General features: G+C 39.2%; 1 protein-coding gene across 1 annotated transcript; it reads right to left on the bottom strand.

Annotated features, from left to right (window-relative positions):
• Positions 1 to 8544: 8544 nt before the first annotated feature.
• Positions 8545 to 62126, bottom strand: LOC137502361 (gastrula zinc finger protein XlCGF57.1-like). Its single transcript, XM_068229372.1, has 4 exons — positions 62033 to 62126; positions 53492 to 53587; positions 24737 to 24819; positions 8545 to 10474 (listed from the first exon to the last, which is right to left on the bottom strand). Exons 1-4 carry the CDS (start codon positions 62096 to 62098, stop codon positions 9529 to 9531), a joined length of 1191 nt encoding a protein of 396 aa, XP_068085473.1. The 5' UTR covers positions 62099 to 62126; the 3' UTR covers positions 8545 to 9528.
• Positions 62127 to 144179: the final 82053 nt, after the last annotated feature.

Consider the following 144179-nt stretch of genomic DNA (forward strand, 5'->3'; position numbering starts at 1 on the left):
CTTCGCCACAGGCGCTGCACCGTGGACACATCCCTATGGGTATCGGCTGCGATTTGACGAAGCGACCAACCTGCCCTTCTCAGCCCGATCACCATACCCCTCGTAAAGTCGTCTGTCTGCTGGAAATGCCTCCGTTGACGGCGGCCTGGCATTCTTAGCTATACACGTGTCCTGTGGCACACGACAACACGTTCTACAATGACTGCCGGCTGAGAAATCACGGTACGAAGTGGGCCATTCGCCAACGCCGTGTCCCATTTATCGTTCGCTACGTGCGCAGCACAGCGGCGCATTTCACATCATGAGCATACCTCAGTGACGTCAGTCTACCCTGCAATTAGCATAAAGTTCTGACCACTCCTTCTTGGTGTTGCATTTTCTCTGTCAGTCAGTGTATATGTAATATTTCCACTCTCCTGTTGGTGGGGAAGTGGTCCTGTTTGCTCATGGGCAGCAGTGTGTATCTACGGATATAACCTATTTTTAAATAACCGCGTAGTGGCGAGGTTCTTTGGGCTATCAGTTATGTGCGATGTTGGGTTATTGCCCATCACGTCCCCAGTAGTCATCTAATTGAGGTATCTCATTACCTTTTCTGTTTTAATTGGGTGTACTATTGTGGAAGGTGTTCCAGTACTTCCTCTTCCAATGTGGGTTGGTTATGTGACTCCGTGTTATGTCCTCCTGAAGCCTTATCCATCAATTCTTGAATGGTAATTACCTCTGTGCTAGTTTGTTCCTTGCTTAGTGTACCCCCGCGGAATGATTGTCGATGACAAACTGTTGCGCTCCCTACACCTGATAGTACTAGAGGTCTCCAACTCATTCTACCTAGGGTTTCCTTTGCTTGGAAAGGCAGTTATGGCTTCACAATGTTTGTGCCCTGGTCGGTAGTTGCTCTGCTTGATGTGTCCTTTTGAAAAATCTCTTCTTCTGGGTTATGCGAGGTCAATTACTTATGATTTAAAATCTGCCATTCTTTATGGTCTAATTAGTTATTTGGGTTGAATTATGGTGGGTTCTTAAAAATTAATGAACCAGAGGCTCACTGTTCTGTAGATCTCAGTCTGTTTTTTTTTTTTTAAAGGGGGTTCTTACTCATCTTATCCGTCTGTGGGTGTTTAAGTAAAGCTGTGTTTTGGGGATTGTATCTTGGTATATTGCTGGTTTTGGGGATTTTTCTTATAGTGGTAAGGGTTCTCCGGTGGAGCACGTGAATTGATTATTCTCGCTGTGGCTCCCTGTATAGGTAGGGAACCTTAGTGGACGTTACGTCCATTATTCTCATTCACCTCCAACGTTTAAGTTTAGTGTATTGAACCATTTGGTACATTGAGGTAAGTACTGTAAGCTTGACATTTATGTTCCACCTTTGGAGTAGGGTGGGTTAAAATTACCTTTGCCTGTGTCTATCTATTATGTGTAGTAATCTTGTGATTTTTGGGTGCTGGTAGATTATTTGGTTCGTACCTACTTTAGTTAAACCTAATTTGTTTTCTTGTGTAATTTAGTTTGGTGGGTCAATTGGTACGATTTAGTCTTGAGTCCGCCTTCTACTAAGTTAAGCTATGTGATTTATTATTGATTTTATAAATTTTCTTTACTGTATGTATCACCGGACTTGTTTCTCTCCTTGTGATTTTTCCTTTTCTTTTGCTTACATATTTGACTATTATGTCAAAAGGAAATGGGCGAGATAGTGCATTTCTTGGTAACCTAGAGAAAATTTATTCTCTAACCTGTAATTATGAACTTAATTTTCTTTAAACGGGTGAATAGTAATATGTAACTGGCTTAACTAGAGGCGCACCGCCTAGAGTGCGAAAATTCAATTGAATCTAATGGGTATGAACGTTAGGTAAATGGAACCCTGTTTGAGGGAAGCGTGATTTGTTTACTAAACTCTTGCCACCACAAACTTGAACTGAAGTGAGGATTGTGACATTAAAATGACTCAAGGTCGGCGTGTTATTGTTATGCATACATGAAGTCGTCATTTGTGGTCTCTATCTAATGTGGACATGATTTGAAATTTAGCTTACTTCTTGAACACTAAACTGAAGTGGAAGCTATATCAGTGAATACACTAGGCTTCGGGGGGGGGGGGGAGGGCTGTTACGGTGTAACGCAATTTACCCTACCCTGAGAACCTATTTTGAACTGGCAACATCGCCGTAAAAAAACTTAATTATTCTATACGACTAAGCGTATGGTTTTCCTCCTACACTAAGTGTTTTAGTGATACTTATTGAACATTACTTATATGCCTTATTGTGGACTAATGACGTCAATACATTCTCGCATTTCTGTATGGTGTGGACTGTTTCATTCCTCGTCTAATATGTGCTGCTATCTTCCGTCAATCACCCACAATAGAGTTCCCCTCCCCGCGCGCTCTTCTACCTATCGGAGCGCGGCTACTGCCCGAGGGAGCAAACCTCGCCATTTTGTACTATAAACAATTCGTTGCTGCGAGTCATGGCGTGCAGTTGCGTTAATGGGATTCTCAAGATGTTGGCGTCATGTTGGAGAATAGACCCCGGCTGAGGAACTTGAGATATGGGTTTGAAACCCGTTTTACTTCATATTCTGCATCGTCCTATTAGTAAATGGTTTTAACTAATTCTGACCTGGGAAACCAAACTCTTCAGTAAGCGTCTGTAAGTATGTGAGGATATAACTCATCTTCGCTGAGCGTCTGCTTCACCCAAGTAAGTGGTTCATCATTTGGCAAGTTATATCCTGTGATTATGAAACTGCGAGGAAATTCATGTGATCCGTGTTTTGAAATTAACTATTTCATGGTGGAAGTTTGTGAAATTAATTTTTTTTGGAAACTACAAACCGGACGGTCGTGTGGTTATTTCTACTAAAATATCAAGCTTATAAGCATGTAAAGACTATGAAAATAAGGAGATTTTACTTATTAACCATCATTTTCACCCGTTAATTAATCATGTAAATTCAAATTGTGTCGCGGCACTCTGTTGCCTTTATTCTGTGCGAGGTTTTGCAGTAGCATATAATTCTAGTTTCCTTGTTCTTTTTAAGGAAATCTTGCTTCTTCTATTTTTCCGGTATTTTATGTTTGGTGAATTTCTAGTTTTTTTGGATTTCTCGCCTTCGTTGTGTCTTGTACCTTATTGTGGGACGCGGCGTGTTTTTTGGGTTGCCATGGCAACGCTTTTCTTTTTGGGGCGTGATTGTTGAGTGTTGCCGGTGGGTTTTGCGTGTTGGTTGTGTGACCTAAGATTACTGATGTATTTTCGACTGAAGTGAAAGATTTCCCTATCCTCGCTTGGTCTCTTCTTGTTTTCCTCCTGTTTTCCTGTGTGATTATCGCTCGTGGATTGGATTTTTGTCCTCGCAGTTTATTAATTGGGCTAGAGTTTTATGTTTCTGCGAAGCCTCATATTTCAATTAAACTGATCAAATGAGTGGGTTTTCCCAAGGTTTAAGCTTTAGTTTTAATTTCATTTTAGTTACGTTAACAAACGGGCTCGTGTACACTTCCTGTAGTCAATTTAAGTTTTTATTCGTATAATTGTCTGTAATAGTAAGGTTATCAATCCGAACCTTTTCTTGTAATGAATTTGGTGTTATAAATTAGAGCCATTTCTTTTTAGTTAATGATTTCCATCAGTGTTATTACCTGATAGGCCTGCGTTTTCAGTCTGTGTTATTCTCTATTTTTCACTGTTTATTTTCAAACGAAACAATTTTTATTCTCTCAGATGGGACGATGTTAGTTTTGGTTAAATGATAAGTTTTCATTCCTTGATTAAAGTTTTTGAAAAGTTAATCAAGAGTTTTCTTTCATTATCTAAGTGGTTCAACGCCAAAACAAGGGATCTAGCCTTTTTTTTCCTCTGGGTGATTTTATGGGCCGCATGGTAAGTACTTGATTGGTGTAATTTTCCTATCTTGTTTCTGACTTTCATTTTGCTTTTGGTAACTGTCTATTTCACACCGATTCATAGGCTGTACCGACCGGTGTTTGTTTGCTAACCGCTAGTGTGGTGACTTAACTGCGCTGGTGGCTTGCATTATTCATTTTATATTATTTTCATCCCTGCGTTATAAAAGGCATCGGAGGAGGGAAGGCACCTAGGGAGAGACGATAGGGAGAAGGAGGGAGTGGGTCAGACGATGAGGAGGCCGTCTATGTGTCGGATGGAGACGTAAAGCCTCAATCAGACCTTACGATAACGCAGGTGTGCAACTAAGTAGAGATGCGTTTTAGGTAAAGGAAGAGGAGGTGTGATCATAGTTATTTGTCCATCGGATGGAGACGTAAATCTACCAAGATAGTGTCGGAATGGGGAACTGGCGGGATGATGTCGGGAAGGGCATATTGCCGTAAAACTAGGGCCTTGTAAGAATAGAAGCCTCCAAGATGACATAAGGGAGGTGGCGTCTATTATTTAAAATTTCGCACCTCACCCTTGTCAAAAGCACGTGGTGTGTCCGCGCCCAACACCTTCCAAAAGCACGTGGTGTGAGGCTAAGTCCCATCAAGATGACAGTTGTGAGGTTAGGGTCCTTCACTTATTCAAAATTCTGCGCCTCATACTTGCCAAAAGCAAGTGGTGTGTGGCTAAGTCCTAGCAGGATGGCGAAGGGAAGGGCATCTAGCCTTAAAACTAAGGCACTGTAATGTTAGACCCCTCCAAGATGTTGTCGGGAAGGGGAATCTGGCAAGATGGCGTCTGAAGTGCATCTGGCCTTAAAAATTGGGCCCTGTAAGTTTAGGCCCCTCGAAGATGGTGTCGGGGAAGGTAGATCTAGCAAGAGGACCTGTGTAGCGTCTGTGTGGTTAGCCTTGCACTCATGCCACAGCACGCGGTCGTGTTAACAGCTGTCAATCAAAAAAGCACGTGGTGTGTGGCTATGTCCCGTCAAGGTGACAGCTGTGAGGTTAGAGTCCTTCTCTTTTTCAAAATTCCGCGCCACATACCTGCTAAAAGCAGGTGGTGTGTGGCTAAGTCCCGTCAGGATAACAGCTGTGAGGTTAGGATCGTTCTACTTTTCAAAATTTCCCACATCTCCCTTGCCAAAAGCACGTGGTGTTTGGCTAAGTCCCGTCTAGATGAGAGCTGTGAGGTGGGAGTGCTTCTCTTTTTTTAATTCCGCACCTCACCCTTGTCGATAGCACGTGGTGTGCTTCTAAGTCCCGTCAAGACGACAGCAGTGAGGTTAGGGTCACACACTTATTCAAATTCCGCTCCTCACACCTGTCAAAAGAACATGGGGTGAGGTTAGAAGCTCTCAAGATGACGTTTGTAAGGTTAGGGTCGCTAACTTAATCAAATCCCGCGCCAAAACACAAGCACGTGTTCAAAAGTGATTTTAGGACCCGTCAAGATGACAGCTGTCGAAACACGAGCACGTGGCCTTGTTTGTAAACAATAATTCGTGGCCGTGTCGTCATGGGGGTCAATGACCTTGGGAGGGGACAATGACCTCGTGAGAAAATGCTGACGTAGCTCCCATTGTTTTAGACCCGTGTTGTTCTACTACTGTCAAGCGCATTCATATGGAAAACTTCGAACCAAATGATAGGCCTAATAGCGTTGTGTGCATCAATAATTAGATACCAAATTTATGTTAGGAAGATTTTATAACCATGGAAGGTGGTGATCAAATTCGAGTGCCACACAACTTCCGAAGTTAAACTATTGATGCATATTCTGCCTTTATCCCTTTCAGCCAACGTAGCTTACTAGAACGATAAGTAACTCAGTCCCTAAGAGATCGAGGAAATCGTGACCAAGAGTTATGATTGAGAGACGAAAATGATTTTAAGTGATGGTGCAAGAATGATGTAAGATTTAAGTAATAGTTCTCAGTGTTTTAGAGCGGAGGTGCGTAAACCAAACATAACCCCATTTCTCGTGAGTGAGAATGTGGACTACGTTTTTTATAAATTACAAGATGATGTGCAATCAATTCCGTTAAGTTTTCGGTGACTAGTGTGCTTGCGTTCGGGGGATAGTGGGTTTGAGCCCCATTGTCGGCAGCTCTGAAGTCGGATTTCCGTGGTTTAACATTTGAAATTAGGCAAATGCTGTTGCTATACCCCAACAGGAGCCACGTTCTTTTCCTTTCCTTTATCGCCATAAAAAGTATCCGCCCATAATTAATATATTTTTCTCAGTTACCTGCCTGCAGAAGTTTATTTCTTTTTCAGTAGCGTATCCTGGATGAGTCTGCCCTCTGATGTGATTTTTTAAAACTATATTCCCCCAATTCCAATGTATCATCCAAGAGTTGGATCATACAGAACGCAACTTACGTCTGGGCAAGAACGGCCTGAAGTCCAATACCCTCGCGCCGAAGCCTAATCGTCTCTTGGATGAAATTATATTGCCTTAGAAGGTATTTCTGGAGATCGTGATAATCAAGAGACTTCTCTGGTGATACTTTAGAACTGTGACTTTGAGTTCTTGGGTTGGGTTCATTCTTCACGATTGGAGTGTGCGTTTACTGCGAGTTGCACAACATTTATTATCGTACGCATGTGTTCTGTAATACAATTCATTAATTTCCTCCCAACTGCTGAGACAAGGGTTCTATTCATTTCCTTTTCTTACATTTCTTCCGCTAAAATGTCTGAAAGAAATCATCAGTCCCCACCGTTAGAGGAAGATGATTTATGGATCATCATAAACGAAATGTTGATATTTAGTGTGGGCGATAGTGATCTTAGTGAAGGCAATTCTGCCGCAGGGGAATTCGTGACAGGAATGTACATGGAATAAGTACTGCAGCCTGAAATGTACAGAGTTCGGGCCCAGCTAATGCGAAAATTTTGCAGTCAAGAGATAACACGTGATCGATTCTTGTTCAAGTAGTGATCATGACAGTGACGGTGGTGACGATAATACTGATAACAGTCCAATCAGTGTAACTTCTTCGTCAACCTGGACCTAAAGTGGACAAGGAAGGCCCCACTTTGACCCAAAATTCCATCATGATACAAAAAGGTCGAGAGTTTAGGGAAAACAAAACCGAGCGAAATATTTGATTTTTTCATCACGAATTATGCCAGAACATACAAAAAGTACCCAGAAGAAAATCGCATATAAAACTCAGTTTAGTAGGAAAAAACGAAGAGGTAGAAGTCAAGACCGTGTCCGTACAAATAGGGACGAAATAAAGATTCTTATGAGCATATTGTTGCCACGAGGGATTGTACAGAAAACTAAATAAGGTCATTACATTTCTTGCAATTGCTGGTTGACTACCAACTCCTATTTCCTATGAGCGGGTGAAACGGAGGTCATTTTATCTTGCCAGGCTGAGTGGCTCAGACGGTTGAGGCGCTGGCCGGCCTCAGACCCCAACTTGGCATGTTCGAACCTGGCTCAGTCCGGTGGTATTTCAAGGTGCTCGAATACATCAGCCCCGTATCAGTAGATTTACTGGCACGGAATATAAGTTCTTGACTAAATTCCAGCACCTCAGCGTCTACGAAAAGCACAAAATTAGTTAGTGAAACGTAAAGCCATTATTAATATTATTAGATATTCCTCCACATCTTTTCACATTTATCTGACAATGAGGCGTATAATGAACAAATTCCTCCCAAAGTATAAAAGATAGAGCCAGTACATGGCCACGTGGTATCAAAATTTTTGGAAGCTTTTACCACTGATGGCATCGTCTCAGTTGATGAGAACTCCTTGTTACGGAAAGGGTGCCTAGGGTGGAAAGTTTACATACCAAGAAAACGATCGCGTTCCAGAATCGAATCACACGAATTATGTGAAACCGAGGAGGGTATGTAACACGATCTGCTTCCATGTGTATCATAATGAACAGCTGTAAAGGAAAAAAACACAGTGAAGACTACAAATACTGTACATATTACCTATATTTTAGTGTAATGTAATCAGTTGGTGACAATTAAAAATTGTAGGTATATAAAACGGGTACCTCGGAAGCTCTAACCAACATAACAGTTCGTTTCGTATCATTTATTCCACTTAAATGTTTAAGTACATGGAAACCTCGTAAATCTAAAATTCACATGCAGAGAAATTTTTTCAGGAGATTTTCAGTAAACAGCATAAAATATGTATGTACACGTTACTGTATAAACGAAAACAAGAGCTCTGTCATTGGGAAGAAACGAACTCCGTATCACAGTATGAAAGCACTTAGTACGTTTGTCCACAAATAATTCAAAAATTAAAATAGTACAGTTTCTCACCAATTACATTCAATATAATGAAGTAAACATTTCCTAGTGGTCCTTCTATTGTTCATTTTAGTCTAAGATTGCTTTTATACTGTACGTACCAGTTCACTTCCAGGTGGGGAGAGCTTTCCCTGATTGAAGAAAATGTTTAACTACTAGCTCAAAGAAATGATTTTAGGACCCGTCAAGATGACAGCTGTCAAAACACGAGCACGTGGCCTTGTTTGTAAACAATAATTCGTGGCCGTGACGACGTGAGCACGTGACCGTGACGTCATGGGGGTCAATGACCTTGCAAGGGGACAATGACCTCGTGAGACAATTCCGACGTAGCTCCCATTTTAAAACCCGTGTTGCTCTATTACTGTCAAGTGCATTCATATGGAAAACTTCGAACCAAATGGTAGGCCTAATAGCGTCGTGGCTGCAGGATTTGCCACCGACACTGCAGCAGGCCACAGAGTCGGTCTAACAGATCTCATGTGGACTCATACCGTTGTGTGCATTAATAATTTGACACCAAATTTATGTTGGGAAGATTTTATACCCATGGAAGGTGGTGATCCAATTCGAGTGCCACACAACTTCCGAAGTTAAAACTATTGATGCCTATTCTAGCTTTATCCCTTTCAGCCAACGTAGTTTTCTAGAACGATAAGTAACTCAGACCCTAAGAGATCCAGGAAATCGTGACCAACGTTGTGACTTCTCGCCCGTGTGAGTCCACATGTGAAATCTTAAATGGACTTCCTAGCTGCACGACTTCCCAAGGACATTAGAGCGATGTGACTTCTCTCCTGTGTGAGTCCGCATGTGACGTGTCAGATGGACTTTGAAGCTGAAGGATTTACCATAGATATTGCAGCAATATGGCTTCTCGCCTGTGTGAGTGCGCATGTGATCTCTTAAATGGATTTTCTGGCTGAAGGATTTGCGACAGACATGGTAGCATTATGGCTTATCGCCCGTTTGAGTCTGCATTTGACAATTCAGATCGACTTTGAGGCTGAAGGATTTACCTCACATATTGCAACAATATGGCTTCCCGCCTATGTGAGTCCGCATGTGATCTCTGATATAGATTTTCTGGCTGAAGGATTTGCCACAGACATTGCAGGATTGTGGCTTATCGCCCGTGGGATTCCGCATGTGACGATTCAGATTAACTTTGGGGCTGAACGATTTACTACAGACATTCCACCAGTGTGGCTTCTCGCCTGTGTGAGTCCGCATGTGGAGTCTTAAATGGACTTTTTAGATGAAGGATTTGACACGGAAATTACAGCAATGCGGCTTCTCGTCCGTGTGAGTCCGCATGTGAATTATTAAACGGACTTTCGGGCTGGAGGATTCGCCATAGGCACAGCATCATTGAGGCTAACACCCGTGTGATAGCGCATGTGGCGATTCACATTGATTTTGAGGCTGAAGGATTTTCCACAGATATTGCACGAAAATGGCTTCTCGCCTGTGTGAGTCCGCATGTGATCGCTTAAATTGTTTTTCATGCTGAAAGATTTACCACAGAGATTGCAGGAAAATGACTTCTCGCCTGTGTGAGTCCGCATGTGATAACTTAAATATTTTTTCTGGCTGAAGACTTTGCCACAGACATTGCAACAATGCGGCTTCTCACCTGTGTGAGTGCGCATATGATTTCTCAAACAGCTTTTCAGGTTGAAGGACTTTCCACAGACATCGCAATGATGCGGCTTTTGGCCCGTGTGAGTCCGCATATGTTGTGTCAGGGTACCTTTGAGGCTGAACGATTTACTACAGACATTGCAGAAGTGTGGCTTCTCGCCTGTGTGAGTCCGCATGTGATCTCCTAAATGGATTTTCTGGATGAAGGATTTGCCACAGACATTGCACCAGTATGGCCTCTCGCCTGTGTGAGTACGCATGTGATCTCCTAAATGGTTTTTCTGGCTGAAGGATTTACCACAGACATCGCAGCAATGCGGCTTTTGGCCCGTGTGATTCCGCATATGACGCGTCAGAGTACCTTTGAGGCTGTACGATTTACTACAGACATTGCAAAAGTGTGGCTTCTCGCCTGTGTGAGTCCGCATGTGGAGTATTAAATGGACTTTCTCTCTGAAGGATTGGTCACAGACATTGCACCAATGTTCATTATCGCGCGTGTGAGTCCGCATGTGACGATTCAGATTGACTTTGTGGCTGAAGAATTCTCCACAGATATTGCACCTGAAATAAGTTCCTCCGTTATCCGGAGGTTGATGATCTGCGCAGCTCACCTCTTGTTTCGACCTACAGTGAAAAGATTAAAACGATGTTAAGAATTATATAACAGTCAACTCCGCTACAACTCTCACACTAAGGAAAAGCTACTGAACATTCCACTCACAGACATCACATGTTACTCATGAACATCACATTCCTGAGAGTAAACATCATGTGAGGTCAAATTCAGGGTGTAATAAATTTGAAAATCTGTCACTTGTTACGAGGACATATTGCGACCTATCTCTCGAATGACATTATTACGCGCAAGAAACTCCTGACGATATAGGAATGCACGAGCTCGTAGCCCTCATGAGAAATGGTCCATTAAAAAAAGTACAAGGTCTTTAATCCGGTAAATATGTATGTATTTAAATCCGTATACGTCTGTCCTCCTAGATAAAGGACGGCATATGATTTGATCTTGTTCAACCACTCTGCAGTTTGTGGCAGGCGAGTAATAATTTTGTAAAAGCCCTTTTTGCGATTGTTTCAAAGAATCTCAGTCTTGTAGATATTAATAAAGTCGAGAACATTGTTTGCCGACAGTCTGCAAGATCTGCTGAACCATGGCAAATCATTTATAAATATTATTTACTCTCCCGAAAATATACTTATTGTATTTGTACATTGTATTCATACCAGTGCAGCATTATAAAATATCAGTGTGGCAATTTCTAATTATATAGCTTTGATGTGCAATCAGATCCGACATACTGTAAATAAAGGACAGTAGGTTCATACAAGGAAGTTCGTACTACTACCATGTATTACATCAGTCTACGTTTTAAGTGGAGACTAAAAGCCCTATGCTTATAATGTTACTAGCTGATATACCCGTGCTTCGCTACGGGATTCTCAGAAATACTGACTTGGTGATTTTCTTAACTGAATTAAACATAGGTCATTACAAAAACGTAAGTAGGAATGTAGCGATTGAAAGCAATGTTATCATATAAAATACTCGATCAAATGAAAAACCGTACATTTTCTCACTTTCAACGAACAGTATTACGGTGCCGATCTAACAGTCAAAAGTTTCAGAGCTGGAATAACCAGGTCGCAGACTGCCGTGAACACTCCCCTCTCATTATTCCGTTAAATATGCACACTACTCATTCCAATCAGTGCCTCAGGAGAGATTGAATAGCTCGATTGCTATGATGAACCAGTGTGTTACGTACCAGTAATATCAGAAAATGTATGAACCAGAGGAATAGCATGCTAAAGAAGAAAGTTATTTAACTCCCCAGGTTCTTCCCGCCAATATACAGGCAGGCTGTTACACTCGGTACGACGAAGCGAGTTGGCCGTGCGGTAAGAGGCGCGCAAATGTGAGCCTGCATCCGGGAGATAGTGGATTCGAACCCCACTGCCAGCATCCCTGAATATGGTTTTCCGTGGTTTTCCATTTTCGCACCAGTCACACCAGACTGTACCTTAATTAAAGCCTAGGCCGCTTCCTTCACACCCTTATTCCTTTCCTATCCCATCATCGCTACAAGACCTACCTGTGTCGGTGCAACGTAAAGCAAATTAAAAAAACTTCGGTACGCTGCAGTAATCATATCTATCGGGGATGAGTGGAAACAGAAGACAAAAAGCACATCACAACAAACAATGGTCAATGTAATGTTATTGTTGATAAAGTTTATGAGCTTTCTATATTGCAGGCCTTCACGTTAGTTATCTTTCGACTCTATGATATTAGGGCGTCTTAAAAATTATTTATATCGTAGACTGTAGTTCCTTATTCTCAGATCGTACATACCTATATTCACTAAATTCTGTTTACCCATTTTCTCGTGACTCGGCGCTGATATGGGCTTAGTAACAAAAAATCCAAATTCATGAATATCTCCGTGATTATATGCGGTACGGTAACAATGTGAGGCATAAGTGATCGGAAATTTAATAACTTCTTACATAACTACTACTAACTTACGACATAACTAAAGTTATGTTAGTTATGTAGTATTCATCGATACGACCACTAATAACATAAATAACTTATTTTAGAATTACCTTTCATGCCTTCCCCTAAACTACCATTTCACTCTGTATGAATACAATTATTGATGGCATAGATTATAGCGACTTATTCCCCGACTTTGTATACCAATTTTCGTTAAGATACGACCACAAATATAATAAATATTTCAGAATTAAATTTTAGGCCTTCCCCTAAACTACCATTTTCTCAGTGTGAATACAATTATGTATAACCTATATTGTAGCGACTTATTTCCCATCTCTGTCTACCGATTTCCATTAAGATACGACCACTAACAATATAAATATTTGAAAATTAAATTTTAGGCATTCCCCTAAACTGCCATCACTCAGCGTGAATACAATTATTTATGGCCTAGATTATATCAACTTATTACCCCGACTTTGCATACCGATTTTCATTAAGATAGGACCACAAATACATAAATCTTTGAGAATTAAATTTCAGGCCTTCCCCTAAACTACCATTTCACTCAGCGTGAATAAAATAAATTATAGCCTAGATTAAAGCGGTTCATCACCCGATTTTACATTCCGATTTTCATTAAATTATCTTCAGCCGTTTTCTCGTGATGCGTGTACACACATACATACAGACAGACAGACAGACAGACAGACAGACAGACAGACAGACAGACAGACAGACAGACAGACAGACAGACAGACAGACAGACAGACAGACAGACAGACAGACAGACAGACAGACAGACAGACAGACAGACAGACAGACAGACAGACAGACATTACGGAAAAGTAAAAAATGCATTTCCTTGTTACTGTAGACATGACCGATACAAAAATACCATTCTTTTCAAATTCTGAGCAATGTACAGACAAAACTCTTATTTTATATATATATATATACCATACTGATGACCCATTTTCTCATAAATTATTTCAAGTAGAGACTTGAAATTTTTACTGAAGGTTATTGAGTACCCATAATGTACACTGATCGACACTCAATACGACAGCTTAGTTCATCAGTTGTAATCGAGCTAGCGAAGCGAGAGGTTGTATTGTGCAGTGAGTGCTGAGTGAGAAGTATGAATATTGCTTTAGAGCAATATCGCGCGGCCATAGGTCGATGGCACGGGCGAGTGAAGTGTGTGTGTACGCCAAGTGATAAGGTGCATTTACGAAAATCTGGGCTTGAGGGAACTATGATGGTAGCAGCAGTGGTGGCAATTCTTCTGATAATAGGAGGCATAGAAATGAACCCTGGACCAATGGGTTCATTGAGCTGGGAGGACATAGATAAGATTAGGGAAATAGTCAGAGATGCTTGCCAGTGTGAGCAAACGAGGGAGTTAATTCGCGAGCTGAGAAATGACATGACAGAAATGAAAGACTCTATAAAAGAAGAGAGAAGAATTGTGACAGAAAAGGTGGTGGAAAACTCTAGGGAAATAGAATTATTGAAGTCGAATATGAAGGAGATTGAAGGAGAAACTGATAAATTAAAGTGGCAACTGAAAATGACTATCCAGGACGCAAAGAGGAAAAATATTTTCATATACGGCATTCCAGAGAAGGAAAAGGAGGATTCGAATGATCTAACGAATAAAGTGTTGGATATTATAAATAACCATATCAAGATAAATTGTAAAGAAGAAGATATTGATGAAATATATAGGCTGGGGAGAGTCAAAGGGAAAAGACCTATTAAGGTTAAGTTGATTTCTGCTTTGAAGGCGAACAAAATTATCCTCAATGGGAAGAACTTGAAAGGAGAAAGGATTTGGGTAAGAAGAGATATGGATAAAGAGACAATCATGGAACAGAGAGTCTTGCGATTTCACCTAGTAAAAGCTAGGAACTATGGACTAAAAGCATACATAAGAGGCAAACGTCTTATAGTAGGTGACAGTAACTGGTCGCGTATCTGGTCAATTGCACAGCTACGAGAAATGGATAGACAGTTGAGTTCATCACACCAGGAAGTGCAACGGCCTGTAGAGGAAGGAATGTGTCAGTCAGCTGCCTGCATAGTGGCTGATAACGTACAATCTGATGACAACAGCGATCTGCATACTCTACAGAGGAACAGAAGACGGCAAAGGGACGAACACCTAGTGGAGGAGGATGGACAAACAGCTGACAGTTGAGTCGACACGAATCCAGGAAGTAGCGGCACACCTGATGACAGAACCAAGACTCTGGCTGGGAAAGATCTTCCAGCGGACTTAAATAACAGTGGGAGGAACGACGAGGCGAGCCGGATGTCAACAGCGGCGCCGCGTGGAGGAGCTGAGGATACATTCAGGTGTAGGTCAGTGAGTCTAAAAGACTTTTTCAGAAGAAGGGGATGGGTTCAGGTAGTAGATTAAAACTCACAGAAGAACTATCTGAGAAGGACGTTATTTGCTCTCCGGAGGAAAGTATAATGGAAGTGGAAAGATCTAGAATAACTAGAAGTAAGTCAGGGAGTTTAGACCATAGAAGTAAAAAATAACTAGAGTTAAAGGTATCATGTGTTAACATTGAAGGAGTATGGAGCAAAATAGGTAACGAAGACTTTAAAGAGCTACTGGAAGAAATGAACATCCTTGGGCTTGTAGAAACTTGGGCTGATTACAAGAAAGACTTAAAGATAGAAGGGTGTATCGTATGGAGTCAATATGGATCAAGGAGATTCAATAGAGGAAGGATATCGGGCGGAATTTCAGTGGTTATCAAAAACAACTTAAAAGATAGAATACAGCGGTTAGAATCTGAGTTTAAGGAATTAATCTGGATAAGAATATTAGATAGGGTTAATTGGAGGAATGAAATATGTATAGCTTTTATATATAATCCATCTTTGAGCTCTCCATTTGCGCAGAATGATTTTTTGAGAATTTAGCGACAGAAATCAGACGAATGAGAAGTACGTATGATCAGGCAAGCATTATTATTATTATTATTATGGGCGATCTTAACGCGAGGATAGGGGACAAGAAAGCAGTTTATAGTCAACTTGTGGACGGGGTATTACTAGTTAATAGAAATAGCCAGGATAAAGAATGTAACAGAAATGGAGAAAAACTACTAGAGTTATGCGCGGTAGAGGAGCTTGGAGATGAGAGTGGAAAACTAACCTATATAGTAGAAAATGGGGGTAGTACTATTGACCTAGTTGTATGCTGTAGGGATAGTTTGCAAATTATCAAAGAGATAAGCATTAAGGATTGGGCAGAGGCAAATCATATGCCAGTATCTATAAAATTAATTATTCAAGAGATAGGAGCGCAAGAGATCGTTTACGATAGCGTACAGGAGAGGGAAATAGCTAGGTATCGTTGGAGAGAAGAATTAGGAAATGAATTCAGAGAGTACTTCAATGGAGAAAATTTTGAGATTTGGAAAATAGGTATTGTAAAATTGATAGAAGAGAATAGAGTGGAGGAAGCCCTAACCAGGGTAGAAAATTTAATAGGAATGGCAGGAAAAGGTATGAGGCAAAATCTAAGTAAAACGCAAATAAGAGGTGGATGGTATAATACAGAATGTGTAAAGAAAAAGTCACAAGTTATGAAGGCACTTAGGATATACAGGGTGGATGGTGGTCAAGTAGCTAGAAACGAATTTTGTAAAAAAAGGAAAGAATACAGAGAATTGTTAAGAAAGATGAAGTTGGAATGGCAACAAAAGTTGGCTGCAGATATAAATAAAAAGTGCAAGGACAATGACAGTAGGAAAGTATGGGATAAAATAAATCAAATAACCAAGAAGAAGTCGGGCTCTGGGGGGACCAATATAAGTTATAGTACATGGGTCCAGTATTTCGAGAAATTATTGAATAAAAAAAAAAAGACAGCTTAGTTGGGAAATGTGTTTCAATTTTTTTACAAATGACCTTTTTTTCAAAATTTTGGAACGTTTATTAACAAAACTCTCAAGATATAAATGCAATTGTACTAACAAATGTTACTTACCTATATCTGAAGATTCCAAGTGTCTATCTGTTATCGTTTCTGAGATAATAGGTTATTTGTACAAGAAAAACATATGATTATTATAATAAATGTTTATGCAATTACTAGAAGCACCCTGGTCTACAGTCTGGATCCTGTTCCTTATCTTCCACACCAAGTTTCTTCTTTCTCTCCAATCTTTCTTGATCATGTTTTGAGCTGCAGTTCCTGCCTTTTTTATCCGTGATCGAAACATCTGAGAGTATCCTGACACCAAGTTCCTGTAGGACCCTCAGCCTTCCAACATTGCCACCATTAAATTTTACTACTGCATCCCATACACCCAACTGTAATGTTTTCTTCCCAACAAAAACATTTTTAGGAAAACGAAACCACACAAAATTGTTAAATGACATGTAGGGATTCTGAGTCTTCCCATGTAAGCACTTCCTTAACAGTTCCGTTGCTGCCAAATCACGGTATATTGGCTTTATTGCTTCCATAACAGCTTCTGGCAATGCATTCTGGTCGTGGTAAGTGTCAGCAGTTCCAGCTGCCACAGCTCTCCTATATTTGCACCAGGTTTCTGGAGGAGAAGGGCACAGATGGTGAACTGATTTCTCATTAGAAGAACCCTTATGAAAATACGTGGCCCAAACTGCTCTTCTCATAGCCTGTAAAAACATTGCTATTCTCTCTGACTACTTTGCCGTAGTAGTTTTGTAGTTCATCTTCTCAGTGAGCCTTCCAGAATGTTTTTTGGTTGTACCATCTGATACCTTTTTGTCCACATATTGTGCTTTCAGTTTGCGAAGATGTGTCCCCATTCTCTTTTGGAAGTAGCCTACACATTCCAACATAGTAATAACAGTATCACCACAGCACTTTGTCTTAGAGTCTCCATGTCCCAGGTATTGGACACAGCGAGCCCCTCGAGCTTGTTCAGAGCAATTAAAAGTAGCTTTTACTGCAGCTGTCAACAGGCCCCTGCTTGTACCTTCATAGTTTTGTTTACTAGCTGATTGAGGGACAGCTTTTTTGTCACCACTGCAATAGAATATACGAATCTAAGTAACTTATGAATATTTCACACCACAACTAAGTAATACTGAAAGTAAAAATACTGGGATAATGCACACTCTTTACGATAAATATAAACAAATGTCCTCCATTATTATTTTGGCAATCCTGCCAACCTAAAATAAATGAATATACCATGTCATCTGTTTTGGCAATCGTGCCAAACTAAAACAAATGAATATGCCATGTCCTTACACATAAAATAATTTCTGAGACAAGCTTTAGAAGAAAGTGTTGCGGTATGTAAGCCATATTTCTTATATTACTTTAAACATATTTAGGACCATCATAATTTAACAAATGATGCACCAAAATGAGCAGAAAAGACCCCGCTACAACTTGAGGCAAATAAAAGTCATATTTTCACCAAAAGGGATTTCAATTTCCCCTTAATTGCTGTCTTTAACAGAGGCCATTGGCAATCTAGAAACAACTATTCCTGATGAATTCCTGATGAAATGCTCGAAAAGCTGAAAGATAACGTGCAGATGATGGCTCTTTCCCCAACCCCGGTGCTTTCATTTCACCTACAGATACTGCTGTCATAGATATTATGATGGCGACAAAGAATATGGCTCAGGTTGTAGCGTTTTATTACAATGTTCTGATATCCTGGAATATTTGAACGCAAATGCAAGCAATCATGTCCTTAAATATTCTTACGAGTGTTCCTTTAACACTACACCTAAAAGGAGCATGAAAATCAAAACTTGAGCCAGAATTCGAGATGACACGACATTGAATTGCACGTAGGGGATACTGCTGCTATATATCAGACGTAAGGCTCTTCAGGTGTTTGCTCTGACGAGTCTAGTGTCAGACCTAAGACGAAACGCTGGTTAATAGAGCAAACGCCAGAAAAGCCTTACATCTGATATGTTTTTGACAAGCTCTATTGGTGAAAAATATCTAATTCCCTCCATGGGAATTTAGAATGTTCCATACTGCTGTTATGTAACGGAAAGAATGAATTTCATTTTATTTCAATAACTTCATGGACCAAGTGTTATTTTTAGTAGAATGATAACATCGCTGAATAGCATCCAAATCTATACCTGTGTCCCCCCCCGCAGGGTGGTTCTATATATCCTAGGAAAGAAGAGCGAGAAATACAAATATCTTGGCTAAATGTGATATCCGCCTGCAACAGGCACATGGGAAAAGTCGATCACACAGGACAAAATGCATCGTAACGTGAAGTGGGACTTCCCAATTCATGCTGTATGCACTGAATTCACATCTACCAGAGGAATGCATGACTTCCTCACAAGCAAAGTACTGGGAGGCTCGACTATTTGTTGTTATTGCACTCTTAGAAGAAAATAAGTGGACAAACAAAAAAGAGGGCAATGATTCCAGACGAGACAGGCTAGACCACTTGACCATCACACAATATATTGATATGGCCACCACAAGACAACACGTGGCAGAAAATACGACACTGGTTTGTATGTCACACGTTTTGTGTCATATCACAGCAAGGAAAAGGTGCATTACTGTGCGGCAATTCTTCTTTACGTGATTACGTTACAAGTGTTTTATCAGGTTCTCAATTAGTTTTTTTCAGTAAAATGGTATTTCATTTTGTATTGATGAATATCTTCCACGAACCTTGTGCATTAATAATAATAATCGTATGGCCTCAGCTACCGTTTGCAGACATTTCGATTTGACGCCATCTGGCTGTCTGCTCGTCAATTTCGACGTTCCGGTTTACTCTGTCTGCCATTTAGCGGACCTAGAGTAAACCGGATCTCTCTTGGACGTCTATGGCTCAGATTTAATTAATTTTGTCGGGTAAATACCAAATGTATCACCAGAGATCGTTTACATGCCGACATCGTACGACATGGAGTGTCGAATGGACTTTTTTCCGCCCTTCAAAAATCCGACTACCTCTGCCGGGTTTGAACCCGCTATCTTGGGATCCGGAGGCCGACACTCTACCACGGACCCACAGAGGCAACTACCTTGTGCATTGCAATAACACATGGCTAGTCGCAGGTAACGGATACGGGTTCCCAATCGGCCTGTCGGCAGTCTTGAGCGAAATAAACTGTATTTGCTCTCGTAGACCGAACACACACAAAGTACTTAATGACAACTTTGGCGGAGATGGAGACGTTCAGTACGGAGCGGTTCGCAGACGAGGTACTCTTCCTTCTTCGAAGTTAATACAGAAACGAGCGTAGCGTTCCTTCTCTAGAGGAGGGCTGCAAAAGGCGTCTGTTCATGTCCGGAGAGGCGTAACTACCTGCTGTCTTGAGCTCTAAAACTCTTCATAATAAGCCGGCCGTTATATAAAGGAATAATGGAAATACGTCTCATGGAATCGGAACCAAGCCTAGGGCGTCCCCTGGAAGGGCTAAACAAGCGAGAACCCCCATTTGTATCGCATCACTGAACTACGTCTGGACGAAGTAGCGAATTAGCTACAGCACTTGACAGAATGCATATAGGCATCTGCAGGTGCAGGAAAAAAGATGGAGTGGAGAAAAGTCATGCGAAATGGGGTGCAGATACTATATGATGTACAACGGAAACTGAAGAACAACTAATTTTGTTGGCATTGTTTTATCAGCCAAATTTTGACTGTTTAGTCTCTGAGGTGCAAATGTATGACAATCGCTTTATGTAACATGTCTACGTTCGGGATAGAAGTGCAACGCTCCACAAACTGGCCTGGGCACGGAAAGCAAAGGTGCCTTCTGGGCAGTGCTTGACAAGAATACCGTTGTTGCCTGCGATCTGAACGGACGTCAGACGGAGGAAACAAGAGCACACAGCTCACTGCGGTCAGAAGAGCGATGACCACGACCAACGAATTCCCGATAATGCACAAACTAATCACCGCGAACTCATCTAGGCAATTGCTGCAGTGGCTAACATCCGACTCACAATGTATAATCTCAGAGATGTCGCAGACAAATTCACAGGAAATGGACCAAAATGGATCGAATTGTGGCACCTAAAGGAGGCTGACGTTGCAAAAATTACACTGCCACCAATCACCACAGTTGAAGTAGGCCGGGATAAACTGTAAGACGCTGCACGCCCTTTTCTTGGAACAACTAACTGAGGGCGACGACGACGGATTGGCAATGACACGTGGCTTCGGAATGACAATGTTCAGGATGCATTAACGTGTTCGACAAGTTTCTAGTTCATTGGAATGCCTAAGAAAACTAAACAGCTATGCAGGTCTACGTGTGAAACTAGACATGCGCGAATACGAGCGGGATATTTAACAGCTAGTCAAATCGAGGCATCATGAAACGGAACAAATCAAACATTTTTACACCATCAATAAGGGAACAGACGATTTGCTACTCGACTGGCGGGAAGCGCGAGAACGCTGGCGGAACTACTTCGACAAAGTTTCAATCTTGGGATTTCCGTATCTACCAGTACCAATCACATCCGCTCAAAAATAAGGGAAACCCTGTCGATTTCTATAATTACCGCCATATCACACTTCTGAGCTACGCAATGACAGTTTTCGAACAAATCCTCAATAATAGGATTAGCGATTTAGCCAAAATTACAAAGAGCCAATCGGAGCAAATCACACCGCACGGCTGTTAGCTGAGAGACACTGTGAAAAGAATAAGAGGCTTCATCTCGACATTCTGGACCTTAACGGGTACCTCGTGACCTTATCTGGTCAGCGCTACAAGAACGTGGCATTCCAGAGCACCTTGCAGAGAGGGTGCAATTGCTCTACGTAGAATGAAGCAGTTATGTCCAAGCTGCCGCAGGGGCATCTGATGACTTTCGCATAACTGTAGGAGTCCACCAAGGCCGTGTTGCATTACCACTGCTGTACATTCTTGTGATGGAAAACATTATATCAGACCTGCACAAGCAAATACCACGGACACTTCTCTATGCTTATGTCATTTTGGCTGCAGAGAATAAGCTTGATCTGCAGCGCCAAACAGAAGGTTGGAACAATCGACTAGCGCAATATGTCCCGCGCCTCAACAAAAAGAAGGCAGAATGCATGACAATACATCGTCGAGAAGTTGGAACCATGCATGTTCACGGTGAAGATATAGCACGAGTGGTGAAATTTAAGTATCTTCGCTCCACAATCTCTGATGAATTCAACTTAAGATATACAAAGCCTGGCTGATGTGGAGAATGACAAAGGGCACCCTTGCGACAGTCGGATGAAGAACAATCTTAAATCGACTATCTACCGAAGTGTTATCTGTCCTCTCGTGTTCCACAGCAACAAAAGCTGGCCAGCTACCAAGGAGGTAGAACGACAATTAAGCGTCATGGATACGAAGATGTTTAAGTGGAAGGCTAGAATAACTAGAGTGGATCGCATTTCAAATAATGTCATTAGCAAATGTCTTGGCATTGCACAGATCCAGAAGAAAATTGAGGAAAGGCGTGTGCGCTGATTTGGGCAATTGTTGCGTGCATAGGGTAATATATTGTGAGAGTCAGTATATACACAGGAAGTAAGCGGAAAGAGGCGCAAGGGACGAACTAGACAGCAAAGGAGAGATACAGTGCACAGCGACCCGAAATCTGCGAAAGTACATACAGACATGGTCCGAGACCGATCTAACTGGAAAAAACGTATCACAACACGACGCAGGACTAACACTAAAGAAGTAGAATAACAAGAAGCAGATTGATGGATATTCTATTGTGAAAAATCGGATACAATATATATGTTACACATTGTAGCATTCCACTTAATAAGTTCCAATTCTCACCCCTAAAGCCTTATGTCCAATCTCTATAAATGACTTAATTTCACAAAATACTGTTTGAATGATAGAACGCTTTTGGATTTCATGTTTAAGTGACTGCATTAAATGTATTTTATACAAAAATATATAACTCAACCAAATAAAAAATTCAGTATTATCTGTATTAATCGGGAGTGACAGTTTGTATATCCAGTGAAATGGTATGGGTACCAACAAGAGTGTCTGAATGGAATTTCACAATTCATATTTCTGCTTACATCCGTTAAAGATAGCAGATGATCAGATCAGTCAATTTATTTTCACCCTGATCAAGTCTATAAATATGAAAACGATGGAGGAGTGGCACAAAGTGTTCAGCTCAAGGCCATTTGCTCCTACACAAACGGAAGTTAACCTCTTCACTAATTATTTATCTCATGGCGATGTGTCTCTTCACAAATGGAAGTTAACCTCATCACTAACTGGTAAGCTCAGGAATATGTGTCCTTCCACAAGTCAGCAATTAGGAAATTTCATGAATCTTAAAACCTGTTCTTATGTAATTCAGTACCAAACTGACATGGAAAACCTCTTAGACATTTTGAAAGAAATCATTGCTGCATGATTTTTGTAAACTGCTGAAATGACAGTCCGGATAACACAGCACCAGAGGTGAGATATAAAATAATACACAAAAGGCGTGTCACTTTGCTGGTTCGAGAGTGCCCCTGCACAAGATACGTTTAAGAATAAAGCTAAATTAAACTCCATTCAAAAATAGTAATATTCATTTTGTGTGTGAAAAGTATTCATAAGCAATATTACAAAATTGTTCTCTAACGCGACCCATTGTGTCCTGTAACACAAGAATTACAAAGAAACAGCAGAATTTCAACCTAGAAGAGATGACGTATTTTGCGTTCTTCAGTTGTATGCATGGTTCTACTCTGACTAATGAGAGAGTGTAAGCTGATAGAGGGCATTTCTGAGGACTGAAATGAATATTTCTTGCCACTAGTTGTGAATGTACAGAAGGAACAATTCAAAGCATCACATAACACATGAGAGGACTCTAATCACTAACAAAATCAAATAAACCGTTCGTAGTTTCCATCAATCAGGTTTGAAGTCAAATATTAGGCTATGATTAGGCATTCCAGAACGTGCTCATACAAGAGTGAAGCTAAGAGCACAAACTCGACCTTATACAATGGTTCCCCAGGGATTATCAAAGATCATTCTACACAGTAACCAAGAAAGGTGTGACAGCAAAAAATGAATTAGCAAGTAGTCCAATGGCACAACTACAGTTCAAAAACACTACTGCATTAAAAATTTTAAAACAGGATACACACTAGCAATACTCTGTTATGTCACTGATAAAAATAACAATTCTGAAATAATATTCTATGATTACATCATTATTTAACTACTCCTGCCAGATAATAAATTCACCTACTTGAAGAATTCTGGAATGTTCTTTAGGCAACCTGCACAAATTTTAAACTTCTCTTGTAGTTATTAGTTTATAATAACTGTGTAAATACGTTTGCAAACAACAAAGTACAAGCACATGACTGACAATGAGTACTGAAGTGAAAAGTGGGAAATGGCGGCAATCAGCAAGAGTGACCACAACACTGGAACAAGTGGTGAAATTACTTAACACAAAATAGAACCGGAAAGATCATAAAAGAGGAATCTAACCAAATAAATAATTCGAAAACTGACAATATTTGAGTTATAACACTATTGAACTGATTAATGAAACTAAATTACATTAGTCCGAAATTATTACATTGTTTAAAATGTACATAAAAACATTTCAATTTGTGGATTTAGTTTATAATCTACAAACATGCATTTTTCTGTGTGTCACTGTTGATACATACGTAAAAAATTACTGAGAATATCTGGAGGCAATAGTGGCAGATGGCATTTCAGATGATAAGCATGTGATGAACAAATGAAGCAGTGACAGTGAAAGAAAGAATACATTTTTCACAGTTGCTTAGAGGTATTGTTTTTCTGCTAGTTGCTTTACGTCATGCTGACACAAAAATATCTAGTTCTAGAGATTTTTTGTACATATATATTCAACAAAACTACATGAAGGAACAAAAATTTTGATCTCAAAATTTCTTAATATTTCAGATAATTTTTTTTTTTTTGCTAGTTGCTTTACGTCGCACCAACACAGATAGGTCTTATGGCGACGACGGGACAGGAAAGGGCTAGGAGTGGGAAGGAAGCGGCCGTGGCCTTAATTAAGGTACAGCCCCAGCATTTGCCTGGTGTGAAAATGGGAAACCACGGAAAACCATTTTCAGAGCTGCCGACAGTGGGGTTCGAACCTACTATCTCCCGAATACTGGATACTGGCCGCACTTAAGCGACTGCAGCTATCGAGCTCGGTGTCATTTAATTTTAACAAATAGAATTTTAAGATATAAGTATTTTAAATGTAACTTTGTAAAGACAAGATTAAACTGATAAAAATGGTAAGTTTCAAAGATAAAACAACCACTGCTCAACACAACTGGGAATAGGTACAACATATTCCATATTGTATAGGGTTTGTGTGTACGTACCTTGTTTCTTCTTTGATGTATGCCAGCAGCTGATCATCAGTATATTGTTCTATGAATATTTCCTTCTTAATATCTTCGGACTGCTATAAATAAGAGGAGTAGAATAAAGAAGTAAAGGAATAAAAAAAGAGTATATAGTCCTAAACAAGAATCGGGTGAGAATATAAATTTCATATTGGCAAAATAAGAGTATAATTAATTTATCTCCCAATTTAAAATATAAACATTTAAGAATGGAAAGTAACAATCAAATTAAAATCACATTATTTGGAAAAGAGGTGTCTACCTCGGTGGCAAATGGCACACTAAACTGCATTATTATCAAGCACTAAATTTTAAATTGACAAGAAAATAAGATATTTTCCTAAAATACAGTGTTATACAATTTACACTAACAATTTTTTTATTAATTACAAAGCTCATATTTCATAAATTTATATCATTTAAAAAATTCTACTCATAACATCTTCTGCACACACAAATATAATCAACTCATATACAGTACGTGGAATGACTTAAAATAATACTATACAACTGCTACAAGATTAAAATTTACAATGGATTTATTTATTTATTTATTTATTTATTTATTTATTTATTTATTACCCTTTTTGGAACCTAACTAACATAACGACCTGCTACGTCATAACCAGAGCCACTGCTTTTCAGATAAGTGATAAGAGAGATAAGAACATGAAAAGTACGTAGAATAGTATAGCAGTAGACAAGGTAGCGATAGAAGGGAGGAACATGAAAGGATAAATATAATCTCCAAATCCTTACCCAACACCATGCTCTTTCTCTTTCTGCTGATCCCTATTTCCAAACTGACTACCTATTATCCTTATCCTCTTATATTCACGTTCCCCTGTTCCCATCATTCTATACATGAATTAACTTGTCATCTCTTTGTTACTTTCCATGCTCCTACATCTATATAATTAAAGTTCGTTTGTTTTGCCGATTTTTCAGATAATTATCCGTTCGTCTGTTCCACTATAACGGTGAGACGGCTTTATAGAATTTGACTAAACGTCATTTTTAGTGTATACTCATCCCGGGGTAGCTTTTTATATGCATATCATTTTAAAATCTTTGAATAGATGGAGGATTTATAGGAAAACCAAAACGGTTTTCCTCCATTTTCTCTTACATTATTGATTTCCTGTAAACTCCGTGGACTGTATGTGTAACGTCTCTTCATTATAAACAACTTTTGTTATGTTCATAATTTATCTTACTCTTCAAATGACGGGAAGATTTACTATTTTCTGCGGGTATCATGCTCTGTAATGAGTGACCGACAGACCGACAACGATTCTACAGGTTACCATGGCAACGTCTCTGACTGCTTGCCAGCAGGGAAATAACGTATTGCCATTTTCGTCATCATTCCTGTTGTTCCTTTGGTAGAAAACAAGAGAGACGTCAATCGGCAATTCTGCGGGATATTGGCGGAATATCGTTTGAGTTTATAACCGTCCTCGAATAGCTTAAGTAATGACAGAAATATCGATCATCCTTCTCTGTACATCACATTAAGACAATCAATCAATCAATCAATCAATCAATCAATCAATCAATCAATCAATCAATCAATCAACCATAAAATCGATCAATCACCATTGATCAGCATTTAGGGCTGTCAACCAGGTGGAAGATTGATTCTCAGTTGTTTATGTAGAAGAAGGTTGTTGAAATTCATGAAACAACTCCTTTAGTAAATTATTTCTATCATTAAATCATCTTTGTATAAGCAAACATTTGCCAATGTATGTCCTTTTGAATTCCAAGCCATCTCTCCAATGACATCTCAGAATATACTGCTTAGTCGAACAGCTTGTCTCCTTTCCCCAAGTCTTCCCAGCCCAAACTTTGCAACATCTGTGTAACACAAATATTTTGTGTGAAATCACCCACAAGAAATTGAGTTGTTTCTGTAGATTATTTCCTGTTCTCTAATGAAGTAATTCTGGTGACGGTCTCATACTCTAATTGTGGCATTGCTGGAGATTTATATGTCCTATCCTTTAAAACCCCTAAATGAACTCATAATCATATTAAGAGATCCGAAAATTTTATTTTGAATTCTGTTTATGCGATTATCACAATGGAGTTCTATCTTTATTATGAATACCTAGGGACTTACAGAGATCCCCATGAGGAACATTCACCCCTTCAACAAAATATTATAATTAAAATAATTAAAACAGAGAGGACTCTTTTCATTTGTGAAACACACAACCTGACCTTTCGCCCTGTTTACCATCATACCATTGCCCGATATCCATCTCACAATATTGTCAAGGTCTTTTGCAGTCACTCACAATGAAGCGCCTTGAAGAATGCCATCTTCAATATAGTGATTGCAACAACTAGAGATGTCTCTACCAAGAAAAACTTGCATTATGCCCTCTAGTGTGAAGACATTCTTTATTTTGAGTTTACTACACTGAGTTGATTGTTTCTTGTGTGTCAAGATTGTCAAAACTTAAAATACGCCCCACCAACCTCAAAACTGAGCAATAGGAAATTTTGAATATGTATTGTTTCACCAGTAACAATCATCTTCTACCTATTTAATTAGCCAACAGGAACCGTCTTGTATACATTTGATTATCAAATAAAATTTGCAGGTGTGACGGGCGTTAGCCCAGAGTTCACCAGAACCATCCCCTTGGGTATAAAAGCTGGCACTTTTTCAAGCTCTCTTGTCCTACTGATCGTCAAGTTTACTGAGTGTGTGCTAATTGAGGAGGCGGGGGCGTCTCGCCCTTCATCGAACTTTACAGCAGATTAAGATAATGGCAGCTATTTAATATCTATGTGATAGCCTCTGAAAGCTAGCTCAAGGGGAAGGTTTCCCATCTCTAATAATGTAACCATACATTTCCAATAATCAAAAATGTAGATTTCCACTATGAATTTCAAACCATCCGAAAATCACTTAGCTTAAATTCGGGAAGAGAGAGTGTGAAACCCTCCCGAGTTCTCTATCAACTTGACTTCGAGGAGACTATGATTTTGTAACCGTTTTCTATCTGGAACTTAAAATTTCTCCCTCTAGTCACCTCAGTAGTATAGGATTAATGAGCCCTACTAGGGTTTTAAGCTTCTAAATGTAAGTTCCAAGGAGTGCAAGTGTCCGCCTGGGCATCATTTTCATTTTTGGGCCAGTAACTTTAACCTGTGGTTTTTCCCACACAAAGGCCCGGTAGAATGAGTTTTCGATACTCCTGTAAAATTCAACCATTTATGTTAAGTGGATGGAGCCACAGTGCTCCAAAACATTTGTAAAATTGGGAGCTTAAAGCTCAGATGATTGACACATTTTGTTGATTTTCTAACTTCCCCTCCTTGTATCTAAGCTAACGTGCTAGTTATGTACCTGAAATCTTGTTCTGTCGCTGATTCACGTTTTTGTTAAAATTGGACATTTGAAAAAATAAGAAAACAGCCAAAAGGAAATATAACCTTGATTTTAAAGCTTTTAATTAATCTTATGATTGACGGAGATAGACCCATTCATGCCTGCACCTTTTTCACCCCTCCGTTCCACGCAAACAAATGCTAGCAGAGCGTGGTTGAATGGCTCTAGATAAAGCCAATTTTGACGGCTACTAATAGAAATGTACATAGAACTCTAAAAATGTTCTTGGTTACTGGAAATTTTCAAAATTCCTATCATTTTCTATCAACATGTCTGGTCCTCGAGAAGTCCTTGCAAGCGGGTATTTGCGCAAGGAGGTATTGATGTATGAACTTCTAATTGGGAAGGTCCAGTCTGGAGGCACGGTTGAGGTAGATATTGCCAAACTTAAGGAATCCTTAGAACTTTCTATTTGTTTCCCGGTATTTGGGGGAAAAAAAGAGATTGATGAGGCTCTATCCACTATCACGGATAATACCACCGAGCTAGTTTCTGTATTTAGTGTTTTTGAAGTAAGCGGTCGTTCTGGTAATCAACTTAAAGGAGTTCAGGCTAGACTGTTTCACTTCTATAATAGGGTTAGAGATCTATTTTCTCTGAAATTGAAGGATGATCATGCTAAGGAGGCGAGTAATCTAGTGGAACACTTGTTTGAAATGTCGAATAGAGTTAGTCAATTGTTGTCCGGGGAACCTACTCCTAAAAGCGACAAGGTTCCTATGGTAAATTTGTCGACGGAGGAAGAATCTAGTAGAGCGACTGAGAGTAGGAAATCTGTTGATGCTCAACAACCATCTACCCCATCGGAACAAGTGTCGGACCATCTAAGACAACTTCCACCCTTCTTTCTGAGAAACGCAGTGTTTGAACCTACCAACCTCCAATGCCGTCACCTGTTATGTCGCACGGCTTCAGCAGCTTGCCCCACCACTTAGCCATGTTGCTTAAAGGAATATCCAAGTTATCCATTAACTCGACTATTGAAGTCTTTAAGATTTTTAGTCGAATTTCAAGACCATGCTTTATTGTTTGCCATCTCTCATTCCCAAATACTTCAAATAATTTACCCCTCTTCTGCAGGTGTCTTCTCGGACAAAACTGTAAGAGCAATAGCTGATAGATCTTCAGTAGAAGATTCCCATGTCCATCTTTTGGCTAACTTCATTCATGCTAGAGCTATGTCATCTTTAATCTAGAAGTACTATTTCAGAGTAGAGAGGTTGGACGAGAACCTTGTTGACTTTATTTAAGATATAAAGTTTCATACGAGGGTATTCGCTCTTCATTTCCCAGAAGATCAAATTGTCCAAACTACAGTAGAAGGAAACTCTCCGCCCTATAACACGTACATATGTTTCGCATTTCGGCCCCAAACCTTCTCGGAATTAGAAGCAATGGCAGTGTCAGCCGAAGGAGTAAGGTACGCTGACACCTTACGAGTCGCCAAGGAGCCCCATTCGCCATCTAACTCTTCTCGGCCACCACCTCACCGAACATTTCCTACACGCAAGTGTTTCGCATGTGTATCAAGGGAACATCTTAGAAACAAATGTCCCTTGATAAAATCTAGTTGAACCAGGAACGGAGCTGGTCCGTCTCAAGGTTGCTTCAAGTGCGGGTCATTTTCTCATCTTGCTAAGAATTGCACCTTAAGTAACAGCACACCATCTTTTCAAATTCTAGTGCTGCCTCTACGACTCTATGTGATAGGAAGTGACTAGTGTCACGGGCTGAGTCACAAAATTCTCCTTCCAGAAGCTCAGCCCCTATTAGATTAGGGAATGCCTTAAAATTACTTCCGAGAGCCCAGGATTTGTACTATATCTCAGGTGGCAGAATCCCTATCAGTTGTTTTCCTAGCCTTTCCCTAAATGATTTCAAAGAAATTTGAAATTTATTGAACATCTCCCTTGGTAAGTTATTCCAATCCGTAACTCCCCTTCCTATAAATGAATATTTGCCCCAGTTTGTCCTCTTGAATTCCAACTTTATCTTCATATTTTGATCTTTCCTACTTTTATAAACGCCACTCGAACTTATTCATCTACTAATATCATTCCACGCCATCTCTCCGCTGACAGCTCGGAACATACCACTTAGTCGAGCAGCTCTTCTTATTTCTCTCAATTCTCCCCAGCCCAAACTTTGCAACATTTTTGTAACGCTACTCTTTTGTCGGATATCACGCAGAACATATCGGGCTGCTTTTCTTTGGATTCTTTCCAATTCTTGAATGAGGTAATCCTGGTGAGGGTCCCATACAGTGGAACCATACTGTAGTTGGGGTCTTACCAGAGACTTATATTGCCCTCTTCTTTACATCCTTACTACAACCACTAAAAACCCTCATAACCATGTGCAGAGATCTGTACCCTTTATTTACAATCCCATTTATGTGATTACCCCAATGAATATCTATCCTTATATTAACACCAATGAACCCCAAATGGAACTTTCACCCCATCAACGCAGTAATTAAAACTGAGAGGACTTTTCCTATTTGTGAAACTCACAACCTAACTTTTAACCCCGTTTATCATCATACCATTGCCTGCTGTCCATCTCACAACATTATCGAGGTCACGTTGCAGTTGCTCACAATCTTGTAACTTATTTATTACTCTATACAGAATAACATCATCCGCAAAAAACTTACCTCTAATTCCACTCCTTTAATCATATCATTTATATATATAAGAAAACGTAAAGGTCCAACAGTACTGTATAGTTGTGTATAAATGTGCTTTTTATTCAACGAAAAACTGCATTGAATGGTCTACCAGACTTACAGTTTTGTTATAGCCCTTCTACTATGAACAGTTACAACCTAAGCTGCTTAACATTTGTATAATTCCTACTACAAGTGCACGGGAAACTGTTTTGTCCTAAAAACGAAAAGTTCACCGTGCTAATGGTCATGAGTTAAAACTTTGTGTTAAGAACCAGAACATTTCGTGCTACACACATGATAGTGAATGGAACCCAGGGCTCACTTTTAAACATAAGGGCTCCTCCTCATTTTCCTGGCAAAAGGGCTTCTCTTCCTTATCTGTATGGCAAAAGGGCAAACGGCTCCTCCCCACTGCCTGGCAAAAGGGCTCGTCCTCCTAATCCCAATGGCAAAAGGGCTCCTCCTTATTTGCCTGGAAAATGGACCCCTACTCACCCTTAAGGCAAAAGGGCTCCGCCTCATTTGGCTGGCAAAAGGGCTCCTCTTCCTCATCTGAATGGCAAAAGGGTTTAGAAATTGAACTCGGAGCGGGACTAGGAAGAATATGGTGGAAGATATAATACTTATGCTTTATCCATAGGGACATAGCGGCTACACATTTTACTAATAGCTTAGGAAGAGTGGTGTAAGGCTTAATACATGTGCTTTATCGACTGGGACAGACTTTTGCCCTTTTTCCCAGTCCTATTTTCTAGAAATATAGCCACCTAGTTAGTCACAATTTTACCTAGCCCAACTGCACTTAATTTTTTCAGTAGTCTCCAAATATCTATCCTATCAAAAGCCTTAGGTATGTACATCATGACACATTTGACCTCTTGAATCTAAAATATCTGCTATATCTTGCTGGAATCTACAAGATGAGCTTCAGTGGAATAATGTTTCCTAATCCTGAACTACCATCTATCGAACCAGTTATTAATTTTGTAAATGTGTATAATATAATCAGAAAGAATGCATTCCAGGAGCTTGCATGCAACACCAGCCAAGATGACTAGTGTGTGATTATTGGCTTTATGTTTATCACATTTCTTTATACACAGGATGCTACTACTGCAATTCTTCATTCATTTGGTATAGCTGCTTCATACATACACTTATCAAATAAACACTACAGATACGGTTCTATATCTCAACCAACTGACTTTAGTATATCCCCAGGAAGTTTACCAATCCCAGCAGCATTTCTAGTGTTAAATTTTTGTAGATCATTTTCAATCTTTTTAAACATTGTAGATCCATGTGGACATTGCAAATTAATTTCAAAGGATTAAGTGAAATTCTCAACTGCATCAGGTGCAGCAAAAGGACATGACCATACATTGGTGACATGTCCTATGCCTCGCGAGTGATGGGTACGATGCCCATTTGCTGGCGAATGGTGTCTTTTTTACGTGATGCAGGACTGCGATACCCATCGACTAATGGAGTATACACATTCCCATGTTGCAAAATTGGTACTCCATACCATTCTCAGTTCGTCGACATTCAGCACTGTACACACAGCAACAGGACATATTGTGGACTTCAGATTAGTGGAATCCTCCAGTCACACAGTATGCCTGTGACTTCTTCATGTGATCCATGGCGACTTTATCATAATTCGCACTTCAACAACTATCCTACTATCAGACTGTAGGCGAGATGCTAGATACCTGAATCAACTTGGATGGAGCCAAGAGTCCAGGTATTCACTCTTGTTTATGCTCATCCTTTTTCTTTATTCGTGTCAGAAGTACCAACTTTACTTACAGATGTTCCTGCCTGTGGTGCCCCTGCATAGGTACCTGGATTAAAACTCCAGTACTGAACTGAACGTAGGCATTCCAGAAGTATCTACCAGTCAATAAGTTCATTCTAAGGTCATATTTTTATAAATAGATATTCCAAACTTCACCTTGAAGCCGCAGTCCCGTTGTGGGTCTATCAGCAAGTGCAACATCACGTGCATATAAGGGAGTCGTAGGAACACTCCTTTGCAGGTCCCATGTGAGTGTGTTCATGCTGAGGACAGAGCGGAACCTTGCTGTACACCAAGCTGCACTGAGAAGCTGAGAGCGCAACGTACACAATCTCTGTTGTCCATGTATAGCATCTTAAAGTCTTTCGAAGTTCGAGAAGCGAATGACAGAATTCCAAGCACGCTTGGAGGAAGCTATGGCTGCTGGTGCGACCAGTGCTGCCAACCCAGGCGAAACACTAAGCGGCCTCGCTTCAGAGTTGCAGGAGTTTCGGGAAATAATTTCAGAGGAATTAAGTGAAATGAAGAAGGAGGTAAGTCATCTACAGGAACGTCTCGACAAGCAGGACGTCCTGATTGACGAGGCAGAGCCGAAGGAACTGCCTGCTCCTTCATGGTGTCGGTGAGACCGCTGACGAGGACACGTACGCTGTGGCGCTGGGTAAATTAAAAAACAGACGGAACATCGAATTTTCTACAGACAGTATAGATCTATGTCATAGACTGGGCCGTGTGAAGAGGACAGCAGCTGAGGTGGTGTCCGCAGATAATAGGCCGATCAGCATTAAATTCCTCAGCTAGAATGAAAGAGACCGCATCTGGCGCGGCAAGCAAGCTCTTAAAGGTACTAAATTATTAATCACCGAATCTCTGACTTCCACAAGGAAAGAAGTATTGCGTAAGGCTCGGGACTTCTGGGATTTGCGGCGGGTTTCGACGCAGGACGGCCGAATTATCGTTCATTTAGAAGACGGAATAAAGCTCTACATTAACTCACCTCATGAACTTACATATGAGGCGGTTAGGTAGATCATCAGTGTGATATGACCATTGTGATGTGCATACAAAATATTATTATTATCATTAGGTTTACGTGTGTGTGTGTGTGTGTGTGTGTGTGTGTGTGTGGGTGTGTGGGTGTATGTGGTGCCTTAAGCAGTCAGCAGTCCATTTCTTCAGGAAATACAGGTAAGAAATTTTAGGTCTCAGTTAGAGTATGCCCTTTAGTCAGGTAGCTACGACATTTCCTCATGACATTGACCACTCTAAGAATAGCACACCCCTCAATCCTTCCCAGAACATAGATGCCGGCAACCTTTTGAAACAAGAGCTTTCACTATATCCTCATACTCTCCAGTGTTGTCACTTGAACAGCCTAAGTTTGCCAGCATACATTGACGAAATTCAGCTATATTTAACAAAAATAGCGTCCATTTGATAGCTATTAGTGAAAGGTGGTTATCGCCATCCATTCCGAACAATATGGCTATAACTTCTACCGCCATGATCGTACATGTTCTCTGCTGTAGAGATGACGTGAAGAGCCGTATCATTTGTACCTCATCGACCGGTGAACTGCCGAGGACGGAGTTTATGTTCGTCGAAGTAGTTGCTAGTGGACAGAAAATACTTACTGGAGTGGTTTACCGACCACCTAAAGTATCTCATTTTACCGAGTTTGAAACGCACCTACTTAACTTGCTACCAGCGTAGCAACATATCATTATATCAGGGGACTTCAATACTAATCTACTTACGAAGAAACACGATACTAAGAAATTGGAAGACTTGTTTTCCTCGTGTGAATTGACTAAACTTCCCTCTGACCCTAAAAAACATGTACATACTGCAAACAACATTTTCCGCACCTTAATAGACCTCAAAGTGACTAACAACCCTCACAAAGTGGTAACCCACAGACAAATTTCAGTACCGGCCGTGTCCACCCACGATCTTATATTTCTTGCCTACTCACTTCGCGTACCAAAATACAAACCTAGGTATATGACGTGCAGGAATATGAAAAATATTGACACATTGATGCAAAAATAAATACATGTAATTCGTTAATACACAATATATACAACAAGCATGCACCGAAAAACAGATCAGAATATCCCGCAAACCTAATCCGTGGCTAACCTATGCATTTAAAAATATGATGTCTCAACGTGATTCTCTTTACCGACATTACAAGGGTACTCCGGACCCAAATGACTATGAAAACTATAGAATAATTAGGAATAAAACTAAATAAATCATCCGTAAACTCAATTTTAAATATGTTCGCGAATCAGTAAATAAAAAGCCTAAATACGGCTAGTGTCTGGAGGCATCTCTAAGCCATGGGCATAGGAAAAACACATGAACAGCTTCAGGTAACTGACATTCCTCTCCAAGATTTAAATGAGTATTTCACGGAAGAGAGAGCTCAGTCTAATCCACTTAACAGACCACACGTAAATAACGTCTCAGCACGTGTCCCACAAAATCGCCCCTGCTTCGCCTTTCGTACCGTCAGCACTAATGAAGTTAAGAAAGTCTTGTATTCTATTATATCCAAAGCAAGTGGTGTCGATGAAACTCCTATTACTCTCATACATAACATTATTGGCGCTATTCTACCCATTCTCACCCATATTTTAATTACTGGCTCAAGAACGGCACATTACCGAAAATTTGGAAGTACGCCAATGTAATTCCACTTCCTAGAAACCCAGATTAGAAACTCCCATCCGATTACCGTCCCATTTCGATTCTTTCTGCTCTCTCCAAAGCTTTAGAACGGTTGGTACGTGCGCAAATACTGGAATACCTTCAGGCTCAAACTCTTCTTGGCCCGCTTCAATCTGGCTTCAAGAAGGGTCATAGCACAGCAACTGCCTTACTCAAAGTGACTGAGGACACCAGACAAGCGAGTGACAACACTCACACTCCTTGACTTCAGCAGTGCTTTTGACACGACAAACATCCAGACATTGCTGATGAAGCTCAAATCGTTTTTCGGTAATGTTGCTTTAAACATATCTTACAGACCGTATGCAACGTGTTATAGTACAAGATACCGCTGCTCAGTGGCGACTCTGGAAGGCAGGAACCCCCGAGGTTCTGTTCTTGGTCCCGTTTTGTTTGTCCTCTATATTAATGACATCTCCTCCAAAATTAAGTATAATAGATATTACCTCTCCGCCGACGACCTCCATATTTACAGCCACGTTAATATAAATGATATATCGAATGCAATAAGTGATATTAACTCCGACCTTCAACAACTCAGTGTGTACGCCAGTGAAAACTCTCTCCTCCTCAACCCCCCAAAAAAACTCAATCATAATCTGTTCTCAGAAATTATTAAACATCATGTATAAAAATTATGCTTTTACTCCGGTGACATTAAATGCCACCGTAATCCCGTTCAGTAAGGAAGTGAAGAACCTAGGTATGACCCTGACTGAAACTCTTGATTTGCCTGCACGCATAAGAAACACGTGTAGAAAGATGCACGCGACGTTACACCCTATGAAACGACATAAGGACATTTTGCCACAAGACGTTAAGATAAAACTACTCCATACTTTGATACTACCAATACTTGACTACTGTGACATTGTCCTCGTTGATGCGACCCGTGAACAAACTATGAAACATCAACGAGAATTGAACTCTGGTCTTCGATTTGTTTTTAACTTGAGTTACGATGCTCACATAACCCATAGTTACACATTTATTTTCTGGCTGAAACTCGAGAGGCGACGGAAAATCCACGTACTCACGTTGATATATCGAACTCAGAAGGAAAATCTACCCAAATACATCTCTTCAAAATTCCATTTAATATCCTCATTCCATAATTGTAACACAAGATCTGGCACTTCCCTCGCTATTTCCGTCAACCACTCTTCAATATATAACAGATCCTTCGTTGTGGCTGGGTCACGACTTTGGAATTCACTCCCAGCTGCTGTCAGGTACTCAAACTCAATATCAAAAGTTAGGACTGCATGTAGAGATTACCTGTTGAATACCGCTGACTGTTTCATGTGTATGACGAAGTTGTGTGATTGTGGTTATTATTATGACCTTTATTATTATTATAGTGTAAAAATACATATTATTATAGTATAATATACATAATATTTAGCTTCTAACTCATGTACATAGATCACTTTTATGGCCATATTTATATTTCCATTTACTTTATTACTTATTGTGTTCTCTTTATGCAATGCTTATTCTTTGAGTTTGTATCTTACTTTTTCATTAAGACATTGTCTCTTTCTTATTGTCTTTACGCTCCGAATTTTTTTCTATTTTATTTGTTGAACTTTGCTTTCTTTCTTCATTATATCTGTAATTTTTAGCTTATCTTTGATTTTATACTAGAATAGTACATTTCCTATATATATATGTATTATCTGTAAATTGATTATGTGGTTAAGTGTAAGAGAGGGCCACGAGCCCTAACTTCGCCACTGCTAAAGTCATTAAATAAATAAATAAATAAATAAATCGCACGCAGGGTACAACTCCATCTGACCCTTATCCGACAGCATCACGGCACTTACGTGTATATCGATGGTAACTCACTGTACTGTGTGTGTCAGGACTGCTCCGTTCACAATAATATACACGAGACATCCCCACCGTTGGTAACTGCTCTCTTTTCCATCGAAGCACCGGATTCCTTGAACTCATGTCAGATCGTTCCCTTTCTTGCTTCTTCACGGGTAACCAGTGGGCGTGTCTACGATGTAGGCACGCAGCTCTAGCCTTGCGCGGGTCGCTGTATAATCAAGTACTCCTGAGTTAAACCCGGTGACTCATCGCAAATTCCCAGCTTCAAGAATAACTTTTCCGTTTACACAAACATGACATGAAATAACACGTCTCAACATATTGAGCACATTACAATACATAATATATCGAGCTCGATAGCTGCAGTCGCCTAAGTGCGGCCAGTATCCAGTAATCGGGAGATAGTGGGTTCGAACCCCACTATCGGCAGCCCTGAAGATGGGTTTCCGTGGTTTCCCATTTTCACACCAGGCAAATGCTGGGACTGTACCTTAATTAAGGCCACGGCCGATTCCTTCCCATTACTAGGCATTTCCTATCCCATCGTAATGATAAGACATATCTGTGTCGGTGCGACGTAAAGCTGATAGCAACAACACATAATACATTCCTATCCTGATAACTAAAATAATAAATGATGTTCTAATATAACTAATGTGATTCCAATATAATTCTAATTTACAAATGACTGCAGTTTAATGAACAGTTCTCAACGAATAGTTGCCGATGACGGATAATTTGATATCGAATGATATCATGTAATTGGACTGTAGAATTCCAATCAACATGGCTGGAGAATCCTGGACGGCTACAGTGTGCGGCATGAAAGCAGCTTGGACCTTCAAAAATTGTATTTATTATTTTTTGCAAACTGGAGTGTAGTTAGTAAGACGTAAAGCGATTATTGTAATTTTCCCACTCAAACGATAGTCGAACTTGAAGTGTTTCAGTTAAACACACATGCTTTTAATGTAAACCCATTTAGTTAGCATGCTTGTTTCTTGCCCAAGTAAAGGAGCCACCGTTTCGATTCCTTGTCTCATCGGTGATTTTTAATTTATTTTAGCTCGAATGTTGTATGTTTCGAATTTAACGCACATTCCTTTAGTTATTATATTTGTTCAAGGGAAAGTGTGCCGAGTTTGATTCCCATACGGCCTGGGGATTTTATAGCTCTATTGTTAGGTGCCAAGTGATGTAAACTTCACAGCAGACAATTATTCCTTTAGTAATTTAACACATTTTCTCTTTAGTCCTTCGACCCTTTCGCAGTTTCTCAGCTCCATGAACTAACGTCGCCTTCGAACATTTTGACCAAAATGAATAAAGCATATGTATTTAGTCTTACACTATTTCCCCAGTAATATTAAAACAATTTGAATAGCCATTATCTTGTCCCAAGATCAGATCCAAAAGCCCCTGGACCATGTCTCAATTGTAATTTAGTAATTTAACACATTTTCTCTTTATTCCTTCGACCCTGGGATCGAATCTCAAACAGCAGTTGGTAGTGCCTTTGTAAGTTACGGTGGGCATCAAATGCATGCTTGTCCCTAATCACATTGGCAGTTGGGTTCAGCTAGCACTCCTGGGCGTCAAACTTGAGCCTGTAAAGCTAACGCCATTGCAAGGTTAAGCCTAGGGTTGAATCCAGGACCTGTGAGGTTAGGCGTCGAGTCGAATTTGTGTTTGTTAGGTTAAGCTTGCACTCTTAGCCAAGAACTATTTTTTAAATCCCCCGCCAAGTAAGGTCATGTGAGGTTAAGCATACACTCTTACTGAGCATATTCCGTGAGGCAGAGGAGCATGTGGTGGCGGTGGCTGGCGAACCTGTGAATAGTATCTACTAATATCTTGTTCCTTCAGTGTTACATAAACCACGTTCCATACATTCCAAGGACAGTGAATAATATCTCAAAAGTATTATATACTTATACAGTAGAAATTTGTGAGTGTTGATTTAAAATTCAGAAAAGACTTTATTATTGAACATCAAGAGACCTAATTATTGTAATTCTTGTGATTTTTGAGCAGTGATGTAGTCTCCTGTTATACTTTGTGTCATTTGCGAGACGTGTTCCAAGTCCCGTCACATCTAAATATGCCACAAACATTTAAGTGTTGCCAACACAAACAGTCCACCTCTGGATTCCTTGTCTTCACTAATTAGGTGCAGAGTAGTTTGGGGGCAATATATAAACATGCAAGCTATTAAGATAACATTTTATTAGTACAAACAACACAAAGAGTTTCAAAATCTTTCATTTTGTCACGCTGTGGACTAATGTGTAACAATTACAGGAGTTAGGTGATGTCTAGATGTCTCCACCGAGCACCTTACTGAGTTTTAATATATTTCTTTACAATTTGTTTTACATCGCACCGACACAGATAGATCTTATGGCGACGATGGGTTAGGAAAGGACTAGGGGTGGGAAAGAAGCGGCTGTGGCCTTAAATAAGGTAGAGAACCAGCATTTTCCTGGCGTTAAATTCGGAAACCATGAAAAACCATCTTCAGGGCTGCCGGCATTGGGGCTCCAACCCACTATCTCCCGGATGCAAGCTCACAGCTGCGCACCTCTAATTGGACGGCCAACTCGACCAGTAGTTTCAATACAATCGATATCTTTGATACTCTAGGTTACATTACTTTCAAGTACTTGCAGGATTACTCTCTTCAGTCATAATCCTAACAGTTCCCATCGCATTCGGTCTAGTCCCACCAAAGCTGTTCCTTGTCAGATGACAACATGGATGGGGATGTCCTTGTATTATCCATTAGTACAGGAATTTCATATAGTAAAGATAACTCCCTCAATTCGTAACAGCAAAGCCTGAAAGAACTTGCACAAAATTCACCCTACTGTCCTAACAAGCAGCTAACATGCCACGGTTTGAAATGGACAATTCCTGCAATATACCGCAAGTAGCAATGATACCAACGTCCACACATTATGTATATGGCAAAGAATCTTGGAACACTATCAGCTGTTGCGTGGCCTCGGAACAAAGCCAGATGTCACACAATACCTAGCAGTGCATTACAGTACTATGTCGAAGACAGAGGAACTACTTGAAGAAAATGAGAATATTCATATAAAAACTACAACATTTCTAAGGAACTTCAGAATTAATGGTTTAAAATAAGGAATGTGGTAGTAGTGGTGAATGATTTTTTACGAGTTAGTACAACTACACAACCATCATCTCAAAGAGTGGCTGTCTCACGTGCATGGACGTGACATATATAAAAGGCTTCTAAGATCTTTAAGACTTACTGGAGGCAAAAATGATAACCTCCATAAATCCAGTACCAAATAATAATGGAATTGAAGCAAAGTATTACAGTGAAACCTCGTTAGAGCGTTCCTCATTTACACCATTTCTCACTTAGCACGACGTAAATTCGAAGTCCCAATGCTCATCGTATTAAATCCATATAAAATACGTCACTTAGCACGTCACTAATTTTTGCTATTACTGCTTAGTACGATCATATTTTCCTAGCCCTGAAAATGTTATTTGTCATCCCTTGTGGAAGGAACGTGATTTCGAACTCCGGTAAGAGCCCTGCCCGCAGTTGCGTGATAATTCGACAAGGTCTTGAATTCTTTAAGTTCACAGAATAAATTTCACCTTCAAGGAGCCTCAGAAACGCTCAGTTTTGCTTGCCGGTCGGCAATGAAACTGCTGAATAACACTATCAGCCTGTTTGTGCTTGTATTTCAGATTCGATTCAAAAGTTAGAAATGTATTTCCTGTTTAGTTGCACAATAATGGGTAGCAAATATTTGTCGCGCGGTAGCCTACATCCGCAACATAATCGTGTGAAGTTGACCACCCACTGGTCCGAAATAAAATGCTTTCTCTAGCATTTGTTTTAGAAAGAGTGAGATATGCAATAAAACTTCGATGTTTTTATGGGCCAAATTCAAATATTTTCATATTTGTTGTTCTTAACACTTTCCGGTGTAAAATTTTAATGTTATAAGCCACAGCAGAAAAGGTCTCATATGTGTTCTCTCGTGTTTTTTTCACATCACAATAGTCTCTCCTTACAGAGTTTCGCTGTATCCGTGGATATACGACGAGAAATCCGAATATGTCGGAAAATCGTATGTACTGTTTCGATATACCTGTTGGATAATTTTTATACATTTATTCAGTAGTACGTTTTCTCGCTTACCACATTCATTTTCCTTGTCCCCTGCAGAAACGTCTTAACGAGGTTTCACTGTGTTCAAATCAAGAGAATTGGTAAATATGGCAAAGGTCTGGCTTCCAAAAACACAATTACCAAGTTACTACGAGACTAAATTTCGAGAGCATTTTCGAAAATATGACCACCATAAATTAAAGCCTCATTCGAATACAAAATATTCAATATATCACCTCATCCCTGAAAGTTTAGACACAGAAAACCATAAAAACATATTGCCATGATCGAATCCAAGGTCACCATACTGTACAACTTAAGCTGATTGCATCGGAGTATGTGAAGCACATTCTTGAATCCACGAATAAGCTGTGCTTAGATAATATTATCATCATCTGGGCATGTTCAGTAAGCCTCGTCTTTACGCTGTTTAACCCTTCTACTCTGAGTGGATCGAATCGAACAAGATTTAATATTCAATTGCGTGTAGCTGATAAAATGTGGACACTATATGCAAAAAGCCTTGTGTATTTGTTCATCTCGTTAGTAGTTATGACATGACTTTAAAATATTTTTCAGTTGATGACTTCTCTACTTGTTCAATAAATTAAATATATGATGAATGGGTTGATGGACCCATCCATTCATTTCAATACTTCCTGCATGCTGGTCACCATAGAAACTACCTCCATGACTATGGAGTACTTCAGTAAGGAAAGTAATAATCTGTTCATTGTTTCAGTGTTCAAATATGGCAGGTCAGCAGCGGATATGTGAGAAATTATGTATGAAATTAGTGAGAGTGAATATGAAGAGGAAGCTGATGATCATTCGCTGATCCTGATATTTCGTTTACCAAAAACCTCATGATGAAGATCATGTTTCCCCCGAGGGAGAAGAAAATGATGAGCTCAAAGTATCTGATAATGAAATACAAGATGACGTTGACTGTACAACAAGATGGGTACATATCTCGAAATAGGACAGAATGGAGAAAATAACCCTATTGACAATCACGTGTAAGGTACATTCAACATATACAGTAGAACCCCTATGTAATGTTTCTACAGGTACCTGATTCTTTTAACCTTAAATGGGGTATACTTTAAATCGAGATTTCAGTAGGAAGCATACCGTTTCCAGAGACCTTTGCGTGTATTAACATCCATATTTTTTATTTTTCTCAATATTTATTTCAAATAACGAGCTACTTTTATTTTTGAGAGCAACCATGTTGCACTTCCAGAGCCTCGCTGTCGCGTGGGAACGAACTCACCCGCGGTAAGCTCGTGAAGTACCGTGACACCTCGGTGGACTTCGAGTACCCAACAATTCTTCAAATTCACGGAATTCTGCGTAACGAGAGATTTTGGCAACACAGTAAATACAGCAATAAATAGTCTAAATTATTCTTAAAACCTACGTGGAGACAGAACCCCCAGGGTTAAATATAAATGAAGTTAAGCCTAAGTACAAATCAGCGTCAGATCAGTGGACTAGCTCCACGTGCCAAGGTCAATGGATGAAGAAAACCCGCTAAACACCCGGGCAGAAATAATTTATTTCACCTGTTGCAAGTGTGGTAAAATTATGAGGTTAACATCTAAATAAATCACAAGTCTGTCCGGAATTCTGGAACAAGTTTCATGAAAATCGGTCTCTTGGACGCGATATTAGCAGATTACGTACTCAAGCGTAGTGGTGTGAGTAGCGTCACTCCTACTGTAAGACTATAAAAGAAACCCCCCTCTGCATTTTTCTCAGTGTCGGTCTGGTTTCTGAAGCAGTGGAAGCTTACGCCCGTCGTCAGCAGAAAATTGTATAAGATTGATCTACAAATAGCTTAGTACATGTTCGTGGCTGTGGTCCACATCTTCTGTTAAAAAGGGAAGGTGATAGAAATTTTCTGAACTTTAGCCGACAAACTGTGAAAGCATAGGCGTCTGTTAAAATACATAGCAGATTTTATTGTATCACCTCGTGTGTGTTGGAAAGTGTTAAGGGAGTTGGGAAGCTAGTCAGAGTAGTTCTGATTTCGTTATCTGTTGAACACCTGTTGTATTAGGGTGACTGAAAGCCGACTCTGGGGAGAAGGGAGACAGTCGCAGTCGACTGCAGAACGAAGGAGGTGTGCTGTACAAATTATAACGAAGAAAGTGCGTGATTTGTGTTGTCATTTAATAACGCGTGAAAAGGCAGTATTTGTAAGATTGATGTTTGAGAAGATGATGTTCTTTGTACCAATGTGCGGCTAAGCATGAGGTCAGCTGGCGAAAATGTAGCCAGAATGCTGGAGATGACGTCAATGCAGGTCTGTCTATATTTTGTATTATGTTGTGGTTAAACTTTTTTGTTTGTCCCAACCAATTTTTTAAGACGTGTGTCGGGTTGATATTTGTAATTATCAGGCGAGAAGTGTTATAATTTTGGTCAGGGTGTGAAAATCTTTAGTTTTGTAAAATTTTCGTCAAGAAACTGTAAAATGCGACGTTTAAATCTGGTGTTAATGTTCTATGAGATATTGTCCAAAGTGAGGAAAATTAGGAAAGCGATAATGGTAAAGTAGTCGAGGCGAATGTCTTAAATTTCAAGTATCATTTGAATTCAGAAATTTTTGTCGAAATTAATAATATTAATAATATTAATAATAATAATGATAATAACAATAATAATAATAATAATAATAATAATAATAATAATAATAATGTCTACCGCGGGATAAAAATTTTCCTATGTTAAAAGTGCATTTAACAAGTATGTTTTACAAGGATCGCAGGCATTTCGAAAATTCCAGTGAAATTCGATAGAGTTATGTTTTATTCATGGGAAGTAAAATTTTGTGAATCGTGTATGTCGATGATACGGAAAATCGCGGTGTGTTCTTGTATTCTCGAGGTCCGAAAGTTGTAGTAACAGTAAAATAAAGAGGTGTATTTTATAATGGTTATTGCTTTTTACAAGAGGATCGAAATATGAAAAGGTTCTTGGAAATATAAGAAAAATGGATTGAGAGCGAAGAATTTATACATGTGGAGATGAGAATGATAGGAATACTGAAGGTGAAAGGGAGCCTGGATTTTAAGTAATACCGCTGGGATAAGGCGAGGAGAATGAGTTTTGAGACAGGCTATGTTTGCCGAGGAAGGATTTGTGAGACAGGCTGTATTCTGGCAGGCTGTAGTGTATTCCGCTAACAATCCGAAATTCGAGACGACTACTGTGTGAGGCACCGTAGATTTCTAGTAAGATCCCAAGTGAAAAACGATTCTAGTGAAGATTAAAAATCTTGGTAGTAAAAGTCGTGACTAGTTACGTAAAGTCAGTATGAATAGTAGGATAATGTGACCTCAAGGATAAAAGAGCATTTAGAATACACGGTTGGTGTTGTGTGACCGTATAAATTTATTGAATTTCGTTTCACTGGATAGTCATAGATATATATATTTGAAATTGACGGTAGACGATTTGAGGGTTTCCAATGCGGTAGTGATGATTATTATTTTTGGACAACATCCACTAAATTGTAGACGGGTGTTGGGATATTATTTTTTCTTCCCTAAAAATTCATTGCGCATGCTGAGATCGTGTTTGATTTGGGGATTGTTCGTCACGTATATTTATTTTCGAGTTCACGTTTTGTAACGAGATAGAGACTTACTGCATTTTCCGACTTGCGTTTCTTTAATAGTAAGAGACGTTGTTCCGTTGTGTGTTATTAGTCTGACCAGGTTATTACTGAAATGTCAGAGTTTGTTTGAAATTGTTGGTTCGCCTGATGTGCCAGGGGAAGCATAATACGACCCATTTTCCGCCCGACAATAGATTTAGGACGTCACATGTTATCCTTGGAGTATACTGATGATGAGACGTCCTAGTTCACGCTCGACGATAGAATTAGGAAGGTATCGTGTACATAGAGATTAGTGTTAGGATGTACAGATTTTAAGTGAGCCCGACGATAGGTGTGGGATGTCAGCTGTACATACTCAAGTCTCAGATTAGATGTTTTTTTGTTTTTGCGAAGTGACCTGGGCGAAGGTAGCATCTACAGTAAAATACGAAATATGAAGAGGGTTAGATCGGTAATAATGAGGCCAACTTGTGCGCAGCTCCAACAGCTGGAAGGTGCTCCCTAAGATATGGGACCGTTATCGGCGAATGAGGGTTGCCCAACATTGGATATCGACCTGATGGTGATTAAATATTTTACTGTAATTCTCCATGCGTGTTGAGTTAAAGTAACTTTGATATTTTATTTTATTTTACGGACTTAATTCTTTTGTCGTTTTGACGTCCGTTTCGTTTTGATAGTGTGCATATTGACACTCAATGTATTAGTGTGAGACTTGAGTTGCGAATGTGGTTTCGATTCGTCAGCCAGTAATATTATTTTTATTTTCAATCTTTGTCGTTCTTTCATCTTTATACGTAGTTGAGTTCGATTAAGTGCTAACTTTGTAGGTAGTATGTTGGGACAAACAATAAGTAGATGGATCTGTAATGGTAGTCATTGTTTAAAAAGGAAATAATTCCTTAAGTTTGTTGTATTTTTCAATGTGGACTGGTAATTTTATTAAGCGTAACATAATCATTTCTAACCTGAAAATCGGTTCGATAATAATACTTTTCAAGTGATTTACCACTTTTTAATTAACTTCAGTGTTTGGCATTTCTTCCAAATGCGTGATGAATAAGTGTTTCCTGCATTTCGCAGTTTTGTTCCTTCAGAATGATGTAACGTAATATCCTCGCGGATCATGTTGTTGGTTCCTTCCGAACAGCTGTTTGGGTGATGCACATTTAGCATCGGGATTATTTTATCACTTAAGGGTGTCATGAATGACAAATACATGGTGGAATTTTATTTCAATTGTGAATGATGTTGTTAACTCGTAGTGAACACCATGCTTTCCCATAATATTTCGCAACCTATCCAAAGCAACTGATAGTCAATTTGGTTCGATTAAGGGTCCATTCGGCGGGTGTCCCGTATCCGCAAGGGTATTCGACTGGTGGATAACCTTAATTGAGAGGAAATCAGGCGTTCTACTTGTTGAAATTCAGATTTTCCACGGATCGTGTGGATTAATTCTCAGTTCTCGTTTGGAGTAATAGGTGCCCGGTTATCAGGTCTTTCCTTTTTCAGTTTTTCAGTTTCGCTGTGCACTAATTTATTACTTTCTCCGAAGCAACTCCTCGATAATTGTGAGAAATAAATCAACGCTATGCAATGTGACTGCGTTTAAACTTCAATAATAAATGATTTATAATTTTTTTATTTCATGGATTTATATTAAAATAACAATGTTGTCGTGCCATTTCGAATTTAATAAAAGTCAGTAAGCACATATTTGCTCCTCATTTCAAGTAGTTAGGCTCTCTTCTGAATCCCATCGTTTGGTTAAGATCGTGACCGAATTTCTTCCCGCAACGACCCATGATTTAAGAGTTATATATTTGTCCACTGTAGCAGCTGTGGCCGACCAACGATGGAATGGTAAGTTCAAGGGTTCAATACATTACTTGCACAATGAGAGCAATAAAAGGAGGAGATAATTATATATTCTACACACTGTATTGTAGTTACAGTCTGTGCTTCATTTCACAAATTTTTGTCAGGAAATGCAAATCGGTTCAGTTTAACGTTTTCCTTATAACGTTATACATGATTTTCCATAAAAGAAGGGAAATATACTGTACCGGGAACGCCGCTACGAGAGAAGTCCGAAGTATGTTTGTTGAACTTCGCGCGAGGTGGAAGGTAGGCAGCCCGCCGAACGCAGTGACGTACCCAGTGAGTGACGTGGCCGTCGTAAGCCAGCTATCCACAACCATATATGGTAATGTTCCAGCTTACCCTCAAAAGTACATTTTTGCGCTACTTTATCGCTATTTCGACACTGCCATCTTAAAAACCATTACAATGGACGTCATCTGTCAAGATTTCAAGAAAATCCACCGAGTATTATAGAAGTTATAAGGGCAGATAATACCCGGGTTCTAGACACTTCCATGCGAACGTGTCCTACGAATTCAGTATCTGTCACTCCGCCGTCTCTGTGACACGGGTGACAGGAGGAGTATTGTGTGTGTCGAACTTCTAGTTGACAATCTTCGAAATCCAAGTATTGGAACTTCGGTATTTTCTCTAAGTGTTGTGTCGGGACTTTATCATCTTCTTGAAGTGCCTGATTGGGACTTTGTTATTTTCTGCGAGCATCGTGTTGGAACTTAGTCATATTGACACATTGGAACTTTGTTATTTTTCGTGTGTCGTGATTGGACTTTGATATTTTCTTAAAGTGCCATATAGGAACTTTGTTATTTTTCTGAAGCGTCTCATTGGAACTTAGTTATTTCCGCCAAGTGTCACGGTAAGACTTTATTATTTTCTTAAGGTGACATACTGGAACATTGTTGTCGGAACTTTATTTTCTTCGAGTGTCGTGTTGGGACTTTAATATTTTGACACATCGGAACTTTATTTTCTTCGAGTGTCGTGTTGGGACTTTAGTATTTTGACACATTGGAACTTTGTTATTTCTACACATTGGAACTTTGTTATTTTTTGAAGTGCCACATAGGGACTTAGTTATTCGACGAGGATTGAAAGGACTTTGAATTTTCACGAGTGTTGTGTACCACACTGAACTTGCGTTTCGAACTTATTCGAGCTTGTATTTTGTGAATCAATTTCTGGAACATTGACATTTTCCGAGCGTGTAGGATGAACTTGTGCCCTACCAACATAAACTTTCGTGTGAACGATATGACTTGTTTTCCCAAGTGCCTCATTGAATTTACGTCTTGTAAAGACAGTGAAACTTAGGGGACGTTCAACATTACGTTTAATTGTGAAATATGCAATACTTTCCAAGTGCTGCACTGGGACTTGTGTTTTTATTCTTATCCTCATTAAAGACTGTGACAATTCAGAATACGCATGTCGCGTTCCCAGAAAGCCTAGAACTTTCCAGTATTTTGAGTGAATCCATAATTTATGAAATCAGACTTTTTCTTTCAAATATGAGTTTCTTTAACGGCTATTCACTTCGCCTATTGACGGAACAAGACAGTTTCCGAGTGCTATTTATTCAGTTCATTGCCAATGTGTTTTAAATCTTCAGAAACTATGCATTAAGAACTATGGTGACTATAATCCTCTAGAACATTCCAATTTACAGTAAGCTTGCATTATGAACTTGCATTTCTACCGGAACGAAGTCGAAATCATCTTGTCCTTCGAGTGATTATTCCAGAACGTTTTGATTTAATATCTAGAGTGCAGTGACCATAATTAAAAGGTCATATCTGTTCAGACAGTGCCATGAATGTGTGGAGTGCCGTGCAGAAAACTCAAGTGTGAATTACGTCTCAAATCGAACCCAGGAACGTGTGCCAATCTTCGAGACATTCCAGAACGTCGAGACATTCCAGAACGTCGAGACATTCCAGAACCTCGAGACATTCCAGAACTCCTCATCCGAGCAGGCGTGGTCCCTGCCCAGGCGATGTCCAACGCCATGCCAGGACTTTTAGGTACCAAGCAGCCACGACACTTCCATGCTGCTGTACGAAGGTGATATGAACTTGCTTTTGATGATCAATAAACTCAATTTATCAAAAGAATCTCTAAAATTGATAACAATACCCCTCTCTGTACCAACTCCAATGATAAAGCCACTCCCTAGGTTAAGAACCATGCTCGTTAATTTAATAGCAAGCGCCTTAAAGATATGAACACATTTTAAGGGTACACTTGCAAAAAACACATTAACATTGGTATGAAACAGCAATGGGTTTGTTTAGACATATTCGCAGATGTCTTTCTAGTAGCAGCTTATTCATTGGCACGTATTTTCAAATTAAAATAGTCTGAACACACATATTCCATTACATTCTAAAGAATTGTAATAGTACCAATCCAGAGGATTGTGGCAAATATTTCCATTCTCTTATTCCAAACGGCGTCACCTAACATAGGGTTACCGCACACATATTATGAAAAGATATTTCAAGCTCCCTGTAGAATAATGATACAATTTTTACTACTAATTTACATGGAAACAGCCTTTCTGAAATTTAACAAGATGCATAAGAACATAACCTAACCTATGAAATTAGTTATACACAACACTGTATCTTCAGAAGGAGAAGTATCATATTCTTATTTTATTTCAGTACATGGTATTACAATTAAGAAATCATTTACTTACGCGTTTATTTCTAAGGAGTTAACAACTGCTGTCATTGCAGTTATTGCAAGAACATGTTATCCCGAGATGTATAGTACACCAGTCGCAGTTGTGAGAAGATCGATTCGCTCGCACGTAGCGAGGAATCGATACGGGAGATGATTGATCACATTTAATATAAACGCTGGAGTAGAGTGTACGAATACTGATAACGGATAAAAACTAACATGCCCGAATTTGCCCGTGATAATGGATGAATGAGTAAAAGGGTTCTCATTGTAACCGGCAGATATTGCACAGAATAATATAGGAACTTTTGAAGGTTATAATAACACTGTTATTAAAACGGGGGTTCTCTTCTACTACAACGGCCGCGGTTTGATGGGTATTGGAGTCCAACATCTCACTTCAGCCCTAAGTGCCCGTCTCTAAATTCCTCTTCTTGCCTGAACCAGGCTTAGCAAGCTTATAGCGTCTTTTGCACAGGTTCTTAATTTCCCATAACTAAAATAAATAGAAATAAATATTTGAGAATTTTAGCACTTCCTGAACGGTAAAAGCGAGTTTTGCCCATTTTGAATGACGTGAAATCGAATATAAAATTATATTGCGCTTATGGAATAATTTTCAGTACTGGAAATTTCTTCTGTTAAATGCAGGTTTATGCTAAATCTAGGTCACGCAAAATCGGCATTCTACATTATTATGGACTATGTTATTGCTTCGTTTACATTATGTACAACCTATATCTATAGGCCTATAAGCTCATCAAGATTTCAGTAGGTTATATTTATAACACTTCAGAGAAACGTACATTTCAATTATGTGTATTCCAGATTGGGTAACATAATGAGAACTGCCCCTGGACCCACGAGATATGCTCTTCAGAGGACAGGTGATTCCCAGATGTTGGCAGTGAAGTTACTCGTCCTTCATAAAATGCTGGAAAATACATGAGTGGAAATATATTGTGAAATGGAGAGGCTTTTTGTAGATAAAGGAAAACCTATAGGCCCATTCCTTTGATAGAGCTTGAAGCATATTTAGGTACGTATGATTTACATTATTTAGTAACAATATCAGTTCCTGTCTTTATTGCTGATTATTAATAATCACAACCAGTTGCATAGAAAATCAATACCGGCGCGCGGAGCTTCCGGCTAGCCACTGATTTGTGCTTCAGCCGAGCTCCATGATGGACGGCCCATGTCGTGTTTGTTGGAAGACATATTGGAGTATCTGGGGAATGGATTTAAATACTCCAGGTTAATGTGCTTGAAGATTAAGGCTAAGCCTTAATTTTTTTTCTATTTCCAGTTATTACCTTTCAATTTTTATTTTATTTAAAGCCATGTGAGCACTAAATTGCTGTCTGTGTGTACCTTTGAATGAGACCAGAATACGTTAATTTTGGATAATATTATTTTGGATAGTCTACACTAAAAATGTAAGTAATTTGACTTCCCAAACTCATGCTGAATATCTGCTGCCATGGATTAGTTGAAGTTATTACCATAAATTGAAGTACCAAGCCATCGATCATCATGTGACGTTACTAATATTAGGCCTACCGATCGTAGGAAATTTCGGCAACAACTTTTACGTCCACCTAATGAATAATCTTCTCAACAAACAATTGTAATTAGGTTAAAAATATCATATTAACATGTCTAGATTTTTATCAAAAACAAACCAAGAGGTAATTTGTGCCTATGAGTGTTAATGTCATTCTAATTGTTTCATTGAGATTATTGTTTGTGTTAAATTTTCGCCTCCATATTTTTCCTTTATTATTATTATTATTATTATTATTATTATTATTATTATTATTATTATTATTATTATTATATTTATTAAATTTTGGCCGGTGTATTTCATTCTATTTTTCCTTGTTTTTGTTATGTGATCTCTAATCGTGCTGTAAATTTGTGTTTTGCCCTGTGTTGGTTTATTTATCATTATGGGATCATTCTTTTCGCTGTTCTGGGGTCTTATTTTGATTATCCCTCATATACACATCATGCTGTTTCCAAAGCCCCTCACTTTAAATGTTATAACAATTTTGATCACCTGTTAAATACTCTGTAAATCCAACTATCATCCAATGTATTAATAATTATTTTTATTTATCTTATGTAACCAGGCCATTCTAGGGAACTGAAATTTGTTTCACCTGTTCTTTATTCTCCTTTGGTTCATGCTCACATGTCTTATTCACATCCGTGTTTTGTTTTTTTACCTTCCATTATTTATTTGTTGTGTCACTAAGTTCTTATCCCTTATCTTGTGGATGCTTTAATTTTGGCAGGCCTTGCCTGTTAATGATTAATGATAGATTGGCTCGGGTAGCTGTATGCTTCAGTTCGTGTAACATTGTTCTGTTAATTGTGGACCATTAATATGTTTTTCCCTTGTAATATTGTAATTGGTTTGGGAAATTTTTCTACCATTTATTATTGTCATTTAAATTGATTTATTTATACATGTGATTTTATTTGCTGTTCGAGTCACATTTTGAGTTTGCTTGTGTCTGTGTTTCCGTAATTGCTTAAACATTCATGTAAGAATGAATTGAAACAAAGTTCAATTTAATCAGATTAATACTTAGTTACTGGCCGGTATTCTATTTTTTTAGAAAGGTATATCTTAAAATTAAATATTAATTTTTTTAAATGGTCTCAGGTTCACAGTAATAATCTAGAAAAGTATCGACCTTTCAGTATCCTTATTGTTTTATAGAATTGGTTAACTTTTATATTATTTAGTAACTTATTTAAAGTTATTAGTTATCAAATTTCTTGTAATTTTATTCATTTAAAATGGTAATTCAATTGTAGATATTCATGAAATTTAAATCTATATTCATTAAGTAAATATTTAATTCCAATTCTAATTGTATCTCTTCATTTGGTAGTGCTGGTTACTTCGACTTGGCAACTAGTTAAGTGGTAATTTAAGATCTTGCCCTCTTAACTGTCTATTATCCTGGGCCCCTTCCATGCTTTATGTTCATATGCTGCTGCTGCAAATAAGTAATTTTGTGCTTTGATGTTGTTTCTTGTTGTTTTACTGTATTCATATTTGTGTCCTTGGCCCACTGCAAAATGGGCATTGAAATACCCCATAACAACATAGTCATACTGAAAGAAGATGACACACAGGCTATGAAGTGGTTGATGGCAGTGATCAAATGGGTATCCTGGTTGTGACGGATTCATTCATGTAACGAATGTTCAGGTGAGTAACGGTCAACATACAAGGACTATTCACAAACAGTATCCATTATGAAGTATGAAACGGAAAGGCTCTCATTCGTGAAGCATTTATTTATTCATTGCAAGTTTAAGTAATACTATGTCACACTACACTAGTAACACCACAGACCATATTAGGAAGAATAAGAATATTTTTTGCTTGCCACGAGATGGCTACAATATGTGTAGTATAAAAGTGATAGCTCATAGTAAGCAAACATATCCCATGCAACTTATACCTACAAATAATTGTATTATCTAGAAATCAATAATTAATATAATCAATAAGATTACATAGGTGTTTCATTTGGATGCATCAAGTAAAGTATCTAGTAAGAGTAAAAAAAAATTATCTGATAGCAACTCTGTGTTCGAAAATATTTACGAAGTCAAAAGTATTAGTAAGAATGATACCAGGCCACAAGTGATAACACGGTACTGGTCTTTCGGGTAATCCTAACTGCTACACAATACATAAAGCAAGATCGTGGAACAACTTGAAGGAAAATGAAAATTAGCCAAGTAAACAGTCAATCTCATAAAAAAGTATATTTTCCATAGGACTATCAATCGTATGCATTGAAATGAAGGGTTAACAACTGATATCTGTTGAGCCATTTTTAAACTATTTTCATTACCTGTAGATGGATTATCAAATTATGTACATTACCTCAAGAGTATTTTCCTGTGTTGACCCTGGCTCTGTTAACTCTGATTTAACTTCATTTTTCAGAACTACCATATCTGATACATGTTCAATATTTTCCTGTGGAAAATAAGGCATATTAGGTATGCATATAACACGTATCTACAAATACAGTCACCAACAAATGAACATGATAATTCATTACCTGCCAGTGTTACAGTTACTTTCAAAATTTCACTAATGTTTAAGAAAGATTTCTAGCGGCAGAAGATTGTTAATACCAAAGTCTGTACTGAGAATGGGCTCACTATCCTTCCTCGCTCCTTATGTCAGAGAAAGAATGGGACTGAAAACCAAATATAAAATTAGATATACTTTCTAGTCATATCAGAAGATATCCTAGAAGAGATGGAATTGGGGCCATCTCGCACAGAATTTGGAAGGATGCTGCCATAGTCATTAACACTAAATCGTATGTACTGTATCGGGAAAATATACGGAATAAGGAATAAGGGCTTGAGATTCAACAAAGGGGTGAACGGATCTTATGGAGCAGATACAGAGAGATGTATTCGCTGATCGAAATAATAGCTGATTTTGAAGACAAAATTTATTCATTTCATTGAGTAGGACTTGCATTTTCCCTGTTATTTGCTTCATCAAAAAATACTTTAATAAACGGACTCAATTTCGTCTTGAAGTTTTAATATCAAATTAATTGTGGCGAATGTCTGTCATTCCTAAATGAATTTCATTTCAAAGTACAACCTCTTCCTTTAAAAATTCTTAAAATTCTTTCTTGAACTCGTTTGAATTATGGGAAAAGAGAAAATTATTGAATTTAAATTAAGTTTCCTTCACTTGACAATATGGAAAATTTCCCTACAGTGTTTTCTAAATGATTAACACTTAAAATTGTGCAAGTCTCCACTAGACTCTCTTTAAACATTTAACACTTAAAAGGATATCGCAAAGAGATTCGTCTTACAAAGTTCGATCTTATAATTTCTTTACGAATAGAAGTTTAAATATTCTGATAATACTGTTGGAATATTATGATTTCCAGTAAGAGTGAATAAACTGTTTGTTGAACTGCTATCTAAACCACTGATTCTAATATTCCACCAAAGATAGTCTTGTGGAATTCAAAAAGAGTCCGAAAAACACTCATATCAACAATAATCTGGAATTCAGGAATGGTTTGTGAAGATATGCGGTTCAGCGAATAGCATGTTTGACAGCCGGTGTCGTGATGTCATCACCCATGGTACCACGTTAAACTCCCTAGTTGAGACCACGTCCCATGTCCCATGTCATCAATCCCACATTGACAGGTAGACATGAATATAATTGACACTCAGGTTTTAACGCGTTTTTGGCTGGATATACAACACGAAACAGTTCAACTGACTAGTAAAAATTACCGAGCGTCTTATCTGACCTGCTTCAGACTACGAACACAGTATCGTCTTAAGTGCACACCAGCAGTAAATTGCTGATAATTATTGTTCTGAAAATCGTCGTTTAAAATAGCAGTGGGACGATATGTACAAGTGTTTTCACTCTGAGATCACAGTCTATTCAAATGACGGAATGTTGTATCTAGCGATTGTTTACAAGTCCTGATTGCGGTACTACATCACGCACTCGCGACGAAAGATTCAATACGTTGATAGTTCAAAATTGTCATTAGACGTGTATATTAAAGCACTATTATGAGATAGCCTGCTTTAGTAAACGAGACATTATTTTACAAGAAAATGTCCTTAACTTGCACACGTTTATTAGTTGTAAATGTTTTAAGTTATTCTGTCTAGAAGAAAATTATAAGTTTTATATAGTCCAGTTCACTCGAGTTAAAGTCCAAAATGTAAGGTAAGTTACTATCACCAGCACTGTTAAACACTTTAAAAATGATGAGATTACCAAGTTGTAGTAATAATTTAAAAAATTCTAAGTCCGACACTGTTCACTGGACTACAAGTCCGAAGATAATTGAAGCAGAGTACGTGATTGCTGTTCCTTTATATCGTGCAGCTGTGTTAGCTTTCCTCCCCTTCTGATAAAATTCCATTTTTTACTGTGGAATAACTTTTAAATCCGTGGGCCAATTTTAATAAAATTTCCACATGTTGATGTTTAAATCATGGACTACAAGATCGTGTATGTCATTATTTGATATCTCCACGGGATAAAATGTTAGTGAAAGTACTTCTCGTATGTTCTAAAGCAATCATGCGTTGTTCACGTGATCATGACGTCAATCTCCAACGTGGAAGTTCTGACGTTAATAGCTCGCTGTTTGCCTGCCTGAGCCGTGCCGTTGCAGTTCTTCGCACGTCGGGCCGTATCGTTGCAGTTAATTGACATTACACAATAATGTTCCAGGCCGTTAATGCTTCCTAGTACATATTCCTCCCTCAGTGGCTAAAGAAAACTCGAAGGATTTCCTTTTGCTCGTTTTTGTTTCTGGACATATATCTTGAGGTTGGAGACCTTGTATATACCCCCTAGGGTAACATCCATCCTTGCTATCGTCTGATGATGTCTTTCAATAGAGGAGGACGATCATATTCGAGAACCCATATCTCGTTGAAGACGCGAGCCTCAAGATATAACCTAATACGAACGTTAGACTTGCGAACAATTGCCAGTGGGTTGATATAAGGCGTAACGCAAGGCGAAATGTTGTCATCTTCCTTCATTTGCTGGATAAGGACTTTAGCTTCGTCTCTAAACTTGTTCGGAATCGGATACGGCTTTCTATTATAAGGGGAACGATCAGTTACAATAAGGTGATATACGAAACCCTTAATTTCAACGAGTTGGTCATCAAATACACTTCGATAGATATTGAATACCTCTTGTCCAGCTTTCCCTAATCCGGCTACGAGTCCTGGGTCTTCAGCCACACTGGATAAGGATATAAAATTCTAGGGACCGACTATGGAGTTTTCGTCAAGTACGGACTCTTCTTTGTCCAATTCTGGTTCACCCTTCGTAACAACCATTGCTTCGGCTAGTGCATCCTCGCATTCAGCGGGTAGTACATAGTCACGACTGACCTCTCCGGCAGGGGTTCCAATCTCTTCAGTCTCTATGTCCCCATGATCCACCAGCTGTAGCTCTAGAGAATCAGCATTGCTCAAACTTACAAGATCAGCGTCGTAATTTATGGTTCCTCTATATTTTATCATAAAGTCTGACCCTAAAGTAATATTATAGTTGATACGTGCTATTACAAGAAAAATATGCTCAAATGACTTTCCACTGATGTAAAATTCTACGAAAGTTTGCATCCTACATTTGATATTTTATCTGGAATTATTCCTTGGACCTTCAGTTATGCAACTGGCATTAGCAAAATGTCGTTATTATTCTTAAAAGATTCAATCAGTTTGTTAGATATAAGTGAGGATTGCGTTCCAGAGTCAATTAAAGTGATTACATTTAATATCATGACTAGACTTCTCTTGTGCTCTGATATGCTGCTGGTATTCCAACGAAGTTGCTCCAGGGTCATCGTTAGGTTTGATTCTTTCTCTGGCGTATTCTCTCGTTTCTTTCCACCTGCATTCTAGGTCTTCTCTTCTATAATACTTTTTTCTTCTGGAGCTTCCTCCTGTTTTCTCCAAGAAGGTCTGTTCCTATAGGGAACATCACCACGATTCTGGCGTCTTGGAAATCCACGATACCTACTGAGAGAGGTTGTGTTATTCCGCCTCTCTTCTCTCGGTTTTACGTTCTCTCAATCAGGCGTCCTAATCTCGGCAGAATTGGTAGAAATATCTTTAGTCCTGCCCCCTTTAGGAGTTAACTGGTTGTTAGCAGTATTAGGTCTCCTTATTGTGGCATCTAAGTGTTCTATGGTCCGAATGTTAGCAGTTACAAGTATCTCCTGATGGGACGGGAATTGCAAAGTCATGATCTGGATAAGCTCTTTATCCGGCAGTGGAGCATCCAGAAATTGCATTTTCTTAAGTTGTATGAGAAGATAATCACAGTATCGGGACGTATTGACTGAAGAATTATACTTTCTGGAGTATAATTGCACTTTTATAAGATGTTGGGTTTCCGTATCCAAAAAACAGTTTAGAACAGCTTTCCTAAAATCCTCGTAGGTATCAAAACTACTCTTAAATGCGATGAACCACGAGAGAACTCTGCCTTCCAGTAACTTAGAGACTGTAAATAATCTTCAAAAGTTTCGTAAAATTTCCCGGGCTGTGTACACAACTCGTCCGGAAAATTTAGTTGGTTTGTCGTCTTGGATCTTAATAAGAGTTGCTGTATATGACATATCCTTTTAAGTAGCACGGCTTGATGAAAATGATAGGTTTTCCTTTTGCTTAATTTGTGTCATCTCTTTTTTACTTTAGACTGAAATACAGTGTCTCAGGTTTTGATTTCAGCTTGTAGAGATCATTAACATTTCTGTTATTTGTGTTTTCTAACTGTCCAGTGAAACGCTTATCAAATTCTCCTTGGGTAGTTTTAATAAGTCGTATTTCGTTATTGATTTTACTAATATCATACTTAAATGATTCACTGAATTTTTTCTGAATTTGGGCCATTTTAATCTGACCTTGCAATATGTGGCTGTGTGATTCTTGAAATTCAGATATGAGTTCCTTTAATTCGGAAGCGAACGATTGAACTGATAGAAGAACTGTTCTAATGTCACAATCTACAGACTCTATTGATTTATTGACTTGTTTTATATGGCGTGGCTCAGGCTATGAAGCCTGCGGTTATGCCAGACCATCTTATATGCGCTACATCCTGTGCTCTAATTTCTTCCTTGAGAATTTCAAGATTCTCAAGAAATAGGGTTTTTATTCACTGAGTTTGGCTTCTACTTTACCACTGGAGTCAGAATATCTCTTCTCAATTCATGCACCTGCTTCCTTGAATCTTTGCTCTAAGTTGGTATTTGATTCATTGAGCATATTGTTAATGGTATTGTCTGCTTCAGCAAACCTCCTCTCTAGAGCGGATTGACCTTCCACAAACCTAGGCTCCATCGTTTCACTGGTGTTAATTTCTTGGATGGCTAATTCTTCCATCTCAGCATTGGATTGATCAATTTTAATATTTAACTGTGTGCTGGACACCACCATCTGAGTGTTAATTCTATCTTGGAATTTTGGTCAATAATACTCAGCCTAAGTGCTCCAATGGCTGCGAACAAAGCGAAGTGATTAACCACTTTAAAATATTTAAAGTTTGATGAAGCTCCAATAGCACGAAGTACTAAAGGTGTAATCAATTTTGCGCTCGAGTGTTGGAACAAAATCTGTCCATGTTGATGTTACTTCGTGTTCATAGTTATTCATGTAACTCCACTTAATACCTGCATTACTTTGCATGTCGCAGCTCCAAATCAAGTTTGTGCGCCATCTATACATCAATACAAATCGAGGCCACTCACTGGGAGCCGACTATATCCTTCCCTCTCTGTACCAGGAAAAGATATGGAATAAGGAAGAAGGGCATGAGATTCCACAATGGGTTAACGGTCCTTATGGAGCAGGTACAGAGAGAGGTATACGGTGATCGAAATAATAGCCGATTTCTAAGACAAAATTTATTCATTTCATTGAGTAAGACTTGCATTTTCCCTATTAATTGCTTGATGAAAAATATGTTAACAAATGGACTCACTTTCGTCTTGAAGTTTTAATATCAAATTAATTGTGGCGAATGTCTGATATTCCAAAATGAATTTCATTTGAAAGTACAATCTCTTCCTTCCTTCAAAAGTTCTTAAAATTCTTTTTGAACTCATTTGAATTACGGGAAAAGAGAAAATTATTCAATTTAAATTAAGTTCCCTTCACTTAACAATATGGAAACTTTCCCTACAGCGTTTTCTAAATATTGTGGTTTTCCTGAGATCACAGGGGCTACATGCTGCATTGATACAATTCTGTTTCAAACAGCATATTTCAATGCTTGCAAGTGTGAAAATAAAAAACGAACATGCAAGAAGAAGGCTCATCACAGTCATATAGCAGGGAAAGATGTGACATAGCCCAAACTCAAAGCAACTACAAATGAAACATTTTACTACTTCAAGTATGGTATGCAGTGTTCTGAGAACACCATCAGCAGTGTTGTAGTGTACATCTGCAATTTCAGATCTTCCATGAACTCTCACGAGACCTTTTAATCTCACATGGATTCATAAAACCTCGTCGGTATGAAAGGAGGTGGGGGAGGGAGTGTCATGAAAAGCTTACATTCTAATATAAGTTAATTTATTAATAAAAGTGTATTCAAGTATAAAATTCTAGAATACACTGACTTAACCTATTCAATATAGAAGAAAGAGAGCAGTAGGTGATGTAAATAAAGGATGAAAAACATGCACAAAGTAGGGAGGAAAATAACTACAAAGAGGAAAGAAAAGTTATTTTAATGTGCCAGAAATCCTCAAAGAGTTGGAGCCCACTATGAAGGGTCAGATTAAATTGAATTTTCCCAGATATCATATATTCTAGATCCCTTAGACATGGTTCTCTATGTAACATAGACACAGACATGTATTTGAGAAATAAGATGAGCTAATTACTATTCTGCCTTTCTAAATGAATTCAATGTCTAAGAAAAATACTTATTTTGAAAGAAATCACATTCAGATTTTAACTCTCATATGCCATAGGCAAATCTCCTTTTTCCTTAACACAAATATATTCCAGCAGTTTGTAGATGTGAGGGTAACCCAGAATAATCATACCTGTGTTGACATTCTGTTTAGCAGATTGATGTATCCAGTCTCAAATACACTGACGAAAGATATGTGATTCAACTACACTAATGAAGACAGGAGTAATAATTTTTACCATGTGGTGATAATGGTGGAGCAGTAGTATTGGAGGATATTATTTTAAAAAAGTAAACTGGGCCAACCATCCTCTATTTTAATCAGAGGGGAAAATAGAAGAGGTGTGACCCCTAAAACAAAGTACATTTGATACAGACAGAAAAAAATACAAACTAATCCAACCCAAACATTAACACACTCACCAACAGTTTCCGATAATAGCACACATTTCTTTAACATCATTTTGAGATCTGTACAACTTTGAAGCAGTATCATTATAAGAACTATCAAACCTAGAGTTCTTCATCAGGAGTGTGCTCATATGCCAGGTTCAAGTTTGACACAGAACATAACAACGCAAAATGCTCACATCCTTGATATTTTCACACCTTTACCTTCTGTAGTGCCTGTAAATTAGAACTCAACAAACACACATTTATTCTGACAATAGTGTGCATTAACTGAAGAATTTTGACTTTAATTATCACCGTCAAGTCACAGTTATTCACTGAACATCTCTCTTCCAACTTTCAAGGTTTTCGAAGACTCTGAGGTGCCAGAATGATGCGCAGGAATTCACTTTCATGCTAGTACAACTACAGGCATGTGCTGTGATAATACAGCTTCTTCACATACCTCTAGATGGAACCCAAATCACACTCGCCAACACAAAATTAGCAAGTCATCAGTTTACCATCTGAGCTATCAGATGAAGAGCCACTGAACTGAAATCCACACTCAGAGGATAGCAATGGACTGTGATTAGAGTAGCAACAGACAAAGCAAGGAAAGATGATGAAAATATCTTGCTTCTTCTCAAAACAATTCCACGGCATCTCCGCCTTTATCAGCGTGTTTCCTTTAGACGAGCTATACTCACAGCAAACTGCCACGGCAGAATTTACTACATGCTCACCCAACATTAGTGACATTGTACAGAAGTTTAAATGATGCAAATCTTATCTGGAATTTTTTTGGAGGAAAATTATGTTCACCATGTGAGCCAGGGATCTACTGTCCATAACCTAATTCAATCTAGCACTCACCATTTTCCATCACTTCAGCAACTACTAGCACTGCAATTGGCCGACATATGACCGGAAATGATGTCAATCCCACAAAGATTTCATTACCATACCATGCAGAATAAATTCATAACCATACACCTCTCAGAAATCAATTTCAATAACCAACAGAGGTAAACAATTAAACAACACAGAGTCAGTCAATGGGTACTTAACACATGAAATGCCCTGAAGACTCGATCTTGAGACAATGCCTATCACAAATTTGTCACTACCTGGACCTAACCAGGCTCCTTCACTATCAAGCCCACAACAATAATTCAGCTTTTTGCCACTATCAAACAAAGAATGCACTGCCGTCCACTAGTAAATGCTAGAGGCCAAATGTCCACTCAACGGCTCTAATCTGGGGGCTTATGCCACGACTACTGTTGTTTGTAATTCCTAAGAGTTCACCAAATTTATTAATAAGAATTTATTGCAGCCAGATGGCCATATAATGGGATACAACAATAGGTTTCAAGGTTACAAAGTAAGCATGAAACATTGTCACACAACATACTGCGATTTACAGATGCTTGAGGCAGTTTAGTCTTTGCTATAGTCAACTATGCTCTTTTCCCTTTTACTACACAGTGTTATGTGGTACCAAATTTATTCAGCTACTAAGGGTTAAATTCTGATCTCTATAAATTTATCTGGAATGGGACTTACAAGTGATGCATTTCTTGTTCCTTCAAGCCAGGCTGGTTCCTCTTTGATGTTTACTTCCAGCTCCATTTTACACTGCCACTGAAGTAGTTAGAAGGTACTGGGGATCGTTGATTAATTTCAATGACCTTACACTGAAACACAGGCCAGAAAAATATATTTCCTAATTGCTGTCATTGCTACTTACATTATTTGTCAACAGACTAAGCAACAAACTTGTAATTCTATATGACTGTCAACAATATGATTATACCAAAAAGACTCAAAATTTTAAATGATTGTTGAGACCGTGATCATACCTATGGGACTTCAAGTTTTCTATGACGGATGTTATGATCATAGCTAAAGACCTCCAGTTTTAAATGACTTCTAATACAATGATCACCTCCATAGGATATCTAATTTAACATATCTGTCGATATCGAGATCATAGTCCCCTGGTTTTATTTTAAAACTTTTCTTATTTATAGCTATATAATATACAGTTTCATATGGAACTGAAACCACAGCATGTTGACTTTTCTTTCTAAAAATCCAACATACGATGATTGTGATTGAAATTCACAAAATTTCTTGAAGAATTCAGTGACTAATTCGTTTGCATATCACTCTGATCTTCTTGGTCCATATTTTGGAAACTTCCTACCATTTTTATCCTCTGAACTGTGCTCCAGTGCCTTGAGATTTGTTCTATCAAAACTTTCCTTCTTAGGATCAAATTCTCTCAAACCATTCTCCTCTCATCAAGCTGATTCACTAACTCTTTATTTGAGACGTGTTCTATTCATCTGATCTTCAACAACTTGCGATAACACGGCATTTCATAGGCTTCCACTCTGTTTTTCTCGGCACCATTTATTTTCCATATTTCACCTTCACCTCAGTGCAAACATAATTATTAAGGTTTTCATTCCGTTTAATCTAAAGAACGTGATGTAGAAAAGATGCGAGTTTAGGCAGGATTTAGTGATGCCATTTACAGATATTGAGGAGGCATATGGCTGTGTACCACAAGTTGTCTTCCATGCACTATTAAAAAAGAAGGCAGGGAGAGGAGAACTAATTATAAAAGCCAAAAATGAAAAATGAGAAATCAATATGAAGACAACTATAGGACAAACAAAATGGTTGAAAGTAGAAACACGACTTCAACAAGGATGTGTATTGTCCCCTCTACACTTCATTACAGTCATGGATGAAATCCACAAGTGGGAACCAATGAGGCAAAGGCCTCACTCTTTACAGATGACTTTGTAATATGGGGAGAAGATGAAATGGAAGTACAAGAACAAGTTACTGTATGGAATCAGGAGATAGAGGAATATGGTAATAAAATAAGTGGGGAGAAGTTCATGGTTATAGTGGTGACAAGAGGTAATAGAAAGAAAATTGGAAATATTGAAGTAAATGGAAGACCATTAGATGTTGAGGAAAGTTTCAAGTATTTGTGAAGAAAAATAGCAGAAGATGGAGAGAAAAATTATGAAATTGGAAAAAGAACTGAACAAGCCAATGTGTTTTATCAATGTGTGAGATGTATAGTCTGAAACTGGGGCATACCAGAGGAATGCAAAAAAAATTTGCACCCTACGTATTACACACCAATTTTGATATATGCTGCAGACACATGCACAAGAAAAAATCATGATGAAGGCAGAATCCAACAGGCCAAGATGAATAACAGGGAAGACGTGAAGGGATAAAATCAGAAACACAGAAATCAGGGAGAGAATTGGAATCCCTAAACCGCAAGACAAGATAGAGACCAGTAAGCTTAAATGGTATGGACACATGGTGAGAATAGAACAGGCTAGTGTTCCAAAGCGAGTATTTACACAGAAAATAACAGGAGAAAGGCATCAGGGAATGCCCAGAAGGAGGTGGATGGACATGGTAAAGGAGAGATACACACCTGAGGATGTCCTTCATTCACAAGTCTACCCAGAAGACTGGAAATGGAAAATGAAGAAAAGGAATCTGTTGAAATGAAGACACAAATTTATACAACACTGCTATTAGCTCATTTCATTGAATAATGCCACCAACCTTTACTTAAGTGCCCTTTCATTATTTGTCTGTGCATGTCATGTCTTATGACCTAGGGGAGCTTACCAGTGCACCCCTTGAAAGGAGTTCTGTGCAAAACAATTGGTTTAAATATTTAGCAGGTTTTTGTTCCCCAGGTGGTACAAAACTTGTCTGTGTTGAATACCTTGAGGGATGCCTCACAAAATTCATTTCACCCAATAGTAATGTTTGTTAGTCAATGATATCTTACTGTAAAAGTAAACACACTGCCATAACAATGAATACTACAATGTTTCACACATGTAATACGACCTTCGTTCCTGTGGCCAACTGCGTAAATTTTTACTCATTACCAGGAAACAGACTTCACATCTATTGAGGAAACTATGATCAATTGTACTTTGTATATTGCAACGTAGGGGCCACAACTAAAGTGTGCCACGTTTACTTGTTCTGGCCATCACTGTTTATTCTATTAATATATTACTGGTTTTACTAGCAAGTAATTGCCTTGTACAGTTTCCAGAGCCTGAATTTAGTGCACTAACATATCGAAGGGAAAGGGCTAAGGTTAGGAAGATTTCTTTTTCTTTTTTGTTTTTTGCTATTTGCTTTACGTCGCACCGACACAGATATGTCTTATGGCGACGATCGGATAGGAAAGGCCTAGGAATGGGAAGGAAGCGGCCGTGGCCTTAATTGGGGTACAGCCCCAGCATTTGCCTGGGGTGAAAATGGGAAACCACGGAAAACCATCTTCAGGCCTGCCGACAGTGGGGTTCGAACCCACTATCTCCCGATTACTGGATACTGGCCGCACTTAAGCGACTGCAGCTATCGAGCTCGGTGTTAGGAAGATAGGAGAGTTAATTAAGGTTAATTAATGAGAAAATGGGGAAACCACGGAAGCAATTTCTGGGCTGCCCAACGCGGAATTCGAACCCATGCAATCTCACCGCCACTCACCCCTGAAGAAGATATTTTACACACCAATAATTATCAGGAAATATGTTTAGAAGGAGAGGCATTCTCCTGATAAATAAAACATAAGGACTAATTACTGGATACAGCTGTGTTGTGGAGTAATGATGTGATACAGAAGAATCTCCATAACAACACTTACCGGTATATACCAAGAATTTTACATATTCAGATAATATTCCAGATATCCTAAACGGAACAAATCTCAAGATTTCGAACCCTACTACCATCTTTCGCAGCCGACAGTGTAAAGTAAAACTCAAATCGCACACAGAGATAAATAACACATTAACACAATAATTAAAATTATTTACTACATCTTGTAATTTCTTTCTGAAACTATCATCCCCGTATTTCTTCAGAAAAATTCCTCATTCCTCTAAATTTAATTGCACGGTACATTGTTACAACACATGACTTGCCGGCACTTGTAAGGCAAAGGCCAGGAGTTTTCAAGTAGAAAGCTAGTTACAGAAGTATACACTTTTAATGCTTAAGTAAGCGTAAAATTTAAGAAAAATTAAAAGTATTAAATATAAAAATATGTAGGCTGGAATGCTGAAACAGAAAGATTAGTATTAACTTATTACGGTTCTCAGCTGAGATCTGTATTGAACCGTTCTGTTCATGGGAGCAATTGTATTAATTTGAGTATTGGATATTGGAATAATACTAGGCCACCCACGAAGCCGATGTCTTACAGTATATGTCATAAAGGGGTCCAGAAGAAGCGTTCTTATGTGAAGTGAGCGCGAGCCTCATTATGAGAAATCTCCAGAACCCATTAATAGAAGTTATGTCCCAAGCGAAGCCTCTTGATGAAGCTTGGGGACGCTCTTCCAGTTCCCGGCTAAACTTATTCTAGGAGGGAAGAATGAAATAAATTAATATCTTTGGGTACAGAAGAGTTGCATTGGATTTGAGGCAAGAATTGCAACCTGTATTATTTCTGCTTTATTTTGATAGGCATTAGGGCTGCATTAATTAATGCATTCGCTAAGTTGCGCTCATGATAATTAATGCGGGAAAATTTTCCCGGGCACGCTAAGATTGCACGCAGCCAAGTGGCTTGATGACGCCACCCGGAATTATAAATTAAGGCCGCCAGGGCATATCAGAGTCATTCGTAGACCGAGAGGCTGCAGGAACGAATCGTCATACGGCGTGTTGGTACTGAGAACAACGCTTTGTCTTCAAGCTACAACGACGACCTGTACTGCTATTTCTGCAAAGATGTAAGTAATCAACTTGAATATCCAGATGAATTGAAGATTTTACCTGTGAGATTATGCTATGGGGAGATGAGGTACTGCTTATAAGAGACTAATGAACTAGGAGCTTCATATTTCTGTGAGGTCAAAGTATGACGGACGAAATGCTAGTATTAATATTGGCTCAGGTTAGGAATTCTAAAACTATATGTTGTCCATGTGATAGGGTGATAGAACAGTGACGGAGAGTAGTAAAGAAACTCTTGTGTACCAGGTTAAAACTCTGAACGAGACTTGGTCAGTGTAACGTGTGAGACACGCTAGTAGTGAGGACAGGCATCAAGTTTGGACAGTCTGTAATATATGAATTTATTTTCAGTTACCCCAGCATCAAGTCAGAACGAGTGTTTGACAGCATCATTCCAAAGAAGCCACAACCAGGAGCTGAAGCCAACACAACAACGGGCATCGAGCCAGGAACATTGGGAGCACCTGACCAGCACAACATCGAAGAGGACACCTTCCGACTACAGAGGGAGCTGTACGAAGACGCCACACCAGCAAGAATGTCTCCAAATGGTCAACAGTATCTGATGCAAGCCCGGCAGTCTATCAGAATGTGGTAGATCCAGTGGTCCACAGGGATGGCCGCTCCGCTATGTCTTCTATTTTAAGGTCAGAGCTTTCCAATTCTGTTTCAAGCATGTCATTTAAATTTAGATAGGAATATGGGGACCGTCAGTCAGCATATTTGTGTTAATAGGAGAGTTTCCCTTGTAATATAGAGCTAGGCCTCAAACTCGAACCCCGTACTTTAAGGAAGATGTTATTTGTAGAGTCCTTGTTAGCGAATTTATTGTTCATTTTGATTGCGTTATTTTGAAGTACATGTTTGTGTAAGGGTCTGATCGAACCCAGTTGGGCATAGGAGGTTAGTTTACAGATAGGTACTTTTATTAGATCATATTCAGGCATTTGTTTCTGCAGACGTAGAGGTGTATAATTATGACCAAGTCGTGACCAGTAATTCACCCAGATTCATTGATAGAGCGAGCGAGTCCAGATATTTAAGAGATTTGAGCCCATAAGAGGCAAAAGTAAGATTTGCAGTCGGCCTGAGAGAGCCCAACCATTGAGAGTTTATTGAGTATATTTTGGAAATGCCAAGTATGGCAATGTGACGATCGCTTAATGATTAGTGTTTTGTAGCACCAGGATTTAGCCCATGAGAGGCATAAGTAAGATGAGCGAGATTGCTGAAGTATGGAGACAAGGGCAGATAGCCCAGGTATATTTAAATGAGGGCTTTAACAGCTGACTACGTGATGTGTTCTTTGAAAGGCAAGACTTTAGCCAGTCTTCCCGTTTGAGCTCGTAAATTAGGGGCTGCCGCAAGGGGTGGGGTGAGAATGGAGGTCATTGAGCTTGACGTCACAGGCGGGTGTGTTGGTCGTCTGCAGTATTTCAAGTATGCCAGAGGGGAAGAAACGACCTTCTTGTTTTGAAAGCAGAGAGAGAGATTTGTTTTATGTCCTACGTGTTTTACGTAAGATTTTAACACTGGCCCATTTTATACTGACACCCTTGGATGTGTTGATTGGATCTTTGATATTGTTTGCATAGGTATCTTGGACACCTTACCTGTCATAGGACTAGGGTTCGTGACCGTGTCAGGTCATTGTAAATTTTGTAGTGATTTTTGTTTGCACCGGGGTTCGACGGCGCGAGGCTTTGTAAATTTTTTTAAGGGAATCATTGTTTTTGGTGTCATTAAGCAGATATCCATCTTTCTAAACTTCGTTACTTACACTATGGTTACATGCTTGTTGCAGATTCACGTGTTTTTGTGAAGGCAGTGAAATGATAGTCATCGGCTCAGCGTCTTTTTTCCATCTCATATTGAAATGATCTTTTATTTGTAAATAATTCAATGTCATGTAATAAATCCCTATTTGTTAAACTTGGAATGCAGCGGTGTTTTCTGTTAGATATTTTTTTTTTATTTAGTCGAATTCTTACCTGAGGAGGCACATGTCCTAGTGTTTTATCTTTATGTTGCCCCCTTATACCCATGTTATCCTGAGAAGAGCGCTCTACCGACTGATTGAAGAGGACAGTGTTCAGGTAAGACTATGTGCACCAGCTCACGTCTGTGAGAGTTCGTTCACTACTGTACTCTGGGTTCGAGACCGGCCTTCGCCTGGACGGAACTTAATAGTGCAGTAGGGCACATAGTATTTATGGCGCCGAGCAACGTGGTGGCCGAAATTCCGTAAAGGGGCCATAGCACCATAGTATTAATGGCGCCGAGCAACGTGGTGGCCGAAATTCCGTAAAGGGGCCATAGCACCATAGTATTTATGGCGCAAGCCATCGTGGGGCCTCGATATTGCTGTAATGAGGGCTACCCGGACAGTGTAACCATAGCGCCATAGTATTAATGACCAAGCAACGATGGGGCTCGATAACTTTGAAAAAAGGGCTAACCATAGCGCCATGGTATGTATGACGACGAGTAACGAATGGCCCGATATTTCAGTAAAAGGGACCAGAGCGCCTTTGTCTACAGTGTGAACTTGGTGTGGCTAACTGAGGACCCGATATTGCAGTAAGGAGGGTCATACAGCTTATTTTATTATGCCGTCAGGTGATGCTTGATATTTGTGTAAACGAGCTCACACAACCAAGTGGTATTTTGTTGATTTTCCCCATAAAATAGGGCTATAGGTCATAAGGTGTGTCTATAAAGGCAGGACCTGATATTTTGGTAAATAAAGGTCGTGCAAGGCTTGATTTCAGGCATATGTTATGACAGCTGCATTCTATTACGTGTTGTGCAGGTATACCAAGTTTGGTCTGGGATCTGTACTGTTAGCTTGAGGATATATTTGGAGTAGGTTGTTAAACTTGTGAGGTTGAATGACTGCCAGTTCAAAGAGGTATTTTGTGATGCTCTGTCTTTGATCTTACCAATAGTTTATGGATATTGCTGTTGATGGTGTTTAGCGAGGATGTGCTGATTTTGTGGTTTTCTTGTAGTGATGGATGATATTCGTGCGGGGATTTGACCTGCAAGGTGTTGTGTTTTACAGGTGTATAATCGGATAGCTTGGAGTTGTGCATGTGGTAGTTTTTGCTGGTTTATGACATTGTGTGGGAGAATTCTATGTTTGTGTTGTGTATATATTTTTGTATCATAGTGTTGTACTGACGGTTACCATATGTTTGAATGACATGATATTAGATTGAGGTAGCCAATTTAGGCTTTGAAAGTTCGAGAGTTTAGCAGTAGGAACATTTTGATAAATTAGAAAGAGTAGGAAATTTATAGTATTTGAAATTTAAGCGAGGACATACGGAGCGGCCTTTTCCCGCCGGACTTTATAACAAGTGAGTTGAATGTCGGTAGACATGGGGGAGGTGCTGAGGCAACTCAGTGCGCAGATGAAAGAACAATTTGTGGCACTTAAAGAGGAACTTAGGGAAGATATAGGTGAACGTTTGAACGAACAAGTGACGAGGAATCGTGAGCTGTTGGTTCAGAACGGTGAACGTTTGAACGACCAAGTCAGTGCTCAATTTAAAGAACAAGAAATTAGGAACTCGGATCAGATAAAAGAACTTAAAGTACACGTGACCGAACAAATAGTACGCACCGAAACACGGGTAGCTAACCAAATAACCGAGCTAAGGGAACACACTAGCATTCGTTTGGAGAAATTGGCCTCTGAAAATGAAGCAACTAGGGAAATCATAGCAGAATTAGATACCAAAATAGAGAATGTACGGCTGTGCTGTGTTACCACGACCGAGAAGTTGAGTCAGCAGATGGAAGAATCGCACAGGACGGTAGAGAAGCAAATTCGGGAAGTAAAGAATCGTATCGAGGGAATAGAACAGCGCGTGGAAGAAAAAGATAAGGAGACCCAGTCCAAACTGAGAACCGTTAAAGAAGACCTGGTCGCAGCAATAGATCGCATAGACCATACGCAAGCGAGGCTAGAAAAAATAGAGCAGAAAGTAGAAGACAGTATGGAGGCGAGGACTCGAGAAGGAGTTGGGAGGAAAGAGCAAACCACGAAAGAGAATAAGGAAGGTAAAGTCGGCGATAAGGTGCCCGAGGAGGAAATTATCACAGAAGTTCAGCAGTCTGATTCACCGGTTGAACCGCCCGAAAATGAAGTGATGCGAATGGAGCAATCTGATACAAACAGTCCAATGGTTCAGGAGACAGAAGCAGAAAGGGAAGATACACCAGGAAACGAGAATATTACAGTAGCCTCAGAAGAAGGATTGAATGACACGGAAAGTACGGAGGTGGAGACAGACCAAAGCAAGGAAGCTGGGGAAACGGCAACTTTGGTTTGGCTACAGGAAGGAGAAGAAGAGCAGTTCAAGAGTCACATTGTGCAGAGATCTGGCAACATAGCCATAGTCCTGTCAGAAGGGGCCGAGCTCAAGTACTACGCGACGACGTCTGAGGGCGAAGACCTCGTAAATTCTGCGCTAGAAGAAGAGAGTCTGGAATGTGTGACAGCATCCAAGGGCGAAGCAACGGATATAGGAAGGGAAATCGCGAACGAAGTGACCGGGATTTCTGGACGACGAGAAATGGGAGACCCGACCGGGAACGCACAAAATAATCAAAGGGAAACGGTTGGAAAATATCTTCAAGAAATAGCAGCCGGAAATGAAGGAGACGATCAATGGTATAACCAGCATTCGAAGCGAAATGAAGGAAAGAGAACTAAGTCATACAAGAGACGCAAGAAGAAACAAAAATACCGATACCAGTTTGGTTGGTTCGGGAAACAAGTGAGAACACGCCGTAGGTGGAAGATTGGAACCATCAAGAGAAAGAAGAAGCGGCGAAAAGAAGATATGAAAGAGGGACGAATTCTTGAACCGAGAAGCTACGTGGAACAGTTGAGGAGAAAACGTGCTGTTGCGAAGAGGTGGCTTTCCGCATGTCGTGAAATAAGGCGGAAGAAAAGTGACTGGAAAACCGAGAGAAAGGAATGTCTCTTACTCCACAAAAGAAAGAGCGGAACAGAGAGAGGGAACCTCTCTAACTACAGAAGGAAACAAACGTGTGGTGCCAGGAACCTCTGCAGGCTAGAAGGCCGCATGAATGAGACAGGGTGTGAAGAAAGTTGCGAAATGGCTGTGAGACAGGGAACTTCTGTAAGTTTGGCAAATAGAAGAGCCATTTAGATAAACACCACTGTATATAAGTAGTATTGTAAATAGAAAACTGATGATAACCAGTAGTTATAAATTTATTTTATGAATTATATTAATTGAACATCATGACGAATGAAGAGAATTTAAGATGAATTTAACAGGGATCCTCAACTAGCTCAAGAGATATGTGTTAATAACGTGGCAGAACACTTAAAAGCACAGGCTGAGAAGCGGCTGCGTAGAACTAGGAATAAAAAATTTCATAGACCTTTACAAGTGGGCGAGTTAGTGTTAGTTAAGACACCCACTGTCTCTAACCCTACAGAGAGATACTACCATAAGTTCGCTGAGCTATACACTGGACCGTATAGAATAATTCATAGTTATGAAAATAACTCATACAAGGTCCAAAGCTTGGACGCTACAGTGACTAAGGTCTTTAACTCATCAAACCTTAAGCCCTTTTTCCAACCCGGCCAATATCAATTAGACAATCAAGAAGAAGAAGAAGAAGAAGGAGGCGAAGAAGAGGAAGAAGAACCTGAGGACGAAGAGACCGAAAATATTGCCAGAGAGGAGGTTATCATTCCGGAAGAAGATGGAAATGACAGCGAAGAAGAACAACCAGAGATACCCAATGGTGAAGAAGAAGAAGAAGAAGGAGAAGTGAATATGATTTCTCCAGGCGACCAGAAACAGCGAGCTGAGCAGCGCAAAGAAACGGAGTGTCAAGACTGCGAGAGTAACCACCGGAGATTTCTAGCTCTGCTGGATGCCTATTACCAAGTTAGGAAGGATAGGGAGGCTATCATGTCTGTCGCTGAAGATAGTCCCATGCCCTGAAGTTTTGAATATTGACAGCAGATAGAATTGCAATGAGAAAATGATCTTGGAATTTGGGAAAATAAAATTCTTAACAAAATTTTATTTTGTCGTTCACGGGGGGCTATGAACCGTTCTGTTCATGGGAGCAATTGTATTAATTTGAGTATTGGATATTGGAATAATACTAGGCCACCCACGAAGCCGATGTCTTACAGTATATGTCATAAAGGGGTCCAGAAGAAGCGTTCTTATGTGAAGTGAGCGCGAGCCTCATTATGAGAAATCTCCAGAACCCATTAATAGAAGTTATGTCCCAAGCGAAGCCTCTTGATGAAGCTTGGGGACGCTCTTCCAGTTCCCGGCTAAACTTATTCTAGGAGGGAAGAATGAAATAAATTAATATCTTTGGGTACAGAAGAGTTGCATTGGATTTGAGGCAAGAATTGCAACCTGTATTATTTCTGCTTTATTTTGATAGGCATTAGGGCTGCATTAATTAATGCATTCGCTAAGTTGCGCTCATGATAATTAATGCGGGAAAATTTTCCCGGGCACGCTAAGATTGCACGCAGCCAAGTGGCTTGATGACGCCACCCGGAATTATAAATTAAGGCCGCCAGGGCATATCAGAGTCATTCGTAGACCGAGAGGCTGCAGGAACGAATCGTCATACGGCGTGTTGGTACTGAGAACAACGCTTTGTCTTCAAGCTACAACGACGACCTGTACTGCTATTTCTGCAAAGATGTAAGTAATCAACTTGAATATCCAGATGAATTGAAGATTTTACCTGTGAGATTATGCTATGGGGAGATGAGGTACTGCTTATAAGAGACTAATGAACTAGGAGCTTCATATTTCTGTGAGGTCAAAGTATGACGGACGAAATGCTAGTATTAATATTGGCTCAGGTTAGGAATTCTAAAACTATATGTTGTCCATGTGATAGGGTGATAGAACAGTGACGGAGAGTAGTAAAGAAACTCTTGTGTACCAGGTTAAAACTCTGAACGAGACTTGGTCAGTGTAACGTGTGAGACACGCTAGTAGTGAGGACAGGCATCAAGTTTGGACAGTCTGTAATATATGAATTTATTTTCAGTTACCCCAGCATCAAGTCAGAACGAGTGTTTGACAGCATCATTCCAAAGAAGCCACAACCAGGAGCTGAAGCCAACACAACAACGGGCATCGAGCCAGGAACATTGGGAGCACCTGACCAGCACAACATCGAAGAGGACACCTTCCGACTACAGAGGGAGCTGTACGAAGACGCCACACCAGCAAGAATGTCTCCAAATGGTCAACAGTATCTGATGCAAGCCCGGCAGTCTATCAGAATGTGGTAGATCCAGTGGTCCACAGGGATGGCCGCTCCGCTATGTCTTCTATTTTAAGGTCAGAGCTTTCCAATTCTGTTTCAAGCATGTCATTTAAATTTAGATAGGAATATGGGGACCGTCAGTCAGCATATTGTGTTAATAGGAGAGTTTCCCTTGTAATATAGAGCTAGGCCTCAAACTCGAACCCCGTACTTTAAGGAAGATGTTATTTGTAGAGTCCTTGTTAGCGAATTTATTGTTCATTTTGATTGCGTTATTTTGAAGTACATGTTTGTGTAAGGGTCTGATCGAACCCAGTTGGGCATAGGAGGTTAGTTTACAGATAGGTACTTTTATTAGATCATATTCAGGCATTTGTTTCTGCAGACGTAGAGGTGTATAATTATGACCAAGTCGTGACCAGTAATTCACCCAGATTCATTGATAGAGCGAGCGAGTCCAGATATTTAAGAGATTTGAGCCCATAAGAGGCAAAAGTAAGATTTGCAGTCGGCCTGAGAGAGCCCAACCATTGAGAGTTTATTGAGTATATTTTGGAAATGCCAAGTATGGCAATGTGACGATCGCTTAATGATTAGTGTTTTGTAGCACCAGGATTTAGCCCATGAGAGGCATAAGTAAGATGAGCGAGATTGCTGAAGTATGGAGACAAGGGCAGATAGCCCAGGTATATTTAAATGAGGGCTTTAACAGCTGACTACGTGATGTGTTCTTTGAAAGGCAAGACTTTAGCCAGTCTTCCCGTTTGAGCTCGTAAATTAGGGGCTGCCGCAAGGGGTGGGGTGAGAATGGAGGTCATTGAGCTTGACGTCACAGGCGGGTGTGTTGGTCGTCTGCAGTATTTCAAGTATGCCAGAGGGGAAGAAACGACCTTCTTGTTTTGAAAGCAGAGAGAGAGATTTGTTTTATGTCCTACGTGTTTTACGTAAGATTTTAACACTGGCCCATTTTATACTGACACCCTTGGATGTGTTGATTGGATCTTTGATATTGTTTGCATAGGTATCTTGGACACCTTACCTGTCATAGGACTAGGGTTCGTGACCGTGTCAGGTCATTGTAAATTTTGTAGTGATTTTTGTTTGCACCGGGGTTCGACGGCGCGAGGCTTTGTAAATTTTTTTAAGGGAATCATTGTTTTTGGTGTCATTAAGCAGATATCCATCTTTCTAAACTTCGTTACTTACACTATGGTTACATGCTTGTTGCAGATTCACGTGTTTTTGTGAAGGCAGTGAAATGATAGTCATCGGCTCAGCGTCTTTTTTCCATCTCATATTGAAATGATCTTTTATTTGTAAATAATTCAATGTCATGTAATAAATCCCTATTTGTTAAACTTGGAATGCAGCGGTGTTTTCTGTTAGATATTTTTTTTTATTTAGTCGAATTCTTACCTGAGGAGGCACATGTCCTAGTGTTTTATCTTTATGTTGCCCCCTTATACCCATGTTATCCTGAGAAGAGCGCTCTACCGACTGATTGAAGAGGACAGTGTTCAGGTAAGACTATGTGCACCAGCTCACGTCTGTGAGAGTTCGTTCACTACTGTACTCTGGGTTCGAGACCGGCCTTCGCCTGGACGGAACTTAATAGTGCAGTAGGGCACAGTATGTTCGGCAAAAGTAAATTATTGAAACTTCAACATTACCGACAATACGTTCGAGGTTGTGAACACAGTGAAAAATGATAGAAATCACGATTCCTCAATAAAGAAAATATTTAACACAATGAACGGAATAAGCTGTACAACTGGACAATACGCGTCTCATATAACAACTTACCTCACACTTCGAAACAAAACCGATGATTTTAATGTAGTAGAAATTTAATTTCTATCATTCAGGACAATAGGCTGAATTTACAAAAGGATGTATTACCGCTAGCAACTCCCAAGTACTGGGTATAATGTCCGGCTATATCTAGCCCACAGAGGATCTATAATAGAAAATTAACCTCTCCTTGTATAAACAGACCACAATACACAAATTCGTCATTAGTTGCTGCAGGGGAGAAAAATAATACGACAGCCGGTCCATAACTCGTAACTGTGTGGACAGCCATCGAAGGAGGGATCAACTGGCTGAATTTAAAGATCCATTTCGTCGTATAATAGAAATTAAACCGTACAGTTATTATTATTATTATTATTATTATTATTATTATTATTATTATTATTATTATTATTATTATTATTATTATTATTATATAATTCGCTGGGCCCATCAAGGACCACGTTAAGTCTTGTTGCATTTGACACTGAACTTGGCCTTCTTTAGAGCCCAAATTTCCCTCATTCTTTGTGAGTGGGCCTGCTTACGCTCCTCTGTCCAAGGGGCACCGTGTCTTCTCTTCGGTTGCTCGTCTCGGTTTAGCCCGTTCGTCAATATTTTCTTGCGGAAGAGATCTCTGTTAAAGGCGTCTTCAGCTGAGATATGTAGCATTTGCAGGTCTTCTTTGGTATTTCTAAACCAGGGAATTGTGGTTTTGGGGTTTGAATCAGAAAAGTGAAAGATTTCTTTAGTTACCGGTAACTTTCTTCTGTCATTCTTTTCAGATGACCGTAAAATCGTGCCCGTCTTTTCCTGATTGTGTCAGTAATTTTCTCTATTTTGCTGTAGACTTCCTTGTTGGATCTCTTTTGATGGATTCCATTTCTGTACTTTGATCCCAAGATTCCTCTCACAATTTTGCGTTCTCTTTTCTCCAGTTCTTCAAGTAGTCCTTTGTTGGCATTTAGAGACAGGGTTTCGGCTGCATATACTGGCTTCAGAACTGTTTCATAGTGACGTATCTTGGTGTTTTGGGAAAGGCATTTTTTGTTGTAGATTGTGCGGGATGTTTGGTAGGCTATTTCCAGTTTGCGTATTCGCTCCTGAAGTGCTTCTTTGTCCAGTCTATTTTTCATGATGATCTCACCCAGGTATTTGAATTTGTCTACTCGGGTGATGTCCCCGTATTTAGTATGGAGTTTTGGTGGAGCCTCTTAGATGTTAGTCATTACTTCTGTTTTCTCAAACGATATCTGCAAACCAGTTTGTTCGGCAATTTCCTTCAAAATTTCAACTTGAGCTCTAGCGGTTTCTATGTCGGTTAAGAGAACAGCAATATCATCGGCAAATGCTAAGCAGTCTGTTGCGATCCCCTTGGATTTGGTTCCTATTCTCAATGGACTGTAGTTGGTTTCCTGTAATCTCACCCGCCAGGTTCTGATGATCTTTTCAAGAACACAGTTGAAGAGTATCGGGGATAGCCCATCACCTTGTCGGACTCCTGTTTTGATGTCAAAGGAATGCGAGAGACAACCGTGGAACTTCACCTTGGATTTTGTATCGGTCAGGGTGGCTCTAATTAATGCCAGCAGTTTCAAATCAACTCCAGATTAATTTAAGATGTTTAGCAGGACTTCCCGGTCAATGGAGTCGTACGCTTTCTTAAAGTCCACAAAGACAGACACATACTGCTTGGATCTTAGTGTACAATATCTGATGATCGTTTTCAAATTTTGGATCTGTTCAGCTGTTGAGCGACCTTTTCTGAACCCTCCTTGGTATTCATCTTATTTGAGTCATCAGTCCATAAACTGGTTTGATGCAGCGCTCCATGCCATCCTATCCTGTGCTAACCTTTTCATTTCTACGTAACTACTGCATCCTACATCTGCTCAAATCTGCTTGTCATATTCATACCTTGGTCTACCCCTATCGTTCTTACCACCTACACTTCCTTCAAAAACCAACTGCACAAGTCTTGGGTGTCTTAAGATGTGTCCTATCATTCTATCTCTTCTTCTCGTCAATTTTAGCCAAATCGATCTCCTCTCACCAATTCGATCCAGTAACTCTTCATTCGTGATTCGATCTACCAGAATGTCTGTAGTGAAGTAAATACCAGCCTTAGCATCTACTACCAGAATGTCTGTAGTGAGGTAAATACCAGCCTTAGCATCTACAACCAGAAGGTCTGTAGTGAGGTAAATACCAGCCTTAGCATCTACTACCAGAATGTCTGTAGTGAGGTAAATACCAGCCTTAGCATATACTACCAGAATGTCTGTAGTGAGGTAAATACCAGCCTTAGCATCTTCTACCAGAATGCCTGTAGTGAGGTAAATACCAGCCTTAGCATCTACTACCAGAATGACTGTAGTGAGGTAAATACCAGCCTTAGCATCTTCTACCAGAATGTCTGTATTTAGGTAAATACCAGCCTTAGCATCTACTACCAGAAGTCTGTAGTGAGGTAAATACCAGCCTTAGCATCTTCTACCAGAATGTCTGTAGTGAGGTAAATACCAGCCTTAGCATCTACTACCAGAATGTCTGTAGTGAGGTAAATACCAGCCTTAGTATATACTACCAGAATGTCTGTAGTGAGGTAAATACCAGCCTTAGCATCTACTACCAGAATATCTGTAGTGAGGTAAATACCAGCCTTAGCATCTACTACCAGAATGTCTGTAGTGAGCTAAATACCAGCCTTAGCATCTACTACCAGAATGTCTGTAGTGATGTAAATACCAGCCTTAGCATCTACAGTACTACCAGAATGTCTGTCGTTAGGTAAATACCAGCCTTAGCATCTACTACCAGAATGTCTGCAGTGAGCTAAATACCAGCCTTAGCATCTACTACCAGAATGTCTGTAGTGAGGTAAATACCAGCCTTAGCATCTATTACCAGAATGTCTGTAGTGAGGTAAATACCAGCCTTAGCATCTACTACCAGAATGTCTGTAGTGGGGTAAATACCAGCCTTAGCATCTACTACCAGAATGTCTGTAGTGAGGTAAATACCAGCCTTAGCATCTACTACCAGAATGTCTGTAGTGAAGTAAATACCAGCCTACTACCAGAATGTCTGTCGTGAGGTAAATACCAGCCTTAGCATCTACAACCAGAATGTCTGTAGTGAGGTAAATACCAGCCTTAGCATCTACTACCAGAATGTCTGTAGTGAGGTAAATACCAGCCTTAGCATCTACTACCAGAATGTCTGTCGTGAGGTAAATACCAGCCTTAGAATCTACTACCAGAATGCAGTGGTGGCTCGTGGGTTGTAAGTTTGGTGCAGCCCAGCACTCGCATCTGCAGTAAATGTGTAGCCTACATTATGAATAGGTGGGTTGGATAATCTAGCTAGGAGGAAATAAGGGATCGGGGAGATCTTTTGGTATGATAATGGTCTACAAATATCCGCTGTGTAATTTTCATGCAATTACTTTAAAAAGCACAATGTAACTATAACATTAACCAAAAAACAAATATTACATTCGGTAACGTCTATTGCTTGTACGTGAAATCTATTCTTCGGTCCTTTGAAGCAGCGAACGTATCAATGATATCATCGTAAAAGCGCATTGTATCAAACAAGTAGCTGAGCAGTGACTTCTCCAGGGATATGGTTGCCAGCGCAGTCAACCTCTCCTGCGATGTTGAATTCCTTAAGGAGGTTTTTATCCGCTTAAGGCACGAAAAGCTTCTTTCTACTGAGGAGCTGGTAGACGGTATGGTAAGTATTAATTAATAATTTATACGCTTCTTTGAAAACGTCCGTGAGTTTATTTTTATTGAGCGACAGAATTATTTCCTCCAAACTGGTATTTTTGTAGGTGGAATCAGAATAGATAAACTGAAGTTCATTTTTTAACCTTTGTTTGTCAAATGTCGTGGGATAAGACATTTTTAAGTTCTCTAGACCATCGAGAGGGAGGATTTTAGAAAATTCTTCAAACTTACAGCTATCCCTTAATTGGAGCTTCTGCATATCTTGAAATCTTGTATCTACGGAGACTAATTCCAGTATCTGAAAATAAAGTACTCGATAGTTTAGAAAAATTTCACTTTCTGTTTTTAAACCACAATGTCTTTTTAGTTCAATTTTGGTTTCCTTCTCAGCCGTACGAAAACTGGTATTAAATGTTTCTTCATTCCTTTTACCTAGTATCAGTTGCCGTGTGGGTCTTACTTTTGAGAGGCAGAACTAAACGTCCAGAGACTTCTTTTGGATCACGTTAAATAATATATTAGCAAGCTCAAAATGTCATTGAATACTATTGATAAAAATGTGAACTGGAAGCTATTAAAGTTATTAAACAACCCCTCTGATTGGCGAATGGTTTCTTCGTCTGACTGAGGATCGTACATGAGTCTTTCAAAAATGTATTTCAATCCCTCCCACTCCTCGACAACCACGCTCAAAAGTTTCCCATGTGACGACCAACGTGTATCCACACGAGATGGTATTCGCTTCGCAATTACTGAATCAGCGACGAAAGTTCTTTTGGCTGATAAATTAATAAATGAAAGAATACCACCAATACACGCAACAAAAAAAAATACGGCACTCTGATATGTTGGTAATACTCTGCTGTACCGCTAGATTTAATCAGTGTGCCGAACAATGTACAAATAATGCTTGAGAGGCATCCTACTTGACCTAAGTTTGAAGACCATTTAGATGACCTGCCATGACACTAGTTCCGTCATAACACTGAGCAATCAATTTAGTTTTGTAGGAAATTTCACTCAATACAGTCTGCAGCAAGCTGAATAAAGTAATCTCCGTACGGTTTGAACTAACTTCAAAAAACCAAGAAAGCGTTCAACTAGCGCACCTTTGTGGATAATATACCGAAGTATCACCGAACACTGCGATTTCTTTGTGATATCAGTTGTATCGTCGACCTGAACTGTGAAACGAAAGAGGTTTCTAAAATTTCTTCTTTCACAGCATCCCTAATGAAGGTATAGATGCAGTCTATCAACTCACATTGTATAGTTTTCGATTCTGCGCTAAAAACTTTCTTTATAGAAGCATAATGCTCCTGCATTTCAAATGAGCTGTTGGAAACTAGAAGTTTCAACAGTTCTTTGAAATTCCCTCTATTTAAGGAGTCACCGCTCTCATCATGGCCTCTAAATGTCATTTCCTGCTTAGAAAGAAATAAAATTGCATCGATTTGCAATCGCATGAAAAGTCTGTTAAGCCTCACATTCTCATTAAATTTTGTGCTGTATAGACGAGCATTTTTCTTAAAGCACCAGCAATTTGATTCTGATTCTTCTCAAGTTCTTTAAATCCCACGGCATTTTTATATGCTCCGGGGAACCTTCGTGCTTTTGGAAAGACCTGGTAGCACAGGACATATTTTCAAATCCTGTGTGATTCCAGACTCCCTGTTTCACTCCAACAATAAGACAAGGCCAACAAAAGTGTTTCTGCAAATAATGACTACCGCATAACCACGGATAACTACTATACCAAGGTACTTGGAAAGTTCGTGTGTGCATCTTTCCGGAGGCAGTACCTGTTATTTTCTGATATGTCAAATCTGGCTGGGGACGATTGACTGATAATATTTCTCTGTTATCCTCCTCCTTCCATTTCGAAAACGGAGTTTCTCTTAAAATACAAACTAAATCCACATAGGATTCCATGTTAAGCACGCTTTGGAGAGAACACTATTCTTTCACACTATAAGAAAAGATTTAAATACTGTAATACTACATATTTATATCCTTAATGAATTTCAAACGCACTTCCTCTCCAAACATCCATACGACAATAATTATTCTACGCTTCACATAGTAACTATGAAAACGCCAAGAGCTCACCGTGTGAGCTGTGCTACTAAATGCTCTTCAAATGCGCTTATGTTATTTACAGTTCACTCACAATTAATCCGCCACACGGCCACGATTCACATTATAACAACGGACATTTATTTTCACTATGAAAGAATACTCCGTGCACCACACGTTTACAGCTGGTGTAACACTAGCCACAACTCTCGCGACAAAATATACTAGTAAATGTGTCTTTGTTTGATTGAGTTTTAGCGTGAGATTGAGATACCAATATTGGCAGCAATGCTGTAGGAGCCCGCATGTGTTCAACCTAAGCAGAGAGGGCGGGTTACACGTTCGGTTGGGTTCGGATAATATCGTCCCAGCTCGGGCCAAGCAGCCGAATATCCCAGAGACTCGCTGGGCTGCACCACGCAAAATACAACCGTATGCGTACTCATGACAGTCTTGAGCGTTGTCATGGCAACCGTTGTGTTACACGTCACAAGTCAGCCCGCACTGCTTTGAGCATTGAGAGGGCTGCACTCGTAAGTGAAGCGAACAGCGGTGCTTGCTTAACTATGAGCGCTACGCATGTTTTGTAATCTCAACATATAGAGCGCACTCTTCGGCTTTTTCAACGAATATGTTTTAAACAGAAAATGTAGGGATACAGAAAATGATAGACAATTGTTTTGAGAAATGTTAGTGCAGCCGGGCTGTACCTGATGCACCTGAAAAGCCGCTACCGCCAGCATGTCTGTAGTGAGGTAAATACCAGCCTTAGCATCTACTACCAGAATGTCTGTAGTGAGCTAAATACCAGCCTTAGCATCTACTGCCAGAATGTCTGTAGTGAGGTAAATACCAGCCTTAGCATCTACTACCAGAATGTCTGTAGTGACGTAAATACCAGCCTTAGCATCTACTACCAGAATGTCTGCAGTGAGGTATAGCATCTACTACCAGAATGTCTGTAGTGAGGTAAATACCACCCTTAGCATCTACTACCAGAATGTCTGTAGTGAGGTAAATACCAGCCTTAGCATCTACTACCAGAATGTCTGTAGTGAGGTAAATACCAGCCTTAGTATCTACTACCAGAATGTCTGTCGTGAGGTAAATACCAGCCTTATCATCTACTACCAGAATGTCTGTCGTCTTAACAAATCACTCGTGGACTTTAACGTCGCTCTGAGTGACATGCATTACGACTGCTCGACTCTTCAATCGACAATAGTGAAATACTGCACCACAATTATGTTACTTTCCGCCAAGATAAGCAAAATATCATTACTAGTGGGAGCAAGAGAGGTTGGGTTTTAATAGAGGTGAACTCTGCTTATGGGCCAGTGCAACGATCCGACCTAGCGGGAAACTGGGAGTGTGTTGTTGTGAAAGCCAACCCCTTCCCCTGGGCGAGCACTTTACATAGTCTGCTGTTACCTGCCCACGGACGAGGTGAAAGTACGGCTGACAGACTTCCGAGAAACTGTGGCTCGAATCAATCGCGTAGCAAAACAAAATGACAAGTTTGCAGTTTTTCAACACAAGTAAATAACTTATTGGACCTGGCTTTCGTGTCTGAGAAAGTCATTAATAATCCCCTGTGTGAAGCTACAAAACAATTAGTACAATGAGATCATTGCGCGCTTGAGCTCAGACTTCATATTTCCCGTCTTCCTCGTTTACCGCAGACTACAAAAGCATTATTCGTATGGACAAAAGCAGACTTTTCTCATCCCGCTGTCCGTGGAACTTGCTCGAATCCTGTCCATCTCTTGATGCTGCAGTTGACTTGTTTTATAACATACTGCACAGCGCTCTTCTGGACGCCGTACATTCCCGCATAATGAAGACTAGGCATCTTCCCTCTTGGTATAATTCCGAACTTACAGACAAAATGCGGGCAAAGGAAAGAGCAAGGAAACGAGCTGCAAGGTCTTCACTTCTCCCAGATTACATCGAATTCGCGACGCTAAGAAGGGAATACAAAGAAACGCAGGGGAGAAAGTATAGGGATTATGTCGGGTCTGTTGAGGGGTGTATTATCAGACATCTTCAAAGATTTTGAAATTTATCAATTGCGAATCAAAATCTAGGCGGCTACTCTCTATGATGATTAATGGAGACAAGGAAATTAGCTCACTGAAATAAATTCTGGATAATTTTGCTGACACTTTCAAAACATTCCATCCACCCAGTGTTCCCTGTAATTCTCACACCGAACAATTCGGGGAAATTAACTTATCATCAGTGGTAACTTCGGCATCGGAAGTCTGCAACATCTTGAAGTCGATACATACGAGAAGGCATGTGGTCCAGATCACATTCCAGGAATTGTGTTACATAAGTATGCTGAGGAGCTGGCAACCCCACTAGCCACAATAATCAACCGGTCTCTTCGTACAGGCAATTTCCTGTCCGAATGGAAGAAAGGCTATGTTATTCCAGTCCTTAAGAAAGGTGACAGACTACAGAACAGTAGTTCTTCATTCACTCATTTCCAAAGTAGCGGAAAGTCAAGTACAAAGCCTTGTACAGTGCAGTCAGCAGTTCAACTAATATTAACCAGCACGGTTCTGTCCAGAAACGCTCAACTACCACCAATCTTGCTGCGTACTCCCACGTCATATCTGCGCTCTGGACAATTGCAAGCAGGTTGATGCCTTGTACATGGACTTTTCGAAGGCTTTCGACTCTGTGAAGCATAATGCTCTTCTGACTAAGTTGTCAGGATATGGCATTCATGGAAGCTTGCTTGAATGGTTTAAGTGCTATCTTTACGACAGGAAGTATTCAGTAAAATACGAGGGTATCATTTCTCGTCATTATCAGCGCATGTATGGCGTTCCGTAAGGTTCACTCCTGGGCCCTTAGAGTTCCCTTCTATTTGTTAATGATCTGCCATCACAAATCCATTCCAGCAGCTACCTGCTCTATACTGATGACCTTAAACTTTACAGGGTAATTGAAAAGATGTGTGACTGTGCATTGTTACAGTCTGATATAAATAATATTAGTGATTGGTGCAAAAAGTGGCATTTAACACTAAATATTTCAAAGTGCAGTGCGATATCCTTGACCAGAAAATCGCAAGTGAATGTGTTCAATTATCATATAAAAGATCAAGAAGTGAAGCGTGTTAATAAAATTAACGCTCTTGCTATTATTTTTAGCAATCAAAATGATCTATATGTCAATGCGCATGTGTTAAATGTCGTTAACAAGGCATTTAAAATGTTAGGCTTCCTCAAAAGGAATTGCAGGAGTTTTAAATGTTGTCCCTTTGAAAACCCTGTATTTCTCGCTTATACGACCTAGTCTCGAGTACTGCGCTGAAGTGTGGATGCCCTCACAACAATACTTAGTTAATGCCTTAGAGCGAGTACAGATCAGATTCTCCAAATGGATCCGTAAAAGTATTTGTGTATCACGCTGTCATCGACAAAAATGTGTATTGAGTCTCTTAGAACTAAGTGCAGGTATGTGAACGCACGATTCATACACAAATGTACCAGTAATTTACTCCAGTTGCTACCAATTCATGTTCCCGCAACACCCGACAGGCTGTCACCCCTCACTTACCCAGGTGCAGAACGGAATCACACAGGAACTCTTGGTTTATGCAGGCCCTAAGTTCCCTGAATGAAATCAGCGGGATGGTGGATGTATTTCACTCGGCAGCTAGTGAAATTCGCAGACATCTTATGTATCTTGTTCTGTGCATTTGGTAAGTGAAAGTTATACTTCCATCGGTCATTTCAAACACACTTCTGTTTTCATTTCTTCCGTATGTGTTTTGTAAATATATACATTACACCCGTCCATTGCCCGGGGATATAGAAGGTTCGTAGGTTTTTGTGATAAGCCTCGGCTAAAGTCAGTCGTGACGCATAATTCTCCACCCAGGGCATGGGCATTCAACTACTGTTTATGCAGTTTGACTAGCATTTGACGCAAGACGTTCATGATCATAGTAATAATAGTATTCAATAAACTACGCAAGGCTAAATATATCTCATTAAAATAAGAAAAACGAATGTTAGTTTCTTGGAAGGACCTTTTTCCAATTTAACGAAATCAAAACCTAACTTAATACAATAATAATACATTGTATGATGATTGGATAATAGCTAGATGGACGAAAGAAAGTCTCTGTTGGCTAAATACCTACTTAAAAACCATCATTATTTAAATCTTGATTGAAAATACTAATTTGATGGAAACGAATATAAAACTTGCTGAAGGCAAATCATCATTATTTATCATTAATTGTCCGCCCGCAATAAATAATAGGATCGAATAAAATTTCATTCAAATTTTTTTTAAATACTACACTTGTTTTTATCTTCACTTATCCAAGATTTCATCTTAAAATACCCTACATTTTATCCATTATCTCAGAAATTACCAAATTGCTAACCAACTTGAGTTCTCTAATGGTGACCAGTTTCAATATAAGTATCCATAAAGTGCACACAGTGTAAAAAAAAAACCACATAATAATTGAATCTCATAACGACATAACTCAATCAACAACAGCATGTCCCAGGAATCCGCATCAGCCACCTAAATAGAACACAATATCTAGCCGCTACAAAATCATTAATGATCCAAAAGAATGATTAACAGTAACTGCTTCCATCGGCACTGCCCTCCTGAAAGAAACTCTTGAAGGCGCACTATCTACAGGAAACATACTATAAGCAACTACGCAAGAATACAATCCACTACCAGGTGACAATAATTCAATAAATCCGACCTTCCACTTCACACATATATGCTTATTAAATGTTGAAGACGTCTAATTAGTGACCATTTCCTCATATTAAATGGTATCTGCATCGTATCTCGTCGAGAAACAGTGTTTCGAGGATCATATGACAACCCTACTCTCGACCTTCGGACATCTTACACCGCAAAAATAACAACGACACAATTGCTTGCCTATTTTGGGTTCTTAATTGTATGACGAGCGTTTAAATCCATCGCTAAATCTCAATAATTATTTATCACACTCCCATTATCTATTTTTCAACGAACCACTTACCATAACAACATTAATTCACCATAAAACACATCATGGACGACCCTGTCCTTATTATTCACCATATTCAAGCACATCATACATATTCACACTTACTTACCCAAGAGAATTCACAAGCATTCCCAAAGAATCTCTTTTATCATCACCAATGTATCGCAATCAACGCAACACTAATTCCACGAAACATTCGCCACTACGCAATCAACACGTATTGTATTATCATGCATAAGACCTTCTACAAATAAATACTAAAATAAAGTCACCTCACGAAGTATTCGTGCAATACAATTATGGTTCACTAATGAAGACACTGCACTCCTCCATTCACCGTAAACGTGAAGAAAATTCCGAGTAACTCGCGGTAAGACACGTATTTATAAGCTAAATCTTACGTATAATAGATGATCTTAATATTATAACCTCGGACATAACCGTAATCACAAGTAACCGGGCACTAAATGATAGTCGCATTAGGTCACTCAAGTTGTTTAAATTTACGTCACTTCATTATGAAAGAAACAATACATTCTACTCTACAGCTATGCCACTACAAGAAATGGCCATTCAATTATACATATATGTAAGAACATTATGTATACTTCCCTAGTCTGTTAAGATGGCTGCCAAACGCAGGATCGTGTGTGATGTTAGTGCATCATATATCCATTTATGAGGGGGAACTGCGCTTCCTGGTAGTGTTTGTGACACTGTGGCATATATTGAGTGTGTGTTGATGTTGTCTGCTGAATTTATATTGGTTTATAACATAAGTCTATGTGCCTTTTATGCCGTAGGCGTTAGTCATCTTGTTTTGTCTCCATTCCATAGATCACACTACTACGAGGGACACTCGATGTATTTATTTACTGTATTTGCATTTGCCCTAAGTGCCACCCATTTTGTTTTATTTGCCATCAATGCCATGGAAACAATGACAAAGACGGGCACTCTGCATGCTCTCACCAGCGTTGCCTAGGAAGTGGAGTCTGCACTTGTTGGCGCCATTACAATGGACGTGAACATCTTCGGTCACATTAGGTTGGGCAGCTTCTTGCCTATGTGGAAAGTAACGGGATACTACCACATTATAATTCCCAGGAAACACATGGTATAGCTCGTTGTGTAAATGATTCAAGAAGTAAAACTTCACCTCAATCGGATCTACGAGACAATGGGACAAACGAAAGATAAATTGAAGGAAGATGAGAAAGGAAGATCAAAGCAGGTTACTGTAGGTAGAAGGAAGAGAAGATAAGGATTGGAACATAGAATGTTCTAACACTGCTAAAAGGTGGCAAGATGGAAAATGCGAAACAGGATATGAAGAAAAATCGACTGGACGCCTTAGGAATGTGTGAAGTAAGATGGAGAAGCTGTGGTGAGGTAGAAAGTGGAGACTACAGGTTGTTTTATTCAGGAAATGAAACAGGTGGTAGTAATGGCGTGGCAATTATGATAGGAAATCGGCTGAAGAACAAAATATTAAAGGTGGATTATAACTTATAGATGATAGATTGATGATAATTAGATTAAAGGGTGACGAGGAGGATGCAGTTCTAATACAAGTTTACATGCCAACAAGCCAACACAAGGATGAGTAAGTAGAAGAATACTATGAAAAGATTGAAGAACTTATGGTAAAAGAGAAGGGAAATGTCTGCATTATTGTAATGCCCCCATTACATGCTGTGGTTGGTGAAGGAAGAAAAGAAGAAGTAGTTGGAAAATTCGGACTGGGTACCAGGAAAAACAGGGGAGAAATGTTGGTTAATTTCTGCAAATAAAACTCACTTGTGATTCGGAACACCTTGTTCGAACATCACAAGAGACGGCGTTACACATGGACATCCAGGCTGAATGGTGAGTGGTATCAAATTGATTATATTATGATACAGAACAGGTACAGAAACTGTCTAAAGAATGCAAAGCGTACCCCGGAGCAGATATAGATTCAGACCACAACTTGGTGCTGGGAGATATGCAAGTGCGGTTGAAAAAAGTGAGAAAGGGTAAACCAAGAGAATATTTTGACCTAGAAATTATAAAGGAATGTGGTAAAGATAAGGAGCTGGAAGACATATTTATGTCAAAATGGAATAGAGGTTCTATTGAAGAAAGTGCAAATGAGACATGGAAGATGATGAGAGAAATCCTCACGGATTCTGCAGAAGAAGTATTTGGGAAAAGGACATCTGCAAGAATGAGGAAAGAATGGGTCACAAATACAATGCTGAGCAAGATGGAGGGAAGAAGGAAATGGAAGAATGTAGGATCTGAGGAAGGGAAACGAATGTACAGAAAACTGAACAACGAATTAAGGAGAGAAACAGATCAAGCAAGGAAGACATGGATGAAAGAGAGATGTGAGGAAATAGAGAAACTAGAAAAGGAAGGGAAATATGAAATGATGTATAAATTAGCTTCAAAACTGGTATTTGAAGGGAGGAAAAGCAAGACCAGTATGGAAATAGAAAGAAATGATGGCACATTGGTGTATAAACCTGAAGAAGTAAGGGAAAGGTGGAAAGAGTATGTCGAGTGCCTATATGAGTGTGATCAAAGAACAAATGGTATAGAAATAGAAGATGAGACAAGAGTAATAGAAGATGAAAAAGGATACAGCATTCTGGAAGGGGAGGTAGGAAAATCTCTGAAAGAAATGAAGATTCGCAAAGCAAGTGGAATTGATGGATTACCGGTAGAGCTTTTTAAGTCTTGGAAATAAAGGTGTGAAAGAGCTAACATTTCTCTGTAATAAGATATATGAAAGCGGCGAATGGCCAGATGATTTTCTTTCAGTAGTAATGGTACCGATTGAAAAGAAAAAGAATTCAAAGAGATATGAAGATTTTACAACCATCAGTCTGATCACACATGCAGCCAAAGTATTACTGAGAGTACTGAACAGAAGATTTCATGGTAGGCTAGACAACTGTATCTCTGAGGAACAGTATGGCTTCATGAGAGGTAAAGGAACAAGGGATGCATTTGGACTAACGAGCGAACAGGTAGCATAACATTTTGTCCTGCAAAGCATTAGCACACGCACTGGGAAGGGGCAATTACCAGAAAGTTCGAAATGTAAACAAGAGACATACAACAGTTTTAGCAGACCAGAAATATACCAGTGTTTCTCATACAATCTGATTAAGTTGTACTAACAAGGGAAAGGGAAAAGTGGGGGGTAAGGAAAGCAGGAAAGGAAAAATAAGGAAATAACAACAAAGGGATGGGAAATCGAGCAGTGATCAGGCTGCCGAGTCCCCAGCACGAAATGACGCGAAACAAAGTTCACCACACCACACGTGAGGTTCAGGGAGCACTATTATATTGCCAGTCCAGAGCACTTTGGCCACCACATTCCAAATAAAAATGTCTTAATTGCAAGGTTAAGTGCGCCAAGGCTATGATAAGTCATGAAGGGACTAATGTTCGAATCCACACCATGTGGCAAAGCACAAACCAGGAAAATAAGGCCTTTTATGAAAATGAGATAGAAATAAAAGGTATCTGCTCACCCAGTCAGTTTTGATGCATGAAGTAAGTTAAAATCGACACGGTCTAGCCGTGTTCAGAGGTCCAGCTCCCACTGCCTATTACAAAGTTCAATCACAGCTGATCGGCGAAAGAAGTAAACGGGGAGTATATACACTGACTGACAGAGGAAATGCAACACCAAGAAGGAGTGGTCAGAACTTTATGCCAATTGCAGGGTAGACTGAAGTCACTGAGGTATGCTCATGATGTGAAATGCGCCGCTGTGCTGCGCACGTAGCGAACGATAAATGGGACACGGCGTTGGCGAATGGCCCACTTCGTACCGTGATTTCTCAGCCGACAGTCATTGTAGAACGTGTTGTCGTGTACCACAGGACACGTGTATAGCTAAGAATGCCAGGCCGCCGTCAACGGAGGCATTTCCAGCAGACAGACGACTTTACGAGGGGTATGGTGATCGGGCTGAGAAGGGCAGGTTGGTCGCTTCGTAAAATCGCAGCCGATACCCATAGGGATGTGTCCACGGTGCAGCGCCTGTGGCGAAGATGGTTGGCGCAGGGACATGTGGCACGTGCGAGGGGTCCAGCCGCAGCCCGAGTGACGTCAGCACGCGAGGATCGGCGCATCCGCCGCCAAGCGGTGGCAGCCCCGCACGCCACGTCAACCGCCATTCTTCAGCATGTGCAAGACACCCTGGCTGTTCCAATATCGACCAGAACAATTTCCCGTCGATTGGTTGAAGGAGGCCTGCACTCCCGGCGGCCGCTCAGAAGACTACCATTGACTCCACAGCATAGACGTGCACGCCTGGCATGGTGCCGGGCTAGAGCGACTTGGATGAGGGAATGGCGGAACGTCGTCTTCTCCGATGAGTCACGCTTCTGTTCTGTCAGTGATAGTCACCGCAGACGAGTGTGGCGTCGGCATGGAGAAAGGTCAAATCCGGCAGTAACTGTGGAGCGCCCTACCGCTAGACAACGCGGCATCATGGTTTGGGGCGCTATTGCGTATGATTCCACTTCACCTCTCGTGCGTATTCAAGGCACGTTAAATGCCCACCGCTACGTGCAGCATGTGCTGCGGCCGGTGGCACTCCCGTACCTTCAGGGGCTGCCAAGTGCTCTGTTTCAGCAGGATAATGCCCGCCCACACACTGCGCGCATCTCCCAACAGGCTCTACGAGGTGTACAGATGCTTCCGTGGCTAGCGTACTCTCCGGATCTCTCACCAATCGAACACGTGTGAGATCTCATTGGACGCCGTTTGCAAACTCTGCCCCAGCCTCGTACGGACGACCAACTGTGGCAAATGGTTGACAGAGAATGGAGAACCATCCCTCAGGACACCATCCGCACTCTTATTGACTCTGTACCTCGACGTGTTTCTGCGTGCATCGCCGCTCGCGGTGGTCCTACATCCTACTGAGTCGATGCCGTGCGCATTGTGTAACCTGCATATCGGTTTGAAATAAACATCAATTATTCGTCCGTGCCGACTCTGTATTTTCCCCAACTTTCATCCCTTTCGAACCACTCCTCCTTGGTGTTGCATTGTCACTGTCAGTCAGTGTATATGGCAGGGGAGCGCTATCTAGAACATACTAGAGGCCGATGATGTCACGGTGGATGCGCAAGGAAAGGCTACTGTCTGAGCAGTAGTAAGACATGTTGACAAGCAGACAGTTCGTATCGCCGCGTAGTATAAGGAGCACACAATCGGAGCGGAGAAAATATCATCAGGTAAGAGAAAAAAAGATCTCGTAACAGGAGAGAGATACATTGAAAGCGGAAGAGAAATATATGCTGTGCTCATTGACCTGGAAAAAGCTTTTGACAGAGTACAGTGGAAAAAGTTAATGGACATTCTAAGCAGGAACGGAATTGACTGGAAGGAGAGAAGGCTGATCAAGAATCTGTATCTACAGCAGAAGATAAGAGTGCAGATAGGGAATGAGATGACAGAGGAAATTACAATTAGAAGGGGAGAAAGACAAGGCTGCTGTCTCTCCCCCATACTTTTTAACATGTATTTGGAAGAGATTATCCAGAAATGGATGAATGGAAAAAGAGGAGCGAAAGTTGGTGGTAGGAGAATAGAATGTATCAGATTTGCTGATGACATGGTCATAAAGGCAGAGAGTGAACGAACTATGATGGCGATGCTAACAGATCTAAATGCTGTCTGTGAAGAATTTGGAATGACAAATAATAAGAAAAGGACAAAATGTATGGTGATAAGAACAAGAAAGGTGAAGACAACTATAAAGTTAGGGCAGGAAATAATAGAACAGGTGGATGCTTTCAAATACTTGGGAAGTGTAATAACAGAGGACATGAGGTGAAAACTTGTACTGCGATTGCGAAGGAAGCATTTAATAAGAAGAGCAGACTTTTTGTGGGGGCATGGATAGAGAATGGATGGAGCTGAGACTTGGACATTGAGAAAAGAAGACTGGAAGCATCTGAGATGTGGATTTGGAGGAGAATGGAAAGTATACAATGGATAGAAAAAGTAAAGAATGAAGAAGTCTGGAGAAGAGTTGGGAAGAGAGAAATATATTAAATGTAATCAAGAAGAGAAAGCACAATTGGATTGGTCATTGGATGAGGAGAGATTGCTTGCTTATAGATGCTATAGAAGGAACGGTAAATGGAAAAAGACAAAGAGGAAGGAGAAGATATCAGATGCTGGACAGTATAAATATACAATACAAGTATGAGGAAAAAAGGGGCAGCAAGAGACAGGATTGCGTGGAGAGCTGCTATGTGAAGGCCTGCCGTTTGGCAGAACACTGATGATGATGATGATGATGATGCTTGTTGTTTAAAGGGGACTAACATCTAGGTCAACAGCCCCTAATGGAACAAAATGAGACGAATTGCAATGACAATTTAAAAGTTCAAAATCCAAAGACCAGAATGAAAAGAAACATGATGATGAAGAATGAATGAATGGACATGAATTTAAAACAATCAATGGATCCAGTTCAGGAACTATCATAAGCAATAGTATCACTGACCAAGTGAGTGCTTCTAAAGCACAATCCTGAATTGAGGATGCGTGTTATCTAAAGGAGTCCAAAATTCAGGTCAACGGCCCCTCATTATGGTACTTATCGCTAGTAAAGTAGAACCATGGTATTTGTCATGTTGCGGTACTAATAAGATATAGTGTAAACTCACAGTGTTCAACACATTATGGTAATACTCACAAGTATTCTACTTTGTACAAGTAACGCAGACTTGTGGTGTTTCTCACCTAGGTGTACTCATCACGGGCGCCGGTATTCCCATGGTGTTCCTCCCACGGTGCCGCTGATATAGTGGTACTAATCACAGGCAACGCCCAAACACGTGGTGTTTCTCACAATGGTACTAATCACGAGTACTGGAAAACCTATACACTCACCTTATGTTGCTACTAATCATAAACCTATTGTGTACCCAACATAGTAGTGCTACTCGCAAGTAAAGGCGGCCCATGATGTTCCCCACGTGATGGTACTAATCACAAGTAGTTTCAAGGTTCTAATACAATCATCCCTTCGTTGCCCCTTTTAGTCACCTCTTACAACCGACAGGAGATACCGTGGGTGTATTCTTCACCTGCGTCCCTCATCCATGGGGGTGTACAACAAACCTATTTGGGAAGAAATACTTTTATACTGTATCTACATCGTACAGAAACCATGCTGTCATAGCAATATCAATATGCAATGAAATACATGAAATAAGAATAATTTACTAGATTAAATAATAGTTAATTTACATTTTAAGGAATATGTAGTAATAATAACAACAACAAAGGTATGGAATACAAAATAAATATAGAGTAATGTACACATCAAGATGGTCACTGAATTACAAAGCAGAGGGTATGAATGAGTACTAGTGTTTAAAAAGCAAAGCCATCTCCGTCCTCCCGATGGTATCACCACCTTGACCGTGTATTTTGGAGGCTTGCGTGTTGAAATGATCCTTAGAGCTTCGCCGGCGGGAGCATATGCTCCTGGTAGGGCCACACAAGCCGGACAGGTCTAAAGTGATGATCCAGGCTAAGAGTGATACCCTGGTCCTCCAGGTTGGGGGCTAACAACTTCACCGCCACAGAACTACGTATTGTTCAGAAACCAAATAGAGATAACCAGACGGTCCTAAACTTTCGATGACTAAAGCGTGCTAAATGGCAACGATATGTATATACTGGAACATGGAATGTGAGAAGTATAGGACAAGTTGTCAAAATATGATATTAAGTTGTCCTAGGGGATTACAATGCCAAAAGAGGCAATGAGAAAGAAAACCACCCAGTGGCAGGATATCACAGTAAACACCAAGAATCCGATGAGAACGGATGGAATTTGATTGATTTTGCCTTTAGCAAGGAGCTGGTGATTAAGAGCACATGTTTTTCCCATAAGGAGATCCAAAAAGAGACATGGATATCACCGGATGGTCTGACAAAGTACCATATAGACAATGTGCTGATAGATGTGTGACATGTCTCCAATATTACGGATGTGAGAAGCATACGTGGTGCAGATAGTGAGTCAGATCACATACTAGTGAAGATAAAGTTCCAAGAAAGACTGGCAATTAGAACCCAGGAACAGAGCTGAGCAGAGCAAGGTCTATAATGTAGAGCTGTTAAGGTATGAGAAGAAGGAGGAAGAGTATACAGACCGGGCTCTGTACAGAAACTGAAAACACGTAACAACATCATTCATAAGCTTTGTGGAACTACCTGGGGTTCTTCGGCAAGCGTTTTACGGTCTTGAGCTTTAGGCTTGGTATATTCAAGTGCTGAGTACTGTGCTCCAGTATGGATGAACAGTCATCACACAAGACTCATTGATACTGAATTGAATTCCACTATGCGTATAATAACTGGCATAATTCGATCAACACCAACTCATTGGCTCCCGCTTCTATCTGGAATAATGCCATCTGATTTACGCAGATCCACCGCTCTCATCAAGGAATTCAATAAAATCTTAAGGAACGCCGATCTACCTGTACATGAAGATCTACGAACTATCAAACAAAACAGATTACGTTCACGCCATCCAACTTTACGCAACGCCTTAGACATGGTTGCTAGAGGCTACAACCCAAGTACAGAGTGGAAAAGACGATGGGAAGCAGCAACGGAGACGCACCTGCACAGTATGTTCTCGAATGCCAAACTTCCAAGTGGATTCCAACTACCACGTAAAACATGGTCTGCTCTGAACAGAATAAGAACAGGCCATGGCAGATGCAGAGACATGCTGTTTAAATGGAACAAGTTGCTGACACCCGCGTGTGACTGTGGAGTTGCACGACAAACCATACATCATATTGTCAGAGAGTGTGAAACGCGGGCATACACAGGCAGCAAAGTGGATTTTCTGAAGGCAACTCCAGAAGCAATACAGTGGATCAGTGATCTTGACATTCAGTTGTAGGGAGCCTTTCCTTGTTCATTGTTTTCTTGTTATGTAAATATGTATATAATTTATATTTGAACTCAACTTGATTGTATGGGCCATACGCTAAATAAATAAATAAATAAATAAATAAATAAATAAATAAATAAATAAATAAATAAATAAATAAATAAATAAATAAATAAATAAATAAATAAATAAATAAATAAATAAATAAATAAATAAATAAATAAATAAATAAATAAATAAATAAATAAATAAATAAATAAATAAATAAATAAATAAATAAATAAATAAATAAATAAATAAATAAATAAATAAATAAATAAATAAATAAATAAATAAATAAATAAATAAATAAATAAATAAATAAATAAATAAATAAATAAATAAATAAATAAATAAATAAATAAATAAATAAATAAATAAATAAATAAATAAATAAATAAATAAATAAATAAATAAATAAATAAATAAATAAATAAATAAATAAATAAATAAATAAATAAATAAATAAATAAATAAATAAATAAATAAATAAATAAATAAATAAATAAATAAATAAATAAATAAATAAATAAATAAATAAATAAATAAATAAATAAATAAATAAATAAATAAATAAATAAATAAATAAATAAATAAATAAATAAATAAATAAATAAATAAATAAATAAATAAATAAATGAATGAATGAATCAATAAATAAATCAATCAATCAATCAATCAATGAATCAATCAATCAATGAATCAATCAATCAATCAATCAATCGAGGTATATCTTTACTGAGTATAGAGTACGAAATCCTCTCTACAGCCATAACAAATAGAGTTGGTAGTAGAGGAGAAAGAATTATAGGGGAGTATCAAGCTCGTTTCAGACCTCGAAGATCGACGACGGACCATATTTTCGCCACGGAATGACGCTGGAAAAGACATACAAATACAACGCTCGACTAGGACATATTTTTATATATTTTAAACAAGCCTGTGACAAAGTAAAGAGATCGATATTATTGGAAACAATGAAGTATTTTAAATTCCCACAGAAGTTAATAAAATTGACTAAGATTACCCTGGAGAACAGCGGAAGTCAGGTAAAAGTACAGGGAAGTCTGTAAATATATTTCAGAACCGATGAAGGCCTAAGGCAAGGAGATCCCTTATCACCGGTATTATTTAATATAGTGCTGGAGAAAGCTGCAAGATCAATAACTACTAATCCGGGTGGTAATATTTATAACAGACTGATCCAAGTTTTGGGTTATGCAGATGGTGTGGTGATAATTGCTAGGAGTAACGAGGCACTTACAACTGCCTTAAGGGAGCTGAAAGATGCGGCTAGATCCTTGGGTTTAGAGATAAGTAAGGCTAAATCTAAATAGCCTATATGGTAATGATTAGAAGTGGATGGAACACCAAAAAACTCCAAGTGGATGATTACACCTTTAAAGCAGTATCTCTAGGCACAGTAATAACATCAGAAAATAAACTTGAGACAGATATTGTACATCGTATTAAGGCTGCCAACAGATCCTGCATAACACTGTACCCTCTTCTGGGAAGTAAAAATTTTAAAACTGACTCTCTACAAAGAAACAATTAAACCCGTACTTATGTATGAGAGTGAGGCATGGGTTTTGACTGAGGCCTCAGACGTGAGATTAAATGTGTGGGAAAGGAAATTACTGTGGAAGATATTTGGACCAGTGAAGGAGGGATATTTATACAGAATCAGAACAAATGAAGAAACTGCATTATTGTATAAGGAGTTGGACTTGGTGACTTCAGTCAAAATGAGAATAAACTGGATGGCTGGGGCATGTGCAGCGGATGGAGAAGGGAAGACTTCCACGGAAGGCACTGACAGGGCACCCTCGAGGCAGAAGGAAAGGTCATCCCCAGATGAGATGGATGGAGGATGTGGAGTCTGATCAGAGGACCGATGGATTCAGGAAGTGGCGTAGGCATGCTGAAGATCGGGACGACTGGAGAGAAGTGGTCAAGGAGGCCAAAGTCCTTAAAGGACCGTAGAGCCATGGAGTAAGTAAAGTCATCTCCGTACAAGCCATGAAGGCCATTGGAACTTGCTCACTGACTTGAAGCTTGCTGACCCCAAGTTCTTCCAGCAGTGAGTTGTTGATAGGTGCACAACATTTTTCATTATTGAAACTTGGTCACAGAACTCGATCACCAGATTGTCCGAATCTTAAAGACACTGAACTAGGATGGATTATTGCTGGACACTAGCACCAGAGGTAAGAGAAATGTCTTACTCAAATCACATGTTTCTTGAAGCCACAGGATAGGTTAGATACCCAGCTACAGAGTTCTGGAGTCATGACAAGAGAAGAGAGAGCCACAGAAAGGCACTTTACAGAGAATACCACTAGGGATGCTACAGTAGATTTATAGTTCGCTTACCCCTCAAGCAGAAACCTGAGGTTCTGGGAAACTCCTTCAAACTTGCTATATGAAGATTAACTCAACTAGAACTGGGTTTCGGTACATAGCCCTTACTTAAGCACGAGTACTAACTTTCTTCATGAGTAAGAGGCGATGGGGCAAATGGTTAAGGTCAGAGAATGAAGGTGGAAGCTATTATCTACCCCATCATCCAGTTTTTAAGCTTAGTAGCTCACTTACAAAAACGAGGGTTGTATCTGCTAAAATAACTAACAATATTTCATAGAATGATACCGTATATTAATGGTTGGAACGACAATACAAGCTGATCTTTACTCTGTCATTCTAAGTTTTAGAATGCATACCTTTGCCTTCACTGCAGATATTGCTGAAATGTATCGGCAAGTCATGGTTCATGCAGTGGATTATCTGGAGGGAATCAAATTACATTAATTCCTTTCAGAACGGCATTAAATCATGATAAACGCACATGGTACATCTTTCTTTCACCATGCAGTTCAACTCAAGGTGGCACACAGGCTAACCAGGCTGATGCTAGTCTAACGATGATACTCCGTCATTTTTAATGACTTTATGAAACCAAGCCCAACATTCAGCTTTCAAAACTTCAAAGAAATGTTCCCCTTTGAAATTAGCCCAATCTAATAGGAGCCACAGCCTTCAGCAAAAGTGTTGAACACATATTTTATGACTTATTTTCAGGTAATTGATTGATAACGACAGATATCAATTTAACACCACAATGCATTTTTATACATGTAGAATGTGTGTTATGTATGCTGTATGTTTTTATAATGGTGTTATTTGAATAGAGTGTATTGGTTTAGAGGAGGTGACTAATACTAAAGAAGTATAACATTTACCCATGATAACAATGATATTTACAAACGTTGAAAACTAGAAAAGCAGCTGGAAATGATAAGGTTTTGGGAGATATACTAAAGACAGTGGGTTGCGGTATAGTACCATATCTGAAATACTTATTTGATCATTGTTTGCTTGAAGGAGCTATACCAAATGAATGGAGAGTTGTTATAGTAGCACTTGTGTATAAAGGAAAGGGTGATAGACATAAAGCTGAAAATTACAGGCCAGTAAGTTTGATATGTGTTGCATGTAAGCTTTGGGAAGGCATTCTTTCTGATTATAACAGATATGTTTGTAAAATTTATAACTGGTTCGATAGAAGGCAGTTCGGGTTTAGGAAAGGTTATTCCACTGAAGCTCAACTTGTAGGATTCCAGCAAGATATAGCAGATATCTTGGATTCAGGAGGTCAAATGGATTGTATTGCGATTTACCTGCCTAAAGCATTTGACAGGGTGCATCATGGGAGACTACTGGAAAAAAAGACCGCAATTGTACTACAGATAGGGAATCTGCCACCAGGGCGAATGCCCTAAACGAAGATCAGTAGTGATTCGATTCGAGAAGAGCACAGAGGTTGGTAAGGAACAGGATAGTTACACGGTATTGACTGTGTAGTTGTAAATTTATCTATCGGGTGATCCAAGCACCACCATTCTAGACGCACCGAGCTCGATAGCTGCAGTTGCTTAAGTACGGCCAGTATCCACTATCTGCTAGATAGTGGGTTTGAAACCCAATGTCGGCAGCCCTGAAAGTGACTTTCAGTGGTTTCCCATTTTCATACCAGGAAAATGCTACAAAAACTAGATGCATGCGTAATAATGTGATAAATTTTGATCAGAGCAAATAGACAGGACCAGATACCTAGAAAATTAAGTGTCTCTCAAAGTTTAAATATACCTTGCTCTCTTTTCTTTTTTTCCTATTTTGCTTTACGGCGACGATGGGACGGGAAAGGCCTACGAATCGGAAGGAAGCGTCCATGGCCTTAATCAAGTTACAGCCCCAGCATTTGCCTGGTGTGAAAATGGGAAACCACGGAAAACCATCTTCAGGGCTGCCGACAGTGGGGTTCGAACCCACATCATCTCCCAGATGCGAGCTCACAGCTGCGCGCTCCTAACCGCAGGGGCAACTCGACCGGTTCTTTTTCCTTTTCTTTGAACTTTAATGGCTGAAGGTTTTCTCCAATGAGGACGAAACATGATTTAATGTTATTCTGAAAGGAATAAAGTTAATTTTTTTGTAACTGTACCATAACATTTAATAAGAACCAGGCGTAGTATAGTCCGCGCACCTCTTAGCGATATTACTTTGTACGGGGTGAAGAGTAAGGAGAGAGCTCTCCCGGTTCCGGTTATACTTCCAACTGAATGGAAACGAAATCTGAATAGAATCGATAGTATGAACGATCAATATGAATTTTCTAAACATTTATTATCTTACGCCAACAACTGTGTCACACATACATTACTTAACATTATAAAACATTTCTCGATGCCAATCTTGTTCCTAGCATGAATTCTATAGTTTGGCTTTGCTGTGTAAACAACAGCAGTACTAGTACGTAAAGCTTACGCCAGATGTCGCATAGCGATGCATAAGCGATTCATAGTTTGTGTTTCAAAGATTGCCAATACGAATCTCGATGATAACCGAGGTCGACCGATTCAGCACTAGGGTGTGAATGTATCACTAAAAGGTGCACGTACTGTACACTTTGACTGGGGTACCAGCATAAAATAGCTGTGTTTACCAAAAAAAGGTAACATTTCCCTACAATTCTCAAATGTAACGCTGTTATATCCGAAAGGACAGGGCAATTAGAAATGTATTAATTTCCAGCAAAGTTGGAAAACCCTCAATCTCATGAAATAGCTCTTACAACGGTACAGCTAACTCCTCAACTTCTTCTCTTCTTTCTTCTTCGTCCTCCACTCATTCACAGTATGGCCTTCATTGCGCAGAATTTCATGAACAATATACATGGTTAAAGAAAGAGAAATATTGTTAATCATACATGAAACAAAATTAGCCTACTTAAAGTTATGTTTAGATGCTACTGTACCTCATTATGTGACTTTGATTAATATGACACATCCTTTGCAGCTCATCTTTTGTTGAGTTTTGTGGTGAAGCCACCCCAATTGTGCCTCACCCATAATTGTAAATTAAAGGAAAAGTAAAAATAAAATTCTGTAACACCCTTAAATATAATTCAGTAGCAGAAAATATTCAGTCTATTATAATTACCACTAATTGATCCTTCCTCCATTTCATTGTCAGTTGGTGCTCCAAAAGCTTACAGAGATATGCTACATTATCCATCACAATGCACACGGTCCTATATTTCTTAATCCTACGATTAATTGTGTTTCCACCCACATCTGAGATTTACCACTGTTCTTAGCATCATGATAATCTTGACTTCTCCTCAAATTTGTGGCAAATATCAAATCAGTACCTGTAAACATTTTGAGTTTTAGCATGAAAAAAAATATGAAACCACCTTCTTCAGGGATATTAACAAACAAAAATTGTTATTTCTGTTGAATGATTGAAAAAGATGTCTTATTTGAAGTGAAAGCAATTACAATGCAACAGTCACCTGAGGATGAAGTTAATGAATTGCTACTTACACTACTCTATGCTAACTTTTATCATGTATTAGTGTATCTAGTATATTGATAGAGTAATTTAACATCAATATGGTATATCTAGACTATAAGTCCATGATCACTTGTATTAATGATATTACTATAACCACTAATGCTTAGTACTTTAGAAGAAATGTAAATGCTACGAACACTATATCAAGCACTAAGAAATAGGAAGCTCAGAAGGTGTGCAATAGTCAGATATACACTGGTTCAGGTGGATATTGTCAATACAGAATGAATCTAATAAATAGACCTAGAATACAAGTAATTTGCTGATACCAATATCCAGTAATATTACATGAACTTACACTGGTTTAATTGAAGTGCATCTCTAAAGTTAATCGTTGCCCTAAAGTGAATAACTACAGGTCTTTTTTCATAACCAACAGACCCCTTAAGAGTGGAGAAGTCAAATTCAAGAACCACTTATGGAACGCAGTGAAACAGTCAGGGAATCTGCCACTGCCCTAACTGCAGACTCAAGCTCTAAGATAAAATGCACCTACCTACCTACCAACCTATCTACCTTTAGGAGTGTCACCCAGGTGGCAGATATTACCTGGTAAACAGAATAGAAATCTGAAACGAAACCACGTTATGATAATACATATGAGCAAACATATTACATACACATATGCAGTATGTCAATACACGAAGGCTGGGTCTGTAAACCGTATTGACGTCGAGACAAGACATGTTTAGGTTAGGTTAGGTTCACAACGAAATATTTTCAATGTCAAATGATTCTCACTGTCAGAATCTTATCATAGAAACAAAATGTAATTTAAATAAACACTTACCCCCAATTAATTGTGAAACTCTTGTCCTTTTGGGAGGTGTTCTTGCAGATTTTTCTTACTTCTTAGACATCCCAATCAAATTCTGTACGTATGCATGGGACGAAATAGGAACGTAATTAAAAAAATGATGTGTTCACCATTTCACACAAACTATGTTATAAAATGCATTATCCGAACATATCACAATTATTTGACTTACCTGGCATTAGACAAACAGATTTACAATCCCACAGAAAAAGAAAATATGCTTTAAATATACTGTACACTGACTGAGCAAATGTCATGTGATAGCGGAGCACTGATGTGCAGGTGTGTTGTCTGCGCACCATACGCCCCCTGTGCCAGGGGCAGTTGTATAGGAGACCTTGTGAGCAGTGGATATGCATGTGACAGGTGTAACATGGAACGTCGTCGTGAGCTGACACCGTTCGAACGGGGTATGGTGGTAGGTGCCCGACGGATGCGAAGTGTGATTTCGGAAGTGGTGCGGGAATTTGGCTTCACACGATCTACCGAGTCCAGGATGCATCGTGAATGGTTGAATGTGGGTGTCACCGTCCACAACAGATGAACGACCGGCCGTCCAGCCACCCTCGATGATCGTGACGGGCAACATCTGAGACGGATTGTCAATAGTGACAGACGGGAAACCGTGCAACAAATCACGGCTCAGTTCAACACAGGCTGTGCTAGACACGTCTCCCAGTGGACAATCCGTAGGAACATGCGTTCTATGGGGTATGGGAGCCGGCGCCGCATACGGGTGCCACTGTTAACCCAACGTCATTGGGCACATGGACGCGCATTTGTCGGCAGTCACCAGGGATGGACACTGGAGCAATGGCGTAACGTGATATGGTCGGACGAATCACGATTTCAACTGCACCATGCCGATCGGAGGCACCTTGTATGGCGCAGACCCCATGAAGCGATGGATCCCGCCTGCCTCGATGGTGTGGTCCAGGGCGCTGGTGTCTCTGTTATGGTCTGGGGTTCATCTTCCTGGTATGGAATGACCCCCTAGTTGTTCTGGAAGAGACTTTGAATGGTACGCGGTATGTTGAGCTGCTCGGAGACATCCCCACTCTTTTGTGGCCTTCCAGCGCCCAGACGAATCTGCGGTGTTTCAAGATGATAACGCGCCGCCACATCGCTCACACCTCGACCGGGAATGGTTCCAGGAACATGCAGCGGAGGTCCAACGACTACCATGGCCACCCATGAGCCTCGATATGAACCCTATCGAGCACATCTGGGATGTCCTGGAACGCAGGCTCCGTGCCATGGATCCTGCACCCACGAACAGAACAGCATTGGCGGCCGCTCTGCAAACGATTTGGTGTCAGCTGCGTCCACAGGACTACCAGGGACTTGTCGACTCACTTCCACGGCGTCTCACTGCAGTTCGCGGAGCCAGACGAGGCCCCCCACGCTATTAGATGACTATCCCATGACATTTGCTAAGTCAGTGTACTGTACTCGTAAATGTATCACTAGTGAATTTAACAGTAAAACATTGGCAATAAGCAATTCAAACTAGAACAGTGATTGAACGTTGCCAACGTGCCAGATTAACGGTAAATGTAAGTCGTAGTATCGACAAGTAGGGTCCCTAAACTGTATGGTTACCGACACTGAAAAATAACAGCAAAATACCCAACAGCAAGAAAAGTAACTATAAATCACTACCTTAACATTACAGGGGAGAAAGGGTAAGGTTGCACCCATAGTGTATGGCCTTACGTGGGGAGGACTTTACGTCCGTCCGTATCGTGATTCGACTCGTTGTGCTGGCGCTCGTGAACTGCATTCCCTAGGATGTTTTCAACAGGATAATGCACGCCGCCAGGCTGCTGTTGTAACCCAACGTGCTCTACAAGGTGTCGAGGTGTTGCCTTGGCCGCTGGATCCACCCATCTGCCCCCAATCGAGCACGTATGGGACATGACTTGACGACAACTTCAGTGTCACCCACAACCGGCAATAACCATCCCTGAATTGATCGACCAAGTTCAAAAGGCATGGAACTCCAACCCAAAAGCTGACACCCAGCACCTGTACGACACAATGCATGCACATTTGCATGCCTGCATTCACGTTTCAGGCGATTACACCAATTATTAATGGACCAACATTGCATATTTGCGATGACTTTTCTCGCGCGGATATTAACATATAGTCTTGTACCTAAAATCAATTTAATATGTTACCTTGACAAATATATTGCCAACATTTCCGTATGCTACATTCCTAACTTCATTGTGTTTGGAAATGTTTTCCGCCAGTGTATTATTATTATTATTATTATTATTATTATTATTATTGATAGTAGGTAAACTTACTCCCTACATTCCCTAAAGCTATCCATTCCCTCATAGTTCTGGACAAAGTAATAATCATACATTTCTTTATTATCGAACCACTTACTATGAAGGGGCAGCGGACGTTCGTTTGTTTGCAGATTTCAATATAGTGTCAGCACATTATCATCGGTGCTGCAGGGCAGACTAACATTAATGATCAAAAAGACCACATCGGTTGATCTGTGCATGTAGCAAAGATGCAAGTTTGATAAGACTGAACGTGACAGATATGATGGGGGAGTAAAATAGCCGAGCAGCAGTGCCAAACTGAGTCAGTTGGTTTGAGAGACCTGCCGTCGTGTGCTTGTCCGAAATATGAATGTTTTTAAAATCCACATTAATTCAAGTATGTCATTTCTCAAAGCCAACAAAGTACAATATAATAAAATAGAACGTGGTGGCTACAGGCGTAGAAACAGGATAGAGGGAGACAAGGTCTCCACGTCTTGATAAACAAGCTGAATAACCGATTACGTTTACAGAATGAACTCTCTTGCTGTTTGCGGACTGTATTCAGTTTGAAACACACACACTATAACCTGCATCACACAACTTACTGTATTAGCGTGTTTACACAATCGTGCTGTCTGCAAAGAAGTAAATATCTCTTCATGAAGAAGTTTATCGATCAAAAAAGGTATTACTCACTGTGGAGGTGCATGCTGAAACAGGGCCGAAATTACAATTTGCAAATCAAAAAAGTTTGAACGCTAGTTTAATTATTTTAAAAATAGACACATTATGTATATACATCACGACTGGAGGAAAGCTCTTGTGGACAGCGATACTATCAGGCCTTCTTTTCCGAGGAGGCATTTACCCAAATATATAAATAAATGAAATTGCATCAATTACTGTTGGAAAGGGAATAATGTAATAACGAATACCAACAAATTGGAAACAAGACTTAAAATTCTAGGATACAAGGAAATGATCACGCTGGGAATTGCTTTCCAGACAGCAATAATTGCATACTTATTTCTCAGTGTAAAAGCTGGTCACACCATAAATGCAAAGTAGCCGTATGAAACATGCAGTGGCAGGTTTTTATCCCAAAATCCAAGATGAAAAGAACGAGTGTTCATTTTATCCATTCTCACTGAAACTCTCATGTTCTTTCCTCTGACATCTGACTACATTTCCAGTAGTTGTCAGCTTGAATGTTAAACACGGCACTGAAACTTAACACAAAATCCTATATGAGAGAAATGATGAATCATACGTTCTTCCGGGTAATCAAACCTCCTCGCACAAGATTGCAGGAATAAAGTTTATATTTATGGGTAGATTCGCCAACTGTTAGGATATGATCTGTTATGTTCGCAGGCTTGGTGTCTCAACTCATGGCCCCGGAGCCAACTACAATTTGTCCGAGTAAAATAATTTAATAATATCATTGGCTTTACGTCACACTAACTACGTTTATTCATTTTCTCATTGCAGTTTTGGCTGTTATAGTGGGATCGAGTGATCTGTTTTGTTGCCTCCTGAAATGTTTTAATTAAAACACGTATTAACTCGCAGTGATGGATTGATAATCAACAACCCAAAGTTACCCGAAACTAAATAGTAAAGCTTAATACATACATGGTAGATACCTTCATAACTTCACTGCAAAATATCGAAGGTTCAATTACTCGTCCTCTGCTAATCATCACTTGACAGCATGCCTGAACATTCCAGGTTAACTGAGACTTGGGTGTTCTATGATGAGCGTAGTGAACTCGGGAGTGTCCTCCAGAAGATTTGCAAGTAGGAGAAATATCTCCATAAAGTACACTTATATTTCATTCTTAAGGTCCTCGTACACACGGTCCTCGAATTCATAGCTGTGCCATTGTAATCGTCTCCATCATAGTGAAGAATTACGATTTATAAGTACGTACGTAGGTATGTTATCAAAGGAAATCTGATGTGTTAACATCAAGACAAATTAAATTTATGAAAGTGAAAGGTCCATTACCGTAATTTAAGAGTTAGTCACTTCACGGACCACATTGTACAACACTTCAAAATATGTTCATATCCGGTGTCGTGTTACTTTTTCACTGCTATCTCAATTATGTTCATTATAACTCCAGACGATTCCAGTCGGATTATAGGTTATGGCAAATATACATAATCGATCTTTGTCATACAAATTTTCTGAACTCATGCGTTGTACCTTTGTAAAGGCAACTGGATATTCAAAAGTTAATGAATAAATGGTTTGCGTGATTTTACTGTAATGTTCTGCCTAATACAAGACAGCTTTAACTCAATTGCCTCATGTAGTAAGTACAGGCTGAGCAGGATGATGAATACTCTCCGAAATTTTCTTACATTTTAATACTTTCGTTTCATCTTTCATGTCATCTTTAAATTTGTCCATCATATTTCCACAACAAACATGCATACGTTTCCATGTATTACTGATACGCTGGGATTGAACTCAGCTATTGTATGATTGCAATGGCAGCTGCATATCCAGCATCCAGTAAACAACTTGTGAGATTTAACTGATATGTTCTGCCTATTACAACTTGGCTTCAAACCAAGTGCCTCATCTTGTAACTATACGATGAGGTGGTATCTCGCATCGTTGTATCAGAGCCCCACGCCACGCGGACAATTCAATATGGATGCCCTTACTAATAAGCGACATTAAAATTGGATGGAAGCAAAGAGCAAATTTCGTTATTCACCAAGAGAAAATTACGTCAGGTTTATAGAAGTTTATTGAATTTATTGAACCCTACCAGACAACGATCCAAGGACTTAATACGGAGTGATTTTATCGTGCCGATTTCGTTTACCAGTCCGTGAACCAGTAGCCCACAACGAGGGAAGGCTCCGTTTCTCAAGCGAGGTACAAAAGCAGGGCCCGCAACTGTGTGAGAGAGAAACGCGCAAGCGAGACCGTCACAGAAATTTAATAACCAAAGCTTGTTCAATTTGTTCGGGGAAATACAATTGTGAATTGTGAGGGGGAAAATATGAGATGCTTCAATGTTGGAAAACCCACCCAACTGATTTCTATCCAGCACGGGCACCAGATATGGGCAAAATAAAAAGGCAAAACAGCCAAGATACAATTACGGTGGCTGAGAACGAAAGAGTAACAACTCAAAAAACGAATTTTTGAGATTTTTCTGTCAAAGTTTAGCATCTACTACCTAGGAAATTGTAACAACACCACAGCTGGTGAATTCACTGTTCTCGAATTCGTCGCTTTACTTAACTAAAAAGGCTAGCCATATGAGTTATAACTCTTTTCTACATTATAACAACCGCGTAATATTCGCGTACACACCAATTTTCATAAAAATTGTGAAACACGTCAATTTTTGAGAGGCAATGATGTAAACCGCAAATACTCTTATCCTGAAAAGCATAGATTTTGATTTGTAACTCTTTCGTACTGGGCAATCGAATAATGTAACCAAGCCCAATCATGCTTTAATTTATCATCGTGGTAGAAGCTAGGAAATTACAGCGAACCAATAACAGGAAGTCGGCTGCCCTCAGAAAGAAGTGTTTATTAGTGTCTGTTGAGGGGACCGTGACTTCAAAACATGAGGGTGCGATGCTTCCCCTTTCTTGTATCCAGAGTTTTTTCTAGAAGTGCGTGTCGCCTGTCGAGAAGTCGGAGCTCTTTGTGAGTTGTACATTTTACTCTTCGTTCAGAGCGGTTAGAGAATAGGATCCAGTAATTAATATGGAAACCTAGAGGTGGTAACAGTGGATTTATAAATAGATTCAATAAGAATTGCAACCGTTAATGTGGGCGCTGAATTAGACAAGCTTATAAAATTTGTACTAAGGAATATGTACTTACGATTGTACGAACTAAGACCATGATGGTGATGATACTTGTTATTTAAAGGGTCTTAACATTTAAGGTAATCGGCCCCAGCTAACCATTAGGTGTTATCTAATATCTGCTTAAGAGTGGACGGACTAATTCCACTGAGGCAACTTAGCACACCGAGCACTAGCTGGTATGTTCTCAAAGCTGGAGCTCTTGAGATCAAGGGTCTCGCTGTAAAAGTGTACCATAAGTGTAAGTGATCAATTACTAAATAGCCCAATGTTTTATGTGGCAGTGACGCATTTTCCTACCCATCAAAAATAAAGCCTCGCAAGTATGGTGGTTGATATCACAAACGGACCCATGAACGTCCCTAAAGTTAATATTATCGCCATGAAACACTAATCGCCAATGAAAGACACTACGAGGCCCATGTTCATCACCAAATAGGTACGAGGTAAGTACTAATTATTATTATTTTATATAGGAGAATGGTAACCGCACACTGTCGTCTACATAAATCTGTAAATATCAATCACTTATGATTCATTGTGGCGATTTTAAGTTTCCTAATTACCTAGTATATAATTGGTTTAATGCATGTCCTCCTATGGTTGATGGATTGTCTAAGTGAGTATTATTTAATGCGTAGTAAATATTAGTAATCGCGAGTGTAGAGACGTATTTGCTTTATGTTTAGTCGACTAGAAATTACTGTAGTTTAGAAAATATTATAACTAATATGGAAAAAGTTATTTATATGTTGTCATAGAGTATTCATTGCCTGATCAAAAACGTCTCAGGCGTCAACTATCAACAAGGTAACATTAACCGAACCAAACATTCCATGATGATCAAGCAGAAAATGTAACTTCAGTGGAAGGAAACTCAGAAACACACTAATATTTTAAGACTGAAGTATTGAAACCTAATTTAAGCTCTTCCCCAAAGGAAAGCTACCCAGAAAAACTAAGGTATGACAGAAACCCTTAGCACTACAGTAAGAAAGCTTACTATTAACAGCTACATTCCTCATCATGCACGTAATCAGAAAGCTAAGCAGGGTATCATGAAGAAAAAGGGCGGTAGAAATCTAACACAATGTTATATGGAATTGAAATATAAAAATAATTGTCAACGACAAAATTATTCGAGATTATAAAATTAATGTAACACTACTTGGGAAATAAAAAATTATGAAACAGTTAGGAGGTAATAAAAGATTCAATAGCCATTGCACCACATATCCTGATTTACTTCTTTATAAACAAATACAAAATGGAAATTAAGTTGGATAACTTTGAGAATTACAATTTACCTCCTGATATTTTAAGTTACCATCAATTACAGATGTAATGATGTAAATTTTATGTGACATGATATTACATTTAAAATGTCTGTCCGCGGTAACTGGTAGTATACATGAATTGTGTACGACTAGTGGCAAGTAAATAATCATATCCTTGTGTGTAATTTCTATTGCTCATTTATCTCAAGTTGCCATCGCATTTGTCTTGCTCTTATGCACATGAAATCCAAATTTCTAATATTTGAAATTCTCATCTACTGCAGTACGGGGGTATTTACTCCTCTTATGTCGTTTCAAACATAACATTTTAAACGAGAATTACCTGCTTGTGCCCATCGTGCTGCCCTTCATGATATTGTACATCACAATTACAAACAATACAGGTGACTACACATTTAATAGACGTCAGAAAACTTAATAATTGGTGCTATAATAGTGCACTTACACTTTTAAAGATATTTCTACAAATCAAACATCTGAACAGCCATACTCCACAGTAAGTATATAGAAGGGCACTAAGGGGAACTTATTGGGCAAACAAACTTTCAAGCACAGCAAATTTCCACGACACTTCTCCAGAGAGAGATACGACTGTTATGTAATAATAACAATAATGTTACTTAGCCACACATCCCGGCTGTTTTTTAAGGAAAGACCTGTTAGAAAAACATGGCACTGTATACATGAGAAGAGTGCGTTAGTGGACTGGAAACATCGACGATTTTACCACTGAAAAATTACTATTGTATACATCGCTATGGATGGGCGTTCATCGTAACATTAACATTCGGGCCAGGTATCAGAACAATTATGTAAAGCTGTTGGATTAAATATTTCTGGTTATCACATAATCTGGGTCAGGGTTTGATAATCAAACAAGATCAGACTTCAGACATAAACATATCTGCACGCTGAATACAAGGGTGTAGCCGTACTATAAAAGCTTCTCTAAATGTAAGAATTCCAGAAAATAACGTGTAAAAGTACCATATAACAACATGGACGTTACCGATATGGTCAAAATTTGTGTTCTTTACGAATGTACTTACAAAAAGAACAAACGACAAACATAACATCAATGTAGATGCTTACTAACGTGAGCTACACGGGTTTGTCCGTAAATTAGTCATGCGGGAAAACGTTTTTAATTCATTTATGAAAATGGCTTGATCGTTCTGCAGTGTTAGCGGGTGAGTTCTTGTTAAGATGAAACTTGTACGAAGACCACTACCGCACTTATAAAACAGAAGCATCTATTCTGGAGACTGAGTGAGGTATTTACAAAAATTACCACACTCGTTACAGGAGTGAGGGAGGTTCCACCAAATTCTTCAGAAGCGCGTCCCCGTTTCACACCACAAGTCAGCATATGTAGTTTTATTGAGCGCTTGAGAAAATTTACCATCAAATTGATAATCAACATTGTGACTGTTGCTTGAGATGACTCACCGGATGTTTTCCAAATTGCCTCTTCTCTAAAACTTTTATGCTCATTGGTTACACCAGTGTGAACGTTTCCCCTTATAAGTGACCCTGTGCGTTCGAAAATTAGATATCTTGAATTACTTACTGACACATTCTTCACAAATTTGTAACTGCCTAGCAATATGCGTTGGGCAGGTGTGTTTGAAGACGAGATATCAGGGGAAACGCTCACCACTAGAGTACGGAGGCTCTAAAATGTCTTTAAGCAGTTGTTCATTAAGTACGAAACCGTTTACCACATCCACATCCACATGTGATACGAGTAATCTGTTTTGTACAAACGGATGGGAAACAGTTCTAATTACATCTCGGAAATTTGTATGAGTCATGCGAAAATCACAGAGTCCGATGAGGTGACCTTGTTGATATTGTAGTCGGAAAGTATTGCTGAGTCATGTAAATAGCCCTGAGTATGATGAGGTGGCCTTGTTGATGCAATGAGATCCGGAAGAGTTTCGGGGCGTGGTCTTGACAAGATATTCTACACGTGATTGGATTGCCAGGATCAATCTAGACGTATCATGTAAGAGGTCTATATAGGCATGTGATCAAACGGCGAGAAGCATACAGGCCTTGGCTACATAATGGCCTGGACTTCAAACTTTGGTGGAGAAAACTTGACTTTAAACAGCGGAGGACAGGAGACGTAACTCGTAGGAACCTGGTTTTAGTGTTTGTGAAGTATGGTAATAACCAGTAACTGTGGATTGCTTAGGCACCTGGTATTGTGCCATTTAAGGCAGCTTTGTATTATATGTCGGTGAGTGGTATGGGGTGCTGTATTTCAGAATTTCCACCATTTATGTTATGGAACAAATAGCGTGTGATGCTCGAGTGATGTATCTTTAAACAAAGTGTTAAGGTCAGTGAAATCGTCGCCATAAGACCTATGTGTGTCGGTGCGATGTAAAGCCATTAGCAAAAGAAGTCAGTGAACACAGTATCAGTGTGATATAACAACTGCCAATAATGAGAATATGCAAGTTGTGTTCATACACAGACAGTGAAGGGTACTTATCTACATATGTGCTTTGTTCAATGCTTGGTCCTCGCGTCTGGTTACCTATCTTTTTTGTTGTTGCTTATTGTGTAAATATGGAGTCTTCCAACGTTATATTGTGAGTGTATTTTATGTATATTTTGGAGTGTTGGTGAGGTACCCATCACGGTATTTGTCAGAATATAGTTAATTATTTTAGAATCAGTTGAGTTATTGATGAAGCTGGCTGAAGTCCCTACCTATTAATTCGTTTTCAGAAGACCTGAAGATGATGTACCAGTACACAGCCTTATGTACACACCCTGGGAGAGAAGGTATTACCATGCTCTATTAAAATTCGAGGGATCCATTCTGGTGAACTCAGGCGCTTATAATGCGCACATTTCGAGATATTATTTTATCAATTTATTTTATTTTAATTATGTTAATAATTTATTCAGGTAGATTTCATTTGACGCCCATGCGTGAGGTGATTATTTTATTCATATTTGATTTTATTTTAATAATATTGTAATGGTAAATTAATACCATTATATTACAAATGGCGACCAGCGTAAGGCGCTAAAGTATTTTTTGATTATTTTACTCATATGGAAATGGTTATCAATGATTTCATTAGTTCATCACATATATTACACTGTGTGTGTGTGTAAGATATTGTATATCCCGTTTGCACTCCTTAAGAAATTTCTTACCACATCCAATACGAAAATGTGGACGCTATCCATTAATCGCACAAATGTATCTTTTTGCTATTGGTTTACGTCGCACCGACACGGATAGGTCTTATGGCGACGATGGGATAGGAAAAGGCTAGGAGTTGGAAGGAAAAAGCCGTAGCCTTAATTAGGGTTCAGCCCCATCATTTGCCTGGTGTGAAAATGGGAAACAACGGAAAAACATGCACAGGGCTGCCGACAGTGGGATTTGAACCCACTATATCCCGAATGCAAGCACACAGCTGCGCGCCCCTAACCACACGGCCAACTCGCCCGGTGCTAAAATGTGTTGTAGAATATTCAATTCGGTTGAAATATTACCCCATTGAACACATTGATGTGGACGTGTCTAACCACCCTTTCTTTTTTCACGCAAGTAATATATACATAAGCAAGTGCACATTCAACTCATACTATAGACCAAAACTTTTACACACATCGTTCTCAACACAGTCGATGAGCTGAAATACAACTTGTGTCTCGCAGAGTGGACTTGCTAAGTATCGCATTGATTATATTAATGTTGACTCTCCCCAGTATGGGTCAATGTCTCTTGTCGAAGAAATCCCTTCTACTGAAAAATTCTTCGCAGAGTCATTAACAGAACATGGACTCTGTTTAGTATGCATACGGATGTGTTGCTGGACGCTCACCACAATGCATACGTAGGTATTGCCGAAGATACGACTTCTCAAAAAAATTTCTACCACATTCATCACTTGGAATGTAGTTGCAGGTGCCGACGAAGACTTGACTTCTGAGAAAACTTCTTACCACATTGCTGGCAGGAATGTGGACGCTCACCGGTATGTCTAACAAGGTGTTCACGAAGATCGCACTTTCGAGTAAACTTAGAACCACACTCAGGACAGGAATACGGCCGCTGATCGCTGTGTGTGCACAGGTGTTTCACAAGGCCTGATGAATGACAGAATGTATCACCACACTGATCACATGAATAATCACGGGCATGAGTAAGCCGGTGTTCCCGAAGATACGACTTCTGAGAAAACTTCACACCACATTGGCGACAAAAATGTGTATAGAGGTGACTCCGGAGATGCGACTTTCGGGCAAACTTCTTATGACAGTGACTACAAGAATGTGCACGCTCATCTGTATGTGTGAGAAGGTGTTTTCGAAGACTAGACTTGTCAGAAAACTTCATACCACATTGATTACAACAGTGCGGTCGCTGCCCACTATGTATGACATGGTGGCGCCTAAGAAGCCACTTCACTGCAAACGTCTTACGACATTGCTCGCATGAGTGTGGACGCTGATCGGTATGTGTAAACAGATGACGCGCAAGTACCCTCTTCTGAGAACATTTCTTACCACATTGTTTACAGGAAAACGGACGCTGCTCAATATGTGTGAGCATATGACGCCGAAGATACGACTTACGAGAAAAGTTAGAACCACATTCATTACAACGGAGAGCCCGTTGGCTAATGGGAACAGAGTCAGACAACATGTGTAAGTTGCATTCATTATGAGTGGGCAAAATGCACTTTAGCTCACTTCCTTCTTTCAATACCTTGCACCGACTGTTACATGTACCCTCTGGACCTCCATTCAATAATGCAACGTTCACAAATCTTGAAAACAGAAAAAAGTTATTACATATTATGATTAAGATAACAAAATCAAATACAATAAACTGAAGTAAACACAATATATGTACCATGATTGCTTCTTATCACATTACGTAGCAGAACAAATCTCAATAATATCAGATGAAGGCTCTAACTCATAAGCCCATATAATTTCCAATTGCAAATAGAATATATGATAAGTTTGGACTTTAGCACAGCACATCCAAACAATTCAAGAGGGTCCTATATGGGAGCAATTATTGTGAGAATGCTTCACTTAGTGATTTCCTTACGTGCATTCTGCAACTTTATTTTAAATGAGACTCATCACATTTAGGATGCCAAATAACACCTAATTCTTTAATAGCTTCATCCTTAGTGAGGTTACTTGTTGACAAGATTTCCCTATCATCTACAGGGACATTGGCCAGGTTTTCTGGACAATTGGACGTCCAATTTCTGTGACACACTTGTGTACTCTAAAGCCGGGAAGAGACTAAAGTTCCTCAGAAATTTCAACCTGTCAACACATCAGCGTAAAAATAAGAATATGCAGTAGGGTGAGATTCTGCGTGTTCGTCAGCAAGTTGAACCAGAAATCTCAGAGCAACAAATGGGGCAGAACTTGTAACAGTAGTAAGGTGGTAGTCCTTGATCTCTTCATCAGAAGATTCATGCCATGGTGAGGATGTATTAACACAAATTTGAGTATCTTAGGAATATCAGCTGAATGAGTAACAATATAACTTATGAACCTTAAAACAAAAGACAGGAAGTAAGGCTAAATTTCAGGGTCAGCCATTTACAAAGAGTTCAAAGCTATCCTATTTCAATATTCACAACATCTGTCAAATTCAACTCTTGGCTTAGTTGTGATGCTAAAATCTTTGAGCACAAAATGAAATGAAATGGCGTATGGCTTTTAGTGCCGCGAGTGTCCGACCGAGGATATGTTCGGCTCGCCAGGTGGCGACCTGCGCGTCATGATGAGGATAAAATGATGACGACGACGACACATACACCCAGCTCTAGTGCCAGAGAAATAAAACAAGGGTGGTTAAAATTCCCAACCCTGCCGGGAATCGAACCCGGGACCCCTGTGACCAAAGGTCAGCAGGCTAACCATTTAGATACGGAGTCGGACTAGCACACAATGATGGGGCATATGAAAGCATAATGAGTTAGAAGTCACAAGGGGTACATTTTCCGTGTGTCCCTTTTCACAGTATTCACGCATGAAAATTAAATACAGCTGTTTAAAATCTGGAATTCTAGCAAACGTATTTTCAATGTGTTCATCCATTTTAACAGCATTATGCTTAGGATGAGCTACAGGTGGCTTTCAGGACGAATAGGAAATTTGCCATTAAGCCTGGTAGAATTACCCGTGTTCTTCACATGCCCTTTCTTCAGGACTAAAAAAATGGTTGATGGAGACCTTCAAGCTTCCAAAACCTTTGCAATTTTGTGTGAAGAGAATCATGAATTATACCCCTGGCACACCAAACCGTGGCGCAATTCTTAACACAAAACTCAGAGATGGTGACTGACAACCCCCAACCAAATTTGGTCAACTAACAAGGTGAGATAACCTTTCTTATGCAAGGTACTAGAAGACAAAATTTCATAGCAGACTTCAGCTCTTAGCAAGATATAAGTAGCAGAACGCTGCTTAAATATCCTAACACTTAAAATGACATCGCGAGCAATATACCAACTGGAACAATCAATTTTCTGTCAGGTTGTGGTTGTATTCACAATTGCACAGTTCAACATCAATGTATAATCTGACACATTAGAGAAGAAAACAATTTTGCATGTGGATCATCCAGGCTATTCATCAGTATTGCCTATACCAAATATAGGTAGCCATCAAATCTTAGTACAAATGCCAAGCTTTGTAACAAAACTACACCGGGCGGGTTGGCCGTGCGCGTAGAGCCGCGCGGCTGTGAGCTTGCATCCGGGAGATAGTAGGTTCGAATCCCACTATCGGCAGCCCTGAAAATGGTCTTCCGTGGTTTCCCATTTTCATACCAGGCAAATGCTGGGGCTGTACCTTAATTAAGGCCACGGCCGCTTCCTTCCAACTCCTAGGCCTTTCCTATCCCATCGTCGCCATAAGACCTATCTGTGTCGGCGCGACGTAAAGCCTCTAGCAAAAAAAACTACAAGACACTAAGGACAAATGACTCTCCCAGTCCAAACAATCTTTAAGTAGTAGTACAACCTCCCCTGAATTGTTCTTCACCGCTACACAAGCTGTACTTAACTAAATATTTTAGTGGGTGGCACAATTGCAGACTTTCTAACAATTATATCATTGGGAATTGTTTGTTTTTACAAACCAACAAGGTGTAGGGTCCATTGTACCGAGGGCACTTGTGTTGCTTACACCATTTAGATAAATGAGAAGCAAAAATATAGATACGAAAGGTTATTTTTCCCTTATAAATTTGCGGCGATAATAAATGTTTGTTTGAACTTTCTACAATTAGAATTGCTATGATTATCAAGTTTTCAACACTTGCAATTAAAGGAATTGTTGTTGTTGTTGGTTTTGTGAAATAAAATCTAAAACATATGACAATGACAAAATGGCCATGAATCAAAGACAATCAGTGGATCCAACACACAATGGCTTATTTTCAGAGAAAATGCTTGTTGTCCAAAAGGGTCCTAAATCCATGTCACTGAACCTTGCAATAGTATTAATTAATGGTAAAGCAGAACCATATTTTCCTCATATGGTTGTACTAATCACAGGTAATATAGACACATGGCATGTGATACCATTCACAGGTAACACAGACCAATGGTGTTCCACAGATTACAGTACTACTCACAAGCAATGAAAACCAATGGTTTTCCTCACATAGTCGGACTAAACACGGTCACCGACTAGATCAATGATGATGATCATAATTCTGGTTTAAGGGGCCAGCCCGCTTGGTAACCAGACCCTATTGGTACGAGGTGCAAAAAAATAAAACAATTAAAACTTCAATAAATATTCATTGACAAGAATCTAAATAAAATGATGATGAAAAATTAGCATGAATTCAAAAGAATCAGTAGATCCGATTGATAATGTTATAATGACTTCACTATGCAGGGTAGGATTACAAAGAACTTTAGGAGAACTTTCGAGTCGCAACGCTCAATGCTGCATCAGTATATTTGCAAACCGGATTCGGCGTGCTTTCCTCCTCCACGGAGCGAGTTTGCTACATGTTTTTAGATCCTATAGCCAAGAATATCCGCCCGAGAGATGGTAAGTTTGAATCCGCAGTTATGAATATTGTTTTAAAGTAGTTTCACATTTTCATAGCTAGCTGGTTAACATAACGCCACTGTAATGTGACTCTTCCTTCTCCTCAAAGACTAAGTAGCGCTTGACCTCCTCCTTATGGACAGAATAGCGTATGACCTCTTCCTACTCTGTACTCGTTTCTGTTACAAAACTGAGTAAACCTCAGATTTATCTCTAGAACCTCTTAACAGACAATCAAACTTATACCTTTATCGAATAGACCTAAATGAATTGCTGTTAAAATTTATACTCCATCCATTCAGATCAAAATAAATGCCTTCCTCACCTCCTCCATTAAGAAAAAACGCTGAATCTCTGAGTTCTGAGATACAGATTTGAACCCCAGAAACTACAACAAAAACTACACTCATATTCACTTAGCAAACTGGGATTGATATAATCTTTTTAAAGAGAATCGGTTCATCATGAGATTCGACTCTTGATCAGTATCACTATTACAATTGAGCTTCTCTTTTAACGGTCCACCTATTCAATCCTATATTAAGGAACGTGTATAGACTATATAGTATCGGAAATGTGGACCATTAAGATATAAGTGATCACAATTCAATACGGACATTGAGTAGTAGCTGATGCGTATACTGTCCCGGATTATGGAAACAATGAACCAGCTTCTGAGGGATGGTTTCCTGATCTACGTGAAGCGACATGATGTGGAGGTCTCTTGGATATCTTGACCACAGCACAGACACTGCGATCGCTTCCAATTCTATGATCATCCTACTACTGCTTTCTTCAAAATGTATGTGCGATTTGTAGTGGTCAACACACCTCAAGTGCGTGCACGAGAAAGGGATCACTCAAATGCAACATTTTCAGTGAAGGTCATCCACCTTTCTCAGCTAAATGTGAGGGTAAACATCAACATTGTCCCACTCTCCTGGAAAAAGTGTTACATATCACACCATTTGACATTCCTGCCCCATCCTCCCCTCCCACTCATCCCCTACTTCCACTGAGACCATTCTGAAAATCATCACTATGGAGCTCCAGAATATTGTCCCATTCCAACGTCCAGACGTTCTGTATCAGATCCAGCTAGCGGCGCAATTGATTTTCCAGACTCACTTCGACGGAACTTCTCTGGAACGTAAGTGCAGTGTGCGTTATTTCTCCTTGATCCTAGTCCGCTGTTGTAGTAAATGAATGTTTATTACATTGATGTGTGTTTTTAAAGGTCAAGTGACTGCTGCCCAATAGATGTCACGGAGGGGTAGCAATTGGTACTCATAAATCCATCCCTTCAGAACAACATTATCATTCTTTAAAGGAATAATATCTATCTGAAAACTTAAAAATAGAAATCACTATTGGAAATCAATTAATGGCTTTAGCTACATTTTATATAGCTTTGGCTATCCGCACCTCAGAAATTTTTAGGAAATACTGATCGTAAATACAGTATTTACATCACGATCACAGATTTTAAGAATACTTCATATACACATCACAACGAGCCATTTACGATAAACTATTACATGATATACTTACTCTTTCCATCCCCAACCCGCCCTACATCAAATACGAGCCCTGAATTTCTGATCCCCAGCTCTAACCTATGAATGAAGTGTGACATCACCATGCTGCCTTCAATGGGAAATGACCATGTCCCTGCCTTTCTAACCATAAAAATGTACTAACAAACCCATAGCAACATGACCAACATCCCCAAATGTTATACGGTATACACGAAACTATTGGGTATCATACAGACAAACAATATCAGACATAATATGCAATACTGAACTTCCTACCTCACAGCATGAATTACAAGATAAAGTTAAGAAATTATAATCCCCACTAACTATTGTCAATCGACTCCACATTCCTCACCGCACCTTCCATCTATGCAAACGTCCCCTGTCTCCCTAAGCACTCCAAATACTAAAATATTCCCATGAACATTACAAGGCATACCTTCGATCTTGTGACCCAAATATTCAGGAAGAGAAGAGTTCGAACCTTTTTCTACTCTTCCTTCCACGTTTGTAATTCCAACATGACCAATTTGGCTATCATTTTCTCATTCTTTCATCAGGTTTCCATGGTCCCATATCGAACTGGGAATCAAGCATGGTTTCAAAATAAGATCTTCATATGACCATGGTATTTTCTGTGGAACCACCTGAGTTAAGACTGACGAATGCCACACATTATACAAACAAGAGTTATTCTTCATATGAATGACATATGTTTTGCAATTTTCTTTTAAGAGGACAAAGGTACAAACATTTAATGACTTATATGCTTCAAGCTGAATCATCTCTCCTGTGTGTACGGACTTAACAACTGAGTTTCTCACCTTACATATTAAAGAATTTTACTTTTACCGCAATCTCGTTCCAAATTTTGGTACCAAAATTTTAACCAATTTTTAATCACTACTGTAAGTGTGCCTTGAGTTTGATACTGCTTTTTGGATGTTTGTATTTTGTTTAAATGATCACTGGCTGATGATGACACGTAATTAGTGTCGAAACTAGTACCACTCTTTTATGAACCGCATATGATATAATTCACATCAATAAATTAGTTTTGAAAAGGTGGAACCAAAATAGCTTCAATTTACAGACAAGCAAAGCAATTCTACCCCTATTACCTAATAATGCATAACAAATCTGCACTCAGTGAAAACAAAACAATGACTGACATTTCTGCAGATCATTATAAAGTAATTTTCTCACCATCTTCCGATCTCAATATCTACCACGCTGACCACGATGCAATATCAGAATATTCAGTTCTTGACTCCCAACATCCCCTAAATGCTCCTATTACAGTCTAAGATATAAAAGTCGCACTCAGGACCAAAAAGAACACTGCCCCTAGACTAGATCAAATTACTTACCGACACATAAAAGAAGCTCCACATCCCTTCCTACAACTCCAAAATGAAGTAAACACCATAATTCTCCATACAGGAATCTTCCCCACCCCTCCCCCAAATTGGGTACATACCAAAAATTTGTCATTTTGAAAACCCCAAAAGCTACTATCACAATGAACTTCATATAGACCCACGAATCTTCTAAGAGAGTGTTCTAAAATCTTAGAAATCATCTTAGCTCACTGTATACACACCTATCTCGACCCCCTACGTCTCATACCTCAGTATCACGCCAGTTTCTGTCCTCAGCACTCCATGTATGACCATGTCTTTCATATCTATGTATCCATCACAAAATATTTACCTACAAAAATATGCGCAGCCCTTACCATTCTTGATGTTGAGACTGCCTTTCAACGGACTGATATATAAATTCCATCATCTTCCAGTTCCAATGACAATCACCAATTTCCTAGCCAAAATCAGTATCCAAAACACATTTACCTATACCTCTCCAATTAAATCAGGAGTACAACAAGGTATCCCAGTCACCACTTTTATATGTCCTTTGTATCAATATTACCCAACCTATACCCCCACTTTCATTGTGTCAGTTTGCTGAACAAATAGCAATACTGGCTGTGGAATCCAATAACTGATCCTTGCAACCCCGTCACAAAACCAACTTAAATGAACTCGAACAATGGCTCAGTCTATGACAAATCAAAATTAATGTCAGCAAAAAATGTATATTTTTCCTAATCGTAAATGTAGATACCGTCCCACTTACAAAACTTTTTAACCTTAAAAATAAACCCCTTGCTGTAACAACCACAGTTAGTCACCTAGGCATACGGTTTCAAAATATTTTATATTTGCAAAGATTGTGGAAGAACCTTCCTCTGGGGGGTTACAACAAGAAGTCGCGTAGTGCAATTTTTCGGTGCAAACACAGTAAGAGACACTTCTACAATCCTTCCAACGGCAAACATCATGAAGAAGTTTTTAGTGAGACTCCAACGAGAAAGAAGTTTAAAGATCTCAAAAGTATTCTACCAGATAATTATTTATTTATGAATAGTAAACCTTTAACAACATTTCAAACTCTACTTCATTGTCTAGATTTACAACAAGTTCCGTTCCTATGCTCACATCTCAGGAGGAAGAGAGGCAAGATAAAGAAGAGGAAGAAAAAGATAATCTGAATGGTATTTACAATCGGAGTTTTTAATTTTATTTTGTATTGCAGTGCAAACATCTAAAGAAGGAGAGCAAAAGGATGCGGTACAAAATGAAGAAGGCAATGAAAAACGAGACGTCCGAGAAGGTCCCAACTCCTTTTTATCAACAAAGCAAGATAAATACAGTTTTCTACATATCAAGTGTCTGCACGTAGCCCGGAATATTAACAAGCCTCTGTTTCCGTATGTAGATGCAAGATCCCAACCTACCCGTAGAACGCTTGTAACAGATAAGAGCGGATCAAGATTGTCATTACACAAAGCATGAAGCAGAGATTCTAAAAATTGAGCAAGAATTACATTGTGTGGGTAATGTGATAGATTTTACATACAGTCAGTACAGTACCTTTCTTTTTTCTGTAGCATACAGTACACTATAATGTTGCAGACTCTTCAATAACCTACATCTCTTAGGGTGTTACCTCCAACTCTATCTGTAGAGCAGGTCTCAAGCCTGGATAAAGCAAGAGAGACACCCGAAATAGCAGGCTAGGCAAAATGGTCGTTTAGGGGGGGGGGGAAATGTTATTCTTGTATAACAGCGTTAGTAGTCTTTTTATTGAAAAATGCTACATAACTAAAGATGTAAAACGTAACATTTCTAATCATTTTTGGTCGATCTTGAGTTTTCAAGTTTTTGTACAGGCTTTTGTACAAATATTCATAAATAAAAACTTGGCTGAGTTGTAAGGAGTTGCATAAAATGTACAAATAAACTTGTAATGCACACCTCATTAATACACACTTTTCAGTCACTGCTCATTAGCCCACACTCATTAGTAACTGCTAATATGCCCTTGCTCAATTGCCCCCTGATCATTTGCAATTGCTTATTAGACCCTGCTCATTAAGTCATGCATAACTGACCCTTGCTCATTACCGACTGCTCATTGCTGATGACCATGCAGTTTTCAACAGTCTTACCCCTCACCTAGCCAGTTTACCAAATCTGGAAGATGGATGGGTGTTTGTAAGATATTGAGAATTAGATGACATTTTCTCAGCCTAATTAATTCTATACAAACTAGATATGGCAACATGGTTATGGCTGAATAGAGGGTGTATGACGGTAGTGCTTCTCAATATTTTGTGATTATGGTTGTACCTAAATTGAATAACGAAGTGAAACTGTGAAAAACTGATGTACGTATTAGGTTGTTATTAGATGTTAATTAGTGATGTATTACCGGTTAGTTTTAAGTCATTTGGGGGCGAATCTGTGTATATTAACACTGAGGTGAAGTGCTACAAACTTGAACATATTTCCTAAGAGTAGTGAAGTGGAGTTACCCTGAGCCTACACAATCGATTTCTATATCGATCGTGATACCATTCCTCACCACCATGAGCTCTTGCGTAGCATGTCAGAAGGCTGTTTCTAGGCAAGATATAAATCCTAACATTCAGAGTAGTAACTGTCATGGTTGGTTCCACTGCAAATGTGTTAGTATACGAGACGTTGTATCAAATTTCTTAAAATCTGAAATTCAAGTTTGAAAGTGTGCTCGTTGTGAAAAGGAAACTCGAAATAGTGTACATACCTTGGAACTAGCAACAACGCAATCTATTGGGTACATCTATCAGCTCTTACTTGAGGTGAAGGAAGAAATTGCAGAGGTTAAGAAATCAAGTGTAGAGGCTGAGCGAGAGTTAAGCAAAAGTTTGGAGTTAGCTCACGAAAAGTTGGATGAGAATGCAACATTTATTTAAAAAAAAAACAGTCAGAAGTAATAAATCAATGCATGGAGAACATGGAGAAATTGAGAGAAGAAAATTTAAATCTTAAGAAGCAACTAAAGGACAAACAACTACAGTTAGATGAACTCGGTCAGTATGGTCGTCGTAACACTGTTGAAATTTTAGGTATATAACGGATTAATGAGGATATTTATGAAATTGTTAAACCTGTAGGTCGAGTATTAAATGTGGAGATCAAGAATGAATCGATTGGTGCATGTCATAGATTGAAGAGGCAATTGCATCAAGCTTCAGGTGCCATTGCAGTGAAGTTTTTACACCGTAGTGTCAAGAATGAACTCATTCAAAAACACACGATTAAAAGGGATTTTAATGCGTCTCATCTCGGATTGTATGAGTACGAGACGGTGTATATAAACCGGTTTGATGTCCCTACAAAAAAGATCCTTGGACAAGCTCGAAAAATTAAGGAGAGAAATTATACTTTTCTATGGCTAGATCATGAAGGCAATATTAAACTCCAAAAAGATAGGGTGACCGGCAGGTGTTTAATCTAAAACCCCATGACGATGTGAATGGATTAAATTAGACTGTGTAGCTGTTGTATTTTCAGAAAAATGATTTAAATGTAATTAATATTTACTACCAGAAAGTAAGAGGGTTAAACAGTAAAATTTTGGAGTTTTATATTAACAATAGTGAATGAGAGTACGACATTATGTTGATTACGGGAAATATGGTTACAAGCTCATTTTGCTAACAGCGAACTATTTAGTAGGGATTTTAATGTGTATAGAAAGGATCGTATAGGAACAAAGAACGAAGGAGGGGCATTAATAGCTGTTAAATGTTCTATAGTATCAACAAAAATAGCGCTAGATTTTGGTGATACTGAGGCAGTTTTGTAAAAATTATATTTAATGGTCACAGTTATGTAATAATGTCAGTGTATTTTTCACCTGCATCCAAAATGGAAACATATTTGTACTTCTATAGGCTGTTTGAAGTTAATAAGGACATTTTTAAATTTAGATCTTATTATAGCTGGTGACTTTGACATTAATTCCTGGCGAGCAAACTAATCTTGTAAATTTTGGACCTGCACATAGATCAGGGCCTCTCAGAGTGCATGCACCTGGCGCATGGGTGCATGCACTGTGCACGGTGCAAAGGACGACTTCGCTTGGTTGCCCAGAATGCAGACCCTCTCTCCTCGATTTGGAGCAACAGCGCTGTCTCTCTCTTTCCCCACGCCTGTCTCGCTCGCTCCGCCTGTCACCCCCTTCCTCACTTGCTCTGTAGCGCTCCAAATCCCAGCCGAGTTGAGCCGAGCTTAGCCGAGTAGCCCAGAGAAGAAGCGTTGGTCCGAGCCAAGCCGAATGGGACCGATGTACTGTGCACAGGATCTCTGCGCCTTAATTCACACGCGTGAGATTTTGGGCATTTGAGAGGCCCTGACATAGATCTCTAGCTGAGTTCATATCATTCTATCAGTTGCACTTGGTCAATAATACTTTTAATGCAAACGGAAATACACTTGATCTTATTATTACTAATGTTAACACATTAACAGTACATAGAGATGAGTTCCCCTTAGTTAAGGAGGATAGTTATCATCCTCAAATTGTAGTCACACTACTATTAAACAGAGAGCATAGCCATCTTTCACAACAACCTAAACAATCTAAGCATTTATTTGACTTTATAAGGGCTAATTTCTTTCAAATGTATAAAATGTTTGAGCAAATGGATTGGTCTAAGATTGTAGAATTTACAAACGCTGACCAGGCTGTTGAGTGTTTTTATGCTCAGGTACACTCCGTATTTTTTGAAACGGTGCCATGAAGAATATTCACACAAAGAAAAAACTCCATGGTTTTCTAAAGACACAATAAATAACCTGAAACTGTAGAAAATCTATTGAATGCGAGGGAAATATTCAGAGTATAGTAGGGTAATATTTAGCCAGTTAAGGAGAGTAACGAAATATATGAACAATAAATCCTATAAGAATTATATATCTAGACTTGAAGAGAATATCCAAAGTGATGTCAATCAGTCCTGGAGCTATATGAAATGCAAAAGAAGCACAAAGGAAAGTTTACAACAGGGCATGAAATTTAACAATATCTTACTTAATAATAACAAAACTATAGCTGATGGCTTTGCAAACTTATTTGGATCGATATATTCGAAACCTCCAGCAACCTACGATATTCCTGACACATCAGATTTATATGTTAAGTATCCGTTATCTCTAGAATTCGGGAATGAAAAGGAATATATGTTGGCTATTAAAAAGTTAAAACCTAGCAGGCAATGTGGTGTTGATGGAATACTGCCGTACCTACTGAAAGCATGTTTGAATGCGTTAGATTTCCCCTTACGAGTCTTATATAACATTGTGGTAAAAACGCAAACCTTTCCAAATGTATGGAAGATAGCGAAAGTGTGTCCAGTTCTAAATGTGGCCACAGTCAAAATATTGAAAACTATCGCCCTGTTTGTATTTTATGCGCATTGGCTAAAGTATTTGAGCAAATAATGTACACGCGTATATTTAATCATGTGAGGGTCGGTGTACATATTAATGAGCATGGTTTTTTCACAGGTAGATCAACTAGACTAATCTATTGAAATTTATACAATATGTGTATGCCGTTTTGAATAATCAAGGACAGGTCGACGTAATATACACATATTCTTCTAAAGCTTTCGACAAATTAGATCAGTACATTACCTAGCCAACATTAGAAACAATCTTCGAGAAAGGGGCCGCTAAATTGAGGAAAAAATTAAGACTGATGCTAATCTAAAAATTTTAAATTCAACGGCGTTTTCCCATCACTTATCACATGCATTTCACCTGGCACGTTGTTTCCTCTCAAACTTGGTTTCTCAAGTTATTTAGCTCCCCTCTTAGCCATTCATGGTGTTGGCGTTTCTACAAAAACACACTGTCAGCCATAATTTTCAACACAGTGTTTTCATTCTGTTTTTGGATTGTTATCAAAGTAAAAATTTTAGACTAAGAGGTCCGCAACCTCAGCACAGCCACTTATTGTTCGTTTCCGCCTATATCATTTGTTTTCTTTTCTCTTCTCAGGCTAGCACACTTTATGGACTCAATTATGTTCGTAACTCCAGTCTCCATTTATCAGTATGTGTGAAACATACAATAACGTCATTAATAAATAACATATAGATCTTGATTTTGTGTATGAATATGGTACATATGTAAATATATTGAAAGAACTGTACTCGTCAAAGTGATTTGTTTATATGTATAATATTTACATGACTTGGTTGCAATTTATTTTTTAAATGTAGTAACAGATTTCTGCATATGAGATACTGTTTCGTCCATTTCATTACCTCATTTACATAGCATTTTCATATTTTCTTCTTTTGGGAATTTTTGTGTGATTTGTGTAAATAATTTGTAAAAGCCATATATAATTGGAGCGTGTCTCTGTTGGTGACACATTTAATAAATAACTTAAATGCTACTAAGTTTCTAAGTTCACTTCTATCATTCTTAGATCAGCCTTTTAGGCTGATGGCCATGCAGTATTTCAAGACTCAAAAAGCTAGTGCTCTACCACCTAAGCTACTCAGCCTAAGTTAGTCTGCAATGTTTCAACATCACCTCTGTTCAGTGATCCTTAGATCTGCCCTTAGGCTGATGACAGTGGAGCGCTCATCTCCTAATTTAGCCTACACAGACTTGACAGCTATCTTTCAAAATATTTTTCAAATTCTGAAGCCAAAGCTTTAATCTCTAAGTGATGTAAACATTATGGTATGGAATTAGATGTCTCTGAAGTTCAAATCTATAAGCTCAAAAAGTTAAAAATCAACATGTGAGTATCTCCGTGGTCCCTCAGCTCTGGGATCGATCTCCATTACGTCCATATAAGCAATTCAAATGTGTTGGCCTTACACCACATCCCTAGTCCCATATAAATAATGTGTACACACCATCATGTACAGAACTACAAGTTCAACTCCTATTCCCTCAGGCTGCCTCCCATTACGCACCTGTCAGCATTAAACATTACACCATCTCCCTAGACCCATTAGCAAAATGTGTAGCCACCATCTTGTTCTAAGTCCAGCACCAGATCCCAAAGATCACCCTCCAATCTTTCCCCTCTGAGTAAAGCATACGTATTAAGCCTCACACCATGTCCCTAGTCCCATTAGTACAATGTGTAGCCAAAATTTTGTTCCAAGGTCCATTCCAAGGGAGCGAATGCTTCTGCACATCGCACAAAATATAACTGGAGGTATGTTGTCAAGGTTGGAAGCTGCATTTTGAAGGCTGTTAATTACCTCAATCTCTGTGAAGTAAAGGATGGAGAGGGAGAGTGTAATGGCTTAGCTGTGTTTGGGTACATATTTGTACTTTTCCATGGCTCATTATTTCCTCCTTTCAATTTCTCACTGAACATTGAGGCAATGGCCTCGGGGAGGCAACTACAGCCATTAGAATAGAATGCATGTAGTGCCATATTACAGTATTAACAAATGTCTTTGCCGTTGTTACTTACCTTGTTTATGCAGTTTATGTAAGTTTTGTGCATGAGTTTCTTGATGGTATTCCTCACACGTTTATTTGAATCAATGTTGTATATTTTATACATGGCTTAGAGACAGTAGTAATTCCTCATTGATGTCACCAATGGAGATCGGTGCTCGGTACATGCAACCCAAAAGGAACTTGCTTCCAGCGCACATGAATTCCACCCAAACAAATTCTGCCTTTGTTTCCAGCAGCTCAAAGCGCACACGGTTGAATTCGGGTTTCATGACAATAAGTGTTCCTCTCCCTGAGGTGTCCTGAGGTACCACTTCTGTGTCATAGTTTGATGAATTTAGCCAGGATTCCAAAACGCACATAATTGGTGGTTCTAAAGCAGTAAGAGTGGCCAGAACTGCCTGTTTACACTTCACATATTTCAGGCTGTAAAACAAAGTAACTGTCCTGTTATGTGCAGTCCAATATTCTGAGTTGTTAACATCATTATTTACACTGCTTGATGTCATGTTAAAAAATGATTCCGAAATTGAGAACTACATTTCCAACATGACCATGTCTGCACCCCTGAGTTAATCTTCTACAGTAGAGATGTAAAATCATTGCACATGTTACCTCGACTGGTGAGTAAAAAAATGTACATGTCACAAACAGCTTTTTCACATGATGTTTAGAATTACAGAAGTTACACAGGCATTTGAATGAGACATCCGAGTTTGGTCCTGGGTTCAATTCCACATCTCCACTAAGAGAAACTGAACACATCACAATGTGGGGAAATTATATGGGCAGTTTGGCAACTTTCCTCCATCCAGCAACCCTCCAACCCCAAAGACATCCGATACCCATTCTTATAGTGGACTGTAGACCTTCACGTCTATCCAAGAATTAATCTCACATTTAGATACTACTAATAAGTGTGTATTAATTTCTAAATCTGTATACAATTCTCAGTTTGTCAAGGAGTACTTTGATACTACTTCTGGAGATGTTATTGCAATTTATACCATTAAAAACACGACACAAACTCACAGAACTCGTATCAGTATGGAGCTGCTTGCCACCATCTTCAACTATTTTCTGGTTATTTTGTTGTGATGAGCTTATTTTAAATATTTAAGAATAGCATCCCTGCAAAACTAAACATTTGCATCCTTCACTTTCATCCAACACAGCCAGTGAAGAGGCAGTGTTGCCAAAATTCCTATTCGCGAATATACTTTACACCTGCCAGAGCACTGAGGATGCTTCTGTTTCCTCACTTAATTTAACTGTACAAGGTTGCTTGCCTGTTAATCATGACCATACTTCAGTTTTACTGATATGATAGTTCTTGGAATATTGTGATGAGTGAGTGAGTGGTGTTTTGCATTTCTAACATATATTGCCCGTGATTGTGCAGAAATCAGCTACTACTTACACTGTCAGATGTAAGAACAAAGATTGCAAAAGAGCAAAAACACGTACCTAATAACAACAAGATAAAAGTCTCCTATGCCATTATGCGAGCCATTATATTTAATGGCTTTGAAACTTAAGCTAATGAAGGCAACAGTAAATATATCGATATCACAGAAAGAAGTGTCGCTAATGAACGAATCAGGGGTTTCAGAAAAAGAATCATAAAGATGTACAGAGGTATGAAAGGAGACAGAATCAAGTGCCTAATACACAGCAGGTTGATTCTCTGGACTGGTCATTTTGCAAGAATGGCCTAAAACAAAGTCATGGTCAACCAGACACCCCAGGAACACGTATTACAATATGGAGACAAGAACTGGGATGGTAATATTAGTAATCATTGTACTGGCTCAGATACGGAGCACTGCCAACTATTGAGCCTGTCCACTTCATGATCATATCGATGAATCCAATCAATAAATAAATTAATTTAAAACATCACCAAATTGATACTATATTTCTTGCCTTTTGGCACAATTATAAAAATTTATCATATACAGAACATGTTTTGACCAATTAATGATCATCTTCAGCTCTCTTTTCATACCTTAGACTAAACAATTTGATTAGTAAGTACATTAAAATCTTAAATTACTTTCCCATAAAAACTTATATATATTGCTTAAAGCGCTTGAAATTTGGGAGGGGAGAGGGGAAATAAGTGGGGGATTTTACTGATGCGATGTGTAAAAAGGTACTTAAAATGCAATTTGCGTCTATGGTAATATAAAAACTTATTTCCAAATTGAAAATATTAAAAAAATTAAAACATCTGTATGGGCACTTTTTATAAAAACACTAGGTGGCTTGATCTTGCTTATGTTAAAATCGATGTGTATAACAGTCTTCAAGATTCTTACTGATTGTATGTTGTGTTGATTATCCTCCTTTAAAGTTGCTTTCTTTTCTTAGTACCAGGTTGTGTTGAACTGTTAATATACAAATGTCCTAAGGTGACTTCTCTATTGAGTTGTGTCAAATAGCGGTCTTCAGGTTAGGGCAGCTTGCCTAACGATCTGCAACCAGCAGAAATATCGTAAAATGTTAAAATGTGTCATTAAACGAAGTTGTTCTAATTTAGTTTGACCTCGGAAAGAGGTTTAATCTCACCTTTCTGGAACAGTGTTTATACTCCACCGCCTTGGGACTGTTTTCGTGTACTCGACTTAGTGTTATAGCTATGTGTCAAAGTTTGTTTGTTTATACTAATTGCCAGAGAGAGGGGAAGTAAGGTCGTGTCGTATTCTAATGGGGAATGGAGTACTATCTGTGCTTCCGTGATGTCGTGTTTGGTTATTTCACTTGTTTGTCTGATTTGCCTTCTGTTTACCCATTCTACGTATTTACTTATATGCTCATGTAGGAGGTTATTTTGGTCATTCATTCCATTTAAATTCCGTTCTTTATTTTCTAATTTGTTGACAAAATGTAGATATTTTCTAGGTTGTTCATGAGACTTCCTTTATAATCCTTCTAATGATTTGAAGATCTTGCTTAATGTGAGTGAATTTATGGCTTGCCTCTTTCATATGAGCTCCCATAGCAAAGAACGTCCTGTACTTCTCTGCATTAACATGCTCCTGATATCTACTGTAATTGTAAAGCTTCTCCCTAACTGTCCTACATATGTTTTTTTACACTGATTGCATATTAACTTATAAATGCCTCACTCCTGAAATTCGTCCTCCTTAAATTTATTGATCTCATTATGATTGAATAATCTGTTTCATGTCCTTGTTAGTTCAGTATGCTACTTTGATGTTGTGTTTCTTATACAAGTTCATTATCTCGTAAATCCTCGGGTTATTAAAGATGAATTTGACGTACCACTTCACTTTCTCTGATTGCCTCTTTAGTTTTATTTGTTGTTGATATTTGCACTTAGTAATGATTTTATTGATGTACTTCAAACTATAACTGTTAAAAAGGGATTATTGGTGGACATAAGCTAGTTCCTCCCTGTCTTTTTTTCATGGAATTTCAAAGGCCTTGTTTACAAAAGAGAGTTTCTTTTGTGAAATAGTATGTAAGGAGTCGCTTTGTAGTTTGGTCAGTGTAAAAGTAGGTTTTCTGTGTATTCTAAAATGGAACTTGTTGTTTTCCCGGATTGTTTGGATGTCTTGTAAATTGAGTATGCCTTCTTCTTCTTCTTCTTCTTCTTCTTCTTCTTCTTCTTCTTCTTCTTCTTCTTCTTCTTCTACCGTAAATTTAATCGGAACAGACTTTCAACAGCAGCAGTGCCAAACCTGTAGCTCAGATCCTTTCAAACAGAACAAAGATGGCCTAGGCCACCATAGCTCAATTGGTAGAGCAACCGACACGAAGTCTGGAGGTTGTGGGTTCGGATCCCACTGGTGTCCGGCTGGCCATTTTTGTTCTGTACTTAACATCTCTTCAACACGTACTACATGTACGTAACACGACCTAATATGTTGAAAGTCTGTTTCGATTACAATGCGGTCATGAAAATTCAATATTCATCGTAAATTAAATGTTTGGGCCTAAGTTATTCAAGGTACTTAGAATGTTGTGACTGTTCTTTATTTATTATGGTATAAGTATCAACATATCGTAGCCAGAGATCTAGTCCTTTAATGTGGCCTACAATCTGAGTGTGTTCTAGGTAATCGAGGTATATATTAGCCAAATCCCTGAAGCCGGAGCTTGCATATGGAGCCCATTTTGCTGATATATTCTATTATAGAAAGAAATGAAATTATGGTTCAGTACGAATTCCAGGATAATCATACAATTTTCTATTTCCAGTTTACTAATTAGTTTCTGTTCCAAGAGGTTCTTTCTTATAATCTTAATGGTGTATTTTATGGGAATTTTAGTATACATATCTTTAAGTCAAAATAAATTGGTACATGGGAAGAAGTTTATTTTAAGTCTTTAACAGCCTTGCAAAACTCCTTGGAGTGTTTTATCGATGTTTTGGTGTAATAGATTTAATTTTGAGTTGAAAATTTATGAATGAATTGAGAGGTTTTGTATGTGGACTTTTCGGAAAGTTAATTATCGGTCTAATAAGTATGTCATTTTGTATGTAGTTTAGGCATAACCCTTGCTCTGGAAAGTCCTGGGTTCATATTTATGTGCTTCTGTATTTCTTGGCTGTTTAAGAGGAAGTTACTTTGCTTTAGTAGTCCTTTCAAGTTTCTTTGTACTTTTAGCGTGGTGTCTTTCCAATGACCTTAAATTGAATTCGGTTTTGTTTATTATTACAACTGTTTCTCCATTATTGGCTTTCGTTACGACAACATTAATTTGTCTAATTTTACGTTGAAGTTCTCTATCTTTGAATTGTCGGAATTGGATTCTGGTCCTTTAGTTACAGAGGGATTTTTTTCCTAGCTTCATACCTTAGATCATTTTCAATATTGATTGGTAGGGTCTGTTTGGCTGTTTCCATTTCTACTAACGTTTGAGTTAGTTCTTGACTTTTATTGATACTATGCCAATTGAGATTTGGTCCTTTTCCTAACATTTGTAATTTCTGTTCTGTGAAGGTTGTGGGAGTCTTTCATTATTAAAGGGTGCCTTAAGCTGTGGTGTATTTTGTTTTGCTGGGGCATTGTTTTTTTAGATTTTCTAGTTTCTTATTTAATGTGAACTGTTTCTTTTCCATTAGACTCTCTATTTTATCTCTACTGTATTTTAGTACAGAATGCCATTCTAGCAGTACTAGGTTTGTTGAAGCTGAAAGGTGCGCTAAATAAAGTTCCCTAATAATAATAATAATAATAATAATAATAATAATAATAATAATAATAATAATAATAATAATGTTATTTGTTTGACGTCCCACTAACTACTTTTTAAGGTCTTCGGAGACGCCGAGGTGCCGGAATTTAGTCCCGAAGGAGTTCTTTTACGTGCCAGTAAATCTACTGACACGGGGCTGTCGTATTTGAGCACCTTCAAATACCACCGGACTGAGCCAGGATCGAACCTGCCAAGTTGGGGTTAGAAGGCCAGCGCCTTAATCGTCTGAGCCACTCAGCTCGGCAATAAAGTTCTCTGTTAAGGAAGTTCTTTCTGTATATAAATTTGATTTCTCTTTTAATCCAAAGACGGTTGATTTTTATTTGTGTTGTAATTAGGAATACAGTACATATGTTGTTTAGTGAGTCCATTTTAAAAATTTTGGAATCAGGTTGAGGCATTCTTTAAGAAATGTTATGTCTTCACTTACTTTTGGAAGTTTCATCTCTAGTTTTTGATAGATGTTTGCACTATTTCTTGCTAGTTAGCATTCGTATTACAAACTGACCACTTCATGACCGCATCGATGAATTCAATAAAAAATTATTAAACAAATTAATTTAAAACACCACCTAATCGATACTTTAAGATTTTAACCTACTTACTAATCAAATTGTTTCATCTAAGCTATTTAAAGACAGCTGAAATGACCAATAAGTGGTCGAAACATGTTCTGTATATGATTTTTTATAATTGGGCAAAAAATAAGAAATAAAGTATTGATTAGGTAGTGTTTTAAATTAATTTGTTTAATAATTTTCTGATGGTGACAACTAGGCGGCCTGCTGATCACTAGATACTACAGTCTGACTTATTGTAATTTTGTGGAATTTTCTCATGAGCCATGATCAAACCCACAAGTTCAAACCATGAGTGAAGTACAGGAGACAGAATTCGAGAATGATCTGGATGGACCTGTGTTCGCCTTGAACCCAACATTTTGGGATATCAAGGACTTCACTCCATGTCTTGTCTGCATAAGGAGCTACTCAACATATAAATAGCAAAATCCATAATGTCGAGGATTAGAGGTGTAAAATCAAATTAAGCTAAACAGTACTTACTTGTCTTCTTCTTTGAAACAAGCGACCAACTGACCTACTGGGTGTTCATCTACAGCTACTTCATTCTTAATATCGCTGGAATGCTGTAAGGAAAAAATATGCAAAACAAAGTAAGAAATGTAGAGTAAACAGATAACTAGAGTAAAAATTTATAAATAGACATGACATAGCTGACAAAATAAATGGCATAGTTGCACAATAACAATATAAATTTTTTCTCCCGGTGTAAAAAGGAAACAAGCAAACAAGTGGCAAGTCAATATTATATGAAGAACAGGAACAAGAAAAGGAAATCATAACAAGATAAAGAGGACAGCACTGGAAGAGGGAGCAAAAGAAGAAGAAACACTTGACGGATGACAGTAATCTCTGCAATTTCTTTCTTAGCTTCCTACAACTCCTGTCATCGTGTTCATCCTCTTATGTGTTCTTAAATGACTGGTCACGTGTTTGTTTCTCGTGTTCCCACGGATGACTCTGATTGTCAGACATACATTGGATGTTAACCTGAGAAAGGTCGATCTCTTGCCTACCATGTTCAAGTTCGTACAACAGTCAGTTGATGGACTTTTCATTGACTATAAACAATCTGAAGGCTTTATTAACATAGACTTACAATATTAACATTCATATTTTACAATTCAATGCTAGACAAGTCAGAGATTACCATCAGAATATGACGGCTAGTTGCTGGTCCAGTCAGGCTGTATGAGAACAAAGAAGTTGTTAATTGATAGGGAGGTAGAGTCCTTAGCCTAGAAAGCCAAGAATAATGGCGAAGAAAATTTGATTTGCTCACCACACACCGACTTATAAACTGCAGGCCATCAGGATGAGCAGGGGACGCATGAGAGGGTAGTATTCATCAGAGATACAGAGCCAGAGGTTTTGGCTTCGTCTTAAAAGGACTCTGTTCAGAGAGTTTAAAACTACCTCGTATATTTCATATTCATGACCAGAACAGCCTAACCATTCTTTAAATGATCATACAACTGAAGTAGTCTACACTTGACTTTGTATGCAATGTCAGTTTAATGTTCTCTCTCAGGTTTTTTGAAAGAGAGAAACCTTACACATCGTTTCCTCATAAGTCAACCTTTCACTGTTCTAACAAAGGTGAAAGGATTCAATGTAGTTAAATGTCAATAGAGCAATATTGAAATGAATTCATCAATCTAAACCTTACTAAATACAGTAACCTAATGCCGTATATTTTCAAACCAACAACCAGCGAAAGAGAAGAAACTCCCATTGTCCTGTGTAGCAAATGCTGCAAGAAAAATCAAGGCTCCAAAGCACATGGGTAACACTTCCCTGGAAAACCTCAAGGCTCTGTTCATCTCAGATGAGTCTCTTCAGGATCGGCTGCATCTATGGATATGCTACGGAGCACATGTAGAATTTTATTGACTTTAATGTAATATTTTATACCGGAAAGGCAACCATTTTTTCACAACAAAGCTTTAAAAAACAATCTATATTAACTTCATGAGATGAAATATGCTTGAAACAGGCGATTCTCCAGATATATCCATAAAATATTTTCAATGGACTGGTTATATGAAGATTAAGTAGGCCACAGGTGGATGAAGACAGAAATGATGTTTAATTAGCTGTAGAAAATGAAGGCGAACTGAAGTACGGGAGATAAGATAGTTGAAACGTTAAGAGTGACAACATTGCAGGAAGGACGCCATGAAATGGAATCTAATAGTGTCACTGACAGCACACTGTACGGGTTACGAGCGGTACATGCCGTATGTTTTGAGAGCAATATTGTTTAATCATCACGCAAGGCATTTACTGCGAGCTTGGTTTGTTTACCATCGTCGAGGCGAGCCGGCTTGAACTAGCTATAGGTGTGTGAGTGATGTAGATGGAGGAGCACGATAGGCTACGCGCCGGACATGCCACGTGTTGCCCGGCATGGACTGGCGTGTTCCAGAAGAAAACGTCACACCTTCTCAAATTTTCGACTTGAAGATTTTCAAAACTCCTGTGATAATGATCGAATCTACTCGAGAGATACGTCATTTTGTACAGGATCATGAACCGTGTCTAATTCTGAGTTTCAAGAAAATCTGTCGGGGGATCCTCGAGCTATTCCACTTCATACATACCACGATATCTAATGACGTAGGAGCACAAACCGAATATAAGGCGGGCTGGATAGATCCAAATAGAGCCCAGTCTGACTCACCACGCCGCATCATTGCTGTTCGTCGGGACAAGTATATATTCAAATTATACAAAGTCTTACATTCTGTCAGTTGAGTTGAACTTAGAATCTGTGCGCGTGTTGAAACCCCAGTATTACAGTGGACTTAGGTTCTGATAGTCGAGTTGAATTTAGAATCTATACGCGTGTAGAAACTTCGAGATGTGACAGGTCTTTATGATTGTGGAACTTAGTTTCTTACTACGTTACCGTTGTGGAACTTAGACTCCGAACATGTGTTATGGATTTCAAGGTGACACGCTAATGCGTTATATTATTAACTGTGGAATTTTCCTAAAACTCAACTTAATTTCTTGATTAAGTAGGAGTGTTCACGAAAGTGTTTAAACATTTTCACTACCATAAATGCAATTGATTACCGATTATAAAAATGCATACTCATGTGCTTCGACACAAGTGATTAATTCTGAATTATAATTCAAACTGTGTATATAGTATAGTACTATAGTACTATATAGTACTTGCTAACATTATTTCTGTCTTCAAAGTGTTTAATAATTAGTGCGTGACTGAGAGCAGTGTCTTTGGATAATCTCCTGAGCAGTCATTTATTTAAGTATCAAGTGCGACAATATTTAAGTGGAAAGCCACCACGAACTGTGCCTAATGTGTGAAAAATCTTCAGTTTCATTATTTCTCTTAACTTATGTTCATGAACTGTGATTTATTTCTGAAGTATATGATTATCTTTAATGAATATTTCAATTCCATCTACAAGGGATTAGTAGAGATCGACTGCATATCACGACAACAGTGATGCCAAATAAATGTGTCAGGGGCTGTGAAATTGAGGACACTCGTGTGAATAAAGTGACGAGTGATTACTCCACAACATCGTCGAAGACCGCCTATAACTTCAGATGCTCGAGTTCGATCCCATGTCAGACCGACGTGGGTGTACTAGCTTCATTTCATCGTAGCGAAAGTGGCCTGCAGAACGAGTTCCAGTGCAGTTACGCATGGTGACCTGGGAGTACGGGTTACCTGATAGGCGATGTTGAAGACGGCATATATCTACATTAAGGTGATATGCAAGTCAACATGCATTTATCTTAATAAAACTTCATTCTGTAGTAAATTTTCAAGTTTTCTTGTAGATAGGACCCTTCCTCCTGTACCAACCCCAGCTGAGAGATACTTAATGCCATCTTAAATTAAATGAAAAAGTCGGGCTCTATTTACTGGTACAACATGTTAGTTGTATACCTACCTTAACTCAGAGCATACCTTCTCATATCACACCCATGTAAACTGGCATAATGAACACAGCCTCGGGTTAGCTGGCAATCTAAGTCAGTGGCGTCACGATGTTTTAGAAACAGGAACAATGGAATTGGATCACCATTGATTGTGCCAGAGGTCGTACAGCACTAGAGTGTGCTTAAGGTCTTCTACAAGCTTGCAGCGAAAGTGCATAGCCTTTAACGAAGGACGCCAATCAGTTGCAGACGTGCGTCAGCCAGGTCATCCTAGTGTCAGTGAAGGAGAAGTGCATGCTCTTGCCGTGTTAATGGACACTGGTCGATGTCATTTGGTATGTGAGCTGGCCCGCGACACCGGGTTAGCCAATATGACATTGCTTCATATTAGAAGGAACACCTGGGCATGAGAAAAATATCAAAATGGGTTCAGCGTGATTTAACGGAAATGCAGAAATGATTACGATACGATGCTGTTAGTAACCATTTGGAGTACTGTAAGTACGAAGAAGAGGCTTTCTTGTACAATATCGTAATGCTGGATGAGACATGGGCTAAACGATATGAGCCACAGCTGAAATGCTGATCTAAATAATGGCATCATTACGGGAAGCCAAGAAGATTGAGAATTCGTGAGAACCCCAGGCCTGTAAACGTTACAGTTATAATCATGTATGACTGTGCTGGTCTTATCCTAATGCACTATGTTCCCCCACAACATACCATCAATACATATTTCCCATTATTTTCCACGACAACGCACGGCCGAATACAGTGCAAACGTGGCTGATTTGTTCGGTCGATGGGGCAGGGAATTGCTGTACCGTATACTATAAACCATTGTGACTTTGACTTCATTCACAATATGAAGGAACCACTTCGGGGCATTTGCTCCAGAACTGTTTCAGAGATTGGTCAGGCAGTAAACTGTTCCATTCGAACTATCAACATAACAGGCGATGCAATAGATATCCTATGATGTCCACATTGTTGGTAACAAGATGCACACAATGCTGTTGACTACTCTTAAGGACAGTAAATCATGGTATAACATTCATATCTTTTGCATGAGTTGTAATTGAATATTTACTACTATTACAGTTCCAACCTTCATATATGTCCAAAAAGTTTCTATCTTCAAACTTGCTAAATGGTGCGCCGGCACAGATAGGTCTTATGGCAATGATGTGATAGGAATGGGAAGGAAGCAGCCTTGGCATTAACTCACTGAACAGTTCCTTACGCCGCCAATTAGGACCGAACACCGACATACGGAACTGGTCCGTACCAACCTATAAACGTTTGTAGTTTTAGTTACTAGCAAGTGATATGTCTTGCGCCGCAAGTAGATTACTTCTTGAAGTTCAGTGAAACTTCAACACTAGTGTCCAAAAGTTAGGCATAATCACTAAACGAGGCCATACCGCCTGATAGGAATGTCAGACGGATTGCTGAGCTAACGGAAGCTGAATTGCAGACCGTGTCACACAACATGTCCAAAAAACCAGTTTCAGAAAGGCTGTGATAGCTACTAACAAAACTTCGCAATGTCTTCCACAAAAAATATGCTGTTAATAGGGTGTATGGTTACCCCTAATGGCCACACATGCTTCGCAGCGACATGGCATGCTCTCTATCAGATGGTCCAAGAGCTCTTGTTGAAATCGATGCCATTCCTCCGAAAGGGCAATCCAAAGGTCGTGAAGGGTCATTGGTGGAGGCTGACGGGATGCATTGGGGAGACGAAATGCATCCCAGGCATGTTCTATAGGATTCAGATCCGCAGAACTCGCTGGCCAGTCCATGCAATGAATGTCTTCCCCAGCCAGAAATTCATCCACCAGAGCAACGCGGTGCGGTCGGGCATTATCATCCATTAAGAGGAAGTCTGGACCAACCACACCTCTGAAGAGTCGAACATGTGGTCTCAGTACATCATCCTTGTCTCTCAAAGTGTTAACAGTGTTCCTCGGACCACCCACGAAGATGCGCAGGTCCGTATGGCCATTCAATATGATGCCGCCCCACACCATGACGCTACCACCACCATACTGGTCCTGTTCTACAATGTTCCTGTGGTTTTATCGCCTACCCGGTTCTCTAGAGATTAATGTGCGACGGGAATCATTCTGCAAACTGAAGTGAGATTCATCTGTGAAGAGCACATGCCTCCATTCATTCATGGTCCAGTTTCGTTGTTGACAGCTCCATAGTAAACGGGCCCGTCTCTGTGCCGGAATGAGCGGGACGCACATCGCTGGACGTCGCGTAAACAAGGCTGATGATTTGAGCCTCCAGTACACAGTTTGCCAGGAAACAGCAGCCTGTGAGACAGCTGAAAGCCCGCCAACAATTGTCTTGCAGATGCATTAGTATTTCGTCGGGCGATTAAGGTCAGATATCGGTCGTGCTGTGGGGTGGTTACCCTTGGTCGAACTGGTACTGGCCTACGACTAACATCTCCTGTGTCTCTTAATCGTCTCGAAAGCCTGGAAATGACACTTTGTGGCACATTCCAGGATACGGCGACCTCGGTCTGTGTCTGGCCTGTTTCCAGGCGACCGAGTTTTCTACCCTGCAAAACGGGGTCCAAATGGCATTGTTGTGCCATTATGTTGTCACGTTCACAACGAGACAACACTCTGCACACTATAACAGGACAAACACGACTGAGGCACTGGCTGTGTTTACCTCGCCGTTACGCCGCTTGTCAAAGCTTTCATATACAGAGCGACACGTACGGTTGGCAGGTGCATATCACAGAGATAAGTTTTTATAGGTTCAACCTCTTCAATATTAATTACCAGTTGTATAAGGTATTATTTACAATATTTATTTCATAACGGTACCAGTTTCGACACTTAAATATCATCATCAGCCATAAAATACATTAACCACACAACTGAGAGAGGACATGAGCATTAAAATTGACGTTATGATACATAAATACACACATCGTATTTAACAATAAAATATTTAAAAGTTTTGACATGTTATCGACGTATTAAAGTACCTTGAAACGCTTATTTACACTGTGTACTGAATAAAATAGTAAAAAACTTACAGCAATCACTTTGACGTACTGTTTTCGTTGATCTGTTTATGTGCTAATACTCGAATCATCACACGTCATATTTACGGTTGCATTTGAATCTTTAGCGATAAATTTTCCGTCTTTTAAGACACTTGTTTTTCAAATTTCTTCAAAGTGAAAACGAAATTTTAGTTGATAACCCCCTGTTCATGTAAAGAACTTGGTAGAAATATGCGTTAGTATATCCCATTACCAGCGAACGGATTTATATGTACTAATAGTTATTGAAATATGTACATATATATTTAGTTATTTTTATTGAAATATGTAATTATATATGGACTTAAAATTACACATACAACATTAATTTCTATTTAATATCAAAGTTCAAAGAAGCTAAAAAAAAGTAGACCTACATGGAACATAATGTTGCATTTCTAATTTTAATATATTTGAAGAACAGAATCTTTTACGCTCTGTTACCACAACAATGGATTACAAAATGTTCTTTTAAGTGCTGGAAAGTGAATCTTCCCCTATTATCTCTAAGGACAGATTTATATTGACTGAGACTGCGTTCAACATCGGAGGAAGTATTGGGGCCATAATTCAACTTAACAATATCTGCTGGAGTTAAATCCAATGTTAATTTTACACATAAATCTCCACACAGCATTGCAGCAACCTTTATCATTTCTTCATATCCAGGGTTCATTGAAAGTACAGTGGCCATCTTCATGTTTCCTAAATCTTCAACTTTACCTGTACTACGATTTAGTTGTTCCACAGTTTTATTCACAGTTTCACAACTTTCAGAAAGTGAGAGATGCAAGTTTTGGAGACTTTTCAGTGTTTTTGTGATGCATGAAAAATTATACTGAATTTAACATAAGTCATTGCTCACACTTGTATCGTAGACGACTGTTTTCGCGGCTTCAAATGAGGCTGCATCTTCGGAGTCCATGGCATGCAGAACATTCTTAATATAGTCTATACATTCAACATAATATTCAACCGCTTGCAACGACGTACCCCACCTAGTTAGAATCGGCTTAGGCGGCAATGGAATATCTGGATACATTTCTTTTAAAAAATGAACTTTCCTGTGGGCTGTGTGAAAAACTTTTTTCACTGAGGAAATCAATAAATTTACTTTGGGGTAACTGCCTCTTACCACTTCTGCCACACGATGAAAGGCAGGTGCTACACATGTTAAATGAGTCATCTTAGGATATACAACACATAATGCTTCTCCAGCTTTTATCATATAAGGTGCGGCATCGCTAATAAAAAGTAACACTTTATTATACTTAATGCCATGTGGCCAGAGCCTCATTGAACAGTTTTGCTATAGTTTTGTTATCGCACATTTCTATAACATCACAGTGTAAGAGAATCCGTTTACAATAATCTTCGCTTAACAAACCAATGATTACATTGCCAATTAGCCTGCATTCTTTGTCCGTTGTCTCATCAATGGAAACCCAAACTGGACCGTATCTTCCAAACAGTTTCATCGTATATGGCTGGACGGAATATTTTCCTCATCCGGGATGGATCGTTTAGTATATTTCTCAAGGAATTCCCTGCAGCACTAATTATTCAGCTTGAAGAGACGTGCGTGAGCAGAGATGACAGCACGGCAGAGATCGGTGTTGAACTCGGACGTTACACTGGAAGTTACTGGTTGTGTCAGAAACAACTGTCTCTGCTTGGAATCTCGTTCCTTGTTAGCCTGGGGTTTACTGCTTGAAACGTGCTGTTGCACAAGGAAGTTTTGAGTAGATGTCACTGTACAATGACACAAATTACAAAATAATATCTTAATGTCAGTTGATAAACCATCTTCTTTAAATTCTGATATGTAACTTTTCAGTTTTAAACTCGTTGACTGAGCTACTTTAGGCATATTGTAACAACGTTAATGTCTTCAATGAATATCAATATACAACTGCACACACTGAATGTACAAGAACACTACGATCCGTCTCACTGCTAATTCAAAAAGTGAATGACTGGTAGTGAACTAGATGGGGTTATGAAGCAAACAAAGGGAATGCCCGAATCACGAACTAATCCGGAAACCACTAGCACCTCGTCGATGAATGAGATTTTCCTAGTTACGAAATTATGGTACAGACACAGTCGATGTTATGTAATGCAGCTTATCAGTGCTGTATGATTCAGATAGTCACAGTACTGACCGACTGATCTCCACCACTTCCGAGCTCACCCACTCTCTTTCTTCGCACCGCTTATCAGCTTATTCTATCAGCCCAGACGTGGACAGGCGTAATAATGACCTGCACACCAGTTAAAATATTATTTTTTTAAATATAGATTTTCAATTTTTCTCTATTATTGAGAGGACTGATAGTTTTATAAAATTTAATACTTTTTAGCCGAAATATGGACTACATTGGGTTTTAATGACGAAGAATATGGAATGTATGTGCTAAACTCCAAAATATGTAAAATGAATACTCCATTTTTCAAATCCACACGTCATGATTCGTAAAGATAATGCAAAATATAATTAATATTAGCTTCCTAAAGAGATATGTATTTACATATAAATCCGTTCCCTACCCATTACATTCGTTGCATCGAAAGGCTTGCTGTGTTCGTTAAAATTATAAAATGAAGTATTAATAAAATTATAAAGTAAGAAACAGTTAATGGAAATTGGTTGTTCTTCCATCTTCTCTTCTGATGTAACACAGGTGAAGTAAAATTTCCCAGTTCAATCGGAAGGATTTGAATCAGCCTCAAGCGAAATCAAAACAAAGGCATTATAAGTATTAAAGTATATTGGACCTGGACAAGCTAAAGTGTATGTAATATACGGTATATATGGCTCACCTTGCACAGCGTGTTGAGAAGCTACATTTTATGAGATGTTAAGGACTAATAGTGACGGGTAGAGTTTAGTGAGGTAGGTTATGTCTGGTGGGGAGAGGGGGAGGAGCGGGTTGAGGGAGGAGTTGTTTAAGGCGGGTCCTATGAACAGTGTGGTAGTGGTTTTTAACGTGATCGGGTATTGTGTATTACAAATCTGATGATGGCAGGTAACAATGTGATTAAGCTCTACATAAATACAAATTTAATGAAATGTGGTGTGACCAATATGCGGCTAATTCATATGCTTCCTCGGTAGTGTTGATCACATTCCGGAAAGAGCAAGTAGTTGGACACAAGTTACAAACAAGAAAATGGCTCATTGTCTGCTCTTCACCACATTCACACAGAGTGGTGTCACAGACAAAACCCCACTTTCTCATGTTGGTCTTTGTTCTTCCAACCCCTGAACGCAACCTGTTGAGCATCTTCCATGTTGACCAGCTCCGCTCGTGCCCTGAAGGAAGTCTCTCGGAAGGTGTCATCCATTCTGCAAGGTGACTGGATCTGGAATGCCATGAATTCACTCCGATATTCGATGGTGGATCAGTAAGGCTTTCAGTTGTATGGAGAAAACTTTCCCTTGACCTGAGCCATTGGGTTGCTGGTTGGTACCCATATAAATTATGGGTCGTCAGGTTCAGCACTTTAGATTTCTCCACTCTGGATGCACACTCACGGCAAAGATCTACAGGTGGGATACCTGCTAGA

Source organism: Anabrus simplex, chromosome 10 (assembly GCF_040414725.1).
Source record: "Anabrus simplex isolate iqAnaSimp1 chromosome 10, ASM4041472v1, whole genome shotgun sequence".
In the NCBI taxonomy this organism is placed as follows: Eukaryota; Metazoa; Arthropoda; class Insecta; order Orthoptera; family Tettigoniidae; genus Anabrus; species Anabrus simplex.

Coding starts and splice junctions, on each gene's coding strand:
- LOC137502361 (XM_068229372.1), bottom strand. CDS start 62,098: ATGGAGCTGGAAGTAAACATCAAAGAGGAACCAGCCTGGCTTGAAGGA. Junction 53,588..62,032: donor GAACAAGAAATGCATCACTT/GTAAGTCCCATT, acceptor TATTTTCCACAG/GAAAATATTGAACATGTATC. Junction 10,475..24,736: donor TACATCAAAGAAGAAACAAG/GTACGTACACAC, acceptor TTTTCACTGTAG/GTCGAAACAAGAGGTGAGCT.